At 46.5% G+C, this 125,889-nt stretch overlaps 1 protein-coding gene across 1 annotated transcript; it reads right to left on the reverse strand.

Moving 5' to 3' along the window:
• Nucleotides 1-11,603: 11,603 nt before the first annotated feature.
• Nucleotides 11,604-94,691, reverse strand: LOC126536489 (uncharacterized). The gene is made up of 4 exons (XM_055074042.2): nucleotides 94,419-94,691; nucleotides 19,088-19,208; nucleotides 17,704-17,790; nucleotides 11,604-14,536 (listed from the first exon to the last, which is right to left on the reverse strand). The coding sequence occupies exons 2-4, from the start codon at nucleotides 19,186-19,188 to the stop codon at nucleotides 14,401-14,403; spliced, it is 324 nt and encodes a 107-aa protein (XP_054930017.1). The 5' UTR covers nucleotides 19,189-19,208; nucleotides 94,419-94,691; the 3' UTR covers nucleotides 11,604-14,400.
• Between the last annotated feature and the right edge of the window lie 31,198 nt (nucleotides 94,692-125,889).

A 125,889-nucleotide genomic window follows, 5' to 3' on the forward strand; every position in this document is an offset into this window, starting at 1 on the left:
TACAGTCTTATTCACAGCAGTTTACCGTAAAAAAGTTACTTGCTTCTTTAATTTCACTGCACTCCTTAAAAATGATACGCCGTCATATTTGTAACAATTTTAGCAATTTTTTCCCAACAAAATAGAACTGCGCTTTTCGATAAAAATGAACCTGCTACGTTTAATAATCATTACTATTACTCGGTTTACTAGAAAACTGTCATTCATTACCGTTGCTGCTATTCTTCCTGCTGTGGAAAATACCAATTACTTTACAGTTTACTATTTATTTTATCTGAAGCAAGAAACATTGAAAACCTGAAAAAAGGTGGCTGGCCATAAAACCAAAGCAATTGTTGATACCAACATGATAGTATATTAACCCTCATTTCAAGTAGATTAGCAGTCATTGTTGCTCCAGAAAGAAGACAGGGAGAAGTTTAAGCACATAAAGGAAGGAAATCGATATAAAACAGAATTGACATCTGCAATTTCTTAGTATAAGGCAACAGTGCACCAATAAATACCAATATCTCTGATTGGCAAACTATGTTCGAGTAGCATTTAAAACGATGTGTAATGTGTCTAGCAATGCAGTGACACTACCTGGCACAAAAATGTCTGAGCCTATTGCTCTTTCTTACAATATACTAAAGAAAAACGGACAACAAGCTTGGTATGTACGCCCTACATACTAACTGCAATGAAAGCATGAACAATCTGGAATGCTGACGAGGGGCGCTTGCATCAACAGAAGTGATGCTGACATAAACTATTTTGAATAAGTGAGAAGGTATAAACTGGTCTATTGCACATAAGAGTCTGCTGGTAGTGAAAAGGCATTTGAGGATATAGTTTCAATATAAATGAAGCCCACGCTGTAAAATGACAGGATGCTTGAGCTGTGCGGCACAAAATGTACACAGGGTACAGGTTCTGGAGCATGAAGATGTTTACGCCGTACCCCCTCTCTCACTACGCCACAATTCTATCTAACTTTGACACTCGAAGAAAGATGCTTTAGGCGAGAAAATTTGGAAGAGACACTCAAGTCTGCTTACGTGCGGGAATGCGAAAGCATTATACCGTTTGTAGACCTCGGAACGTCACGAAACCGCTCAATTTATACGCCCTTACGAGGTTTTATATGGCCTGACGCTCATTTTATACGCCCTTATACGCCCATACGCACGCACTAGGCCACACCTTTAGTCAACCATAACCACGGAACCACCGGGACGTCGGGAAAGCATGCTTATATGGCACCCCGGAGACGCGGGTTTGATTCTCAGCCAGACCGAAATCTACAAAATTTTCCTTTCAAAGCCATCAAGGCTACTTTATTTACAGGAACCTTCCTCAGAAATTTGATGTCAACGCGAGCATATCTTTTATATGTTTTTGCTATTTTAATATATATTTCACCACCTTTTGGTCACGCCGACGACGGATTTTCTCTCGGTGGAGGATATAATGCTTTCCCATTAAAAAACATTATCGTACCGAAATGTCCGAGTCGGCTTCTGTAATCCGACGCTCAAATTTTAGCCCCTTTTCGGGAACCGGTGGTACTGGCGTTGGTTTTTAGCCACGGCGTGTGTTGATCCCAAGAAGTACGTGCTCTAGGAAAGAGTTCAAACAAATACGAAAGAAATTTGAAGCCGAAGTTCTCATATTTGTGAAATAGACTGCAATATATTAAAATTTGAGCTGTTGCATAGCAAGCCCGACGAAAGGGAACAGTTTGCATGAAGGCCACCCCGATTTATCAATAAAGCACAGACAGCTGATGCTGTGAATAAGGCACTGGCCCTCTTTGCTGAAAAACATTGTTACGCTGAACTCTTGGTCAGGCTACAATGAGGGACGTAGTTCGCTTCCCATTGATACAGTTAAGTTGTGATTTGTGATAAGAGGAACAAAATTACAAGAGCATCGCACGCGTAATTCGAAGAAATGGGACCGTTCTCCACCTGCGGCAAGTTGTTTTTTCATCCACATTCATTTCCATTAATTTATCATTTCTTTATTTCAATTCATATGTACATGTAATTTCCTCTATGCTGTACTTGGTGTCTTTGTTTGTTGGCTTCTTACCATATGATTCATAAAAAATTGAAGCCCTTGGTTATTCTCCTTTCTTCTAATTCATTACATAACGAGGGTCTAGAACCCGGCAAAATCGATGCCTTCAGGTAGCATGTGGGGGTTTATTGACTAGTAGCCTCCCCCCCCCCCCCCTACAGAAGAAAAGATGACGTACTCGTGACGTCTGCAGCAGAAAAGATGTTCCGCATCCGCCGCCATGGTTTGTGAGCGATGGCGCTGGGGCTAACACTCCCAGGGTTAGTTCTTGTAGCATATCATAAATCCCGACAAAGTGGGATAGTGGAAATTCAAAGTATTGCGTTTCAATTCACTAGCTCCCAGGTGTTTCGAGTAAGCGCAACTCTCAAAAACACTATCAAACTCAAAGCCTACTCACCCAATTTGCAGCTTCACAGCAGATGTGGCAGGCAAAAACCAAGAACGCAGTCACATGGTGAAATAAGTATAAATAACTTGCCGCCACCACTTGTAAGCCCAGTCGCTCACTTTTTCCCCCAAGAGCAGGCACTGCAGAAAGCTTCACGCAATATCTGCTACAGTGGAGCCCATCGGGGCAGGTGGCGGAATAACTGCGCATGCGCGTTGCATGAGTCGCACATTTCTTCTTTTTTTCCTTTTCAAGCATCGTTCTCACTCTTTTGCTCAATACTTTCTTTCTCCCTCTTTAACAGTGCGCATGCATGCGGCTTGATAAACGGAATCTCGCCGTTTTCTTTCAGTACTGGCACACTGCCTCAATTTTAACAGGGAAAAAAATTCTTGAAAGGACGGGCCCTTTTCACAGTGCAGAAGCGACGTTCTTGGGTAATAAACCCAGCTGAACGGAACCCCTCTGTCAGTATTTGTATACAATTTATGTTTTTTGATCCCCTTTTACGGTGCATGTTTTATCATTTACCATATGGTTTTAATATACTGACAGTTTATCTCATGCTGCAACTGTGCATTTTGGACAATGAGCGAATATTTCATGACATTCACATCGATTTTATTGCCGCCATGCAGAGAAAAACGCTGGACACAAGGTCGAAACGCAATTACATTTTTTTTTTAAGCTCACATGAGGAGGAATGCTGAGCCACCAGTACACTAACGTCTAAGCATGGGTCGATTTAAAATGCCTGTATTCCATGAAGGCCAGCAAAATTGCTATCCCTCGAGTGCTGTTGCGAGGCCTTTAGTCACTTGGCACCCGTGCTCGCGTTTCATTTTTTTTTATGCAATTCACCTGCGCGCGTGTGCCCCATCGTAAAATGATCCCGCATCATAGATGCTTTCTCGTCGAAGAAATCGCACGTGCAGAGACGTGTAACACGCACACGAGTGGTATGCTGCTTTTGCATCTCAGAAACTGGTTTTAAATGCACACTATCTATATTACATACACGCCTTACGACTAATTACTGGGAGGCCTCAAGCGCGAGCCTGCAACTGACAGTTGTAGTTGTGGCTTGACCCATTCGGGTTCTTTGACCGTCGTGAGTGTCATGGCGCCACTCTTTCGGACACAGCCTTCTTGAAGGCCACCGGATGTCCTGATATCAAAGGGCGTGTACTGGCGGCCACAGATAGATAGATAGATAGATAGATAGATAGATAGATAGATAGATAGATAGATAGATAGATAGATAGATAGATAGATAGATAGATAGATAGATAGATAGATAGATAGATAGATAGATAGATAGATAGATAGATAGATAGATAGATAGATAGATAGATAGATAGATAGATAGATAGATAGATAGATAGATAGATAGATAGATAGATAGATAGATAGATAGATAGATAGATAGATAGATAGATAGATAGATAGATAGATAGATAGATAGATAGATAGATAGATAGATATTCTTAACACAAGTGTACAAGGTGACTTTATGACCCGTTGCTCGTGGTTAACCTTGCTGAATGCGCCAGAAATCTGCTCGTCCGTAAAGGCACGGGAGTGCAAGCGGTCTAATGTAACTCTGAGTGTTCCTCGTCCCATCGCACAATGAGAGTGAGTTGTATGTGAAATATTGTTTCTGGAGGGGTGACAGACGCAGCAGTAAGGGTTCCGCCCAATTTTCCAGCAAGTGCGCTTCCCTTTCTGCGAGCAGCCTGCAGTTGCGCCCCTCCGTGGCTAGCTGTAAAGTGCGCCAATTCTGCATATTTCTACGGGACCACGTCTGAATATGATGCGATAGCCCTCACGTTAGTTCTGTGATTATTTCCTGATGAGAACTACTAGATAGGATAAACTCGTCAAGACATAGCCTTAACACTTCACTGAGACGCTTCCTGGAATATAGCAGCGCGGTTGTCAAAGACCTTACAGAGAACAGGAGCTATCCCAACTATATTCGCCTTCGCAAAGACACGGCGCAAACTTTAGATTGCCAATACGCTCAATATGCCGTGAAAATAGTCGTTAGTTAGTTAGTTAGTTAGTTAGTTAGCTAGTTAGTTAGTTAGTTAGTTAGTTAGTTAGTTAGTTAGTTAGTTAGTTAGTTAGTTAGTTAGTTAATTAGTTAGTTAGTTAGTTAGTTAGTTAGTTAGTTAGTTAGTTAGTTAGTTAGTTAGTTAGTTAGTTAGTTAGTTAGTTAGTTTTGCAGCACGTAGCTCTAGCCTTGTATGTTACCGTCGATTGCCCGGCATGGACCAGCGAGATGATTACAGCCTGCAAAGTTCGATGGCTGGAAATAAGGCCTGCTGCAGAAGGTTGCATAAAACAATCTTCTTTCTCAGCTGCGTCGATGTTCAAATTTGTGCGATGCAGCTCTTTGCCCAAGCGTGCCGATCGATAAGCTTACTTGAAACGCTCCAAAGATCTATGTAAAGTCTTTTTATTCGATCTCTTTGGATAGTTCAAGCGAAGTGAAACATAGAGGCAACCGATAGCGGATACATCTTCATTGTTTGTCTTGAGCAAGCACTTCTGCGTTGCACTGTTCTTTTTTTTTAATATTTAAGAATGTAACACAAAAAGCTTGAACTTTATGGGTTTAATGGTGTACGTCCTCGAGACGCAGGTGCGTTGGAAGTACAGGGTTATAATCAATAATTCCAGCTTCCGTACAAAGGTCCACCTTTCAACTCATTTAATGGCTGAGTGGACTCTCTTAATTGATTCTCAAATTAGCATCAAATTAGCATCAAACTAGCACAGGTACGTCTTGATATGTCCCTGAAGTGACGTCTGAGCAAAAAGAAAGAAAACACACACACAATAAGCGCGTACAATGAGTACGGTCGTAAAGGCAAGCAGCACAAAAAAAAAAAAAACATCTCAATATATCCGGAACTGAAATCCTACCTCGCGGCGACATTTACACAAGCAAATGTATGACGAAGAAATCAAAGCGCAAGTTTCCCTGCGACGACTGCTGAGATTTAAGAAAAATAACCGCCCAACGCATGGCTATAGGCATTACAACGAGACATTGCAAATGTATGACAATGGCAAGGAATCCTCTTTTCCCTGCAACCTTGAATTAGGCCTCTTTTTGTGGAGGAGCCCATCTTAAGTAAACAACGGAATTGAGTAAGCACTAATAAAGGTATGGACACCTTTGACGCAGGTGGTGAATGCACCTGATCTGCTTATTGTTACTTATTGTTGAGGTATAATTTTGCATTATACAGAATGAAAGAGAGAAAAAAGAGGTAATAGAGTGGATATCGAACATACGCACGTTCAGCTGGATGCATCGTTCTTCGGATGAAGTTGCATTACTAGGATGCACACGACATCACCAAGCCATACTTACGTGCGACATATGTGATCAACCACGCAGCCGCGCTGCCATCCAACATTTCTTTACTTCATAAGAATCTATAAACGAGCCTATGAGAATTTGATGATGAAAACTTTCATGCTGAAGGCATGTTTTACGTCGGCAGCAATAAATGGCTCTTCGTTTTAAACGAATGGAATGCTGGACGAATGGGCGATTAGTATGCGCTGAGCGTCGTTGAAAAGTTTCACGAAAGCCAAATCCTCAAGAGAAAGAAACGAGAGAGCACGCTCGCGGAATAAGAACTACCGATTTTCGGGAAAAAGAACAATGACACGTGTCCATCCATGTTGTTTATACCACCGGTGGCTTATGTTTTTCTCGCTGCTCTCGCGATATGAGTGAGCCTGTTGCTGTCACTTTCAAATTAAAGCATAGCGTTTTAATGTTCACTTCACCTATCTGATGATATTGACGATTTTGGCAGCTTCTGTCGCTGGCTTTTCCACAACGTTTGATTGACTAATGTATATACATAAAGGACATTTTCTTACACCTATATGTGTTATTTCTTTCCTTTTTGTGTAAAGTAGACTAATGATCATTAGTCGTAAAAGTTAGTTTCGTTGTTATAGAGAGAGACATATAGAAACTTTATTGATATACTGAAGATATTAGCCTGAGTGATCACCCGGCATGCCGCTCTAGGCGTTGGGTGATGGTTATCATTCTTGTGCATTGAAACATGTCAATGCTTTTTAACTTAAGAGTTTGTATCTTCCTTTCGGGTAATAACTGAAGTGGGCACGTTGTTTCATAACTGTGACTGCATATCGTTTCATCTGCAGTGTAACGACAGTGTGAAGTATGCGCCCATGCCGCCTCTTCAAAAAGAGAGAGAGAGAGAGCAAATAATAAATGAAAGGTAGGGAGGTTAACCAGGACTGAGCCCGGTTGCCCACTTGCCCTGACTCTACGGCTCTCGCGGGTCACATCATATATAGCCATCACGGACGGTTCTCCAACTATCCTATTGTATAATCTATATTGCGTCAGTGTGCTTTCTCTCAAAGGCGTGCACTTTTCTTAGAGTACATATTTAGCAATTTTATTGGCGCTGTTCTGCATGCCATATGTTAGGTATTGTCCACTTCTGCGCAGCCAGACTACCTAAATAGGTTATAGTCTGCCTTCCTAATGCTGTGACGATTTCGGCATAAAATCGTTCCTGCCTCCTACGGCTGCATTTACCTTCTCTAAGCATCTGCTATTATACTCTACATAACATTTCCTATTTCGTGTTTGCGTCTACTACGTCTTCCTACGACTGTATTTCTGAAGTTCATTTATCCCTCGTCTAGTAATCAAATATGAGTAGGCTTCTTATGGAACGGTTTCAGTGAATTTCATCTTAATTCATTATTTTACTGCCTTCTGGGCAGCTGTTTTGTATTGCTACTTGATGTAGCCGGTACTCAAATATCGCAGCAGTACTAATGAGAGCACCCGAATCAGATCAAGCACTTTAGCCGACCGCCGAGAAACATTCACATAAAGCACCTGCGAATATCCCCTCCAACTATCCTTTAAAAAAGAAGACGACACTTTAAGTGTCATTAACCATAGCTCTTGAGCACCAGCCTCGGAGATGGGGAAATTTGCCTCAGTTTATTTTGTAATGCAGTGCTATCTAAGGCTCTGAGTGTCGAGGATGTTCCTGTGAATATGATCCTGTGTACACAGCGGGTGCGAAATTTTTAAGAATGGTGTGGATTTGTCCTAAACAGCATGTACAGCGCAAATGCGTACAATGCAATATTCATAAATCTTGGTGCGGCTGCACCATTATAGAATGTGTGTTGTTACGTTTCGCCTACGACGCGCGGTATAGCCGGCGCGGATGCAACGGACGCCGGGGCTTCCTTCAAAGCGGCGGACATTTTGGCCCGTTCGGAGCTGCCGCAAGCCTCCCCGCCAAGCGCGTCCAGGCGTGTTTCAGTGCCACGTGTCTTCGTGTGTGCGTGTGTGTGTGTGTGCCCACGCTTGTCAAAGCGCGGCAGCCGGGGAGAGGAGCTCCCCAAGTGTGAAGCGAGGAGGTCTGCCTGGCGCCTGCTCGGCGGATGCGTCACTACATTCGTCTCAACATGTCTCTCAGCGTGTCCGTGCCCTGTCACGTGCGCATCTGACGAGACGTTCCTCCTTGCCCTCAGCTGCGAGACTATAAAAGCAGCTGCCCCCAGACGCCGAGAGAGAGGCTCCGATTTCTTCTGCTGAGTTACGTGCTCTCCCGTCTCTCCACTTCGGTCGACCTGACAGCCCGCTCTTTTGCGATGTTAGAATAAACAAGTTGTTCTGTTACCAGTCTACTCATGCTTTGCCGGGACCTTCGGATGCTTCCAGTGCCCCAGGCCGCCAGGCCAACGCTACCCTTGGGGCTTGCGACCCATTTGCAATAACGGGCGTCAGCACTGAGGTTCCAACAACTCGTGCCAGCGGTGCGATTACAACAGTGTGTTCACTTACAAAGAAGTCTGCGTCCAACTACTCAGTGTTTACGTGTGCTATCAATCTGGCTCTACATCAGATCAACTACTCAGGTGAAATTAGTATGTAATTAAATCCACGTTATTAAAAATCAACTTCTTCTACAACCTGTGGCGGTTGCGCCATATATTAGACGTGCGTTAATGCAGCTTCCACACTTCCTTCCCTGTCTACTGGGTTTTCTGCCTTCTTCAGCCTGGTCTTAAATGTTCATTGGTTCCTCCCTCCCCCCACACACATTTTCCCCCTCGCTGTGTAATACACCACAAAGCAATAAATATAACACATATATGGAGGCAAGTCCCTTCGAACTTTTCTCACGCAGACAATTCCCAAGGGATCCCAGCTCTCTTTAAAAGGTCTAAACGCTTTTCGTTGTCTATTTCACTTATTTTTTATACTTTCTTTCCGATACAAATTGTGGGCCCTTCATGTGAGGACAAAATTTATGGGGAAACGGGGCCAGCTGTTGTAACCACTTTTAGCGCCACCAATTCTGAAAGGCGCGCAGTATCGATGCGAGTATAAAAAAATACAGAATATGCTTAATGCTATGAAAGAATATTACCACGAGTGCCAATAGAGAAGACATGAGTGCATTTTGTTATGCCAGGCTATTTTTTCCAGGCCCCTGCAGCAGGCTATCAATTCTAATACAAAAACAATCCGCTGACAAAACTTACGGAAGGGGCAGCGCTTCAATATTGACTGACATGCTCGTACACTTCAGAGCGCGGGCTTACAGAAAGCAATCAGGCCTCGGGCAGTTTCTCACTGGAGCTATAGAACTCTACAGCATTTATCAGTGTTAGGTACCGAAAGTGAATTTCCTGATGCGGATAAGGCTGATTTTGTCCCGTCGCCCCGGGCTTGGCTAAATAACCTGGGCTCTGCTTCACCCCAGGCGATTTGGCTTCAACGCCAGGTGACGACAAGTCAGATATTTCAGGCACATACATAAAACCTGCTCACGGCGAAATATTTACTTGTAATTTCTGGCACTCAGTATCTGAGGCAGAGACGAAGGGAACGGCCACTTCGAAGTATAGAGGCAAAAAATATCTTTCATGCTAATGCTAATACAGGTGCAATGTTTAGCCTGTAAACCTTCTTCGGGAAACTATTTAATGACGTCGTCGTCCAGATAAGTGGAAGAGGAATAGGCTTCAAAGTGCGTAATCGTACCCGGCAAAGGCTTCTCCTACAGCTTTTCACTTTCTTTCTGCATTTTCTAGCGACAACGTCGGCTATAATTCCTACAACGATGCGTGTTCGAAAGCATTCCTGTATTGCGTTGATAGCTGTGAACTTTAGAGCCACATGCATAAGGGAAAACTATGACCATTCGAAGCTGCGACCGTAGGCTTTCCTTGAATTATTTAAATAAAGCTAACATTTTTTATTGATTGACTCATTGATTGATTGAAAAAGCGCTACAAGGTACAACACGCATGATCGGGGAATCCTGGTTAATATGCAGTTTTGGCTGCGGCCAATTATGACTCGGTAGACTGTTGCACGAGCAATTGGCGTAAACTCAAAACGTTCTAGTAACAAATATGGTAGAACTGTTTTAGCTAGCAACTAAAAGATGCGTGTAAACTTTATTCCTTAACGACTCTGTTCGAGTGCCGTTGTCGGTGAGTCCATCTGAGTCCCCGGTCAGGCTGGGGACTGCATTTGTCGGGATTTGTTGATGTATTTGACGTGGGCTACCAGCAGTGGGCATAGTGTAGGGCGAATCTCTTGCTGTGGAGTGGTCTCATTCTCCCAGTTGTTGGGAAGGCAGGAAGGAATTCTTGATCGACTTAAGAAGTGTGCAGAAGAGAACACCTTGGGGCATTCCCAGTAAGTATGGAGTGCGATGGGGTAGTTGCCGCGTATACCTGACACGCTGATTTGCCACGTCTCTTCTCAATGTGGTTTTGGATAGCATCATTCTGTAGTCTAAGTGTTTGTTCCTGGCGGATTAGCGCAGCATCTTCTAGATCTAGTGCGTGTTTGTGACGGTGATGTTAAGAGGAGTACGTTGTTCTTGTATTCCTTGAGCCGATTACGGTGTTTATGATGTTCGGCTGTGATACTTCTGGGGCAATATGCCTCGGGCACTCCATGATATTGCTCGGTGTTATGGCATCGCGAGCTAAGGCTTGACCCTTTTCAAAGACTTCTATCTCCTGACACTACCGAGCAACGGGGCGGTCGGCAATGTTAGAGCAGTTTGGTGACTTGTAATGTATAAGCGCAGCAAATGCAAAAAGCCCTGAGCTACTGTGAGCACTGTTCGCTTGAGCATTTATTCCGCGTTTAAAACGTTATTTCGACATCCAAAAGGGCGTGCGCGAGCGCCAAGATGACTTGCTTACTTGTTAACTGTTCACTCGACGAGACGCATTCTAAAGTAAGTGTTCACACTTATTTGTTCTAAGATGACATCGACTGTCATACATGTATATCTATGCATCTAAATTCATTAGCAAAGTTGAAATATTCTAGTTACTTGTTAAATGCAGAGATATGCGTATTATTCTTGTGTTTCTTCGCAATTCTCAACTTTCGCCTGTTTCGGGGCACAACTTCACGTCCCCACGAGGAACGCCCCTTTCGGAGAGATTCCCCAGCGCTGACTGCCGCGTTTATTCAGCCTGTTCATCCTAGCATTTAGGTGCGACATTACGTCATATACCACTTGCTCATTTTTTTTTCATTTTTCTTCATTAATCGGCGTTTTCTTTATTATTATTATTTCTAATCACTCACAGCGCGTAAACTCGAAATGAACTCAAAAGGAGTAGCAGTAAGACCTTGTTTCCAACAGTGTTGGGCTGCTAAGCACGAGGACGCGGGATCGAATCCCGGTCACGGCGGCCGCATTTCGATGGGGGCGAAATGCGGAAACACCCGTGTACTTAGATTTAGGTGCACGTTAAAGAACCCCAGGTGGTCGAAATTTCCGGGGTCCTCCACTACGGCGTGCCTCATAATCAGAAAGTGGTTCTGGCACGTAAAACCCGATAATTTTTTTTTGGTTCCAACACCTCCACGTGATGCCTGAGCAAAATCTGTATGTAAGTTTATATAGCGGCCGTTATTATCTATATAAAAGCCGCGTGTTTACTTACCCAGCACAGACCACGCTCATGGTAGTCTGGCACCGAAGCGAACAGCATTCGCAGCCAATGCATTGCTGCCGCAATGCATTCAGTTCGTCCCGGCGGCGAACTGAGAGTAATGGCACTCGCAGTCGTGTCGTTTCTTTTTCGCAACGAACAGAAATGAAACGCATCTTTTATTGAAACTGTATAGACAACTTCACTACAGTGGCGACACTCCCGCATATTACGCATCCGGGACGCGCGGCAGGGCTTCTACGTACACAAACGACTGTACAGAGACAGAAAAAGAAAAAAGACAGATAGAATCCAGAAATAAGCATGCAGCGAATACACGCCTACGTACACAGACTTCTGGAAAACACGAGGCCCGTCGCAGTCGGCGCCTAACGCTCGTCGAACGGTCACGCAGACCATTCGAAACAGACGCCATTCAAGCACAGGCCCGTCACAAACAAACGTGCAGTGAGCGGCGATCTCGATTCAGCTCATTGTCCCATGAATAAACATCGGCACGAGAATTTGGTCGACAGTCTGCATATGTGTGTGGATTCTCTCTTTCTTTGCATATAACTCAAAAGAGCTTAATGGCATGGTGAGATGAATGGGAGGAAGTCGAAGGGGAAAATGGGAAATGCGCGTGTCGAACTTTTTTTGAGCACTTCTGCAGCACCGGTTTACCGTATTCCTCCAAACTAAATTAGGGAAAACGCATCTGCGAACAGCAGTTCTGGCTGCACACCAGTAAGAAAGATGCTCGAGCAAATGTTGTGCTGACCTGTATGGGCTTCGAGAATGCTGGAAACAAAGAAATGTTTTGTGCACCGAATGTTGGTGAGTGGTGGTTGAGTAGAGTAAATGAGCTCTTTCCAAACTTGTCATGCAAACACAGGCAAGCTGTATCAGCCAGTGGGCGTGTGTTATTAAATATGCGCAAGATAAAGTAGTTGGAATGGCTAAACTAATAAAAACGGCGATTTGAAAACGAATGTATTGTTGAAATTTAATGCATGTGTCAATGGTTTCAATGTACGTGAGAATATGAGGACGACAGAAGCATTAGCCGTACATTCTGAATGAAAAAAAAAGGAAAGGAGATTATGAGAGAGGTTTTGGTAGTCAATAAATTATTTCGAGTGTTCGTTTATTGCTAATTACTACAGGAGCTTTGCGCAAAAGAAAAACAAAAAAATAATAATCGATCTGTTTTGCCACACAGTCGAAGGCAAAAGTCCAAAATTATCTCATAAGGACGAAATTCCCCTAATTTTCTCAAATCAAAAGTTTACATTGGCGGCTCATAAAGGGATCACACACAAGTTACATGTCAACAGGCAACACGTCGATAAACAATAAACGCTGGACACCTTTTGTTTATCCCCCGAAACTTCTTATACCCAAGCATTGTATATATAATTATAAAACAGAAAAAAAAGTACAATCGCGGTTACTCGATTTCATCCTTTTGGTACTTCAAAAGAAAGCACATAGCAACGTATCCGCGTGGTTATTTGCTCCGTGCACATGTAGTCAACGTGACATTGTCAAGGTACACCCCTTGCATTAACAATACATAAATGTACGCCCATTCCACCAACTGCACTTGCCAACAACGTACATTTAACGCGAGTAAAATATTTGCATTGCGTTTCTTTAACAGTAACATGTTACGCACAACAACACATATTTAATTAGCTGCTTTAGCGCCGCGTGGCTGGATACATTACTGCGCTTCCAACAACACATTTCTTTTGACTCACATCATCATAACCACCGGTATAAAAATTTTACAGCTCAAAAATGTACGCCGGTGATCCGGGAACGGTCACTAGACTTGCCAGACGACACACGTAATAACCCGACACCTTATCTGCGCTTCGAAAGAGCCCCTAATTTTGCTTGTCTTCTACGGATGACAACGATGCACAATTGTATTTGCTTTAGTGTCACCGAGTGCTGAGAACCGAGACACTTCTTTTTTGACAGTCATTGGAAATAAGGTTTATTACGGTGGCTTTCATGGTATATAGACGTACGTGAAGTTTACGTTGAGCGAGAGGACAACGTGTGGGCGCTTTCTTTTCTTTTTTGACGCATTCAAAGAAATTTGTCATCAAAAGCAATTCTGGTGACTTGGCCATAGGATGGCCAGAACTGCATTATTACAGGCAAGCTGAGAACTCATGTTTCTAGACGCTGGTTTAAAAAATCTCACTGGCTCAAAGAATGCAACCTAATTACACCCAGTTAAGAGCGTTCGTCCACACATTTCAAGAAACGTGCACTGGCTCGTCATAGGTAGTCAACACAAAATATGAGAACGAATTCACGTGCTGTTTCGAGTTCAGTAATCCGGATAACCGCAGTCATCCGTTCAAATCTAGCAACTGCTACACGGAGCACAATGTACGGGATGACCTCGTGCAGCAATCACATGCTCTGCGTTGATTAGGTTAGGCCCTCCCAACGTTTAACCTTCCGCCCAACGCAAACTCTGATGCGACAACGAGAGAGCGGTGTGATCACTATGCGACACAATGACGCGTAGAACTGCCCCGGGTGCACACTACAGTCAAACCTAATGATACAAGCGGGGCCAACCGGAAACACGCGGAGGCGAGATGTGCAGCATTCCTTCGTAGTACCAGAAACAGTGTTTCGCTGCTCCATTTTCTTTTTCTGAATCTTTTTTTTTTTTTGAAGCACACCGAAGGTCCTGCCGGCTGCAGCTACTATGCGAAGAAAGAAGCTCAAAAAGCTCAAACCTGGAGAAGAACAAAGAAAGATGAAACAGAGCTGGAAAACATCTTTCTACAGCGCTCAGTTAAGAGGCGATTGGTCAACTGTTCCGTTAGAGGCGCGGAAAGGAATACAGGGATGTGGTTGCGGGAGCTGCTCGTGCGAAGCGGTTCCCGCAGCGGGGTGGCACGGGCGTCTCAGCGTCCGGGCCCAAAGGGATCGTTGGCCAGCTTGAGTCCTAATCGAGCCTTGGCGGCCTTGGCGCCAGACGCTCCTCGCGTCATCCCGAAGTCGAGCATGCCGCGAGACCTCTTCGGCATGACGTCGAAGTTGCTGCGGCGAGTCAGAGACACGACGTTGCACAAGTCACAAGTACCGCCAATGTTGCGCGGATGTCATCAAGAACAGTTTCTAAAGTGACACTGAAGATAAACTCTTAATTCTTTCAGAGTGATTGAGTTTTTTTTTTTTTTTTTTTGCGAAAACTCCATTTTGTTTAACTGCGCCGTACTAGGTTCATTATTAGAAGAGAAAATTGTCCTAAAAAAGTTTATATCTCGAATTTCCCGCCAAAGCCCCCGTGCTGGCACGTGACGTCATAGGCTTCGAAGTGTGTATATGTATATATAAGTCGTTGTAGTTCAGTAGAACTTCTCGATTGCTCCTAGGTTTGGTCTTTGGCTCAGTTAGAATACAATTTAGTTCATCTTTACAGATCAAGACTTGACTAGGCCTGGTTAGATTTGACCACGCATTAAAATTAACAACGTCACAGGGTGCAGGCGTGGAAACCTAATGGTATTGTTGCCACCTGCATTTCGTTCTTGCGCTTTTTCCGGCTTACAAATAATTTTGTCACGATCGCCGTGGCTTTATTTTCTGTTGTAGTAGGGTCATTTACTTATCAGGCTAAAATAATTTTCCTTCTTCAGTGTCCCTTTAAAGGAATGTAAATAATCTGCACGTGACTTAAAATGCTAATGAGAGCAACTTCAGCAGAACGCAAATTAAACAATGAGACTTGGAGTGATATTCTGACTCCGTCAGCTGGTTCCATCTGGTAGTCTCTTTGGATGGATGGATGGAAAAACTTCATTGCGGTCCATTAGGTCGCGCTTGTTTTCTAGCCCGAAGCGGGCCGCTCCCACGTTGGGATCGAAACGCCAAGGCTTTCGGCCGCTTCGCGGCGCCGTTGAACTGCCCATGGCTGTTCTTCAAATGTGAGACTACGTAGAGCTGCGTCCCACCGCTCGTCAGTGTTGTCCTTGTCGCTGCGTAACACGGAGCAACGCCAGAGCGTATGACTAAGACCTATGGTGTCGTTACATTTATCGCATGTTGTAGGTGTAGAGAACTCGGATAGATCTTGTTGATTAGAAACGGGAGTCCAAGAGCTTAAAGAAGCTATGCCTCCTGATGCAGCTCAAGTCAGGCCACTGATATACACTCGAAGCCATACTTTCAAGAAGTAAGAAGATGCAGTCAGCTGGAAACGTTTTATCGATGACCTTCTTGCTGTGCTGGAAGGTTCGAAGCCTGAGCGCAGGGGCTTTGCTGTTAAAAACGTTCTGGGGGTTTTCGAAAAGTGTGCGTAAGGACTTAAGTTCACACATGAATTGCCAGTAGATGTTCGCCTACAATTGTTAGATATTCTTATCATTCTAAATGTTAGCTCCTTTTGTAGGATGTACTCTCCTAGAAGCAAGAAGTCCTTGCTTGACTAACGTTCGGTGCACTCGATGTTAGTTAAAAGAGGCATTGCTGCTAACTGCCTGACACCTTTCTTGGTTAAATCTCGTGTGCACCAGCTTTCCTGCACCGTTCAGGAACATGCGAGCTGTTCACATAGGGCCGGGAATCCCGATGATAAATCGGTGTGTGTCACTGAGAGCCTCATTAAAGAGGCAGAAGGTGACCCGGCAGCCACTCGGTACATTAACACTCGTCCCAGTGGGCGACCTGTGGCTGCGACACACGTACACGGGGTGTCCCACCCCCTAAAAAAAACAAGACAACCATTCCACTCTGTGATAATGGAATGGTAGTGAAAGCTGACGACTGTCAAAACTCTCAAACGAAACACAAAGTACTTTCGCTACTATTCCATCTTCACAGAGCGGAATGGTTGTCATTTTTGCGTTGCGAGTCTGGTGTCGTTGCTGGTTCGGAGGTGCCCGTGCTCGCGATTGTCGTTTTCATTCAGCATCGCGGGAACGTTCTTCGTCGGTAGTAATTTGGCGCCGGCGCCGTTTACATTCTCGTTGCTGTTCCCTCCGGCGCTCCTCGTACGCATGTTGTTCTTCGGGTATGCGAACTATAGGTGTCTGCCCCATCGATAACGCAGCTGTTTTTAGCGTCGATACCTCTCCTGTTTGTATACTGCGATAACACTGACATCACGCTATTGTTCACGGCGAGCGTTCTAATCTGTTCCGCATTTGGACATCTGCGCCGCCGCAATGCACCCGTATGGATATGTTAGAAATCGCAAAGTCCGTTTTGTTGCCGGACGCCGAAAAAACTACGGAAGGTTAGTCATTTACAGCTTTCGCTGCAAAATATGGCGAACAAGTGCGGTGTAGGTGTTGTGTTTTCAGCGCCACTAAAGGTCGCATGAATGGGCAGATTGGTAAAGAATGTCGAGAGTCATGGTACATGCACTAAAGAGCATGTCACCCGCTTCGTTAACTGCAATGTGGGAGTGGTATACAATATTCCGCTTTCCTGTGGAAAGTGTTATATTGGACAAACAGTCAGGTGCCTGAATGACCAGCTTAGGGAACACAGGAGCGCTGTAACGCTCTAGCAGGTGCTGGATACTTGGCTCACCACTGCTGAAGATGTACTCGTAAATGCTCCCCGTGTTTTCATAACACGCAAGTGCTCAGACGGTTCGACAGGCAGTTAGATAGGGAAATATTCGAGGCGTTTTGCATTTCAAAAGCTGCTGATGAATGCGTAAGCGCTCCATGACTGGCACTCATTGATAAAGAAGTGTTGTACCTTGAGAAAAACCTGGTGTATGCTTTGTAATGGCTTGTCATGGGCGCCTATCGGCTTCGTTGCGCATTTGCTTGTCTCCTACGTGGCACATTTGTTTATGCGTGTGTCTGCGCATTTATTTGAGCATACGATAGACTCTATGCATGTTTTTTGCTGAATAAAGCTTGTGAGTTGAAGTCTAGTGCTCTGTCCTGTCCCCCTTTTTTTCCGTAGTCTTGTTCGTGCTAATATCTATCAGTGAGCTTATTCTCCTCATCTCCCTCTCTCATTTATGTTGGGGGAGAATATGCTGCATAAACAACACCATAAAGCGCAGTTATTTCCACGAAGATTCCCCTTGTCAATACATCGACTCCGCCAAGATATCCCTCCTTCGACTCCCGCATGATCACATTATATAATTATGCGGGCTTGACAAACACACATTGCAAAACACAATTACAGACATTATCTTGCCAAACATTACAAAAGTCGACGCGTCAAACAGGAAATCTCACCTGGATCGACTCCTTAGCAAGCTCAGAAGGTAGTCCTCGTCAGGAGTCAGAGATGAGTCGTACGCAGCGTTTTGACGATCCCGGTCCCTGCAGAGAAAGAAATAACGCGATGTCAAATCTTCTTCGTCCCACCCTAATGTAATTTGCACTGTCGTATCTGCTTGTTTTCGAGAGAGCTAACTGCGTGCCCACGCAGCGGGTCGCATCATAATTTTTCTGCGTGACAGTGACCTCTCCCAGAGACGCACTTTTGACGCTGTGGTTCGTGTGCGCAACAGCGGAGTCATTGGGAGGGAGCTCGCGGTACAGGGAGAAAAATAGAAAAAATATCGACAACTACGTTACGTTAACAACCTGATCCCAACCGGGCTATTAGGTTCGGTGGTTCCTTACTTAGAGCGTACCCTGAGTGACTGGTTGCCTCAGAAATGTTCCCTTAATGTGTCGCAATAGTTGTCGCAAAGGTTTTTGATCATCGCCCACGTTCAAGGATCTATAAAAGCACATTGAAGGTTACCGGCCTCCCAGCAACCTCAAAAGGCGCAGTCAAACTCTCCCTCTCCCCGTGGCGTGTGTGTTGAGGAAAAATAAGAGAGCTGTTTATACATTCGGGATACACCACGTGCGTGAGTTAATATGCAAGCCTTATCGACAGGACTTCAGAGTCGCCCACAGGGAACCATTAAACATAGTTCTGTAGTGCGTCGTTGCGTGTTTACAGCGTAAGTCAGGCTTGTCACTGAATTTGGCTTTGTCCTAACGACATGACCCAAACGGGCACAGGCCTTCAACTCTTACTGTTACCTGTGCTTTTACATTTGCCGGTAACGCTGGTGTTGTCCAGTTTAAGTATTATAGTTGCGATATTAAAAAGGATGTGTGTGTGTGTGTGTATGTGTGTGTGTGTGTGTGTGTGTGTGTGTGTGTGTGTGTGTGTGTGTGTGTGTGTGTGTGTGTGCGTGTGCGTGTGCGCGTGCGTGTGCGTGTGCGTGTGCGTGTGTGTGTGTGTGTGTGCGGCTACACATGAGCCACAACTTATGCACCAACACAATTTGGGCTTGACCCGCGGATTAATCACGGTCTAAACATTAAAATTAAATTCTGGTGCTTTACGTGCCAAAATCACGATATGATTCTGAGGCACGTAACGCCGAAATGGGGTGGCTTCGGATTAATTTCAAATCCTCGCGGTTCTTTAACGTGCACCAAATGAACGGCACATGAACGCGGCCGCCGCGGCGTTGTTTTCATCAGCGCCCTCAGAGTTTCCTTGCGATAACGCAGCTACTTCGACTGCCGATTAATATTCGGTTAATATTAAAAATTACTTAATTAAGTAATTCCATAGTAATTCCATTAAGTAATTGTATAGGATGGCACGTACCAGGACTCGGTCTCGAAATTGGCGGGAGCGGAGGCAGATGCCCTGGCGAGCAGCACCACTCCGACGAGGACCAGGATGCCGACACTCACGGAACGCACCATGGCTGGCACTATGGACAGCGCTGCAATCGGATGAAAAAGAAGTGGCGCGAGGTTAATTTTTCTGCGCTTGCCATTCTCCGAGAAGGGGTCCATATACTTAAGACATCACAGTGAGGCACGTTACTACAGACGTTTTCTCTTTCTTTTTCTTTTTTTTTAATTACGCAGCTGTTATCCACTGTTGTGCAAACGTCTAATTAGGTGGAAGAGCCAGTCAAATTACGTGCGCATGCCTCTAGTGCTTTCCTGATCCTGTCTTGCTTTAAGAAAGGGCTTTCCTCACATTGCGGTGGATGCTCTATTGTTAGTTAAGCGTTAACCTAAGTTTCTGCTTTGTGCGAGTTTGTTTAGGGGGTTTCTTGGTGAGCATCAAGCAAAACAGCGATCAAAGTGCTTGTAAGTTCTGTTCACGTTCACAGCATACGCGTAATAGCGGTCGTAGAAAGGACAAGCGAGATACGCGACATGGAAACTGCATGAACCCGGCATGTTACACCGCCCACAGCGCACACTATAGGTGGCATTAAAAAAAAAGTCACCCTGCGGCGCTGAAGACAACAACACCTGGAGTTCTTTGGATACATACTGAAGTAAATACACTATGCACCAGAGAAAACAAACCAAAGCTTCAACGACTTATAAAGACTGAGAGAGATGGCGCCCTAAAGGCCATAGCTTCTTTTGAGTCATCCCCGCATTACGTAAACAACGTGTTACTCTAACGTCGCCCATAAATACGGAGCTAGTGTCTGCCAAAACTTCGAATAATAATCAAATTAGCAGCCGTACTTTTTTTTTACTAGTTCTATCACGCAACGCGTGTCTCCATTATTCTCTTACATCACACCTTTTCAATCGAATGACTTGGCGCAAGGCAGTAAAGATTCTCACGATTACGAAAGCTTCATGGTTACATACTGGATCAGCTTTTATTTGTTAATGTATGTCAATGATCTGCCTATGTGCCTTTCTTCTTCTTGTAAAGCCTGCTAGAGTGTTGCCTTACTAACCAGCTACAGATAAGCCCGTCGAAAACAAAATTCGTTGCATTCACTTCCCTGCAACGAACACTTTACTCCATTTCTCCTGTTTTTCGTTATGCCAGTCCTATAACTGCAAGATTTCCCTGTAAATATCTTGGTTTAGAACTTGAGAGAAATCTTAAATATATTGAACAAATATCTAAATAAAGATAGATTACCTACAGGATTTGGGCATTTCTAATAACACGAAACATATTTAAGCATGACTATTATCCTTATACTTTTCATTTATTCACTCACCCAATAAATACTACGTTACTTATTGGGGAAACACTTAGGTAACCCATTTAAACTCATTGCAATCCTACAAGATAATTACATTTAGCCCATACAACCACAATGCTACATATCTTTTACAAGCTATCAAATTCTTTCTTGGCACCTTTTCGTTCCGACATATCAATTACACACGATGAGATAGCTTTATACCCTAATCTTCTCAAACAGATACTAATGTTACCAGGTTTGCAATAAATGGGAACTTCATTTTAGTCGAAATACATCCCAATTACGGTAAGGAGAGCGCCCATTTTTCTGGAACACACTGAACCCCCACTGAACACACATATTCTGGAACACACTACTATTAGACATAAAACAATTAAAATTCAGGAATTCAAAAAACTACTAAATAAATATATTCTGTCCGATACTGTTGCTTAGTTCATACTCATAACCATTGTTTCAGAGCACCTTGAGTAAATTTTTACTGTGGTACCATAAGAATGCTGTTTCATGTCCTTGCCATCGATATGTATTAAAGTTCATCAATTATGATACGTACGTCATGTCACATATACTGTTAATTTATTAGCGTTTAGTGAGAATATCCTACACTGCCTTTTATATGCTTCTTTTTTCAATTATGCACATTTACTTCTTTAATTATGCTATTTATGATAAAAACCTGTAATTTCTTGTTCACGATGTGCTGCAACTGCTGTGATCGGTGCTTTACTTGCCTTAGTTCGGAAAGGAGGTCCCATTGCAGTCTTTAACTTCGGGACCTTCCTCTTTATACTAACATCCTGTAATCTTTTTAATCATCAAAACAAACCGGAAAATGAAAAAGATGGCGATTTTCACGGTACGTTTACACGTCGGCGGCGACACCTCGGACGTGTCATCTGTTTTCGCACGAACGGTGCGCTCGGTTCTTTGACGACCGGCGCTCGCTGATCGTTTGGTAAGTGACCTTTCCTCTCACTTTCCTCTCTCCCACTTCACAGTTGATTCCTTGGGAACCCCGTGGCACGAGGCGCAGCGGTAGAGAGGGCGGCTCCCCGCGTGCCCCGAGAGGCTTGCAAATGCCGGAGAGCCAGCCTCGTCCGCTCCTCCGTGCACTGGAAACTTTCCCCTCCCGTCTGCAAACTCCACGGGATTTTCGGCTTCGCGAACCCGTCGATGGCCGCTCAAGAGTTGAGCCGACGCGACGGCGGGCCAATTAGAGCGCAGGTACGCTAACCGACCAACGCCGTCCCGAGGAGAGGCCAATCTTGGCATCACGGATGCACACAGCGGCCGGACGGGAGGAAGCCGTGAAGAAGAAAAAGGGGCGGTTAAGGAGGAAATACATCATAATCCAGTTTTCATAACGTCCCCAGGAAGGCGCCTCCTGGCCACTGGAGCGTGAGGCACACAGTAATTCTTTTTTCTTCTTAGACCGCTTCATCGCACACAGTCGTTTTTATTTGTTTTGTTTTTTCTGTCCAGTATAATAATCCGCACTCGACCGATCGGCTGAGTGAAGATTGGTGAGAGGTGACTTCGTGCGTCACGGTGCACGCACACACGCGCGCGCACGCGCCGATGGTTCCTCGCCGTCCAAGGCACTGACGCCCTTCGCCGCCGGACAAGCCGGCACACGCTCTCGCACCTGTCGGCTCGGCGAATATCGACTGGACGACGGCTGGCCTGACGCGGCCGAGACAAGCCCGGCAAAACGGCCGCCGATACCGAGGCGCCGTTTCCCCTTAATTTTCCGCTCGGCTTCATCGGGACACACCTATTAAGCCGCAACTGTCGTGCGGCGTTTCCCCGCTTCCCCCCCCGAGCGCTTCCAACTTCCTCATCCCACGCTCGGCCCTTTGATGCCTTCCCGGCGAGCGTCTCCGCCGCAGAAGTGAATTCGTCTAATGCTTCTCTTATCCCAGAGGCCCCCCACGATATACTTTGGTCTGCGCTTGCTTCAACCGCTTATTTCTTGCGCTCAAAGTCCCGACTGACGATATCTCACAGGCGAGCGCCTGTAACGGCTGCGCAAGCGAACAAAATATAACCGAAGGAGGAGAATCGTATAAACAACCGTACGACCGAATCAGCCTTTCTTTTCTTTTTCTTTTTTTCTTTATTGACGGGGAAAAAAGCGATCCGCGTCGAGAAGCAGTTATCGGACGCTATTAGCTTTCACGTCGCGGGAGCTTAGGCAACGAAGATCGCGATCAGTGCTGACGTAACAAGAACACCTTAATTTTTTTTTGTTCGTTATCGACACGATCGTTGCTGCTATTTCCCGATCCTTTATCCACAGTTACCTTGCGGTTCTACGTAGTCACCTTGTGCGATGACATTTCAAATTCTTTCTTTCCTTTCGCTCTTTTTTCTTAAATAAGCGTACAAAGAATAAATAGAGGCAATATTTAAACTCACGTCAACTATCATCGCTCCCTTTGATCGTAGGGATATTACTGCGAACTCTCGAAAACTAACGATGCAATGAGAACTGACGGCTAAGAAATTAGTTTCTAATCTCTGCGTTCCGCGCGATCTGACAGGACAGAAGCGCCAAGTGCATAGCTTCGTCACGTATTTTATTCTCATTCCGTGCTTGGGGGAGGGGGGGCGGCTGCTACTTTCCCTTTGCGTTTCAATTTATCCTCAAGTTTCTTTCTCTTCATTATTTTCTTGTGCGTAGGAAACATACGACTACCTCCGCAGAAATCAAGGTGTCTAACCGTTTCCAATCGGGGAGCTCAGAAAGTGGTAAGTGCTTCTTTTTACCCAGGCAATGTACATAACACTTAACAAGCGCCAAGCTTTAGAGTGAAGTTTGTAGCATCTCAAGTTTGATCTGGGAAGTTTCACAGCTCCTGGATGCCGGATATGCAAGTGTGTACCAATAGCCTAAAAGCAAGGTTAGTTTCTCTTTTTTTTAAATGTGATGTGTTTTCATAATCCTGCACTACACAATACAAAAAAAACAATTTATTGACAACTGAGAATACTGAATAATAGGCGAATTGCAGTACGTTCGCATTTGCTGTGAGCAAAACACCGCTAGATGTGTCCATAAATGTCATCTCTGTGAGCTCAGAGCTCATATTTGGGCGAGCAGGAACAGATACGTGGCGAGAACAACGCAATTACACACAGCACGAATCGCCAATGTGTGTCCTTCCTTTCTGCGTCCGTGTGCATATTTGCGCCGTTTCCACCATGCGTTGTATAAGAGCGACATCGGCTCAACAGTGCTACCGTCATTCTGGCTACGCGTCGTTGCGGCGTTGAAGCGGAAACCAATCTTGAGCATTGCTTGCGTGAACAGTCCTTCGCTCGTACGACAGGGGTTGGTTGCACTCTGTGTTGCACTGGAGCTGCCCAGCGTAACCATAGACTCGGTATCTGCTGAGCGTGCGCGATTATTAAAGTATGTGTTACTACGTTTTGCCAAAGTGGCCATGCAATAAGAAAGTTCACTGAAGTGACTAAGCTTGCAGGAGGAGGGAGCACCACAAGCTGTTCTGCTCGACCGTCCACGGAAAACAAATACCCAGACATTTAAAGCAGACCATGGGGCTTTGTATGACGCATGATACATGGTAATTTTTTTTTGTCTCTCACTCTTTTGAGCTTACTTTATAACCTGGGTTCGACCTCGTCTATACTTAGAGCTTTCCTTTTCTTTGTTTCTCTCTTGTTCTCTCTATCTTTTGATTGGTGATCTTTAAAAGTAACGTTAAGCAGTTCTTTGCATAAAAAAAGCTATCAAAGAAATAAACACCTGCTGAGGGTTCTCGCCAGGATAGAGTGCTGAGCGGTTGCAATAATAAAATGGCCAGCTTTCTTCAGCTAAAACAAAGTTGTATGTCGTTTTTTTCTCAAGATGATATTGCTTAATTCCCTTAACTAACGTGCTTTCTTTCTGTGCAAAGCAGACAGCCGGAGTGATGACCTCGGGAATTTCAAAGGCTTCCTTTCTTTTTAGACGCAACCTATATACTGCCGGTCATCATTATTCAACAAGGACGCCTTCGACGCTTGAAAAACATGCAATCGCCGTCCGTTAGACTCCGTCATACATCATTCCCGTCAACAATGTTATTCATTAACTGAGAAGGAGCCGCAAGGTATTCGCCCTGAGAATAAGAAACCATCTCACATAGTAGTCGGAGTCGACGACGTTATACCGTGGTGTGAACAGCAAGTGACCATAGCGACACAGGATCCTGCCTAAATAAAGTTTGTCAGACTATAGAGCTGCTCACTCACTTGAGTATCTGCTCATTCATACGCTGTGACTCCTGACATGTGTGTGAGAAATATGTTGTCTTGCGTCTCCCCGAGCTACCTTTGAAGCACTCTTCCTTGTTCCTAGCAGCCAATCGGAAATTCCTCAAGTTAACATCCCTGCCTTTCCTGTTTGTCCCTCACTGAATAACTGTTAGTGATAAAGAGCACAAAACTGTTACGACGTCGGCAATTTTCCACAGTGGACTTTCTGTTCTTCTCGTAATCTTTCCCTTCACTTTTTTCTTCCATCAGTGTAGGCTAGCCAACTGGGCTCAGTCCTGGTTAACCTCCCTGCCTTTCATTTACCATTCTCTCTTTCTCTCTCTTCCTCTCGCTATGTCTCAGTGGATGGCTACGACCACATCAGCTGAGAATCAGCGATACCTGGCCGCTTACATCGAATTGACAATGAAGCGAACAAATCCCTTGCTAGAGTAAAGTGAAAAAAGCGACATTATATATATATATATATATATATATATATATATATATAATGTCGCTATATATATATACATATATATATATATATATATATGTATATATATATATATATATATATATATATATAATGTATATATATATATATATATATATATATATATATATATATATATATACCACTCGCTCGTTCGCTCTTCATTCTTATTCCTAGATTTGATATCGCTGAGCCACGCGGAACAACATTCGTGGCAACGTTTTATTCTTCTACATTTCGTCCCATGTATTACTGCGTGAATCCATTGCATGTAAGGCACACCACAACGCACCTGAAGCTGTAGCTAGCGTTAAAGAAAGCAAACAGAAGAAATCGACATTACAAAAAATATTCTGCAAATGCACTTTAATATAAGTGGCGCACTCGAAAACTACGACTACAAAATGAGCTCGGCGGATGTCCACAACGTGGAGGGGCTTTCGTGAAAGCGAAATTTATTATCCGCGTGCTTGTAACAGCTGGCCAGCAAATCCCCCGTCACTCTACGGATTTTCGAAGAATTGGTTTCTTTATACCTTAACCCTGCTCCATCGCATCGAGTATTCCGGATTCACTCGCTCATAGGCTTGCCACCTAGTTGACGCGTGCGCTAAAGAGCAGCTTCCCACCTACAATACAGGTTCCAGATTTGATTTGTAGGAGATGCCCTGCCTTTTCCTTCCTTTTCCTTTCTTTCTTTTTTACAGCAATGCTGTATGTGGCTCAGATCCGGAGTTTCGTGGGGTATGCGAGCTGAAATTATCATCATCAGCAATGATTCGAGTGCCGACGTCTTTTTCGTTGGCGCCCCTCGGCGCAACTGCGAGAACGCGCTGGTGCCACTGCTCGTGCATTCGGCGTCGTCGTCTTCTCCCACAGCTGGCTCCACTGAGCAAAACTATCATCATCACCAATGGCTCCTTCCAGTGCGGCTGACGTCATGGCTCTACAGGTTAACTACGCAACTGATCTCAGCTTCGTTCCGCCGGTGCAATGAGTGGGCCGCGCGTCACCTGGACTGCAGAAAAACAGCGCGCTTATTAAAAGCGACGGAGGCAGCAGTTGACACGAGTGTGATAGTCGATGGCGTGCGAACGCTAATGCGGCGGCCGACAAGCGTGCCCGCGAGACAGCACGTAAGCGACTAGCGAGAATCGACGAAGCAAACCGTGAGCCAGGTAATGGGGCGAAGCGCCTTCGGTGTCAACGTGGATGAGCTAAAAGAGTGCGAACGCGAGGTTCCAAAAAGCCGCAGTTCCGCGCGAAAGGCGAAGCACAGATTGCGATAGCAAATCAGTCGATAGCTGTACAAAATAAGGATAGTAGGTGTATCGGCCGTATAAATTAGTAAACGATCGCCGACTAACTAAATTAACAATGACAGAATGTGTAAGCGCGACTCAACGAGGACGTAGAGAGAAACAGACACACAGAGAGAGCGCTGTCTTTGCGCGTCTGCTTCTTTCTACGTCCTTGTACGGTCGCGCTTACACATTCTATCATGGATTCAAACCAACAAGCCCGTCAACGTGTTTTAACTAAATTAACCAGCACGGTGTCACGCGCGCACAGGTAAACATGAACACGAACTCGCTCGATGAGCGTGGAAACTCGCTGTCAAAATTCTGCAGTGAGGAATCGCGGCAGCAGCAAGCGAATTGACCTTTATCCGTGTCTCACTACAACGCGAACAAAACGTCGAAAACACAGCGCATACGAAGCTACCGTCACTACGCGCAGTCTGCAAACATTGCAAATCGCTTTGAAGATGAGGCCCGCGAGGGCGTGCACCTTGGCCACGTCGCAGATTGCTTTCAAGACACACGAGTGCCGGCTACGCGCCCCTACGGCGTCCGCGAAAGGCGTCTACTACGGCGTCCGCGATTCGCGGAGCCAACGCCGTAGCAGATGGCGCGGTTGTCTCCACTCTGTGCGGAGTGACGGGCGAGGAGGACACTGAGACACCCTAGCAGCCGCCGGCAAAGAACACTCCTCCTTCCTTGCCTGACTCCTCTTTCCTCACGCGCCACAGGAGAAGGGACGCATCCGGGCTGCGTTCTTCGCTCGCGCACGCGAGATTGAACCACGTTCGCCGGCTCACGCTCACACGCTTTCACTCATACGGAACATCACGGCGACGGCGGCAGCGACGGCAGAAATGCACCTGGAGTGTCCATATAATTGTTATCGCAATGAAAGACTTCCTTGATCGTCATTTAGGCTCTACCTGCGACGCCTGTGACAGACTACGGTTCGATAACGACCGTCGCCGTGATGGGGAGGCCGCGTTCACGGGGGTATGCGCATTGCTTAAGGGGGTATGAGTCATTCATTGTCTTACATGACGTACAGATTTAGCAACAGAGGTGATGCGCGAATGTGTGCGCGTACCTATATCGTAGGTGCAGCGGTGGCGTAGAGGTAGAACACCCGCCTCGCGTGCAAGAGGTCCGTGGTTCGAATCCCGGTGCCGGCAATTTTCCACCGGATTAAAAAAAAAAAATCCGCGTGTTGATAAAATTGCACAAACAGGCCTGGAGTGTGGCCTGATCCCGGTGACCAGAACCGGTAACGCACTCCCTCACCAGAGCAGGATTGGCCACCCTGGTGCAGTACTTGGCCACAACCTCCTATATGAACACAACAATCAAACCCCGGCCCTCAGTCCCCAGCAGCTGCGAAGCTACTGACCACGGCGGCGGTCAGACCTGCGACGCTGCAGAGGGTGCTAAGAATCACTGGCTCCGGACAGGCCGCCATTGGAATATGAACCTGGCAACGTTTAACGCTAGAACGTTATCTAGTGAGGCGAGTCTAGCAGTGCTATTGGAGGAATTAGAGGGCAGTAAATGGGATATAATAGGGCTCAGTGAAGTTAGGAGGCCAAAAGAAGCATATACAGTGCTAAAAAGCGGGCACGTCCTGTGCTACCGCGGCCTAGAGGAAAGAAGAGAACTAGGAGTCGGATTCCTGATTAATAAGAATATAGCTGGTAACATACAGGAATTCTATAGCATTAACGAGAGGGTGGCAGGTCTTGTTGTTAAACTTAATAAGAGGTGCAAAATGAAGATTGTACAGGTCTACGCCCCTACATCCAGTCATGATGACCAGGAAGTCGAATGCTTCTATGAAGACGTGGAATCGGCGATGGGTAGAGTGAAAACCAAATACAGTATACTAATGGGCGACTTTAATGCCAAGGTAGGCAAGAAGCAGGCTGGAGACAAGGCAGTGGGGGAATATGGCATAGGCACTAGGAATAGCAGGGGGGAGTTATTAGTCGAGTTTGCGGAACAGAATAATATGAGGATAATGAATACTTTCTTCCGCAAGCGGGATAGCCGAAAGTGGACGTGGAGGAGCCCGAACGGCGAGACTAGAAATGAAATAGACTTCATACTCTGCGCTAACCCTGGCATCATACAAGATGTGGACGTGCTCGGCAAGGTGCGCTGCAGTGACCACAGGATGGTAAGAACTCGAATTAGCCTAGACCTGAGGAGGGAACGGAAGAAACTGGTACATAAGAAGCCGATCAATGAGTTAGCGGTAAGAGGGAAAATAGAGGAATTCCAGATCAAGCTACAGAACAGGTATTCGGCTTTAACTCAGGAAGAGGACCTTAGTGTTGAAGCAATGAACGACAATCTTGTGGGCATCATTAAGAAGTGTGCAATGGAAGTCGGTGGTAACTCGATTAGGCAGGATACCAGTAAACTATCGCAGGCGACGAAAGATCTGATCAAGAAACGCCAATGTATGAAAGCCTCTAACCCTACAGCTAGAATAGAACTGGCAGAACTTTCGAAGTTAATCAACAAGCGTAAGACAGCTGACATAAGGAAGTATAATATGGATAGAATTGAACATGCTCTCAGGAATGGCGGAAGCTTAAAAACAGTGAAGAAGAAACTAGGAATTGGCAAGAATCAGATGTATGCGTTAAGAGACAAAGCCGGCAATATCATTACTAATATGGATGAGATAGTTCAAGTGGCTGAGGAGTTCTATAGAGATTTATACAGTACCAATGGCACCCACGACGATAATGGAAGAGAAAATAGTGTAGAGGAATTCGAAGTCCCAAAGGTAACGCCGGAAGAAGTAAAGAAAGCCTTGGGAGAAATGCAAAGGGGGAAGGCAGCTGGGGAGGATCAGGTAACAGCAGATTTGTTGAAGGATGGTGGGCAGATTGTTCTAGAGAAACTGGCCACCCTGTATACGCAATGCCTCATGACGTCGAGCGTACCGGAATCTTGGAAGAACGCTAACATAATCCTAATCCATAAGAAAGGGGACGCCAAAGACTTGAAAAATTATAGACCGATCAGCTTACTGTCCGTTGCCTACAAAATATTTACTAAGGTAATCGCAAATAGAATCAGGAACACCTTAGACTTCTGTCAAGCAAAGGACCAGGCAGGATTCCGTAAAGGCTACTCAACAATAGATCATATTCACACTATCAATCAGGTGATAGAGAAATGTGCGGAATATAACCAACCCTTATATATAGCTTTCATTGATTATGAGAAAGCGTTTGATTCTGTCGAAACCTCAGCAGTCATGGAGGCATTAAGGAATCAGGGTGTAGACGAGCCGTATGTAAAAATACTGAAAAATATCTATAGCGGCTCCACAGCCACCGTAGTCCTCCATAAAGAAAGCAACAAAATCCCAATAAAGAAAGGCGTCAGGCAGGGAGATACGATCTCTCCAATGCTATTCACAGCGTGTTTACAGGAGGTATTCAGAGACCTAGATTGGGAAGAATTGGGGATAAAAATTAATGGAGAATACCTTAGTAACTTGCGATTCGCTGATGATATTGCCTTGCTTAGTAACTCAGGGGACCAATTGCAATGCATGCTCACTGACCTGGAGAGGCAAAGCAGAAGAGTGGGTCTAAAAATTAATCTGCAGAAAACTAAAGTAATGTTTAACAGTCTCGGAAGGGAACAGCAGTTTACGATAGGTAGCGAGGCACTGGAAGTGGTAAGAGAATACATCTACTTAGGACAGGTAGTGACTGCTGATCCAGATCATGAGAGTGAAATAATCAGAAGAATAAGAATGGGCTGGGGTGCGTTTGGCAGGCATTCGCAGATCATGAACAGCAGGTTGCCATTATCCCTCAAGAGAAAAGTGTATAATAGCTGTGTCTTACCAGTACTCACGTACGGGGCAGAAACCTGGAGGCTTACGAAAAGGGTTCTACTCAAATTGAGGACGACGCAACGAGCTATGGAAAGAAGAATGATAGGTGTAACGTTAAGGGATAAGAAAAGAGCAGATTGGGTGAGGGAACAAACGCGAGTTAATGACATCTTAGTTGAAATCAAGAAAAAGAAATGGGCATGGGCAGGACATGTAATGAGGAGGGAAGATAACCGATGGTCATTAAGGGTTACGGACTGGATCCCAAGGGAAGGGAAGCGTAGCAGCGGGCGGCAGAAAGTTAGGTGGGCGGATGAGATTAAGAAGTTTGCAGGGACGGCATGGCCGCAATTAGTACATGACCGGGGTTGTTGGAGAAGTATGGGAGAGGCCTTTGCCCTGCAGTGGGCGTAACCAGGCTGATGATGATGATGATGATGACCTATATCGTCACGATGACCACAGATCAGGACAATAAATATGTTCTGTGTCATCTCTGCGTCATGCGCTAAACAGCTTCGCTGGCCTTCCACCTTCAAAGAGTGGAACAGCTGATGAATTCTTTTCTTCATTTCGTTCTTTTCGTAGGCTACAAAAGTTTGATTCTTAAGAAGTCCACATCCATGTCCTTTTCCGGCATCCTCCTACAAGTAGGTTAATATTTAAGCAATGCATAGCAATATGCAGATATTTCTCTTCGCAACTGAAGATATTGTCGCATTTCGAGCAGTCTCAAGACTGTGTCAGGCTCTAGATGGTGGGTAGATGTTTGCGCGCCTTACGGGGCGACATCGTGGCAGTGTTTGGAAGCCGCATGAATTATTGGACGATGCGGTGACTCTTCAGTTCTTCAAAGGTCCTGCAATCCTTGACAACGTCTTCAACGGTTGAGTATGTCCTAAATGACCAGCAGGTTGAAAGAGACATCAGGGATGCCTTTCAAGACGCGGCTTCCTATGTCCGTTTCGGATATGTTGGCGTCAACTCGGCGGCAAAGAACCATAACGCCAAGGATATACGACACGTACGACTCCGTAGATGTTTGAGCACGACAGACGTCTGTCGTGCTTGCCAAATTGGTTTGCCAAAGAGGTCACGAAGCCTACTGCTTGCAGAGGTCCCAGCTGGTCAGTTCTTTTTCGCCAGTGTCAAATCAGATGTGCACTGTCCCACTGAGGTTGAAAGCGAGATGGGCGAGCGTCATTGCCAGGTCCCACCGATCACTCGTTGCGACGCGCTCGTAATTTCCAAGCCAGTAATCGACGTCGACGCTGTCGGTGCCGAAGAATGAGCCAGGGTCACGGGATTGGATCAAGAGAAGCGGCTGTGCCGGTGTTGCGGTTGACGCAGCATCCCCGTTTGTTGACATGGGGGAGCTGACCAGGACACGTCCGCTGCGGAGTTCCGTTTTGCGTAGTATATCTAGCACCTCCACCAAAATGCCACGGGTAGGAATATAAATGAAAACACATTTACCAGCTCTCTACAGCGATATGAAATACAGCCAAGATGGCGGACATACATTCTTTTCTTTTTTACGATAGTCGTTCTCTTCCGCACAATGGTTAACGTCATTTTTCTCACGCTTCTCGCAGTCTATAACAATATAAAGTGCCAAGCGGAATCGCTAGTCTCTGCTGAGCCTGCAACCATGAGAACGAATCGCTCCGAAGATCGAGGACAGTGGTAAAATGTAGACTGTGAGCGAGTGCGCGCTACTGCTTTCTATGAAACCAAAGGAAATCGTGGAATGTGGTTTATTTAGAAGTGGTAATCATCGCTTCGATAGCTTCGCGCTGACTCCTCATGCTTTTCTGTTTCGTCTCTCCCTCGCTCTCTCCACCCTTTTGGTCAGCGAAGTAAAACGAAAACTACTCACGCTTTTGTTATTTCGTCATAAAGCCCTACATGTTTGCATAGCTGGTGTTAAGGAAAAGAAAAACGACTTGTGGACACTAGGTATGGGCGTTTTGAGCGTTGAAAGAGATTCAAGCGGCACAATCACAATCATAATGGTCCTGTATCTACAAAAGCACTCACCAATAAACGCGCGTTTTTCAGCGTGAAAAATACCCCGACCTGACGAAAAGCTCCTATATATATATATATATATATATATATATATATGACAACATTCCACAACTTTTTTTATGGCGTAGGAAGAGCCAGGCGACTCCGAAATTGAAGAGTGAACAACGAAGTGGCAGGCACAAACTACGTTCTTGTGAGAGTTCTCCAAAGGCAAGAAAAGCAAGTAACTGTGAAACATGCTCAGCCTTTAGAGAAAAAAGCCAGCGCCTTGCTTGGGTAAAAATTGCGGGCTTAAAGTGGGTCTCACGTCTACTATGAAAGAGAGTAATCTCCGCCAGAGACAGCAGGGACTGTGGGCGACGCTCACGAAGAAATTGGGTCTGGCTGTCGCGTGATGAAAGCGGGCCTTCAGGGAGCGCAGCACATCCGCACTGCCTTGGGAAGGGGAACGCCTGCGTAGCGGAAATTGCCATTTGATCCGCCGTCCCTTTAGTCTTTGCCTGCCTTCGGATGAAAAGATTTCGTTTGACTGCCGGCACTCGACTGGCTACCTGACTTCAACAGCTTCGAGACCAAAAATTTATGCCGTACAAATGCGCAACTTGCGGCCGGCGCAGCCAAGCAAAACGTTGCTACTTCGCTACAGATGCTCTACCGCGAAGTTGCATCAACCTTTCGCAAAATGTTAGGCTTGTGACCTAAAGATCGTAAGGAAACGAGTTAAATAGAACGTGGTGATCAAGTTGAGTAGACAGTTGCGATAGAATAACTTATGACGATGAAGCTACAATCTTTTAGTTGGGGCGACGCGAAGTGCTCCCAATCTACATGTCTTTCTTTCTAACAAAATTTTCCCTGCGCCTGACTATAGCAGAATTCTGCAATCCACGGCAAATAGTATCCTGTACAAGAAACTTCGTAGTCCAAACATTGTAGTTTGATAGACTTCTTGTTTTTGTATGCTACAATTTTATTTTTGAGCAGACCTTTTGGCTCCCTCTGTAACCAATTAATGCACTGCCGGGCTTGTGGGTACGTTTCTGTGTGTGGGTGTGCGTTTTGTGGAATTTCTAAGGACTCGCTCATTCAGCGTGATTGTGCCCTCACGCTAATATCGCTATGACCGTAACTAAGAAGTGATGCAAATACAAGCTTACTACTCTGCGTGGTGATTCACTTTCGTGTTCGAATCACTTTGGTTGAGGAATTACTGGTGAAGCTTGCCAGAGTAAACCCCCATAGCGCAACGCATCACTACAGCCATCATCATAATCTCCACTGCACCGTCGGTGGCAGCTATCACACCTAGGAAGTTCCTTATCCGTGTCTTGCCAAGACCACGAGCCGGTGACAGAAATCGTGAACACATTTGAAGGCAATTTACCGAGACAGCTGTTCGTGTACGTTTGTGACATACGAGTGTCTGCATACCGATCACAACCGAAAGAGGCTGCGAAAGTACTGACGATCCTGCTTGGAGAATGCCAGCAAACTTAATAAAGGGAAACAAACGAGAGGCAGACATAGGCAAAGCGGCGGGAAGGTTGCTGGACTAGCAGTTGTTAGTCTAGGCCCCTTGCTGTCGTTTTGTGTATGTCTGCCTCTCGGTTTTTTGCCTTTCTCAAGTTCGCTGGTATTCTCCTTGTATACCCATGTACCAACCAGCCCAACAGGTCATTCTTATGTACTGAAGACTCTTGCGAGCTCGACCAGCCTCTCTGAGTTTGAAATACGACATCCCCACAGAAGGCGTGCAAACAAAGCAGACTTTAGCATGCTCTTTCTTCAGTGCTAGTTTTTTACATTACACCGGCACGGATTGAATGACAAGACAGCGCACAAGGTGAGAAAGAGAACGGTCGTGCACTCACTAATGACTTAATTTTTTTAATGAGAATATTTTCCAATAAACTCAGTTGTAAGTACGCGCAGCTCCATCACCGCTTTTTACTTTGCGTACCGTCTTATCGCCCCGTTTGTATCAATACATTCCTACAAACTATAGCCCAGCCATCAGCCCTGTTAGGATTACATGTTAATATTCCTCATGTATCATCTCTCCTGATTTCACTAGTCCGTTATGTGTGTCGGCTATTCGCACTGAAACCTTAACTTCGACTCTTCCTATTTCGGACTGTGCAGCCTACCACTCAGACTCGGCTTGTCGAGTATAGACTGCGAATGTGAAAACTGCAGAAGTCATTGCACTTAAGTCCCCATGATCGAACCATAGAAAAAACTTTCTGCGACGCGACCAAGTGCCATCATGTCATATACGTACTGTGGTCCTAGTATCTTAGGGGCGCATACGGGCGACGTATCGTTGTGACGGATATGGTTGTGCATTGCAGGGAAAGCATTACAATAATGGGTGCAGCAATACATTACCCCGTAAACGAGCGTTATAAGGCTGCTCAGCCACACTTAATCGAACATTCATTATCGTTTTCCATGGACCTTTAATTTTCGTTTCCTCGCTGCCATCGTGCTGAGCAGCCCAGAGGCGGGATACATGAAACTGACGCAACGTGCGTGATGTGACTCGCAATCTATATTTACTATTTCCCAGTAACGAGTGAGTCAGTGGCTGACATTTCCGCCTCACTTGAGCACGACTTTCGATCGAGATCGATCGGCCCACGCGAGCACACTGATTTTCTCGGAAGCTATAATATAAAGAATTCACTTGCTTCGTGGTCTTGAGTAGAGTGGCCCTGCTGCGTTTGTATTTCAAGCGATATTTGCTTTACGCAACGCGTTCATAGTTATCTGCGCGCTCGCGCTATATCGCGCTGTCAGGCGAGTGCGTTCCCTGATCGCCTCCGAGCCGCTCACCCTTTCCTTGTTCGTTCCTATCGCAATGCGCCATCAGTGGGTCAAACACAAAATAGAATGCGCAAGAGTATATCAAAGAAGTTTTGACTGACATGAATGGTGCGCTTGATAGCAAATGTTTTGCTTATCCTCCTCTAAAGTGGAAGGGAAAGGCGGGTTAGCGGCAAGAAATTAGCTTGATTTCAGATCTTTCGTCGAGTTGATGAAACGAAAATTATAAACGGTGCAACAGCTACACACAAGACTTAACAGAGGGCTCTACTTGAGCGTCTACGCATTTCTCATTTATTTTTTATTTGTATTTTTACTGGTGTATGCGTCAGCGTCAGCCACTTCCGCCGAGTGGGTAAAGCCTGTTCGAACACATCGAAGACACTTGGGGATATAAACGAGGTCTTTAGCCGTCCCGACAGGAAAAGCGATAAATATATTTAGGCCGACAACGTTGCACCTTTGATGTCCAAAGTCAAAATTGGAAGTAATCGAGTTTAAGCTTTTGCTTTGCAGTTTAGTTAAGTTTTATTTAGTTTAAAGGCTGTAAGGCACCTTCTATGACCGATAGGATAAATATACATAACATAATCAAAACGAAACTTAACGAGAATGTAGAAACTGAAACTTCCTTGCTTGTCTTTCCCATTTTTAATATGACATTGGAAATTGCTCGTTTACTTCAAATTTTGCCACTGTTGGAAGAACGGAGGTCCTACGAATCTTGCAATTTATTTCAAGTAAGAGCAAGAAACATGCAGCCAATGTCAGCTCACGGAAGGCGTTTCATTAGGACCTCCTGGAAGGGGGTGTCAAGTTCAGTTTGCATTGACTAAAGTTAGAAGAACGAGCACTTGACGGCTTTGAACATTTTTATTTTAGTGAACTCCTCGAGCATTCTGTGTTATGTTTTGACAATGTATGACATCCACGGCGAAGGTTCCCGCACCTTACACTATAGCATTCACGGTACCTTCGTACTCAAGTTACGATAACGCTCTGCAGCTCTTCTTTGCTGAAGGGGCGCCACCAACTTTGATCTCCCCATAACAATATGCCGTACTAATAGTCAAAATGACCTTATTGATGAGATTATACGACACCATGTCATAGAAGCACAAGCAAGACAAAATTTTCCAGGTGGATAAAGATTTGAAGTGATCAACTATTGTCTCCAGAGACCCCTTTTGTTTGGACAATGTTTATAACGTGATAGATGATGCTACTACACGTGGAAGTTCAGAGCATATAGTTTTTCAAAGTTTCGTAAATTGCGCCGTATCAGTATTTTGGTTTTACGATCTTCCATGTGCAACAACTATCGGTTTACCTTTTGTTTGCTGCACCCATAACGATGTCAAATGTCTCTCATATGAAAGCGCTCCTTCTTTTTTCCGTTTGTCGTTAGTGCATGTTCACTGCGTGTTTCGTGAAGTCCTTAACTCATATTTCATTTAACCAGGAACGCGAGGCCTGATGCCACGCTAATCGCTCCAGCCTTCATTGTTGTTACCATCTTGTTCTTTTTCGAAATGTTGCAAAGTTGTTTTGAAACATCATTGCCATTGCAACGGCTGGCATAGCCTGCCTTGTAATGCAAGTGCGTCAATGACTTGAACCAAATAACTCGCACTATGTTACGCAAGCTTATGAGGTGGTGTGTGGAAGTGCATGTGTGTGTGTTAGCGTGATGTTGTTTATTCTTGGTGGGGGGGGGGGGGGGCACGGGGCCTATAAGTTTTTTACCAGTGGTTTTCTAAGCGCATGGAAGCAGCTTTAACGGCAGATCACGCCAACTCCTCTTGCACACTTACTGCGAGGATTGGCGGCGTCATCGATCACATATTTGCAATGGGTTTAGACGAAATACGCCTTGGTAGGTACGTTTAGTCGACACTATCTGTCGCTGGGCATTATAGGTGAGGATGGCGCATCAACGTCGTTAATGGCGGCACCCAGGAGACCACAATAGACGCAAAATGGTGCGAGGGAACGTAACCGACCAAAATTATAACAGCCTCAACACACTGGACATGAGGAAGCGATGGATTGAAAAACAACGACAAATAAAACAGTATACAGTGCGGAATGTGACTACCTCGCTGACAATATATAGCAAAACGAAATTGGGCAGAAACCATCAGGGGATGATTGTCCAGGGCCGACCGATGGCGTTCCGACAGATCTACTGCTACGGGTGTCCTAGTGTGCCCACAAAAAAAGAAAATGACAGCTTAGCAGACATAATAGAAGGTCATCGCTTGTTTTTGACAATCGTTCCCTGTTGGTGTTTGTGCAATTTGTTCTTCGGCAATTTCTTGTTTTTATTTCGAACTGCGAACAGCTAGAATTCACGGTCATTTCTTGTAATGCTCCCGCTTCTCTGATTGCTCTCTATTATCGCACAATGATGAAGGTCACAGAGGAACGACTACCATCGACGTCCACAGCAAGAATCCCAAGGAAACGCGTGAGCAAGAGTGAGAGAAGACCAGACAGCGGTTGACCGAAAGAAAAAGTTTGGCCGTTCCCTGTCGCTAAGGGCACGTGCGCCTGGTGGAATGCGCGTGGGTATAACGTGACTCGGATCCCTCATGCCACATGACGCATACGCTCTGTTAATTACGACGAACCGGGTCGCCACGTATGCGAACGCAGAAGTCTCCCAAGTTCTGGAGGCGGCACGTCGAGGCGGATTCGTCGAGCACCTTTCTCGCGCAAACAAGCGAGCACGACGTCGACAGCCGCTTTCGCGTGACGACCAACCCGTTCTCGCGTCCCTGTCCCATCATCGCATTTCCAGAAGCGCTCGCTAGGCCTCCCTTCCTCGGAACAGTGCGGGGACGTGGACAAAGCGCCGAGTAACCAGATTCCTCGTCGTACACGAAGAAGACTGCCGCCTGGAACGCTGGCGCGGCGCGTGGTATACCTGTAGGCGCCAGCTTTATGGAGGCAACTTCGAGGAGGTGGCGGCACACGGCATATACAGAGCGGGCGGGCCTCGCGCTAATTGCGGGCCTCCCGCAGCGGCACGAGTTGTGATGACGCCCGCCGTCGGCGTTTCTTCGTGCTCTAGGCACGTGCGCGTGCTTTCACTTTGCCAGGCCGGGAGTGTTTAGTTTCAGGGTCGGCACCCGTGGGCCGACAAGCGTGCCTTCGTCGTTCTTCGCCCTGCGCCCCAAAGTTGAAATCGATGCGACGCCCGGTGCAATAAGAAAGAAAGTGTGCCCGCTTTACCTGCTGACCCTGTTAATGTCAGAAACCTAAAGGTTCGGCGAGTGGTAAAAGGTTTCGTGGCGCTTTGCATGTGGCCGTTCACGCTACGGGGAAAGGAAGGTCTCGTTTCTTCCTGCGCTATCTGAAGGAATGCGAAGGTCCCGAAGCTGATGCGACGGCGCCAAGGTAAACTAATCTGGTCTGCCGATCTGTGCTCATTTGCGTGGCAGACCTACACGTAATCTATAGAGACGCTGTACTACAGGACGACGAAGAGTTAAACTCGATCTCCTGTACTACGCGCTTCCCGCCAAATGCAGCGATAGCAACATATAAAGTTTTCCGTCCCAATACTGCGCCTGAGAGCTGACAGGCTGCAGCACGGCACTGTGGGTTAATTGTTACCTCATGGCGTAACAAGCTCACGCCGAAACATCGAAACACAGGCGCTCTTTTTTTTTTTCGGTTTCAATAAAATGCCAGCCGAAGCTTCAAGGAATCTAACATGCCACCTCGTGTTGAAGCGGCCCAGTGTCATCGCGGTCTGCTACATTGCACTGGCGATTTCATGAAACCCTCCACACGCAGGTGCTTTTGTAATACCAATACGAAGAGACCTGGCCATCTCGATCACAAATTGAACCAGAAACTGAGCGCTCAGCATCATGTCGCAGCAACGATGCCAATATATTGTCAAGATGGAACTGTACGACCTGTACCTGTACCCCAACACAGAAACAACCGCAGGCCAAGCGCTGCTTGGTGTATCGTCCGCATTTAGGTTAGTATTTTTTTTTCTTCTCATTGTAAGTATGCTACGTTAAGCCGCAGTAATAAAATCTACATAAATAGGTTCAACACCGCGTCACGCAGGAAGTTGTTTTAGCCTATTTTGAATGTCTAGCTAGGACTCGCCAAGATTGTGTAGCTACACTGCCATTGTGGAATACTTGGCTGGTAGAGACAATCTTAGAATGCTCGGGATTTCTTCAATGAAGAAATGATGACTGGGCTTTCGGTCACGAAACTACGCTGTACATAAAGGCCAGTATGAAGAGCGTCCAAATGTAAGCCACGGAATAAATTTTGACCACCTGACTTCTTTTTATCGCACATTTAAATCTAAATACTTCCTAACTTTTTTTTTAATTTAGCCCCTACCACAACCCAAGAAGCATAGCATCTATAGTCACGCTTTGTTGCCTTGTTTTAATATTTATTTAAAGAGAACTCGAAAACGCTGCGAAAGAGTCATTCTGCTGAAGCAACTAATTAAAAAAATTGAGATGCTTACTAAGAAGCTTTTTTTCTTTTTCCTGGAAACGCGCTATCTTTCAGCCAACTGTCAAGCTTTCGTAATTAACGGGCTCTTTAACAAAGCTTATACTGCTCGAAATATCTGTTTAATTAATGCAAGGCTAACATTTCGACTGCGTAAATAGCTACTCAGAGCGCTAGCCTGGAAAACTGCGATCGTGTTCCGGCATATTTGTGAGCTAATTATGCTACTCGAAAAATAACAACAACAACGCCGCTCACGTCCAATGGTATTGATGTACGCGTTTGTACGCTTACGCGTACGCGTTTAGGGGTCGAATGTTTCCAGAATGTTTGCGAGTCTTCTGGCTGTTATTCATGGTTCAAGTCCGAAAGGTTGAAATATAACAGCGTGGTCAAGACGCCTGTTTTCACCTCAGCAACCATAGCAGACGCAACGTCCAACACATTTGCCTTGCAAACATCGTTGCCACGCGCGCACTCCGATGGAGTGTAAGCAAACGGGGTCATTTCTCGGACTGATAGCTTAAACAACAGAGAAGAAATATACTCAAATCTAACACTGGAAATATAAAGCAGTCTGTACAGCTTCGATCCAGATTCCGTAGTAGCGAAGGCGCTCGCTCCTTTCTTCTTTAATAGCTTCATTTTTAATGCTTGTTGTTCAAGCAAGGAAAAATAAACACAAAAATAGTAATGGAGAAAAATCAGTATGAACAATGTTCTATCATCATGGCATCGTCGAAACATGAAATAAGTCGCCTAACAAAGTCGTGCGGTAGGGCGCAGGCAAAAAGAAAAAGAAAACGAAAAAGAGCGTTAGAGATAGGTAAAGAAAGAAAGGGGGACATTTCCTGCACGCGCTCGAGTTAAAAGACTGTCAAGGGAACCGAGTTTGAGAAAGGAGCACATCCGCAAACAGGATTTCCAGAGATTGCACTGCCTGTTTGCTTATTTATTTTTGCGTTATTTAATTATTTCGTGGTTGTGGTGTTCGTATTTCATGCTTCTTCATGATTCTTTTCTTTTTTCATGAAGCGAAGAGGGAAGCGACATTGCGTGTTGTCTGGTTGACCCTTCCCATTTTATTTTTGCGACGCGCCAGAGACCGAAGCGCTTACGTATGCAGAGGAACGGCTTCTACTCGGGGACCTTGAGAGAAGTGTACACTTTGGATATGTCGCGCAAACGACGGTTCCCTACCACCCGTTCGGGATTGTTCCCAGCACGCTCTTGCGGGTTTCGAGCCCAACTGCCAACACCGGATACGCGGCGCGAAATGAAAAGAGAGAGCGGAAAGTAACGTTTCCATCGCCGAGGGAGGCGTTATTTCCGCGCCTTAGCGAACGTCACACGGGGTATAACGAGGCGGCGTAACAGCCATTTACGATTGTTCTCTGCGGGTTGGTTGGTAACTGGTTTATTCCACTTGTTTGTGCTTTCATGCTGTACGGTGGAGAAGGGATGGCGGTTAAGGGAGGCCGAGTCAGCTATCGGCGGGAGAAGTGTTGTAGTCACGTCGAATGCATTGGTCTAACGTCCGCTTCGCAAACAAGCGAGAGAAGAGAAGGGAGAGAGAGAGAGAGAGAGAGAGAGAGACTAAAGAAATCTGGCTGTAGACACAGCTCTGTGAGAGCATGTCTATAGAGGAGCACTCGAAGTAATCAGCGGCCTACGAGTGCATTCTTGCGCAATTAGCTAACTACAAAATGCCGAGCAGCGAACGTGCGGTTGTGTGACGCTGGTTTATTGCGATAGCGATTGCACGGACGCTCGAGGCGCATTTCAGCCGACGCCGTTGACGTTGATGTTGTCGTGCTGTCACGCTTTCAACGGCGCATGCGACGCTCGCCTGCGAGGGTCTCCAGAAACACGGAGTGTGTTTGGCTGCAAAAAACGATAAAGCGAAGTGGACGGAGGGTCGACGCTCCACTGAATCAACTCGGTAGCGGAGCCAGGACAGCGCTCTGCTTTCCGCTGCAGACGTAAGCATTAGGCTCTGGTCTGAGCAGTAAACTTGACGCTAACGCCATCTAATATTTCAGTGGAACGCCGATGGTTACCCGTCGAATTCGCCGTGGTTACTGAGTGGCTGTGGCGTTGGGCTGCTAAGCACGAGGTCGCGGGATCGAATTCCGGCCATGGCGGCCGGACTTCTATAAGGGCGAAATGCAAAAACACCCGCGTACTTAGATTTAGGTGCACGTTAAACAACCTCAGGTGGGCCAAATTTCCGGAGTCCGCCACTACGGCGTGCCTCGTAATCAGAAAGTGGTTTTGCCACGTAAAACTCCATGATTTCTCTTTTTTACCGTCGATCTCATCTTGTGCGCCATCGGGATGTGACGCCTGCAAAGTCACTGGCGGCGATCCCAACTATGCTAGCGTTGTGAGACACCTGCTAGTTAACAGGGGACGTATTCTGCGACGATGCACTTTGGCGATGCTTGTCGCCTTGGCCACTCCTCGGCCGCCAGGCGCGAGCTGATTTGCTGGTTGAGCAAAATCGCATGAGCTGATTGGTTGGTTGAGCACTAGATCAACCTATTTTGGTCAACCGGCCAATCAGCGCGTCGCTGACGGCGATTCTGTCGCCGAAAGCGATCGTCGCAGAATACCTTCTGCGAAAGAGTTGCTGAGTGAGTGCTGCGTCACGTCAACAAGTCACAGACGCGTGTCCTATATCTAAGCAGCAGCCTTTTAGTTGCTGCAGTCGCTACTGCTGCCTGTGTTACGCTGGCTAAAGGAACACACTAGAGGAGCCTTGACCTTCGCTGAAAGTAGCGGCAACGCGAGTGAAGTATGTGTTGAACTGGATAATCAGGCACTGCGTCGGGCAATCCGAGTAGCATCTCTAACTAGTGCGAAATAGCTGTTAACTCGAGCCTAAATTGCTGACTTTTACACATACAAATTTCCATGATTTTTGTTAAAAGATGACCTAATCTAACCAACATAAACTTTCTACTCGGGCTACATCATGTATTATATGTCGACTGTGTGGCAGCTAGAAGCCCAAATCTGTCCCATTATCACTGCAAGGGGCGTCTAATTAAGCTACTGTTGACCTTGCGTCCCACTGAATTCTCCCCTTCGCCCAGACCCTGTGTTTATTTAGAATTTTTAATTTGCTTTAAACAATTACGTTTGCACAAACCGTTCCCCCTCTCTCTGGCGTAAGAATTTCTGAAAACTGGCGCTTAATATACCATCAAACACCTCTATGGCCATTTTTTTTCTCTAGGGCATGACGCCAAGTACTTTAGCATAATATACGAACTGCACGCATCAGGGCAAAGTTATCACGATGGGCTGCTATATACAATCGGGTGCCACGCGTGCTGTGGTGGGTGTTCTCCCTCTCTGCCGAATAATCATCAGCTGTAGGGTTGGAGTGGCATCCTACAACACAACCACGAAGCCTGCTAAAGTCACGCAAGGCGGTAGCTGCACCTTTTTAAATGAGGACGTACAGTCTATGCAACAAATTTGAAGGCACCTCGATAGCGCCAGCCATTCTTTAAGTATGTCGCCTTTTATTTTAGTTTTTGTTTCTCGTCATGTTACAAATGGTAACGCAGGAGCCACGTGCGTTCTTCATCGGCGAGAGGCCATTCCTTCCAGACAGCTAGCGACGCTTAGTCGTTTCTCCCGAAGCTATGTACCTCATTATCATCGTTTTCTTATAGAATAAATTCCACTAGCATCTCTTTGAGCTTTATATTCAGTAAGACAGAACTAGAATTCTTAGTTCCTTTTGCGTGTGTGTGTGTCTGTGTGGTTGTGTCTATATAACTTGCCGTTATGTGGTGGTAAAGTTCTTTAGAGCCTCAATGAGAGCCCGAGATAGATGAAGTTGATGCGCTTGCATTGAAAGGAGGCCGTTTGGGGCGTCCTCCCGTCTTCAGTTTCTTTCGGGTCATCAAAGAATCATTACTGCGGACTGCACGGATCGAAACACGCCGCATTCGGCAATTGTCGCTTTTTCAGCTGACGCAGTTACGATCTTTCATATTGCTTTCAACACGCGAATGCTATGTAAACAGAGGACGATTTTTTCTAGTCGCGAAGTTTGAATGAATGAGAAGTGACGCGACTGCACGTTGCTCATATTGCAATCAAGCACAACTAAACTGGAGTTTAGTTGGCTGACTGAAAAAAGCCATGGCCAACGGTTAACTTATTGGAATTCAACGCTGCACAAAAAAAAAAAAAAAAAAAAAAAACGTGAGAGCGATAGTGTTTTTCTTGCAGACTGTCTGCAGGCTCAAAGGCTCGGAGAGCCTCGGTCTAAAATGATGGTGAAATTCGCGTATTCAAAAAAAAAAAAAAAAGCTTAGGCCGAAATGACAATAACGTTTGGCAGTCGACCGCTCCTTTTGTTTTTTCGGAGGGCCCTCGACAACGAGTGGCGAAACATCAGTGTGCCCAAGGACGCACCGACGCATGGCGATGTCACAGAAGACATGCGTTACAAATATGTCCCGTGTAGCTGTGGTAGAGTGTATTAGCGCGACTGAACGAAGACGTAGAAAGAAACAGATACACAGACACAGCGCTTCGAAGACGAAGCGCTGTGTCCGTGTGTCTGTTTCTTTCTACGTCCTCGTTCAGTCGCGCTAATACACTCTACCATGAATTCTAACCAACTAGCCCGCCAACGTGTTTTAACCATGTAGCTGTGCTTTAGAGGCGCAATGGCATCATCGTGCCGAATAGGAAGTGTGATGCAACAAAATTAATTGAACAACACACCACGCTAGCTATAAAAGCTGCGGTTATGGTAACCAGAAGAGGAAGAGAAAGTCGTACATGATATGAAAGTAATGCGATGGAGGTAGGTAATTACGCCTTCCCAGCGACGAAGTGCAGCAATGAGCATCATCAACATGTAACATGAGGCAGCCTGTGCTTACACCTTACTTGCGGAAATGGGATAGGCAGGGATATCTATACTCTGCCTGCCCAGAGTCAGGGCATTACTCATAGTCTGTCACGACTCTGCGTAGACAACTAAGTGGCACTAAAGGTACTAGGTCAGGCTGGGCGGTATACGATTCTTCTGTGTTTCTCCTGGCACGTGCTGTTCTGCGTAGAGGAATCTCTCAGCATCGGAGGAAATCGCTGTCAAACACCTGAATAACTTGAAATTTTCTCGCCTGCAAATGCAATGGTGGGCGCGTTGCCCTCTAGACGGGTGTGCCTCCAGTATTATAACGGGGAACCGTACGGTTACCCAGCTCGACATGTGAACAACGCCCAGAAGCAAGCCCAATAGAAAGGCGACGAATGAAAGCAAGATGATAAGAGATTAGCTTTGCGCCACTCTCTTTGTGAAATAGTGCTCGTCGCAGCACACCTGGCTGCCAATACACAAGATGAAACATTATCACGGCGCACAGGTTCACGCTTCCGTAAGTTGTCGCTGGAATAGCAAAATGTATGCTGAGAGCTCGCAACGAGTGTTGTGCTAAGCACGCGAGAGTGCGTGAAATTTCCAGGCGAACAGTGGCCGTCTGGTAATGCCATATCTCATGCAGTTGCAGAGCACATACGCACGCAAACTAGGCTCACCATCGCTGCTGGAGTTTATGCACACACACACGCGAGGACGTATCTCGGCTCCGATTAAAGCAATGGGTGGTCGGAACTGCGTTGCCTGATACTGTGAGAGAATGGTTCATTTGTTTCCAAGATAGCAAGTATGGCATATCCTTAATGTTGCCCCTGAAAGAACCTTACCGCACTCATGTACTCTGCCAAACTACGCATGGTTACGTTTAAACTACGCCCGCAGATCAGCTGTAACAACCAGCTATGAATGAGAAAGAATGAACAGAGTATTACGAACCAAATGTTCTTCAATAAGGAGACAAACGTGGGCTTCATTAAACTACAGTTAAACAGATCATCAGAATACGAAGTAAAAAAAAAACGAAGTCAAAAGAAAGATCTCTGGTATAAGTACGTGAGCTAAATGCAGTGCTTGCTTACATTATGACAACTCCTGAAGAAGCAAGAAGAAAAACGTTCCCAAGTTCCCCTTCGCCAGACTCTGCTGTCTGAATTCTCTTCGGTTGGCGCCAACGTTGGTTTCGACTTCGCACTCGGTATTCAGACTCCACGCGTCTAGCTGTCCTTAATAACAGCCGTGGAACGACCAAGGAGGTGTTCAAGTGCCGTTGCGTCTTGGATTTGCATCAAAGAAGACTTTCCTTTTGTCGTGTAAATCAGGGGTTCGCTGAGAGAGCCTTAAATGGCGAGTCAGAACTATAATAAACGTGTTCCTCCCCGAGCACTCTCTAATGGCCGAAGGATGAGCAAACAAATCGAATGGGTGGCGTAGAGAACAGCGCCCGCCGAGCGATTAAGAGACGAGCGCTGGCATAACGGATGAGGCGGGCGCGAGTTTTGCGGCTGCACCGTGGTGTCGGGCAGCGCTTCCGCTCTCGTTCGTTCATTCCTTTGTGACGAGATGAATTCGGAAAATGGGAGACGATCGCGTGTAACCACCGCTTTCATTCCCGTGACTTTTTTTTTGTTTTTTGTCCCGCAAGTTATTTGGATTTGACTAACACTTATAACAAACTAAAAGCGAACGTCTCAAACTGAACAAACTTTCTTAATCAGGAAGCTCACTTCTTGCCCGATGCAATGACAAGAATTGACACTGCCACTGCTGAAGGCTTTGTTTGAGTGTTTGAGTTGATGTTATAAGTGTAAATGCTTTATGGCATCTTTACGTAAAGTAAATGTCTTGTGTAGATCTTGTCTAGGCACGCTTGGGCAGACTAACTGCTTTGTCTGCTAAGCTTCTGAGAACAATCCAAGTGCTAGCCGCTACTACATTTAAGACGAAAGCTTTAAGTGACAGGTTGCAATGGCTCAAACCCGAAAAAAGGCGAGTCTAGTCGAGTGCTTAAAAAATTCGCATCATAAAGTCAAGTGGTTTCAAAAAATTTTGACGAGTGGTACAAAAAGATATCATCAGCAACGACTCATACACGAAAAAAAAAGAATAGCAATGTGGAATGGTACACACCCCCGTCAACAAGCAAAGATGCAATGGCTAAATATCAATGAAGACACAAAAGAAAGAAAGAAAGAAAGAAAGAAAGAATTTAAAACGGGGCGAATCAATTCTCCGAACTGTACGGCATGCAACGAGACAGGAGACATTGAGCACTTTTTGTGGTCCTGCCAGCAATTCCAAGATGAAAGAGACACTCTCCTGAAGAATCTGCAAAACAAGGACCTTCCGCATGCGCGCCTGCAACACCTTATATTTCCCGAGGGATCAGTTATAGCGCGCAAAGAAACTTTACGTCTCCTCATCGATTTCTTAAGAGAGACTGGTTTGATGGACATATGGTGAAACCCTTCAGCGGTATTGTGCGAGACGCTCAGGCGGAGCAATTGCCGGCCTTGTTCGCCAGGCTAAACCCGCCTGTTGCTACAATTCACCACCACCACCACCACCACCAAAGAAAGAAAGAAAGAAAGAAAGAAAGAAAGAAAGGAAAAATCAAAGAAAGAGCAAAATAACCTTTATATAGTGAATTAGGTTCTCGCATGGGTCGTTGGGGAAAGCGACCTACAACGCAATACGTTTACTTCATACTGCAGCTCATTATGTCTTGCAAGAAGTCCAGCACCACCACCCCCCCCCCTCCCGCATCAGATAACTTAATGCATTACCACGTGTGCAGCAGGCCTTCGCCTTGAGGGGTTACAGGAGTGTAACATTCTGCCGATTTCTTTTTTCAGAAGTAACCGCTTACGCCATGTTAAACTCTAACTTTGTGAATGCTCGTACTCCAAAGACTGAGAACGTTCACTCACCTTCTGCCTTAGTAAAGTACACGTAAACATAGTCCATATGACAGGAAGAGAACTCCCAAAATAGGAACTTAACATAGGACAGACATTTACTTTTGAATAAGCAGGGGCCACGGGCGGAATCCACGAAGATTTTATTCGTAAGTAATCCTACTCATTGGTCGGCCGCCTTCGCTAATGATATATCCAGCATCAGAATTGGCTGAATTCTTCTCTTACGAACAATTCTAGCGTACGAGCTTCCTGTGAATACGAGCCTAGTGCTCCTAATGTCCAAGTGCTGTATTTAGAGCAATACGTCTGACGCCTGTCAGGCTGAAAGTCTTTAGCCATGGTTGACACAGCGTGTCCTGACATCATTCCCGACAATACAGTTCGTCACAAAGTTTTCATCGGACTTACAGAGTTTCCACTTGGGCTGTGGCAAAGATGCAGTACTGCAACCGTAAGAAAGTAGTTAAGGATTGGTTACACGTAGCGCCACACTTCCTTTTCCTGTTAGCAACGAATTGACGTTAAAGACAACTTGAATTGAAGTCAATCCTTTTACAAGATCTTACAATGTAGCTAAGTTAAATCGCCGGCAAAGCACATGTTCCTTCAAAAGAAGCACGGTAAATTAATTTATAACAAGCTGAGGAAGTTTTGTTCAAGTAATAATGACGATTTTATTTAAGAGGGGATAAATCTTGGATAAACTCTTGGATAAATCTCTGACCAATGGACGGAATTTTCCTCAATACGCTTTCTATAATTAGTATGTCATATCAATTCTGCACTCACTGATTTTCTGTTGTCGTTTCTTTTTTTTGTTGCTAGCCTGTGCCCTGGAAACAGGGAAGGATTCACCTTGAAAGGAAAGAGATAGTCATCTACCCCACTGTAAAATAGAGCTAATCCATCATCCAAAAGTGCGGCGTCAACAGCATGTGCTCCGAACACAAAAGCAAAAGCAAACAAGAACAAAAGCAAGCCTAGGCTTGCTTTTGTATCAGATCAGCTCTATCGTCTGACACCTTCGCTATCTTATCTCCATTAAAACAGATTCATTTCAGTTTTGTGTCCGCAGCACACGCTGTAGACGGGAACCGCCAACTGCAAAATTTCTGTAATCTCATCAAGACTGCGATCACTGTGAGTTAAACGATTTCTACAAGGTTCACGGGGTAAAAAAACCAGAAGCAATTTCTGAGCTTGTTTGTTGAGAACCTTGGAAGTGTTCTTTTTCCTTATCTGACACAGTAAAATTTTACGTTTCCCGTTCCCACGTGTTCGTTCCTACCCTGCAGGGAAAAAAAAAGCAACTATTGCAATAAATCTCGATGCCACGAACAATAACGAGAACTTTTAAACAACATGTATTTCCGCTTACGAACTACATTTCCCGAGTCACGTCTGCGGCGGCTCCCTTACCTTTAATAAGGCCGCCCGCCATCAGGGCTCCCATCGGACCGCTGTAAACCCCGGACGGCATTTGCCGCGATGACCGCGCAGCTGCGGACAATATCATTACCTTAGTGCTCCTGAACCACTTCGGCGTCCAACCCGGAGGACAATGAGACCAAAAAACAGAATGTGCGCCGCGAGAAATGAAAGACGCCGCCATCCGCAAATCTATTTCTCGGGCAAGGAACAAGAGGCAATACGCATCGCGCCAAATGGAACACCTTTCCCTGCGCCCTGGCTGCGTTGTTTACACTGCCGGTATATATCAGCCTGGGGGACGTCCACGCGCAGTCCTAATAGGTAGGACTCCTATAGGTAGAACGTCCTTCGGACGGCGTGCTCGTTGGTCCGTGAAAACTGTTGAGCCCCCGCCGCCATCCTGCTATCTCTTCACTCCAAGAAGCGCCCACGCGCGTCTGCAGGCGTCGGGTTCTCTATTCTGTGGCCTTGAGTCGCAAGGGTAGTCGACTGCACTGCGCACTTGGCGCCTTGCGAGTTCGTGCTGTTTCCTTTCGTCGCGTGAAAAAAAAAAAAAAAACTCGATGGTACTGGACAGTTTCGTCGAGCGTGGCTTTCATGCGAAAACGTTATTACCGCGCGTACATCGCGTGCCTCTTGTTCTAGGGAAACTTCGCAAGTGGCGGCTGTCATAGAAAATCCTTTCTTTCTTTTTTTCGAAAAGCTGGCAGCTCAAAGGTATTAGGGTTATACTGATTCGCCGGACGCAATTGCGATGGGACTTGTACGAGGGCTGGAAAAAGAACTGAGCGGTCTTCTTCTTCCGCAGAAAGGAGATTCATTGTCATGCTTGTGATGTCTAAAAGTAAACAAAGAAAAAACACTTCGTGCTCGTACCGAGTGAATAACGATATGCTTCGCGAGCTTGTCAGAATGTCCGTAATTATCTCACGGGACTCCTCGCGAACACCGTCCTAAAAAAACCTTCCTTTGTCCAGATCTACTGCTTCCATGGGAGCGTAAGCGCGTGCTCCTGTTTTAGAAGGAAGTAACACTTGTCCTTTCTCAAACGTGTACGCAATTTCTCGCAGTAGTTGCGCTCTTTTACGCATGTTTCAACTCCTAATTCCGGAAAAAAAGAAAAGAAACCAGTTGCCCGAAGTTTGGAAAACTAGTACGGCCCCGATGTTAGCGTCAGTGCAGCAATGTTCGCTGTGTGTGCGTTCAGCATCCGCCGCAGCACCTTCAACAAGTGAGCCTAAAGTCAGGAGTGGGGACCTGCGATTTGCACAGTCCTTCGCTCTTCATTCTACACGAAGGAAGGCACCTAAATACACGCAATTAACTGACTACGCGTACTGCCAGATATTCTTCTCCTTGATTGGATTGGTAACGCGTTTTTTGCATAAGGAGTGTCGTGTGCCTTAACATTAGAGGCACGAGAAAAACATGTTAAGTGTACCTTGGCTAGTCGTTTAATTGTAAACATTTATTTAAGCATGAATTCAATCTTGACACTGTAGCGCCATATACTGAGAAGTACCGCGGCGCGCTGGTCAATCAGGTAAGCGCGCCATGTTTTCAGCTGTGGGCGGCTGAAGCCGCCTACGGCAGCAAAACCAGAGCAGTTTTGTTGGTGACACATATTAGTAAGTGAACGGAACAAAAGGTGTGAAAGAAATCATAGGGACGAAGGTGAGGGCTCAGCCCTCATCCTGCTTCCCTTATGTCCTTGTTTTTTTTTTGTGTGTGTGTGTGTGTGTGTGCCGTTCAATTACCGGAGACTATAACAAAAGCGCTCTACTCGTGAATTTAGATGTCCCAAAAGGACATCTAAGGACATCAAGAGGTGCCGCTACGCGTTGTGAATTGCTATTTTGGAGTCTCTCGAGCCGCCAAGCGCAAACGGGTGCGTAACGAAAAGCGCAAGACCTGCCTCGCTGCCTACCCCGCAACCCTCGCCCGCGAAGTCGTTACCTGCCGCCAAAATTATCGCCCGGCTTCTGCCAGTGACACAATCCCGAGGCGTAACCTGCGCACGGCTTGTGTCGTGTACAAATGGCTGAAGCGATTTATCGCTTCAGCGTCAGACATGAGCGTCTGCGCGTCTCGGCTGGCGCGACAGTCAAGCTGTGGGTGATTGCGGTCAGGTGGCAATGCTTTCTTTTCAATTTATCAATGAGGGCGTTATATGCTGGGCTAAATTTTCTTTCTTTAGTGTGACCTCGCTTGGTGTAACACGCTTTGGCCATAGGTGCAGCGCCAGACCTCGCGTGCAGTAATATTAATGCGCATATTGATGACAGTTCCGAGGCATTATTATACATACAGAGCTGAGGCGTTATTGCATCATCATCATCGCCATTCTTCTTCTACTTCTTCTTCTTCTTCTTATTATTATTATTATTATTATTATTATTATTATTATTATTATTACCTTCTCTGACTTCGGCCTATTTTTATGTGCACTGCAGGGCGAAGGCCGCTTCCAGCGATCTCTAATTACCCCCGTCTTGCCCTGATTCCAACTTGCAACTGAAAATTTCCTAATTTCATCACCTCACCTAATTTTCTGCCGTCCTTGACTGCACTTCCCGTCCCTTGGCATCCATTCTGTGACTACAATGGTCCACCAGGTTATCTGCCCTACGCATAATATGGCCTGATCAGATCCATTTTTTTTTCCCGCTTAATGTCAGCTATAATATTGGCTATCCCCACTTGCTCTCTTATCCACACCGCTCTCTTCCTTTCTCTTAACTTTAAGCTGAACATTTCTCAATCCATCGCTATTTGCGTGGTCCTGAACTTGTTCTAGGGCTTCTATTTTAACTTCCAAGCTTCTGCCCCATATGTTAGCACCGCTAGAATGCAATGACTGTATACTTTTTAAAGCGAGAGCCTTAAATGGCACATACCCCCGACGCCCTTGAAAAAAACGCGTCCTCCGGTCCAATTGTACAAACACTAACATCATCAGCAATGGCTCATACCCCCCTAAGCAAGCAAGAACTGCAATGGCTTATCCCTCTCGTCATGGAGAAGCTACATCCACTCATCGAAGTAAAGCGTACAGTGCACACGTTAATTAGAATAACGCATGCAACGTGCAGAAACGTGGCGTCTAATAGAGTGGTGAAAAAAAATAGCACGACCTCCTCACTGTCTCATACACCCGCAAGCAATAGCTCATACCCAAGTAACCAAGCAAAATATGCAGTGGCTCATACCCTCATAATGCTGAGCCTACAGGCGCTCCGCAAAGTGAAGCTAACAGTGCATATATTCATTGAAATCACCAATACAACACACAGAACAGCGTGCGTTTCCATCCCCTGCCGACAGGCTGCAACGTGAACTCGAAGAGAAACGTCGTTGACGCGAGTCTGACCCCAGTATACAAGCGTACGAAGCCGCAGTTAAGAGTCTAAAGCGGGTCGAAGAAGCCGAACTGCGAAAGCAGCAACGCGATGATGCCAGACGGCGCATTACAAACTCTCCAACAGGCTTTCGACTGCTGCAGTTCTTAACAACCTAACAGAAGAAGAATACAATAATGTCGGACTGCTGCCTCGAAATGTTTCCAATGGGCATGATTCTCTGCCAAAGTGCTGTCCAGACTTCGATACGGGCAACATCGATGTGCACACATTGGAAGGCGGGGTAACTGGGCCAACACTGGAAGACGCAAACCGTGGTAAAATCGGGACACTCCCTTGCGAATTCGATTTACGAACGGCAAGATGTCTAGCCCCATCACACTAGAGCCAGGTCGACAAAAGTCAGCGGCTTAGTGGTGGACGGCGCTAATTGGCGTCGTTGTGATAGCGGTTCGGCGGAAGTGGATGACCCAAATCGGCCCATTAGTGAGCGGTTGACAAACGCTTTCCGGGGCGTCCTGTTTATCCTTCGGGCAAGCAGGTTACTTGTTTGCGACGGGTGAGATCTCACCTGATTCGAGCACAGCGTTTACCATTCGGTCCTTACTATGAATCGCCCAAAAGACAGCTGCCCAATTATAAGCGCGATTTTGGCCCAACGCGCTTGACACTGTCGGGTCTGTCCGAATATCAGCGGGAATTTCCGGCCAACTACGTGCGAGCAGATAAGTGCATTTTGCTTCAGCACACAAACCGCGTAATCTGCCAGCAGAAAGTTATTGCCAAGTTCCGTCCGCTTGGCTAAGTTTTAATGTCGTCGAAGTTTCGCAAGCGAGGACGCCTATACTGTGCGACAAAAAGTCATGACGCTAAGGGCTAGCGTCTAGAAAGAACTTGGTTCTATATTATTACAGGACAGTGCCGCAGATGCCTCTTTGTTTAGAACCGCTCGCGCGCGATACTACATACGCAAAAGTCACGCGCACATTGGGCGCCCTCAAATGCAGGGCGTCCTCGAAAGGCGAGCATGGCCAAAGAAATGAATTTCATGCACAAAAAACTTCGATCACTGGTTACGTCTCCAACAGCCGTCCATTCATTTTTGAAGCGGTAAAGCGCGAGTCAGTGACGCACACTGCATACTACATAGTGCTAGTCACTTGGGCGCAAGCCCGTCTTCATGGCAGTAGTATAGCGACTTCATGCGCTGTCTGAACGTCGTGTTGCAAGCGTGGCTCCTCGACCAAGTTTGAAGCCGCGGGTTTGGTGCATATATACTATATGTCGTGGACGGCAAGGAACGTGCGCAACGTCTCGTTTTTCCTTTCGCAACAAGGCGAGAATTTGTCTCCCCGTTCGTAGCATCGCGACGCAAGTTCTGCACGTCCTCCATATAGCAGCGGTTACAAAACAGTTACCCGCGCCAACTCAAAGCACGCATCGAGCACCCGCTCCCGTAGCTGTTTCGGATCTGGCAGGCCTATACGATCATTCGTGGTCGCACCAGGCTTCGCGGCTGAACAAAATGGAAAGAGAGAGAGAGAGTGAAACAAAGAAAGAAAGGGCATGAGAGCAAGTTTTGTGATGTATAGCAGCGTGCGTTGAATGTCAGGGGCTCAGAAGCTCGCGTGAGGCACGCGCGCACACAACAAGGTTGTATTTCGCACTATGTCAATCAGTATTCACAAGTTCACTGCCTCGCACGTATACCTACACCCGAACATTCCTAGGGTTATGCCTTCGAAGAACAGCGGCTAACCGTACAACCACGCATTGCTTCCCAAACGGAATTTTCGCATTGAAAGAAACCTCGGGCAGGTTGTTACTGTTGTGAAGTACGCAGCTTCTTTCTTGCAGCAGTTTCGCGGGGCTCTTGCTCTTACGCAAGCACACAACCCAATGTGAACGTTACTGACTCGTGCTACATCTACCGAATGCAGGAGTACATCGTACTGGCAATTTTTTTCCTTGTCCTTTTTTTTTCCTTTTGACGGGCACTATACAGAAGCATATTCAGTTTTTATGTTTACATAGGTGGCTCCCTGCAGTGCACGGTTCGTGGTGATGCTTGAAACTGAATACATATATTTAGGCACCCTAAATGCCACATAGAGCGCATTACACAGAAGGGGGTGGGGGCATAACAGAAATATTCTACCATATATAGAAGCACATGATGGAAAAAAGAAATATTGAAAGAATAACGGGGATTTTATTCGCGTAATTGGTGAACACAGTATTATGATAAAGAAGGGCAACAAGACGTTAAAAATATTAAGCACAATTATGTAAATCAGGAACAACGAGACAAAAGAAAGGTTATACAGTTATAAAGAAGCATTAAAAAAAACAGAGCGGTTATCCGTGCAGAAGGTGGGCTAAAAGGCCCCTTTGAAAAATAGCCGCTTCAGTGTAAGGGTCAACGTTTCCGCGTCAAACGTTTCATTCATCTATGGATAGTCCAAAAAATGTGCAATAATTTTTTTAACGTGCCAGCAAGAACTTTGTGTTCATGATCACGTCGGGACGAAATGTGATGTGCTGGCAACCCGCAATTTGTTTCAAATGTGTTCTCACCGCGGTATACAAGAAATTAAAGAATGTTATGCTTCAATACAGACTTCGAGGGTTGAGGCCGGGAACGTTGATGGTGTGTTTTACAAATGACACGCTTATATGAAATCAATATGAAGGAAGAATAAACTTTGCCGCCATATTCTCTAGTGACTCGACGTGTTTCTAAAAATTAATGTTACTTGGACGCCATATTATCGACGTGTATTAATTAAACCATAGGCCTAGAAAAAGACGAGTACGCGTGAAATTTTGTTTCTTGGTTAACAGGATAAAGATAACCTTTAACAATAGTCCTAGCCTCATAAATGCGTTATTTGTTATGTATTCTATGTGTGTATCCGTTCGATCTGTTGTTGAACAAACGTCTAGGTATTTAAAAAATCGCACTCACTATATGACGTTTCTTCATTTTTCTGTTTCTTTCTTTCTCGTGTGTGTGTGTGTGTGTGTGTGTGTAAACGCGTAGATGAGTATAATGCAAAGTAGAAAATGCAATAAGTTTTGTTTCAGCTATCTTCTTCCCGTATGCCAGAGCTGACACCAGTTATACAAAGTTGCGCCATGTCAGCTTGTTAGTTTCGTTCTCGGGATTTGCAATATCTCCCTGTATATGATGCAGTCGTCGGCAAAATATCCCTTTGGAACGTATGTTATTTATTTTGTTTTAATTACATATATAAGAAAGAACAAGGACCCAGAACTGATGCCTGTGGCACTTATGAAATAACACCTAGCTGGAAGCGATAAGATGTGAATTATGCAGTTGGTTATTCCGTCTGCGTTGTCATGTTGGTAGTCATGAAGATGCCCTATAATGTAAACCTATTCCAACGTCCTGACGTCAACAACGCTGTGGTGACCTGCAGCGTTGTTTGAACTGTCTGATCTAACACTCTCCTTGTTTAGGGTCAGGAACTTTTGTTTGATTTTTAATCAAATAGCATTGCCTTCTTTGACATGTTTTTATTATCTCATTGGCAAACAAGAGGTGAGCAGTACGCATAAATGGAGAGGGTTTCCATGGGGCCGAAAGTACATAACAGTACCAAAGTACAGTGAAAGTACATAACCGGATGAGGAAGGTTGTGCTGGCATTGGCAGGATTCGCTCGCTTTTCGTTGCTTAGCTTGCGGTGGCTGGTCGAAAATCGCGGCGGCTGTTTGAAGAAAACGCCGCTAAAACACATTCTCAGCGAATAATAGTTGGCAGAGCGATGTCGTATACGTGTCGAAAGGACTCGGCGGCGTTATGCTGCCTCGCAAAGAAAAATCATTATACGCAAACCGATTCGTTCTCTTCCGCAGCTTTAAGAGCGATGGATAGGCGGAGGTCTTCTATTCCTTTCGGAACGAGGCAGTCTCTGGCTACTCCGAAGAAAAGTTCAGTTTCTTTTTGCATATTAATTGATCTTTAATACGTACACGTCACTTTGACGTGGTTAGTTTTCGCGGTTTTGGGAGGTTGCGTGAAAGAAAGCCGAAGTAGGCGCAGCCCGAAAATCTTTTGCTCAAAGGCGAAGGGCTAATGGAGAAAAATGGGTGGAATCAGAATTGATTATTTTTCTTTTCTTCGGTCATATAATACATAATCAGTGTGCACACGTCATATCAGATGGGGAGTTTTCACAGTTTTCGTGATGTCGCATGACAGACAGGCCAAGCGGGGTTAGCCCGAAAAATTTCTGACCACACATGTAGGGCTGATCGCAGAAGTGGAATAGAAACATTCTGGAATAGCTTTACGCTATAGCGCTGAAGGTTTCTAACCAGTTCGAACAAATGTGCCTCGTTTTTCTCATCTCTCACGTCTGAATCTGTCTGAAGATTTCTCACGTCTGAAGCAATGCTGGTTCTCTAAAAGTGAATTGTTCGCATTTAGATGAGACACAAAGTATGGAACAAATACAGGTCAATGATATCGGACGGGGACTGTAAGGACCCGTGTTACCACCGGATCTAAATATGGGAGTGACACGAGTCATTTTCCATTTATCGGGAATGCGCCCACTTTCGTTTGAGTACTGAAAGATGAGTGTCAGGGAAATTACCGAAACATGAGCTGAAAAGTTTACAAGTGTAGCGTTAACACCAACAGAACCAGAGCTAGAGTCAAGCGATCGCCGCTCAATAGCACGGGCTACACTTGGTACGCTTATAGTCATCAATTAGAGGGGCCCTGAACCACTTTTTATCGAAGTGAAGAAAGGCAATGGAAGTGAAAATAGGCTGTTTCAGAAATACTTTGCCGCGAAAAGTACTTCAATGGGTTCAGCAGCAGTGGTGTTATTGACAGTCAAACACGGCCTCCACTGTGCTCCCGTTCTTTCTTCAATGCCTTGCACTGCGAAGGATACGGCACGGTGGAGCGTGCCCATAATGCTTCGCCTTCTAAATTTCACCCTTGCGCGCAGTTGAAATTTGATTTGGAATCTTAACGTAGACGCCACGACTTCCGCCTTTAGTGCCTACGACGCGCTAAACATAAGCCAAGCGCGCTTATCCTCAGTGACCTGCAGTGCGCTTAGCCAGCGGACTCGTGGTGGCACCCCGTGGAGGCCGCGGTAACTACGCCGTGTAGCAGATCGCAGCTTTATGTCAGCTATCGGCCAATAGCATCCGTCTAAGGGATTGACAAAATCAAGCGTCCGATGACGAAATAGTGCGTCCCGAAGAGAGTGAGGACAGGAACCTTCTGTTGAAAAGAGAGCGCTTGAGAGAAAGGTGACTTCGCGATCTCCTTGCGAGCTCCGCGTACCGCGTACGACAGCAAAGCTTGGCTGAGATGTTCACAACAGCGTGTGAACAGCCGCGGACTGTGTTATTTCACCAAGCCCGAGGGGTGGGTCAGGGCCCATTTACCAAGGGTGGGCGGTAGCTGAATAAGTGCCCTTGTGCATATCCCGAAGAGGGGATTCATTAGTGAAGTGAACTTTTCAGAAAAGTATTTATTAAACCCGTAAGCACTTGCTTCCCCACTGCCCCTTTCGTCGTTTAATATAGAAACTGCGTGTTCCTATGCCATCGTGCAAATATATGATTAACAAAATATGACTAATAAGAAAATTACGCAGATACGCGTACAGCCAAGCTGAAGCAGCAACATTTATCGACGTCATAGCTTGTTCAAGACCAGATATTTTTCTGGGCGCAGGGCATCGGTCACCACTGTCCGTCTTCGCTTCCGAAGTGCAAACACCGTGACGCCCGTCTAAATTCAGTAGCGAAAGGCTTCTATTTTCTTATTTTCTTGACAGCCCACGCGCTATACTAATAACGGCGTAAGATGAAGGACACCCCGCGCTGCCTGAAGAAAACACAGTTTGCTGACCAAAGCGTTGGGAGGAGAGGAAGACGTTCAAGTTTCAAAAGAACCAAACTCATCTCTTGCGTAGCCTCAAAATGAAAACTTGCGTGATGGCATTATCAAGACGCGACACCAGCCGCAACACGTCATGATGAATTTTGTTTATCAATAAGGGGGAAAAAAGGAGAACACCGGGTAACGGTGAGGTCACGACGGCTCAAGCATTGCTTTGGAGTGCACTGACCCCTCTCCACATGGGTCTCAAAGTGTCGCTCGTGGCATACGCCATATCAGCGCCGGGAATTAATGCCCGCCAGAGTGGCAGATAAGGACAAGACCCGAAAAACTAGCCCAAGCACGCTGAGAAAAATATTTTTTTTTAATAAAGGCTGAACGGCAGCGTCATCGCTTGTGAGCACCAGCCATTCTTCTTATTCTTGTTATTATATCTGAGGCAACAAAGTAATACGGAAGCGAAGCCCCTCATCCCACCACTCACTGATCACAACGAAATAGTGACGCGCCACGGCAATAGCTCTGCCTAATAAACGTTTAACACGAGCTGAAGTGGCCTTTGAGCAATGGAAAGACGCTGTAATTTAACGCGCCCGAAAATTAATAACGCCGAGACATTGAGGCGAGGTCCTGCACCGAGGTTATTAACACCACCGTATGTGCAAAGGAGGCATCGCGGTGTCACTCGAAACGTGTAAAGCGTCAGAGCGCAGAGAAAAATATTAATTCAACACGGGGCTTCATAAGGCAAGCCCCGGCAACAAAAAAGAAAGAGCGCCTTGAATTGAATTGATAAATGAAGACTTAATGTCACGCTCAAGGGAACAGTGGCGCGCCGAGGCGAAGCGTTTATTTGGAGCCTTCCACATTTGACAAGGAGGAAGCCAATAATGTCCGCTGTCGCGCAAGAAAATAAAGGAACAAAATAAAAAGAAAGAAGAAACAGCACAGCTGTTTTCAAGTAACGTCAACATCACGTGGCGCCTTCGAGGGCAAGAAACAAACTGAACGTTTGGAATGACGCAATCGCCGCTTATAGATACTATACTTCGTAAAAAGGCTTAATTTCGATATATGCGCTTTTGTGTGCAGGTGCCGTTGCCATTTCGTTATGTTTCCCGTCTATCGTACTATCCTCACTGAGTCCACCAAAGGAAGAGATAGCAGTGACCAACAAGAGAGGAAAGGTTGAAACGTCGCAGTCCCCAATTAACTGCTGCGTTAAGCTTCCTTATCACCTAAGTAATGAATGCAGCCACACAAAATACTTGGAAACAAGATTTCGTATGCGGTTTCGGGCTGCGTTAGGTATAGCGCCTGCATATTGCGTACACGGCAGAGAGTCTGTCGAGCGCTTGCCATTTTCCTGAGCTTAGCCACGGATCCTCTCCCCGTTAACTGACAGTTGCAAGGACACAAAATAACCAAGCAGAATACAAGTGCTCGGACAGATCACAGCACCGCCAACGGCAATCGAACTCCTCTCTTCCAAATGCCCATGTGCTTCGTTATACGTAGCGTAGCTAAACCGTCAAAGCGGTGTGAATTCTAGAACAGGGCTGAGCTCATCTGTGATCGCACTTGACCGATCTGTACTGGTTGACCGAACTACGCCTCAAGCAATAGTACCCTCTGTCGTCGCGTTTTCCCTTCTGGGGATGTTTCCAGAAACTTCATCTACAGTTTATGAGCTGTAAATTGGCGGTGTGAAAAAATAAACAAAGAAAGAAGACAGCACGCAGCGTTCTCAACGAATAGAATTTCCGGCGTGTTGCTACCAGCTATATGGCCATGTATTGAGTACATTTACGGACGTAATAATAACGTAATACGTGCTCACGTCATAGGAAGACGTAAATGAGGAAGTCGTTCTTCGTGTTGGCACACAAACAGAGTGATTTCAGACCGTCTTGCATCGCGAATATAATTTTTATTACTATCTGTATTAAAGCGAACCTTTCATTACCTGTTCGTACCTTCCACCTCCCCATATACACACGCACTTGGCGAGTGTTGCCTGCTGGTGTCTGCTCTTTTACCCAGTATACAAATGCAGCATGAGCAAGTGGGCATGTGTCCGAATAGACGACTTGGGTCCCTGGTTCTGGGCCACTGAGTGTGTTAGCATTCTTGGCCAATCCCCCAGAATTCGGGCACGCTCCACCGGGTGGCACGCCCAAATAGACAAGCAGAACATGAGGCGAGAAGTTCGAAAGGAGACACTGATGGGCTACTTCCTATGGTGCCATACGCAGTGTTGCGCAAACGGAACCCACAACGCGACGGGAAGACGCGGACACGGCACTGGGTGCCAGTCTTTCTGTCGCCTTATGCGCTCCGTTTGCGCTACTCTGCACACGATGAGGCACAAAGGGGAATTGGCAGCAGATAAGCGAAGCAGTCGACTACAGATCAGTGAAGAAGTACGCAAGAGAAGATGCCGAATGTGGAAAAAGTCTGAGAACAAAATGGGACCAGAGCATGCGGTGAGCGAAGAGCGCCTCTCTCTCTCCCTCTCTCTCTCTCTCTCTCTTCTTGGAAGGTATCCCATGAGTGGGACAAAATTGCTGCCTTAAGAACGACCTCACGCGCTGAATGCCGCTGCTGAGCTGACTTCTGCTTATTTCACGGCTTAGTAGAAGAAATCATGCACACTTTTGTATGAGGAAGCAATGTGCGACCGCATTTACTATGCAAACAGAGCTTGACGACGAGAGAGGCTCTTACTGGAGTCATAACGCACACACAGCCAAAGACATCGAACATCGTCAATCGTTGTAGAGGCAATCTCTCAACATATAAACGCATACACATCCGTTCAGTACTTGTGCACCATGACACATGGGAGAGAAAGGGCTGACGCACAATCGCAGAAGTAGCCTCCTCTCTCTTCGTGCTTTCCGACCGTCAGCAATACCCGCCAAACAAGCTCTTGACTGCTTGTAGCAGGGCGAGTTCGTTCATGCTTATTGTAAAAATGAGCCTACCAGCATAGGTGAAACCCACTGCCTTCATTGTCAATATCTTTTGGAATGCTGCAGAAGGATGCACAAGAGGATTATCAACAGTCACCCACGTTATTCTATTTCTAGTTCCCCTTTCCTTTAACCCTGTGTAGGGTAGCAAGCCGGATGCCCGTCAGGTTGACCTTCCTGCCTTTTGTCTTCGGGATTTCTCACTCTGTATATATATCTCATAAGCTGTATTCTACCGCCATCCATCGTTTCATTCGCCAAAGACAAGGCGAATCGGCTGAAAAATGTCGAGTTCTCAATAAATCACACTGTTGTTGTTGTTGTCGTCGTCGTCGTCGTCGTCGTCGTCGTCGTCGTCGTCGTTGTTGTTGTTGTTGTTGTTGTTTTCGTTGTCGTCGTCGTCGACGTCGTCGTTGTTGTTGTTGTAGAGGGTGGTGGTGGGGGTGGTGTCATTAATTACAAAGCTACCACTTCGACACAATTCTCCGTGATGAAAAATCAGTCTCATGTTTACTGTGGCTTACAGCGGCGATGCTTCTGGCACGACAGGCTCGCTTTTGTTATGAAAATATAACACCGAAGCGAAGGAAAGTTTGCTCGCGTTTAATATTCATCTTCGCGTGCTCCTGGCAGTGCAAGTGAAAAAGGTTTATTTTGCCCGAATAACTGAGAAAAATGGAGGGACCTATTACCGACGATACAAGGAACAGCGGGAAACGAGAACTCAAAAACAAAACTATGCTCAACTCACGACGGGACTCTTTCTAAACTCATGAACTGAAAACATGCTTGTGTTATAAAGCAGCAACTCTGGCTCCGTGTAGCTCTGCACGCGATATTAAAGTAAGAATGCCGAGGCTAAAGCAAATCCTGCGAAACCTAAATGTCGCCTAAAGCGAGACAAAAGCTGACTGCCGTTTATCGCAGACGACGGCATGAACAATCCGTCACCATGCCGGTACGGCGTTTTAAGGCGAAAGCGAAAGGTCGCCACAAGAAGTTGCGAACTAAGCCTTAGCGCATGCTATATCTCCCTTAAGAAGGGCCTCGGTGTCAAGCTCCCTTTATTGTTGCGCCGGGTATATTAAGTCTGGGCTTTGATAACCATGACCTCGCTTCCTGTCACAAGGTCTAAAGTATCGGCCACGAAGTTGCCTTTTGACGAAGCTTCTTCTTTGCCGGCGAATGGACAATTTTCGCGTCTTTCACACTCATTATTCCGTGGCGGCTAATCAAATTTTATCGCAGAGCCTACGAGTGTGCAGGAAGCAGTCCCGCTTTTGGCTTCATTTAGTAGAATGAACATTAACCGATATCGAAAGACCGCTTAGTCTCGTGCGGTTTCTGAAAAAAAAAGAAAGAAAGTAAAGAACGGGTTGCGAGAGGCTATATAGAAAGTTAATCCGTTTAATGCTAACGGCGTCAGACAAAGGACTTTGTTCCCGTCTTTATTTTCCGAGCATAGAGCTACTGTACGATCAATAGAGGCGGCTCTCGAATAGGGAAGTGATGGACCACAACTACACACACAAAAACAAGAAAGAAACAAAGAAAAACAAGAAAAAGAAAGAAAGCGGGAGCTTTCGGCTATGTGCTCAGGCTTTAATAATGCAGGTTTTATCAGCAGATGAGGCAAACGACGAGAGTCTCACGCGGATTATTTTTTGGAGGAACATGATTTAGCAACGTATACTTTTAGAAGCAAGGAAAGCTAGCTAGCCTCATGAGCTCATGTTGTGAAATTTGTCTCTTGCCCCCCACCAAAAAAAAAAAAAATAATGAAAAAGAAATGTGTCAATCATCGGTTAAAGCATAAAATCTCTGGTCTTAAATGAGGGCTGGACGTCACACGAAGCACAGCAGGGCTGCGCAAATTCTGCCACCACGCGGCGCTTCCGAAGCTTCACGAGCGAGCAAAGAAGCGGCCCGATTCGATGCCTTCCGATTGCACCGAGGCGGAGGCTTTCCACGATCTTTCTCGTCTTTCGTGAGTCCTAAAGCGTAGGATTTATTCTAAAGTCATGCCGTCTCTTCCTTCTACCGGTAATCGTCATTAGTGCGTCGCAGAACGTGCGCGGACGGCTTCATCCACGCCTCTGGAGTTTGAGGGCGTGAATGATCCTTCTGCCAGAGTCGCCCTCTCTGAAAACCGCGAAATCTCATGCGTGCCTTACGTCATGCGGTCTGAGGTCGAACTCAAATAAATTAGCTTTACTAAACTTTATTATTCTTTTTTTTGTATTATCAATAATATAATGGGGTTGAGTAAGAAGGGCAAAAGGCGTTGTGCTTCGTATACCCCTATAGAATTTTAATATTGTAATGGGTTATTTTCCACTCGAATCACCGTTTATTCTTTCTTTCGTCATCCAAGAATATAATTTTGCGGGAAGGACGACAGAAAATTGTTACCAATGTTTCATATTTCACCAACACCGAGTGACTAACTCGATCGAAACAGGTTTGAACATCTCGACGATGCCCACTTCAACCCGCCGAAACAGAATGAGCACTTAGTACGCGTAGTAGTACTAAATACAATATAAACGACAGCAAACAACTAAATAAAGGCGATAATAGGATGTATACATCGGTGCTTCTGTAATGCAACAGTAGAATTCCTTTAATTACGGTAGGACATGCGGAACTAGTTTCGGTTATCGCATAGTGTGATAAGTAAAAGAACAGCTTGTCCTGCATGGTTGCTTCTCGAGTCTATTCAACGGGTACAAACAAAAAGGCGAGTTGTGAGCAACGTTCAGTGAACGTCTGCCTATGCTTTACATGTTCGCGAATCATTGGAGTGTATAGTTTTTGTCAAAGTGGTACAAATAAATCAAACGCATAAACGTTGTTACAGTCGTCCACTCTATAGCAGGAATAAGCAATCCAATCGATAAAATCACAGTTGTAGATCAAGTTCGAGACGGTATAACGAGAGGACATGGTAACATAGTTTACGAATACCATTCACAAGGATGACAAGTGTAATGATCGATAACGTACATAAACATATGTTAAATACTCTGACTATATGTCCGACTGTCACCTAATTACCTCATTTGCCGCAAGCTGGGCACTAGCAGATAACCTAACCTGATGCGACGAAGCGACGCCGATTCTTTGTTATTTTGAGACGTAGTGCAGCCACCAGACAGTGTTAAAGGTCACGTTATAAACAGCGACATAGCCTTGAAGACACGTTTCCTTCTTCTTCTTTTTTTTTGTGCGCTATAAATAGTCGGTAAACTTCGCCTAGCCGTTCGTGGAAGTCATAAAGTACCAAAGTAACGCTTGACCGTGAAACTTCCGCATCGTTTCACCGCTTCGTATGGCCGCCTAATAAATTTATGAGTTTGCGCATGCAATCGTGCACCTCGGCTAGATAAACACCTTCTTCTCAACCTGTACTGCGCTACGAGCAATGAGATGTAGGGGGAAAAAACGCCTCAACGCAACTTTCAAGTGTAGGAGGCATCCTGATTCTAGTGCAAGCGTGCGGATGCGATGACTGCGTTGGCGACCTTAAAGCCCCGTGCCTTCGAAAGACGCTTCAAGCGAGGAAACTTAGCCTTAGGACTTAGGACACCCGACACTCAATACTTGAGCGAGGATAAAGCCTCCATACTGGCGTGCGAAACAGCTTCACACCTTCTTCTCCCATTTCTTGGAGCTACTGAGCTGCTCGACAGATGGTGAATACTCCAGTGACAATAAAAGAGACGCTCCGGTGGAGCGATTGCCGGCCTCGATGGGCAGGTTAAACCCGCCTGCAGCTACAACACACCACGACCGTCACCGAATACATGTTGACCCACCGCGGGCGCCCTACTACTGTGATTAGCATGCGGGGCGGTCAAAGTAGTTGCCCGAGTCCGTAGTTTAAACTCTTCAACCATTTCACTCACCTTATACCACCTGAACCGACAAAGTGTGCACTACTGCTCTTCAAACGACGTGTGTCTCAAAGCCTTTCTCTTTTCCACTCTTTCTTTCGTGGGCAGAAAAAACAAAGGGGAGAGGGGAATAGGCGTACTACACGGGCTCCTTTTCGTGGTCAAAATACTTTAACCCTGGTCGCGCCATGCTAAGCATGAGGGCTCTGACTTTACACACATACACAATATATTCCTTTTACCACTTCTCTCAAGGTAATTTTGAACGCACATTTATGTTACCTTGAGTTTACTTTACCTCATTTGCTATGGATTCCTCCGGGCGCCCTTTTCTGAGTTATGTGTCTGCTGGCATTTTCTATCATCGAAGAGTGTTCTGCAGGTGCATAAGTTATGCGTCTTGCTGAATTATTGACGTATACTTTTACTTTGGCGCTTCTGTTCTCTTCGCTTGTCAGCTCTCTCACCTGGTCAAATGCTTTTTTTATCTTCTTACATTTGAAAAAGAAAAAAAATATTAACCTAACCGCTGTTTACAGCTTACATTTGTTCATAATGCATTCCATAGTGTCTATGAGATGTCTAAGTAATCTAAAAGGCGCCGTAAAAACACACAGCGTGTCATCAAATCAAATATCGTCACTGTGCAAATCAACTACATTTGATGAAAAGGAACAAAATGCGACCGACTCAGTGTGTAAAATTCAATGTCCGTTTTAAGCAATAAACCCCGCATAGACGCAGACCAGGATGCTTTAAACAAAACAAAAGAAACGGAGAGGCTCCAGGACGAATTCTCTTTAACGCCGCATAGAAAAATGTATCGCTGAGCTGAAGCCACTGCTTGCGGCGTCTGCGCAGCTCCTTCCGTAACCTTGACGAAACCACGAACGAATTTAATGAGGTCGATTCACTACGAGGAACTTTATACACACACACGCACGCACAAACACACACACACGCACGCACACACACACACACACACACACACACACACACACACACGCACGCACAAACACACACACACGCACGCACACACACACACACACACACACACACACGCACACACACACACACGCACACACACACACAAAAGACTATAGGCGAAAGAACAGGCGCACGCAAACGCGCACACCACGCTACGTATGTCTAACTTGTTGGGTTATTGTCTTTCTGAACCCTGTTTCCGCAAAGACCTTGCGTTCTATGTAACTCGTCGAAGCCACCCGCTTCTGAAGCAGCTTGAGAGTTTTGTGAGGAGGCGCAACAGCTGTCATTCGCCGCCCGTGCACTACCGCTGTGTACCTCTTCTCACCCTGCGCTAATTACTGAAGCAGTGAGGATATTTTCACCAAGTTTGGCGCGTCGAATCCGAACAAATGCTGTCTAGAGACGTGCTTTCTCTTTTGCTTTTTTTTTTCTGTTCCCCTAGACCTCGTACGTTGGAGGCCATTTCTTCGCGGCAACGAACAGGCGCCTGTCGGAAACATGAGCGCCGCACGGCGTGAAACTAAAGCGCCGACGGTAACGGGTGGTGATCGTAGAAGCATAATTTCTACGTAAAGTCAAATTCTTTTGCCATTCTTTCTTTCCCTTTTTTTTTATTTACAAAGCGGCAACTTTGGTCGGAGGTAACTAAGGCGCAGTGAAAGCTCATGCGAAGTGCCCGGCGAGCCCGCAGAACATAGAGGCGCCCCGCCTTAACTGTCTTAAAGCTTCCTGCAGTTTCAAGCCCTGCGGAGAAGCAGCCACCACGTATACGGCTCCCGCATGGCGTTTTAATAAGGCCTGCTCGCTGCATCCCATTAACAGAGAGCGCCTTCCTCGCAACGCAAGGAGCAATATGCTCCACTAACGGACGTGAAACACCCACGGCAACCATGTTGCGCCCCATCGTTCCGCGGTTTAACCCTTCGAGCACCGGTACTTTTTATGTCCATTTTCTTTCGTTCATTTATCCTATTGCCTACTTCCAGTACTACCACGAGTCAATCTGTTGCCCCCGTGATTGCCTTGCGAGGTGCAGGGAACAAGTTACTGCGACCGCGCTTGCAGAGGTACAAAAAAAAAAAAACTGGGAAAACGGTACCAAGGGATGTTGAGAATGAGGTCTCGGGTCGGATATCGGTGCAGGTACGCGGGAAAGCCCCGGGAAAAACGGTGCGGGAGTTGCAGGTGGCTTAGACCCCAACAGGCGTGGTGCACTGCCTACTGCGAAACAAATTACTCTCGGCAATGAGTGGGAGGGGGCGGGGTGGGGTGTTCAGTAAGCCCAGTGTGAGGCTAGATCCAGCGGAACCATTAGTACCCACTCACAAACGAACGCGCTGAGCCGAACGCAATACGCATTTGGTATTAGCGAAACAGAACGGTAAAGTAAGCGTGCAAAAATGAAAGAATCCCCCCGCCCGCTTCCTCCTTTTCTTTTTCACCCTTCTTCTTTCATCTTCTTCTACTGCACTGAGATGCCGATCACGCGCGTTTGTCTTCGCGGTCAGACTTATCCTTGGTGGTGAGACTCTCTCGGTACTACCCTAGCTTTCTGCATTTTCCTGACTGTTCGTTGCTCACGTTGGAGCGCCAACACTGTTTTCGAGTGGGAGTTCGCGTCCTCGCCTCGCTCCTCCACGACCTCCGTTTTCTTTGGCGTCGCGTTTCCCCGGCTTGTACGGGATTGATTGCACGCGCCGGACCGTGGCGCGGCCTACGAATGCGTTTGTTGTGCTGTTCGGGATGCTTCGGGCCAGTGGATGGTGCGAAGAAAACGCGAGAGGAGCAACCACACGCGTGCTCCCGAGACCTCGGTATCTTGTTTTCGAGTTCGAGAGGGACCCACTTCACGTGGCCACCGGCCGCTAGGCAATACCGGCTAAGCCGACAGGGGCGACAGCTATTATTGCCTGTCGGAGCCTTCCCTTGCCGAAGCCGGAAGAAACTGGCTTTTTCGGTTGTTGTTTTTTTTTTGTGTGTGTGTGCGTGTATTAGTAGTAGTTGTTGTTGTTGTCCTTGCTTGGTTGTCACCTCTTTCAAGCGCGATCTTCTGTGTGGTCGAAACACGTCCAAGGCTCCCGGAAAAGAAAATCGGATCGTGCCACCTGTCAAGTTGTTTGTGTGCAGGGATCAAGGTTTTCTAATCCCGAGCGGACAAATCTGGCCGTAACGGTGGACCTTTGCGTAACGGTTGTTTACGAAGGCGAAAAAAGAAATAGCGAATAGAAAAGGCGTTTCCGTTCTAAAAGACGAGGGCACTTTTACTGGTCTCGTTAGGAAGACATCACATTCGACACCGCAGCGTGAAGGACGACTACCGAATCCTCGCTCATCAGTTTCAATGCGAAGGATCCCCCCCCAGCTCGGTAAAATATATATAAAGCCGTCCCGTTATTGACATTTAGCGGGGAAGATTGTTGCATCAGACTATTGCGTACATTTCTAATAAGTTAGTGAGATTGGTTGCCTGAGGAGGGGGGAGGGGGAGGGTTGATTTTATAAGAACGCAACCCTTCTTCCCATCATGCCTAGCATTAACGATTGTTGCCTGAGGCAGTTTGATGCAGACGTGTGTAAAGAGACTGGCATTTTCTCTTATTTGTTACAATTGCAGCATCTATCGTAGAAAATTTGACCTTTCTTCGTAAGTGAAACCCAAGTGAAGACATAAACCAAGGTGAACCGCTGAGCAAATATGAACGAAGCTTGTTTAATTGTATTAGAAGATCCAAGTGCTGTGACTGATGTTTGTAGACCTCGAATGTCGTCATGTAATTTTGTAAAAGTACATAACAAAAATCACAAATTTAACCTCGGCAATTCGGACGGCAAGTTCGCAGCTGCGTAATTGCCACGTATTATAACGAACCAACTTGTCCTCTTTGCAGGGCCCCGATCAAGAGCCCCCTCACAAGTAAACTACTTCTTATTTTTGTTGTTAATTTTTTTTTTCGTCGTATGTGTGTGTGCAGGAACAATTACGCACTGACGAACTTGGCTGCCGCCGCAACACACCGCGACAAGCAAAGCGACAGCTATCGGCCGGCGGACGCAGAAGATTTATTGCTGCCCTGCGACGCGGCGTCGGAAGGGTGGAAGGACGGAAGCAAGATTTAATGGGGGGTTAGCACTGAACCACCTGCCGTGTCACACCCGAACGCCTAAACGACCAGCGAGTTGCCAGGCAAGTTAATAAAGCGTCCCAACCAGGGGTCTCAGTGTTCGCGCAGCCGTGTCCGCGATGTTAATCGGCGCCCATAGACCACAGCGCAAGCTTCCGGAAGTGCAACGAGCCGTTGGTCGAGAAGTTACTGCTCGAAGTGTCCCCGAGGCGGTGCTTAAAAGCTTCGGCGCCACTCGAAGCATGTGAAAACTGCCCATGCGAGGACGTTTCGATCAGCCTACTTTTTGTCCCCCCCCCCCTTTTTTTTTTTCAGGCAGTGCACACGTTAACCCACGCAGAGGTCCCCAAAAACTACAGAAAGAAATACACGTGCCTTCTCGAGACTGCCTTATGCTTATATGCCGTGTGTCCCAGCTAACGTTAACCAAGGTGTTCAAAGAAAAAAAAAAAGATTAATAGATCACTGTGCAAGATACAAATATAGGACCTACGGTTTTTCGTCATCAGAGTCGAACGACCGAGCACCGTAGGTGTTATAATTGTACATTGCACCGTAATTCTTTAATCTTCTATTTTTCTTTGAACCCCTTGCCTAACGTTAGCGGGGACACCCTATACAGGATGTTTCTGCTAACTCGGGCCAAGCTTTAAAAGAAAATTCTCGTGCGAGTTACATGAATGCAAGCAACTTAATATTATTCACTTTCTTCTTGAGCAACTCAAATTATCTTTTTTTGTGAACTTAGGTAATTAATTATACAGCGAATAATTAACCAGACATTAAAGCATTTATTTAAACGTAAAATCTTCTATGTAGGCGTAGTAGAGCCTACTGAAAAATATCCAAACAATTTCTTTCCGCAATGATGGCTGCTGTGGTTTAAATTTCCCGGCTGCAAATAAAGCGCGAGATCTTCGAAAAAAAAGTACCACGTGACCCCGCTCTTAGGTGCAGCGGCATTACGTGTATGACCGAAGGCACGAATAGGCCGCAAGAAGACAATGGCCACACTCGTCATCTGCAACATTTCACCTCCCGTCGTCAAATCATCCTCGTCCTTAATGAAGCTTCAACAAATGCCACGCGTTATTTATCGCATATCTCATCGTTTCAACAGATAAGATATCTAGGCAAAAGTGGAAGCGAAGTGACCAATATATTCGATCCATTTTCTTTGTCATGGCATGTTCGTGCCTCCGATCTGCGTGCGGCATCGCTCATTCATTCGTGGCATGGTTTGGGGCACCAATGTCGCTGCGCGCGTAGTCACGTGGTACTTTCTTTTAAATCTCGGGCGTGGCGCGAGAATTGGAACCGCAGCAGCTATCATCATGGAACGAAATTATTCGGATATTTCTCCCTAAGCGCTTCTATTTCTATGTTGAAGATATTGCATTTAAATCTTTGCTTTACGGATTGGTTAATTAATTGTTGTTAATTAATTGCTTATGCTCATAGTAAAATAAAATACCTTGAATTGCTCAAGAGGACAGCGAACAATACTAAGTTCGTTGCACTGTTGTAACTTGCGCGAGGATCTTTTAAAGTTTGGCACGAGTTAGCTGAAACACCCTGCATATTGGTAGCTACGGAAACATTATCACGCGGTCGTTCTGTGTCGCGACCAAGCTAAAGCTATAGATACTGTTATGGCACTATTGTAATTCCAATGATCGTAGAAGTCTACGTCATGGACTGATGTCACAGTTGTGTCCCATCAGTCAAAATTTGTTCCCTTGTTCCCACGTGAAATGACACAGCCCACTACGGGAGATAGGCCAAGAATCGGGCAGGTATAGCTGACAAAAAATGGCAAAGGATTTTCTTTTTAAAAATGTTCGAGCGGGAAGGCGGTGGTTGAGAAGATAAAAATAGCAAGCGAATAAATGCGCATTACGAAGGAACAGGGACGCATAGAGCTATCGTGTCATGAACTTCAATATATAAGTTGAAGGAGAGTCGTAATAAGAATGCTATTTAATATTGACAGGATAACAAAGATTAGCTTTGCAGTCTCTTCGCCTCCCAAGTAAAATTACACGGTATCACATATGTGTTTCTGTTCCAGAATGTGCCCCGAGGGCGTTGACGCCTCTCTTTGCAACGAAAATCTACTCCACGCTAAACATAAATGTTGTACAATTTCACATACAAAATATAAATGGCATTGAGGAGACGGAGCCAAATCAGACCTAGGTGTGCAAATAAATGTGTTCAAGACGAGGAAAAAAATAACAAGGCAGCGTGTTTTATGCACGCGCTGCAACCATCATCTTGTAGCTTATATAAGAAAAAGAAATATTAACGTGGCTTTTTATCAGGCACGGGAAGGCACGCTGGTAAAATAAAATGCAAAGAAATAGTGCGACTGGTTTAGCACCAGTCGCGCATGGCCGTAGACCATCACGGTGGGTTTGGTTGTTTCCTTCTTTTCTTTTTTTGCTGGCCGCTCGCAAGGCCTGTCACTTAAAACGACTCCGACTCGTCGATAGTCGCTGTGTCGGTCCAGTGTGGCTGGCTATATTGCCAACAGCATCGCCTGCCAACGAGCTGCACGGTCTTTTCGGTCGTCGCGTCGCGTCGGTGGTCCCCCGAGCATGAAACTGCTTTTAGCGTGACACTAAAGGAAACAATTGTTTGAGCCGTGTTAGAACGTCCCGCTTCTAAAGTACCACAAACGCCACTCTTACAGCGATAAGACGCATCGTACACTGTAAAGCGATTTACACTTTTAAGGGTTCTTAATAGTGTCCATAAGTCACAGCTTTACCTCCGTAATGGCGTACGTTGGAGACAGAGAGCACCCTTAAGGCTGTCGATCGGTTTACAGTGATAAGTCAGACAAAACGCAAAAGCGAATGTTGGGTGGCGACGCCGCCTTGAAGCTCTCGCACCAGTTCGTCGTGACGTCAGCAATTTTTCTGACGTCTACGTTAGGCCTATCAATTTTTTTTTTCTTCTTTAGAAAGTCCTCGAGCTCGGTTGCACGAAGTTGTGACCTTATGTTTGTTACAACTTTCTTTTAAAAAGAAATTAAATTATGGCGTTTTACGTGCCAAACCCACTTTCTGATTAGGATAAGAATCCAACGAACACTGACACCAAGGACAACATAGGGGACATTACTTGTGCTTAATAAATGAAATAAAGAAACGGTAAATTATTGGAAATGAAAGTGGAGGAAAAAGCAACTTGCCGCAGGTGGGGAACGATCTCACTATGGTCAGCCTGACTCCAGGTATACTCCAATGAGAGTGTATGCTTGTTGGCCTATTAATGTTATGTTGCCCTATTTATTATTAGCCAAAATAAGGTGCATACAGGTAATTACAAATACGCGTACTATTCTACGTACCTTACACTATTTTTCCACATAGTCCCCGCACCGGTTCGGACATTTGTCCCCGCGCAGTACGGAACTTGAGATGCCCCTGTGGTAGAATCAGTCCGGATGACTGTGGAATCACCATCGGACTGCTGTCTTGGCTTAATCGGCGCACGTGAATCGCTATCCCGCCAGAAACTTCTTCAGTGATCCGAAAACGTGGACATCACTAGGTGCCAGGTCCGGAGTCTCTGGTGGGCGGTCCAGGCTCTCCCAGTGAAATGACCGGAGCTTTTCGGCGGTTCTGATTGCCACATGTGGCCTCGCATTGTCGTGGAGGGTAACCGCATTGTCGACATCGACAACCCCTCAGCCTTTTCCCCAGAGGCAGCCAGCAGACGTGACAGTGTGGTACAATAACTGTCGGCATTGATGGTCGCGCCTTGTGGCATGAAATCCAGCAGGAGGGATCCTCGGCAGTCCCAGAGGACCGTTAACATCACTTTCCCAACATATGGCACAGAACGCCTTTTTTTTTTTTTTTTTTGCCGATACACATACGCGGCCAAGTACCCGAATCGAAACGCGTACGCTCTAAGCGTCGTAGACTCCCGAGGCTGCGAGCTAGCATCGCAACCATCAAGGCAAGCAACCCGGAAACGGCTGAAGATGCGGCAATCGCTCTCGCCACCCCCACATGCACAGGTGCAGCGGTTATATTCACCGACTCTCAGGCCGCCTGTAGAAACTTTTTGAGGGGCTGCATCTCGGCCGATGCACTCAAGATACTAAAAATATGAAACACTCCGCTCCCGCACACCTGCGTAACGTGGGTACCCGGTCACGAGGGACTAGAGGGGAACGAAGCGGTCCACACCGCTGCCCGCGAGCATGTCATCCGGGCTCCCCTCTCCCCACGCGCTCTCCGACGCGCGACAGAAGAGGCGGAGACCGTACCCGCCAACTATTCGGCCATATTGCAACATTAGAGGCTCGAGCGTCGAGTGTACCCTCCACCGCACCCTAAACTCGGCAGAGAAGAAAGCCTTAGACGCCTGCAAAGTAATGCGTACACTCACGGAACGATAGTGCATCGCCTCTTCCCGACGCTCCACGACTACCTCTACCCACTCTGCAACGTACCCGACACTCTGGCACACTTGCTGCTGGAATGCTCGTGGCAGGAAGATAACGAAATGCAACCGGAAATGGACGCAAAACGAGCACAAGAAGCAAACCACCTATTCGAAACGCGGGAGGCCAAGCTAACCCTCGGGGACCTGGAAGACTAACGACAGCTCGTCGCCAGGGCCAAGAGGGCAGTCGAAGCCAGAGGGTTCCTGGACTAAGGAGCCTTCCCACCTTAGAGTGATACCGGGCCTCGCAAGGAACACTGTTTCGTAGAATAAACGTTTATTTCTCTCTCTCGCTCTCTCTCTCTCTTTCTCTCTCTCTCTCTCTCTCTCTTTTTTTTTTTTTTTGTCACAGGCAAACCCGCATTTCTTCACACCATGCTCTGCTGCTTCGATTCCGTCGTGAAATGCAGTAAGCATGTTTCATCACAAGTAGTAATGCGGTTCGTTCCTTGCTCCATTGAAAACGAATCACACTTCATTGCTCGTACGCCGTGACGGGCCAAGCACAACGGCCATCTTCAACAACTGACAGCAGCGCCATGTCGCGGTGGTACCGGCAGATATGGCCGAGCCGGTCCAAAAAAGTCCACCGGTTGGAATTGATATGCTGACTTCACATTTACAGCCGTCCCTTGGCTAAAACAACAGGGGCAAAGACTTTCTCATTCACCCTCGTATCTCAACTGGACACTGCGCCTCCACTCAAGAAATTGGATAGTATCGTTACCCCTCGACTAAAGCGGGCTTGTTCTTTAAGGATGCTCTGCGGCGATTGCTGAGTAAAAATTTCGTAACCAGATTCCCTTGGCTTCTGTTCTTTTGCGCACTTCGCAAGCAATTCCTTGAAGTGAGAATCTCCTAAGAGCGTTAGTGAGTGCGGCGTGTCCTTTCAAGTCGAGGGGCGACGCTTTACTTCGGTCGAGGCAAACCTTCCATTTGAACACAAGTCTTTGTTTACGGGCCAAATGTAAGACATTAAGTGATACTTTATATGCTTCCGTGAGTAAAATGACTTTACTTGTCGTATGAACTACTGGCGACCGTGCTTATTCAACAACGTATTACATTCCTCGGTGGAATACTCTCGCAGAATAGTGCAATGGTCTCGCACCAACAAGAGTGAGATTTTATTCCTTTGCAGGCGGTCGTCGCAAAAGCAAACCAAGTAACTCCACTAAGTGACTAACGTTAATATAAGACATTGCTATCTCCTTCTGCGGTGCCTTCAAAAAACTTTGGCGTTCTGGGCTAAATTGGCTTATATGCCGATAAACCGCAAGCTTGACGATAAGCAGGATGCTACTCGCGCAGATAGGCGAGCCGACGCGTCTCGAGTGCAGTCAAATGCCCAAAAGTAGAGTGACTGATTCCGCGGCAAAGTGAGCTCGAAGCTATCGCAAAATCGATGCGTACCGCACACTTCTTAAATCTTTTATCAGTTTGTTTAAAGTAACTAAGTTACTTCTCATACACACTACAAGAGCAGCTGCCGCAACAGAAATCCCAGCAAGCGGAAGCAGAGCATTCGCGGCAATAGCTAATTGACGGTAATCATACTAAGCACATTTCTTTTTTCCTTCAATCGCTGACTTACTTTATGTCATTAAATTAGGTTTCCCTCCGCAAGCTGATAATTCACTCGGACTAATTACATTCAACCAAGACAGGAAAGGTGCGCGCAAGCTTGCCGTGTAGACTAAAGCCAACGCCTCTTCAAATGTCAAAGCCTTGGCACTATTCAAATAGGCGCAGCCAGCACAACGCCTGCGTGTCATTTGAGTTGTAAGCCCTTTCCGATTTTTCGTCTTTCTTTTTCTAGGCGTGCTCACAAATCCGCTACGGGAGAATACCGTTAAAGAACGACTCACTTCATTTGAAGACTTAGCACATTCTACTTCGTGATTCACAGTTGCCTCTCCTTTCATCCGCTAGTGACGTAATAATATGAATCACATTACGCAGCTTGTATGGCACCCCATTCGAAGAAATCTCTCCTCCAGCGTAGAGTTAAACGCAGACAATCAACGACTAATATGTTATAAACCTCGGCAATAAACCTCGGCAAAGACTAGAAAGATTCGTCGAATTTGCACCTCTTTATTTGCATGCTCCGCCGGTAAAGAGAAGGAGGGTTCAGCTCGGTGGAAAGGGCGGCAAACGCTCAATAAGTTTTGCACCGTGGCGTTCGTCGAGCTTGCTGGATCCTTCGGAAACAAGTGCAAAGTGCAACGTGCGCGTCCACGTTAGCAGCGTAACAAAAAAAAAAGCCCGCGGGTCTCGCGGACGATGGCGCGCAACAAGAGTGCCTGCGGGATGTGCTCCGAGGCCGAGCCGAAGGAAAGGGAGAGAGAGAGAAGACTGAACACCCACGGGCAGGTGCGAACGTTTCTGCTCCGACAGGGAAGAAAAATAGACGCCCGGCCAACCCTGCGCGACAGTGCACCGGCCGCAGCGGAATTACCCATGCAGGCACGTAACACAATCATAATCCCCTTCAGAAAGGCATGATTAGTGGAAGGGAATTTTCCTGCCCTGTTATTTAAGTTCTTTGTTTCCTTTCTTTATGTTATTGCTTTCATGCTCGACGCCTTCTTTCTCTTAGTATTTTTTTTTTATGTTCTAGCCGTAACGTGCGCCGACGTAAGGATTTGAAAGACGATGCACAAATGAGATTGTGTTCCGACGTTCGTTACAAAGCAGCTCGGGGCCTGAGGTTGGTGTTCGACGTGTGTGTGTTCAGTTGGAAGATGGGGACCGGAGGTTAAGGAAGGGGAAGAAGCATTTGACAAGCAGCCGATGGCGTTTATGACGAAACGCTTGTGCCCCGCGTAGAGAATAGCTAATGACAAAGGGACAGCCTGCATGCGTCGAGTTCCTTTCATAAGGGGTCTCTTTTCTTTTCTTCTCCTTTTATTGCGATAGCAATTATACGGACTCTCCAGGCACATTTCTGCGTCGCCGTCGCCGTGAGGTTCCGTATGAGTGAAAATGTCTGAGGGTGAGCTGGCGAACGCGGTTCATTCTCGCGTGCGCGAGCGAGGAACGCGGCCCGCATGCGAGCCTTCTTCTGTGGCGCGCGAGGCAAGGGCGGTGAGGCGAGGGAGGAGGGGCGTTCTTCTCCGGCGGCTGCTACGGTGTCTCGATGTCCTCCTCGCCCGCCGCTCTGTAAAAAGCGGACACAACTGAAAAATTATGGGGTTTTACGTGCCAAAACCACTTTCTGATTATGAGGCACGCCGTAGTGGAGGACTCCGGAAATTTCGACCACCTGAGCTCCTTTAACGTGCACCTAAATCTAAGTACACGGGTGTTTTCGCATTTCGCCCCCATCGAAATGCGGCCGCCGTGGCCGGGATTCGATCCCGCGACCTCGTGCTCAGCAGCCCAACACCATAGCCACTGAGCAACCACGGCGGGTCGGACACAACTGCGGCGTCTACTACGGCGTTGGCCACACGAATCGCGGACGCCGTAGTAGATACCTTTGGCGGACGCCGTAGGGAGGCGTTGCCGGCGCTCGTGTGTCTTGAAAGTGGTCTGCGACGTGGGTAAAGTGTGCGCCCGCGCAGGCCTCATCTTCAAAGCGATCTGCGATGTTCACAGAGTGCGCGTAGTGCCGGTAGCTTCGTATGCGCTGTGCTTTCGACGTTTCGTATGCGTTGAAGCGACAGACGCACGGAGGTCAGTTGGCTCGAGGCTGTGGCCGCGATTTTTAACTCCATCGTTTTCATAGACAGTTTCCGCTGTCATCGAGCGTTGTGTGCTCACGTTTACCTGTGCGCGCGTGACACCGTGCTGCTTAATTCAGTTACAACACGTTGACAGGCTAGTTGGTTTGAATCCATGATAGAATGTGTAAGCGCGCAAAGCCAACACAAAGACACACAAAGACAACGCTGTCTCCGTGTGTCTCTTTCTTTCTACGTCCTCGTTGAGTCACGCTTACACATTACATAATTGTTAATTTAGTTAGTAAGCGAATGTTTACAAGTTTATACGGCCGATAAAACTACTATCCTTACTTCGTACAGCTATCTACTAATTTGGCATCGCCATCGGTGCTTCGCCTTTAGGGCGGAACTGCGAATTTTTTTTCTTTTTACAGTACTGCAAGTGGTGAACAGGACGATGTAGATGAAGAGCTGAATGCACCGACTAGACGAATAATGCTATCCCTGCTTCAATCCACGTGGTGACAAGCGTGAGCCAGAGCAGCGCTCTCGTGTGACCTCGTTCTGCTGCACGCGGTCACGAGGACGCGAAGGGATCAGTGGAACGCGTGACCCTTTCGATGGCCGGCGCGCGAAGATACAAGATGAAGTAAAATAAGAAAAATGATTGACCAAGCGATGCTTCTTTTCATGGTAAAAGAGGTCCAACAAGGAAGTGACCATTGTTCACCTCCAAAGAAGCGCAGCGGGGGTCGGATGTCCGCCTTCTCAGGACGCCCCCAGTGACGCGTCACTTTTCTCTGACAGGACACTGAAACCCACGTGTACACGAAGCAGCAGGCTGGACACTGCTATCATCACGGCGTCCCTTTGTGCGGTGCGAGAAGCAACGACATATAGGTCCACTTGGCTTACGAAAGCGCTGCGGGACAACGAAGCATGTTCTTGACAGCACTGGAACAGCGGAAGCTAAGTGGCCCTGATGTTTACGATGCGTGACGTGCGCCAGTTATCGGAGAAGCGAAAGAGGTTTAGTACGTATGTTCCCGTACGTATATGCCACTATACAACTTACGGACTACTGGAGCATTCGAGGATGTAATAAGCAGCAGCAGCACTAGTACCGCCGTTTTGTGACTGTTTGTTCCTTTAACATGCGTGATGTGTTGCACGAGTTTTGTGTTCAATAAACGCTCGCGCAGAAGAAAAAAATAACCGTGCAAGACTAGTGAATACATTGCTGCGCATGCCATTACGCCAACAACTATATAAGCAACATAGTCCGTCATTGCAATTACAATCGCATATTCTCTAGAGGGTTGAAATGAGCTTCACAAGATGGCGCTATCGGTGTGGCTGTTTAGACGGCTGCTCAGGCGTCTTTGCTATTCCGATCCGTAGTAAACGGTAGTACGCATGCGGACAGGGCAAACTCTCTGCTTCAACTCATATTTTTTCCGCCTCTTCTTTGCCTGCACAGTTATCCGAAGGGCATGGTGCGCGGATCGCTTGCGTATGTATCCCTCCCGACGCTGAAAACGGGAGAGTCGTCCCTGTGTCTCGTGTCCTAGAAATAAAAAAAAAATCATTTACTATGGAAGAGCTGGACGTCTCTTTGGCTGCTTTTCGACGTTCATCTTCAGCAGGGTCCGATGGCATCACCAATGCAACTCTTGCCCATCTTGGAGAAGAGGCCAGGAAAGAACTGTCGAATTACTACAACCGCTCATGGCATGATGGCATTGTTCCCCAGCAATGCACGATTAGTAGGCTCGTACTGCTACTCAAGCAAGGAAAGCCGCCTTTCGACCTGACGACATTTCGCCCTATTGCCCTGGCGAGCTTCATAGGGAATATAACAGAAGATACGGTCATTACATGCCTAGAATGTTATAACGCCACAATGTGTACCTTGACTCCATGACAGGCTTTCGGTGAGGCAGGTCATCGAGAGACAATGTTATCGGCCTCACAGCGTTCATGCAACAACAAAAATTCCTCAAGCTCATACCAGTGGCGCTCTTTCTCGATGGGAAAGGGGCGTACGGTAATGTCACACATGAAGCGATCCACGAGTCACTGGAGGCTGTTGGAATCAGTGACCGAATGTTTCTGTGGCTCCGCGACTTTTTGACCAGAAGATTCTTCTTTTTAGCAGGCCGAAGGTGGCCTGTTTGCCATCTGTTATGCAAACGGTGGCGTCCCATAGAGCGCGGTATTGAGCCCTAGTCCCTTTAACCTAACTATGGTTGTCCTTGCTGAAATTACCCAAGACAATTCACCTATCAATGTACGCTGGTGACATTTGTCTTTGGTCTTCTGCGTTGGCTCGTCTTCAAGTGCGCGCAAGAATTCAGCGGGCAGCCATCCTAACTTGTTCGTATCGCCAGAAACGAGGCGTTGGTGTGTCCATCGAAAAATGCGCGTTAATTGCGTTTACACGCAAACTCGTGGAACCATGCCCTGTTTATCTCAATGTGCAGGTTATAAAATACTGGTCAGAAGTCTCACTGCTTCGTAGGTGTGATTATTGACAGGAACCTTTCATGCAGTCCCCGCTGCAACTACCTGAAGCGGACACTAATTTTGATTGTACCTACAATGAAGTTCCTGTGCGCAACAATATGGGGCACATCGGTACGGTCCATGCTGCAGCTTTACAGAGGACTGTATGTGGGCTTTTTACGGTACAGCTTGCTGTTTTACACAGGTAAAATAGATATTCGCACCCCCGAAAGATTGCAAGGCCATGCTCTACTAAGATGTCTTAGAATACCAAGATGCACCTACACTCATGCAACAATCATGATTGCTAGAGACTACTTGGTTCCAACATAAATAACGATTGACAACCTTAGAGCACAGATTCGGCATCTTTATTGCGTACACAGGCACTATATTGCTGATTTTCCAGCACAAAGACCTCAAGCCTCATTTTCAAACTTTTTTACGACACATCAAGGCTACCTTCCGTCGGGCTTTGCACTTGCAGCAAGACCATTGTTACCCATGTGGTTCCTCCGACAGCCACAAGTATGCGTCACGATTCCTGCATTCACGAAGACTCATCATTCAACAGTGGCTCTATGTCAGTTGACACGGTCATTACTGAACGAGGCTTATGAACCAAGAACGCACATTTGCACCGATGTATCTGTCTCAGCCATCAGCTCCACAGGCGCTGTTATCATCCCGCCCTTACAAGTCACAATTAAGTTCAAAGTGTCCCACATAACGACTTCTACGGCAACAGAACTTGCCGCACTACGTACCGCTGTTGATTACATCGCACAAGCAAAACCTCGAAAGTGGGTCATTCTTTGTGACTCCAAGGCAGCCCTTTAGAGTCTGCAGTCAGATTTTTGATGCAAGACACATGAGCAAACTGGTGTTTGAGACCAGAGAAGTTATCCATCAAGCCCTTATAAACGGACATGCCATCATCTTCCAAGGACTTCTGGGGCATTGTGGTATCGTCGGAAATGACCTTGCTGAGGATGTCGCCCGGTCAGACCATGAACAAACCCTGACAGTTCCTATACACTTATCAAGGAAAGACGCTGGAAGGGTCTTCGTTTACTTGCTCAAAACAAGACTGAAACTTTGTGTAACACCCTGATTTTTTCCGCCTGCTGTCTCCGCCGGCTGGATCCTACATTGAAGCTACAGATTCCATCGAACTTCTCCCGCCGTGATGGAACTTTAATATGCCGCCTCTGGTTAGGGGTGGCTTTTACGAATGACTAATCGTTCCTTATTGGAACGTCCGACTCTGACTCATGCAACCGTAAAGAGACGATTGAGCACAGGTTATGTTTTTGTAATGTGTATGACGTAGAACGCGACGTTCTTGGGAGGGTGTTGAATGGATTAGACAGACCATTTTCAGAGACTAAGATTCTCAGACCATGGCCCCACGCGTCGCAGGCTTACAAAGCGACGCGGGCACTGCTACAAGTCATGAAATCGAGTGGCTTAAGTGTTCAATTGCAGGCGTGAAGTGATGGACAACCGCTCGTGTTCACACTGAGAGTACCTTCTTCCCTCCCTCTCCTTTCTCTTTTCATCGCTTAGACCTCTTTCCCCGTGTAGGGTAGCAAACCGGACGCGCGTCTGATTGACGCCCCTACCGTTCCTTCCTTCTTTTCCTTCTGTTTTTAAGAAAGTTCTGAGAATCAGCTTGTTCACCTTATTCGCTCGACAATAATTCAGTACTAAACCGGAAGTAACAGCTGCTGTGAGTCGATCAAAAGCGCGACTATGGGAACGCGTGTGCTCCTACACTGCGCTTCGTTACGCTTCAGAGTGGTACCTGCTTAGGCTTGAGCAAAGACTCGAACCAAGGTACATGTGAATTGACTTTGCCCGAACCCCATAGCACGCCCCAAAGCGTTCAGTGCCGTGTAAGTTGCGCACAGCACGCTCAAACCAAGCCACGCGGCTGGTGTCTTGCCTCTCCCCACCGCCATCCTTCTTCCCTGGGATAATGTCGATTAGCAAATATTCGCCACTTCTCACAAGGATTCCGGAACAGAGCGCATAACGCTTTTACTAGTATGCCAGCTGTTCTTAACATTTTCTTTTTTCTTGCGACATACTTCGGTTCATTTAGCTCATATTACCCGAGAAAGATGTGCCAGGCGGGCATCTGTCGTTACTTCTGGGAAGATTCGGCGCCATGACACCGAATGGGATTGTAGTGCGGAATCGAAAAACGTATGAACAGCTACGCTCGGTTTTCTCATATTTCATTTTTACAGTGCAGCTGTTAAAACCTCGTTGGATTACTCTTGACGTCCGCAGCTTCGCCGAGCTGAGAGAGAGAGAGCTGAGAGAGAGTGAAAGCAGAGTATAAAAACAGCATCGTGGCGAGGGTGGGTGGGGCCTAGCGGGGGAGGAGGAGCGGCGCGGCAAGGACACAGGTGATGTGACGTCATTGCTCTCCGATAAAAACCCGCGCGCTCACTTCAGCGGTCCTCTTTCTCGCAGTGGAAAAAAATTTCTGGCTCTGCCATCGCAAACACCAGAGACCACGGAGCAGGGGGAAGTCCAGCAAAGTTAGACTAAGGTGCGGTTTGGCACTACATTACTGGCCTTCCCCCAGCTCGGCTGGTCTCTGGTGTTTGCGATAGCAGAGCCACGCACATTTTTTTTCTATCCACGTTCGATATTGTGTCAGCAGTAACCACGGGAGGTTTGAGGTTTCGCAGTATTCTTACTGCTCACTAATATATAAGTTCCCGTAGAATACAACACAATGCTGTCCTATAACATTCTGACTGCCTTCTACAGCAATGCGGCGAAGATTAGCTCTTTGGGCTTTCTGTCGAACCAGCCTGAAATTTTCACCACGGATACCCAGCCTTTAATTAAGAACTTGTTATTAATTTGTTTCTGCTCAGGCATTAGTCGAGTTCATTCATCCCGTACATTCGCACGGCTGTGCTAGACGAAACAACATTTTTTTTAATCTTTGCTGATGCCGTGGTATCGAATTGTGGCCCACCTTGGTTGCTTAGTGGCTATGGTGTTGGACTGCCAAGTACGAGGTCGTGGGATCGAATCCCAGCCACGGCGGTCGCATTTCGATGGCTACGAAATGAGAAAACAGCCGTGTACTTAGACTTAGGTACACGTTAAAGAACCCCTGCTGGTCCAAATTATTCCGGAGTCTCCCATTGCGGCATGCTTTATAATGAAATCGTGGCTTTGTCACGTGAAATCTCAATTTAATTTCTTTCCTCAAACTTTGGCTCCCGACTGCGTGCGTATATTAGAATCAAGAGAGATTGTTTCAAAAAATACGCTTTTTGACGCTCATTCTTTATCACGTTCCGGAAAGGAGTACGCTTCCCGTGATATATAGACAAGTACTGTTCTACATTCCTACTCATTCTCGCCTACATCACGCGCCTACTAAACAATGCCTCAGCTAACTACTCATTCACCCTTCTGCAAGTGCTCAGGCAAGAACCACTAGAGCCATCTGCAGCCCCCATCGTTCATAAATCGAAATTTAGAACGGTGCTTTGTGTAAACGAAGAAGCTGTACAGTCATGGGACATTCCACGCGAACGTTCTCCGAGTTTCTGTCTAAACGGGCACATGCCAACGGCGAAGCGCCAGAAAAGTGCCTTAAAACAAACTTTATTTCTTTTTTTTTATTTTGGAGGAGGTTAAGGCCGGAGGAGGGGGGGGGGATAAGTGAGGTTCAAGTTCGCACTTGTTCACCACGAAAATTAAGTGTTCGCCCTAACTGCTTGCTCTTCGCACTAAAGTGAACTATCGCCAAGCAAGCACATTCTAACGAACAGCCCAACAAACGCGTATATAGAAGCACCAAACGGAAAGGAAAGAGAATATAGCACGAAAGATGGAAACACGGGCTTAAGCAGAGCTGGCCGGATGGAAGAATTACAGATGTAATGGAGTGAGCACTTGCCTGAAAGACCTCAGACGTAAGTATATTGGTTCGATGTCCCTGCTGTTTCCGAGTATATATAAAAATGAGTTTAATTAGGGGACCCCAAGTGTTTAGCCGGCCTAATATAAAAGTAGTTCGTGGCTACTACCCAAAACAGAATGCAAACAGCCATGTTTCGCGTTCTTATTTTACTTATTTTATTTGTGCATTTATTTATTTTTTCATTAGTAACAAACCAACAAACGCCATGTACTTGCGTGCGTGCTAACAGCTATTACTGAAAGAAATATGACGGCCGCTCCTTCCGGCTAATAGCGAAATAGCCGACGCTCCGAAATTGCCTTAGCGTTTGCAAGAAATTAATGAGACAGCAGGTTTTCGCTTTATTGCATCCCGCCCCCGCCAAAAAGCGTACGTCATAAGATGTTTACTTATTTTTTATGCTACCACTGCAAATATGAGCGTGTTTAAGCCTAATGAAGGGGCGTCGCTAGGAAGCGAAATGCCAGAAAATGCGGTAGGTTTCGTAATATTTGCGCATTCTCTGTTTTTCTCCGAATGGACCAAAGCGTAAGTGTGTTACGAAACACATTTTAACTCGTAGGGTATTACATTCCTCTATTAGTTACACTACCTATCGTGAAAATGTGGCAAATTACTTTCGACATGAGAGAGAGATAGAGGTAAACGGGATGGGAAAGGCAGGGAGGTTAACCGCATAAGATTATGGTTTGCTACCCTGCACTCTGGGAAGGTAAGGGGAAATGAAAGACGGAAAGAACACGCGGAGACAAAAACCAAACAAACGAAAAAAAAAGAGACCGGGAGCGTTGTGAACGTCCCGCAGAATTACAGTCTCTCCGATAGGCCACTCGAACGCAAAAATTTAAAGAGTGACTTGACTCTCTTGTGGTGTGACAACTGCATAGGTTGGCGTTCCGGGACTGTCTGCCCCGAAAGTGGCCGGTCCTCAAGACGCGCCAGCACCGTCGCGAGTGACTACTTGTGTGCGCTGTATCGGGAACCACGACAAAGAACGCGGTCGATAGTTTCCTCGTCGCCTCAGTGGTCACACGCCGCACCATCCTTCCCTCAGATGCGGAAAGCAAACGACTTCGTAACTGCAACGGCAAGCCACATTCGGCAAAGTACAGTTACTTTCGGCCCGAGTTTCCCCATGTAGCAGCTGTGGTGCCGCGGTTTACCGAAGCAAAGCAGGTCACGTTGACTGCTTGACATCAAGATGTGTTTGTGCTTGCATGCTCAAAAACCACGTAATTCCGCAAAAATGTTTACTTGTACACGATGAACGAAAACAGTAAAATAGGAGGAAGCCGTAGACAAAATGTAGTAACTAAACTTGGCAGTTTCGTCTGAAGCTAGGACGAAGCAGTGACAGCAATACCAAGGTGTAATGGTGTAATACCTCGGATGGTGTTCCACCTATACGCGGTTGCGACACGTTGCCGTGACGCAGCATGCAAGGCAACTACAGGGTTTCGCGTGCAATAAACCAAAGTGGCCTGTACTGTACTGAACTGAACTGCACCAGGCGTATCACAACGCTGGCGTGATTAGGAGCGCCAACAGTGGCGTTGGAGGTGTCGCATCTCGATTTGTGCACGAAATGACAACGAAAGGAAAATCCGTCGGTGTTATAGTCAGCACTTGGGGAAATAGTAGATGACTTTAGCTTGGCGTTTACTACCCGTTCTGATAAGACCAGTGCATAAACACACAGCGGTTCAGCAGAAACACTAGTGCGCTTGTAGTATGCCTGCACACAACGCTCATGCCAGCAGCGGAAGGCTTCACCACCGCGCTGTTCGAGCAGAGCGGCGCATGCACCGTTGATAGCGGGGCAGCACGACGACGACGCCTACGGTGCGAACGCGCCTCGAGCCTCCGAGTGGTTGCTATCGCTATAAATAAATAAAAAAGAACGGCTAAAACCAGGCACATTATGACAGCAGAGCAAAAGGTATCTGGAGTGAGAGAGAACAATTTATTTTTTTTTATAATTTGACAATTAGCTTTCCGTGTTGCGAATGAGTATTGTAACTGACACTGTCCATACCCCTACAGCTTAGCTCAGATTTCGGAGCCCAATGACTGGAGTTCCTACGAGGGCCTGATTGGCCTTCGTTCTCATAGACTATCACATGACCAAGCCTGCACAGTAATCAAGCATTGCCTTGGGATTTTTCAAGTTCCTGCTACGAAGAACGACAGGACGGAAAGTACAACTAAAATAAAAAATGCGTTCGTATTTCCTAAAAGATCGCGAAAATTCTCTGTCGAAAGCATTCCTACAGTACAGCGAATGACCTCCCGCCACCAACGACCAACATAAGCACCTCACGTAAAAGAGCGACGGAGTCAAGCAATATTTATTTCTAATAAATCATCGTTTGCGTCAAATGAAAATCTTTCTGCAGATGCAGCCTTTAGTAGCCTACGCCTCTGAAAGTCAGTTGTCGGTCGACAATCTGCGCACATCGCAATCGTGCTAGGAAGAAACTCAGGATTTCTTTTTATATAGTCCTTTTACCACAGCCTATGTCAAGGGACAACTTAGCAAATGTATTCTTTGCCTTACAACGCGAATAAGAAAGTGCAAAGAAAGACAAGACGTACATAAAGGTGCCCGCGTGCCCCACAGAATATTGGGAGAAATTTCCGGACGATTGCTTACCTTACCCCAAAAGATAATACGAATTGCTGCCAGCAAACGTCCTTTCAGACAAGAATCAAATAGAGGGACCCTCAATAAGCGTATTACATTTAAAGATAAAGTGAGCCCCGCTATAGGGCGGAGGGGGGGGGGGGGGAGGAGGGGGAAACTGCTTCCGGGCAGCGGAGACGACTCGCCGGAAAAAACAACTGTAGAGGGCCGCTCTAAGGCAAACATTAAGCGCCTTACAAAAACAACAACGACAATAACGAGAATATTAACAGCGGCGCTGACAGGATGACTATGACGATGTGACGGCGAAGACTTCTACGTCGAGGACCCGCAATGGAATTCTGGCTGGCAGCAAGCACAGTTTTATCTTCTGGCGACTTCTTCTGCCAAAAACTTTTTTTATATCTCCGGAAAAAAGCCTAGTGAGGACAGCTGCTATAAATGCAGTGAAAGCTTGATTAAATATGCTAAACAGGCCTGCACTGTGAAACGACGTCTTTCAAGAATCGGGTGATATACCGGATATGCTGGTGGACCTCCGCTGAGGGGAGTCAGTGATCATGGCATTCTGTGGCTGAGCAAGGCGCTGTGAATTCTTTTTGAGGCCACGGCGACAGCATTCTGGCGGATTAGAACTCAAGATCCTCGTGCACCGAAGATCCCGTGCGCGTTGAAGAAACTGAGGTGATCAAAAGGATTATTAACCCCTCGCTGCATCGTCTGGTAGCCCTGGTGTTGCTTTGAGAAGTTATATCTATAGTATTTTCTCCCGCCTTTGCCGTGTCACCCGCCGTGGTTGCTCAGTGGCTATGGTGTTGGGCTGCTGAGCACGAGGTCGCGGAATCGAATCCCGGCCACGGCGGCCTCATTTCGATGGGGGCGAAATGCGAAAACACCCGTGTACTTAGATTTAGGTGCACGTTAAAGAACCCCAGGTGGTCGAAATTTCCGGAGTCCTCCACTACGGCGTGCCTCATAATCAGAAAGTGGTTTTGGCACGTAAAACCCCATAATTTTTTTTTTTTTGCCGTGTCCGCCGACTGTTTCCACCCTTCTTGCCTCTTTCACCTAGTGCAGGGTAGCAAACCAGAAGTTCTTCCGGTTAACGTCCTTGTCTTTCCCAACTCATCTCTCTCTCTCTCTCGATATATATATATATATATGTGTGTGTGCGTGTGCGTGTGCGTGTGCGTGTGCGTGTGTGTGTGTGTGTGTGTTTGTGTGTGTGTGTGTGTGTGTTTGTGTGTGTGTGTGTGTGTGTGTGTGTGTGAAGTGATCATTTGTGAGACTCTGATGCGTGTCCCATTGTCCGTATGTCCCAGTATTCACACTTTCACTCTCTACTTGTTGTCCCTTTCCTGTTCCCTTTTCCCTTGCTTTCAGCGTATCGATGCACGCGGGATGCTCGACTGATTAGCTTTCCTGACATTCACTTCCTTTCTTTTTCTATCTCTTTTTTAGTCACACCTATCGCTATCAATAATCACAAGGTGGTTGACAAGAACTGCGCAAATTTCAGCTTATGTTCGAGACGGAAAGAAGCTTACCCAAGTGGCTGACCGGATTCGTATCCTCAAGCCATGGATGAATTGGCAAAAACCCAAGAGGAAGAACTGACCACAAAGCACGAACCGAAAGTTATCATCCAGGAGTATTCTCGGTGCATGATTGTCTGTCTACCTTTCTTGAGAGCTCATATATAAAAAGTGACGTCATGCCCTCTGTATTTGCATTTGGCGTGCCTTCGCCTCACTTTTGATCTTCTGGATGCGCAGCGACTTCGTTATTTTTTTCCATAAATAAAATATGGGCGCAATGCCACAAATGGGAAACCATGTTAACATCCGCCGTCTTCAGTGGCTAATGTCAGTAGCTTGGCCTGCGGTACAATCGAACCTACTACTACTCTTACGTTGGAGGCTAACTGACAACGCTGCCTCACTTGCCGACGCTATTATGCTTTAGTTTGGACATGTACGTGTACGGAGAGAAAATATATACGATAGTTGTAACACGAGATGGTCGCAAGCTTAACTAAAACGTATGCGGCATTTTGCCAGCAGATCCATTGACAAAAATCATTCGTTCCATATAGCAGCAAAAACCGCGTATAGAATTCCGTTTAAGAGCACTTCTCGAGAAAGAAATCTGCCACTTAAAACTTCGCACTCCGCGAATCAAATACTGACACTCCCAGTCAAGACCGAAATCAATACAAAACTGTCAAGAACAACTAAAACGTGGAATTTGCAACATGTGACACGGTGGCTATACCCCACTACCTCAAAGTTTTTGTCGGTCAGTAAAAAAGCGTCTGGCAAGCGTCTCGCAATCACATTACCGGCCCTTCATTTTCATGCAGCCTACCGTGCAGAGCAGTCCCTGCTGACCACGGAGTACTGCTGACCCAAGTCCAACAAAGGAGTCCGTGGCCATAATAAAATGTTTTGCGCTGCCCATACCATATTCCTCGCTGAAAACCCTGACAATGAGGAGATTCGCCCTTTCCAATAAATCACAACGTGCGGCCACACTAGACACACACAAAAGAAAAAAAAAGGAAAGCGAGAGATCGGGAAACAGCAATAAGACAAAAAGCAGGCAGCCTTTCTTTGAATCATCCTCAATTCTAAGGTTACAGCCGTAGTTGTACTATCTAAATAGAAGCGGTGTTCTGCTACCCTGTCTGTCGCCCTTTGTAAAGACATTCTCTACAAGAAATCGTCGATGTCATCTTAAAGCGTGGGCGCCGAATGTGAAAACGCTGGTATGAATTACCCTTCCGGCACACAGCGAAAAACTCTTAGTCGTTCACTTGTGATCCGACACATGACCACTGCTGCACGGTTATTGCAAGAAAACTCCAATTCGATCTGGCCCTGTCTATCTCCTCCTCATCGAAGACCAGGGCGCGCAAACCAGGGCTCGCGATTACCCGGACTTCCATTGCAACGGAGGTGTTAGTCATCGCTACTACGCTAACCTCAGACAGTGATAGCTTCTCTTGTTTATCTTGCGCCTGCTCACTAACGTTACGCTGTTACACTCTCCAGGCTGCCCAGACGGAGCAAGCGCATTTCAATGATGGCGTCTTATATAGTATGACCTAACCGTCTGGACAGGATTGTGATGTGGCAATCGAATTAGTGCAACCGCCCTCACTCATTCAAAGTTACACAACGGGTTTGGTATATAAATAATTGCATTGTCTCTTGGTTTGTAACCATGTCTTACGTGCTTATGCAAACAATGAAGTGGCTTTTGCATATTAGAAAATGAAGTTTTCTTTAAGTTGATTTTAGACGTAGAAAAAAACATATTGGGACAATGAGGCAATTTCACTGTGTCCTCCAGAACCACATAGAAAGAAAGTAGGTGAGGTGCTCGATACAGAACAAAGACAGTAAAAAGAAAGGGTGGGATCAATCGTTGTCTATTTGATTCCTATGCAGCAGTAAGAGACAAAAGAAAGAAAGAGAAGAAAAGCTGAACAGTCCGTACAGTGGCTTAGCGCGCTGCTACTTCTCAACACAACCAATTGAACGTATGCCACGTGTCAAACCACCGCAGCTCCTATCCAGACGTCCACGCGGCATGGACAACGACTAAAAGCGCTCACCCCACCATCACCTGGAAATCTGAACAAAGGATAAAAGGGAGGGAACGACGACAACAAATTGATAGTTGCAGTTAAGTAGACGAAACAAATCACCACCCATCCCTCGGCCCTTATCCAGCCGTCAAGACAGCCTGTAAACCGGCTGTTGCGGGGTTCCACGAAAGTCCCTCAGCCCGCCCTTCACCTGGTAGCCGGAGGGAAGAAGAAAGGGGGGGGGGGGGGGGGGGGGGGGTCAACGACGAACGAACTAGGTGTCACCGGCTGATTTCTTTCCACAGATCCCTAACCAGTTCCTTCGGAGGCGGAGTTACTGCTGGTTATGGCGAGCATGGGCGGGATATCGCCACGGAGTCGACGATGGTGATTTGCTGGTGCACAGTCTTCAGATTCCCTAGTCGACTCGCCTAGGGAAGACGACGGTATTAAAGCCGAGACTTTTCGAGAGTGAGGAGAGAGGGTCCTGATGGGAACTTAGACGTTTAACTTGCTCCTGCATGGAGTGGGCTTCCCTACTGGACCGTGTACCTAAGCTAAATAAACCCTTTTTCCTTCATTTCCTACAACTTGACGTAGAAGTCGAAGGGCTTGATGGGGGGGTGGGTGGGTGGGTGAGATGGATGGATGGATGGATGGATGGGTGGATGGATGGATGGATGGATGGATGGATGGATGGATGGATGGATGGATGGATGGATGGATGGATGGATGGATGTTCTTAGCGTCCCTTTTGGAACGGGTCGGGGGGTAGCACGACCAAGCTCTTGCTATTATACTGCCTAATGTTCTACCTAGATTAAAAAAGGAAAAAAAGAAAACAAAAAAAAAGCCCATGATAAATGCCCATAACCAAATTTTTTACCCTTTATTGTGAAATTTGTTTTTGTAGGTGTCCGTTTCTTGTCGTTTCCCTTACTGTTCTGCCACCAATATTCCCATCGCCTCTTACTATTGGATTCAATGCCCCGAACGCCGCTCTAGCCACAACAGCACTTATAGTGGAAAGGTCGGTGTTCTACTTTGTCAAACGCACACAGCATACACACGCACACAAGAGAAAAAAAAAGACAGAACCTATTGCACTAGTTTTGCTTGTAGCAGCGTTTTAAAGGGATCAGTCCTTTATTTTTCTCAAAACTAAGGACGCGAAATCTGTGAGCAATCAGAGTATGAAAGTTGAGTCCGCAGCGCTGGCGTTAAGCCCGCATCCAGTGAGGTCAAGCGCGATGCCATACGGAAAGCTGCAACTCGTTATTCCCGCGGGGTCCCAGTAAAAGGCTTCTGCACCGAGCCACTCGGGAGTAAACCGGCCGGCGCTCATGTTTATTCGCCCCACTTGCTCCACATTTTGCGTAGCTGATCGGGTCGACTGCTATGCCCTCTGTCCTGGATATTTAATAAGAGCCTGATTTTGATAAGTGGCGCAGTCCTGAACATTATCGTTTGGTTCCATGTTCATACATTTACCAAACTCGCACTAACGAGCACTCTTACGCTTCGACTACTTCCGAAAATTCCTATGGGACTGTTATTTATACCTTGTAGTTTTATAAGTTCCGTTGTCGACTTATATTTGGTGGTGGTGGTGGTGGTGGTGGTGGAGGGAAGAAAAATAAAGCAGGCTTATGCGCAAGTTCCTGCGAGTGGTGCAATAACTGTTGCCAAAATGAACCTAATCGCCCATTAACAGCAGCCCATTATCCAAACGTAGAGTGAGGCTGTTTGCTTTTTTATATGCATGGGTAAGGATAATGCGCTTTAAAGAGGAAAGGTGCGGGAAATAACAGTGATAAGGAAGGAACCTGTACATTGACAAATTAGCCCTTGGCGCGATAAGTTGTGTGACACATTGCTCTTGAGCATAAATATCGGTACCCTAGCGGTTCTGCTTGCACATTAGCAATATAAGCGCGTTAATGTATCGAACGACAACGTTGTTGGCACAGTTGACGAAAACTAAGATCGCATGAATTAGGTTCGTAAGAATTAAAATGGTCTGACATATTGACTCTTTATTTGACAGGAGACACCACGCATGTTAATAAGGCAAAAGCAAGTATCTTATTTGTGTGGTGCCCTCGCCTAAATTCGCGAATAGTCATAAATTCAGAAATTTGAATCACTTCGACAGTTACGAAAGACGAGTCCAACAGAACAGAAAGCACGGCCAAAGACACCGGTTGAATGTCGAACGTAGACAAGAAAACCTGAAGATAATCCACAACTGCGAAGCAGCTATGCACAGCTAAGCACAAGGTCGCGTGTTCGATCACCAGCAGCGGCGGACGCATTCAAGTATGAGGTGAAACGCAAAGACGCCTCTGCGCAGAAATATTGCCCCACGTTACGAAGTCTCGAACGATTAAATGTCATTCCAACTACGTCATCCATTCTATTCATCTGGACCTGAATTCACGCAACCTTTTCTTTCCTTTTTCTTTTCTCAGAGCTGCCCGCAATTCGCTGGTCACATTGGTAATGTATTAGAAGTAATAATATCATCTCCACCATCACCATTGGCTGAGTTTTGGCTTTAAGAACACGTTTAGCATAAGAACTTTGCTGTGAATACGAGCCTAGGCGTAGTTTCTGGCCGCAAAACCAGTAAATAGCACTGACGCACCTAAAGGTCGGAAGATCTCTCAGTGATTCACGGAGGAACCTAGAAGCAAGGGTCGCTTGTACCCTTCAATCACGGGTTAATAAGAAAAGGCTGTAGATTAATTATGAGCGCGAGTAGCTTGTGGTGCTCGCGCACTAGTTGTCTCACAGGCCCTTGAGTTTCCGCTCTGAGACCCTATTGAGGTAGCTTTGCAAATCTTGTTTCACGTCGATATTTAGTTCTTGAAATAAGTGTTGCCAGAACATCTCCTAAAGTTACTGAAGCACACGGTAGGTTTTCTTCAGCTTTTTTGAACAGCGCACGTTAAACCTTTAGCTATTGGCTGCGAAATTATTTCGTACCAGCACCCTCGAGACACACAAACATCGAAACTATGAATATTGCGAAACTGCGTTCCGCTATGCAAACGTGTCACGAACCTCATTTCGGACGTTAACAAAACAGGACTTCTGCGTCAATACTGTGGGTTTTCGGAATATAGTATATTTAGACTTTCAATTTACTTTGGGGCCCTCTGTACCCTATTCAATGCAAAGCGCGCATTGCTCCCATCTTTTTTTTCATCGCCGAGCAGCAGCATTTCCCCTCAAAACGCCGCTGTTTTGCGCCCAGCCCACTTTGTTTTGCTCACTTCAGACACGTACATCCCTCTGGCGTCTTTCTCGATGCAAACCACGCCGTCGGAAATGCATCACTTGCCTTATGGGCCGCTTCAGTTCTTGTTTTCTCGTTCAACTGCGCACTCGGAAGAGAGCGTCTTTCTCATTCGCTCGACACTACTGGAAATTTTGAGTCTGGCTGCTATCTGCATAGCTGTGCAATGCTTAATACAAGAGGCACTTTATAATTGCATTAGCGTATACCACGTTTCGCTCATGTCTTGCAATAGCCTAAGACCGACAACGACGCATACTGTACAATATTTTAAGTATTTTGCCTCTATGACTTCAGCGTGATGTATTACAAAATTGCGTCCTCCTTTAGGTGTGTCAGTTAAACAAATACGAGGACAAAACTATGCTACTTCTCGATTTCAATTTAATATCAAAACATTCGCCAACGGCTAACAGCTGAAATGAAGCAAGACGCTATACAGGGTGAGAACTCCAAATTACTGACGTTTTAATGCGCCTGAAAATTATGACACGCGTGCAATAATCCTGCGTCAAGTTACAACATGGGAAACGAGTTAATATATACATGTTTTTTTTTTCATGAGTGAGAAATGACTTCTCTTGATAAGTATTTCCCTTGGCCATATTGCGCATTATTTTTCTTTAATTTTCTATAATCGATATATTTACAGTCGACAAATGTTCTCAACGCTTAGCCTTAAGACCCACTTTCGGAGCTTACGACATACGATTTTTCTGCGGCACGTATTTAGAGGGAAAATTATGTACGCTGACTTTCCAACAAAAGTAGCTTTCCATTCGCGAGCGGATATCACTTCAGTTCAAAGGGCGTACTGTACAGCTGTCCTCGCAAAGTTTCCCTTCTGCATCTCTTTACTACACAGGATACGGGCTTCAGGAAACAAACGCTGACACTCCACCGAATGCAGGCAGCACGTGCATGGCTATGCCAGCGGCAAATTGAAGGATCGGTTCATTAGGGGCAACAGTTATTATCTGCGGATAAGGTGCCAGTGCCGTAGCAAGCTTTTTTTTTTCTCTCTTGTCAAGAGAAACTGTGCCTGTCACTCACCTTGACGAAGTGTTCTTTGCTAGAGACTCTCGAAGTGGTGGAGCGACGGCAAGCCCTGCCGTTTACCGGAGGGAAATCGACGTTTACGACTATGACGACGACGAAGACGGCACGGCCCGGGGCGGGTTCTCTCTTTCTTTTTCTCGAAGGGCGACGATGCCGGCCAGCGGAGACCGGGAAAGTGGAAGCGCTTTTTCCTGCGATCGGAGTCGCTTTCGGGATGTGGCCGCTAGTGCGCTCCCAACTTTTTTCCCGAAGAGCGGCAGCCGGGCCAGCGCTTTTGAACCCACCTTCCCCGCCGACTCGCGCCGCGACCAATGGGAACGCGAGAAGCCGATGCGACGTCACAGCGCCGTCACGACGGGCCACGTGAGCCGCAAAGCGCCTCGACGCCGACCGAAAGGCGCGTCGGGTGGGGATAAAAAGGAGGAGAAATGAGAGAGAGAGCGATGGGAGAGAGGGAATAGAGTAACCACACGAGCAGCTCGTGGGGTGTCGGCTGGGAAGGAGATGATTTCGCGGTCGCGGAGGCGGCTGTGGCGCTGACTGTGACGGACGCGCAAAACGCGACTCGCAAATTGCGCGTGGTCGCGCAAACGCAATTTCTGCGGCCCGCCGTGAGCTAAAACGAAATAAAACGAGTTGATGGAGACAACGCGCGGAATATGAAAATGACGCCGCGGGCGTAACTGTGCTGTCGGAGGGCACTCCACGGATAGCAGGATTTTAAAAAAAGACAGAAGATTATATTTATCACGAAGGCAAGCTTTTTCGCGTCATTTGTGATCTTTCTTGGGCTGATGCATGTCCTTTTCTAATTTACTACATGTGTTCATGTGTTGCCTGAGGGCAACTGTCAGGTTTCTGCACTTTGTACACGCTTCCTTGTGAAAGAGGTATTGAAAAAGAGAGAAGAGGCCGGCCAGAATAGCCTGCCTCTGGTTAGCCAGTCTCGTTGAACATTCTAGATAGTGAATGGTGAAATCATTAAAAAAATAGAAGGGAGAGGAGGTTGTAATATTTTCGTGCGCGTGAAATAATACAGAACACAACCTCAAAAGAGGCGTTCGGGCGCGGAAATGGCATCGTATAAAGCTGTAGGATATCTTCACCGAAGGAGTTTTTGGGATGACGATGGCGTCTACTCTCCCCATCATCGTCTGTCTGGCCACGTACCGGACAGACGTCATCGTTCTTGAATTCAGCAAAGCATTGGACATGGTTACTCATTCGTGCTTCCTTACTAAACTGAACTATATCGTTGCAGGAATAAAAACTAAAGGGATTTGTTCATGTGTTGTAACGTGCAAACAATTTGTCGATGTTGATGGTCGTTGTTATAATAAGAAATCTGTTAATTCTGGTGTCCCGCAGAGAAGCGTTTCCAGCCCTCGATTATTTTTTGTATTATTGTTTATGTTAACGATTTAGCCATCTGTGTTCCATCTGTGTTTTACAGAGCGTGAGCATTTGTCTTTTCGCGGACGACGGCCTATCTTCTACGACTTTAAACTTGACTATGCCGATCAAAGTGTTCTAAATCAAAGCATGGACGGTATGAAAATATTGGTGTGCATAGAAAATGAAGCTAAACTTAAAAAAAACCGTTTACATGTTTATTGCAAACAAGAAGTGACACCATAAATATTATTACACTGTTGTCAATGTTACTAATTCATGTGTTCACCTTCTTAAATATAATGGCGACACAATCACGTGCCACTCAACTTGATATTCTCATATCGACCCTATATGCTCTCCAGAACGTGTAAAATTGGCTTTATTGTGGGACAGACTTAATCACCCAGTTCTGTGAAACTTTTAGCATATAATACAACTACACGGTCTCAATTGTACTAGGCTTCAGGGGCTTGGGAGCCATTTACTATGACGGATATTGACGTACTTGAGAAAATCAAGAGAATAGCAATAAGATTTATTATAGCAACATAAGAATATAGCAGCTACCTGCGATACGATTCTCTGAAAGAAGTAATTAAAACAAATAACATACTTGCTCTGCAACTCCGCAGGAAACGTGCTAAATTTAATTTCTGTATAACCTGTGCAATGGCATACCCATAAAACAAACCTGCCGCTTTAACTCCAGGCTTCATGCACGGTACTAAAAAAAAAAAAAAAAAACACTACGATCCTTATAGACTAACGCCCCCTCTTCTGTACGCGAATACTAATGCCTTCAAAGACTCCTTCTTTCCCCGAACACTCTCCGAATTTTTTGCCTGACAAAATATTTACCACTGGGTACTTTCTTCACTCAATTGAACAGTCTTACGTTCTCATTGATGATTGGCTCTGATTTTGTTGTAATATTGTCGTGCTGCCAGCATTATAAGTTCTCCTGTGCCTAAAGCTCTTTGCAAAGCTTTGTTTAGTGTTCGCACTTTGTATAGCCTTTCAATTATTATTACGTTGCTGATTCTTAACCTTTGTTCCCTACTTCTTTCTGGCCTGAAAATATTGGACTGCAGTATATTTTGTAAATAAATGAATAAATAGGTTTTCTGAACTCTGCAAATTTTTCAGTGAACCTCACACTAGAACGCACTCAACAAAAGCCTTGCAATCTTTTCTCACGGGTTGAATTTTGGTCATTATAAAATGTGGGACAAAGGAGTCCTTGCGGTAGACGGGCGGAAAAATTGGGTCCATTTCCCAGAGAACAGTCGAGAATCGTCCATACTGACTGTTAGAATCAGTCACGAATCTGAGACACATGCGCACCGCTCAAACCCACATGCAAGTGCACGTCGTTCGTCATCTTTATCTAATATGTAACCCACACCCTCACTTTTTGACGACTACCTCTCAATTCCTGCTGCGTGGTTACTTGCTTACACAGTCTCCTCGCTACACGAACTGTAGGAACCTAAGGTTTCAGTGAAGTCCAAGAACGAGGCTAGATTTCGTAGCATTGCCTCTTTGGGTGGAATTTTTTTATGGAATAGATCAGTCGTCATCGCAGTTATTCTGCCCCATGTCTTTGTATCCGACTGGGCTCTTTACAGAGAGCAAGTTGCCGTGCTTATGATGTTGTTGGAAATCGCGTGCGGTGCGTAGAAGACGGCGAAAAACTGGATAGTGGGGTGTGGGCTGTTTAGGAGAGGCATTGCAGCTTTGAAGTACTTAGGGATAACTTATAATGGTAAGCTAAACTGGCAGCAGATAATCGAATCAGATGCTAGAAAAGGAGAACGTGCAATGGCATTGTTGCGCCGGTTAGATAATAAAAACGCAGGAATGGGTAGAGCTACGTTGCTGGTGATTTATAAACTTTACGTCCACCCCGTTCTCGAATTTGGCGGTGTTCCTTTTTCATGATGTGCAGCATAGAAGCTAATACCTTTAACACTACTGGAAAGGCAAGCGCTGCGCTTCTGCCTTGGGCTGCCAAGTTGTGCGGCTAACAATGCGCTTTAACTGAAGTCTGTAATTACTCCGCTTGAATCCAGATTCAAGCAACTTACTGCCCTGACCTTCCTGAAGCTTTACGATGCATTCCGCTGCCCTTTGCAACCCGTTTTCATCCTTTCTCTCGAAACATTTTTCAGAACAGGTTGGCGGCGTTACCGACAGCCACAAGTTGTTTTTGTTCAGCTGCTCTTATCAAAACTTCAAGTTCGTCTACCGAGCCTGATTTCTTCAAAACCTAATTCGTTCAATGCAAACTGATTTTTGATGAGATTTTTCCAAAACACGCAAATGTATTTCCTGTTCGCATACTTGAAGGTTTCCTTCCAGATCAGAGTAGTCAATTTTCACCTCACTTGGTGATTTCTACGGACTCAAAACAATATTTAGTGACGGCCGGTTTCGGGATCTTTTCAAATCAACTTAACTGGTCTTTTGCTCACCGTCTCGCTGACTTCACTCTAACATTCCTTGCTGAATTTATGGCAATTATAATGGCCATCCGAAAATTGGGTCCACAGAAATCTAAAGTAATAGCTGTTACAGATGCGCTTTCGGTCTGTACACATTTAATTTCTAATAATTGGTCAAAACTTTTGAGCTTATTTACGATTCCTGTCCTAAACAATTTGTCTGAAGCCCACTTTGTCTGGGTCCCCGGACATAGTGGAATTTTTTCAAATTAATCAACTGACTGACTCGCGCAATCATCACTAAATGGTCTGGTTTTAAATGTTCTTCCTGATTTCTCTTTTATAACAGGAGCTAGATTTAAACGCCTTTTATTGTTGAATTTTAATGGATCATACACACTTTCCGCAGATGATATTCTACACCTAAAATTTCGGTGGAACACAAGCAAATGCCTTCCACGCCAATGAGAGGTGACGTTATCAAGCTTCCTCTCTAGAGTTCCCCACCTAAATTTTTGCCTTCACAAATATGGTTTATTCACAACTAACCTCGGCTCTTTTTGCAATGAACTAGAAGCTATGGACCATTCCGTTCTTTCTTGCCACCGCTTCTCCTCCCTCCGCAGATTATCCCTCATATTTCCAACAAGTAAACTAGGTTTAGCACTATCAACACTAAACATTTTGTCTTTTGGTGCCTGTCAATTAGGCACAAGCCATGGTTCACTGACTGCTGCTCTGCATAAGTTCAGTGAAGCATCCGGAAGGCTACGCTGCCTAGGATACCCACCGTGGGACCTTTTTTTTTTTGTTTATTTTGTTTTGTTCTTTATTTAGTTGATGTATAGGTCCTCTCCAAATCTGTGTTCTCAAATTGTGTACGTTTCAATCCATCCAGTGTGCCCAATCCCCCTCGTGGGTACGAGCCATGTTTTGAGGCAACAACAACAACAATTGTTTTGGACGTATACCATATTGGGATGGTATCGCGCTAAGCGCCGATAAAAGCTGCAGGAGAACTTTTCCTACATTATGTTTTTTAGTGCGGAAGACTCACGAAGCCAGGAATCATTCTCACCAGCTGTTGCTTCTGATGGGGGACGTATTTCCGCACCCAAACCGTCATGTATTTCTGCACCCAAACCATCTCGACGGTCCTAAATCACAATGATTGCGAATGAGGTGAACGAACCCATCTAATTTGAACAGTTTGCGCTCTCGACGCTTCATGTTCTCAACAACCGTCTGTAGTCGGTTGTGGAGGACATGAAGGACACAATACGAGGACACCATACGAAGGACACCATACGAAGCCGAAAGGGTTTTTCGAAGGATCGCGACCCAAGAACTAGATTGCATTGCATCGTTGCCTGACCCACTTAACGAAGAGTGGTGCCAGTGGATGTCAGATATTGCATATTTGAAGGATTTCTTTTTTATCAAGTGATGCTCGCTAACAGATCTCAAAGACAATGATGCACGATACCAACTACATGTATTCACTTACGCCAGCCCTCATACCTATGGTGTTCTTGCGTATCTGAGAGCTGAGGATGCGTCTGATAGAATTTGTGTCCAACAACTTCTAGCAAAGGCAAGAGTTGCTCCGTTACAACGTTTGACGCTGCCAAAACTTGAATTGATTGCAGCTTGCCTCGGAGCCAGGTTGACAGCTTTTATAAGACAGACTTTACCACAGAACATTACATATTACTGTTGGACCGATTATAGCATCTGTCTCTTCACGATTCGATCTATAGTGATTAGATGGAACCATCTCTTTGCAACCGAGTCATTGAAGCTCAAACCCACATGGAGCCAACTTCCTGGGGTCACTGCACCGGAAATATATTCCCGTGGACCTTGTGACGAGAGGTGTATCAACCCGCAGCCTAGGAGTAAATAAATTGGGACGGTATGGTCCCGATTGGCTAGCTACTACGCCACAAGCATGGCCAAAGAAAGAAGAGGAAACCGCCAATCCGAAAATTTCATTGCTCAAAGAAAGAAGCCCGATGGAGATTGTTCTGGTGTCGAAGTGTACAATATTAATGCCCACACTAGACGCAACCAAATACAATCGCTGGCATAATATTCCTAGGATAGCTGCACGGGTGAATATATTTATCCACAATTGTCAAAGGCGCGCCCATCCTCCATGGCAAGGTCCCATTTGTGCTCGGGAAATACGAGCAAGCGAAGAAGTATGGCTGAAGAACATGCAGTTGCAGGCATTTAATAACGACATCTTCGCACTGTCTGATGACAACACACCCGAGAAAACTTCGCGCATTCGGGTCCTCCGTCCGTTCTTGGACAAAGAATGCGTCCTTCGCATGAGGACTCGACTCGACAACGCAACGATTTAGAACGACGTGAAATGCCCCGAACTGCTATCCCCAGATCAGCACTGCACACACCTCATTGGGAATGGCATTCATCGGCGCATTCTTCGTTGCGGTGTTGGTGCTAATACCGCTGAGCTACGAAAGAGATTGTGGTTCTGGGTGCCAGTGCTACAGACTTTGATGTTCTTACACCTGCTAATTTTTTAGCAGTTAGACGACTTACAGCCATTCCTCCCCATGAAGTTAGCGAAGCGTTAGGGAAGGTACAGACTACGTGTTGGCTCCTAAAGTGCACACTTTAGGAAAGACCCATCAAAGAAAAATGTCGGGGGCGGAGTATGTTAGAAATCACGCGCATGACGGAGAATATAGTGAGGAACTGGATAGTGGGATGCGGGCTGCTTAGGTGAGGACTGTTTTGGATTTACGCCATGTTTTTCAATTCAGCTTTATTCAACATCTGCCAGTTGTTTGGAGCACGGACAAAAAGTCTAAAAAGGGGCAGTATCGGGCTAAGCGCCGATAAAGGCTGCAGGGTGACAGGATAGGATAGGATAGGATGTCTTTTTATTATGGCGCGTACCCACTGCGGGGGATTGGCCAATACTGCAGGAGGACTTTTTTCCACATCGTCCTCACCTAAACATGGATGGACGGACGGACGGACGGACGGACGGACGGACGGACGGACGGATGGACGGATGGATGGATGGATGGATGGATGGATGGATGGATGGATGGATGGATGGATGGATGGATGGATGGATGGACGGATGGACGGACGGACGGACGGACGGACGGATGGATGGATGCACAGATTTAAAACGCCTGAAATCGGCAAACAATGCTAATTGCATTAGTAACAAAGTCTAACTTCAGTTATGTTTTTTCTTGAGGAATAGGGTATGTGTGGGTTTTTGTTCTTGTTATTACTGTGCGTACATTTAACTTTCCAACACATTTTTTACAAGATAACTTATTTCTCGACAAGGTATAGCAACTCTCTGACTCTTAACTCAATTCTTTTTTTTTTATTAGAACAACTTCTCGCCATGGGCTGTCTTTCTGCTTAGAAACGAATAAACTGTATTTAAGACGGTTGATCCTAATACACTCTCCTCGTGGCCTACGACGACAAGATATACGCAGCACTGATGTCGCCGAATAACTTACTCTATTTTTCATGCTGCGGAATTTAATTACTCAGCACTTTCATATGCAGTGATTCAAATTGTGGGCCGTAATGCTAGTAGTCCACCGAGATGGACACATGATTTAGTTTAATCATTTAACTCGATGACTACTATACTGTAACAACGCATTGCATGCTTAGGTGACAGTTTTGTGACGATGACTAGTACTATGTTGTTAGAGCATTCCCACAGCCACGTAAGACAGTGTTACACTGCAGCTGTCTACTATCAAAAGACTGATAATTGCGTGCGCTAAACAATTTCTACTTTACAGTACTCAGGTAGTCTATACAGGGTGTCCCAGCTCACGTTAGCTGGGACACCCTGTATAAACTGTCTATACAGGGTGGATGCCACCAATGGCACTGTATCAGCTGTGACATACAGCAGCAGGAGGATTTCTTCATTATTGAACTATCGATAATTAAACAAGATTATATACATCTTTAATTAGTGAATTGGCGGCGCGAATTTTGATATAAAGGTGATAATTCTGCATTAAAACGCACGATTCAGTTTTCAATGTGATGCGGCTCACGTAATTATTTTTTGCGCGTCACCGTTGGCTGCGTTCTCGTATATTCCATATCTTATGTCGAAGAGCTTGGCTAACGTTAGTTGTGACACCCTGTAGATAGCGATGGGGCTCAATTCACAAGAGTGGACAGTCCACACGGGCCTGAGAGGCGGCGACGATGCAAGGCCTCGGAGTCCCCTCAAGGGAGACCTGAGCTTGGGTCGTTCATTTTTGCCGGATTTTCAATAAAGTTGTTTCCGCCCATTCATCTCGCTGTTATAGATTACTTTCATTATTAGGGCGTTAGGCGATGCAGCCGTGAAAATTCGCATGCTTCACACTTTGATGCATTACTCATCTATTGCCTTGTGCTACTTTTTTACTATACGGTGTCAATTATTTGTCATGATAATGTCCAATGGATTCGCGCATACGGGAAGAAATTGCGCAAGGCAAGTCTGACGCAGAAAGGCAGGCCCACACTGCACAAGCAATGTACTATTACGCATCTCGTTAAAAACAAAATTATGCGGTTGTCATTTTCGCTCTTCTTCTGTACGCCGAGCAGTTAAGACAAGAAAGCTAGGCAGTAATCGTCCTAAGCATATTTAACGGGCTTTTGAGAGCAGCATTCGAAACATTACTCATGTATGTTACTATGAACACCTCTTGTACGACATTGTTTTTCTTCTTCTCTGCATTTCGCCGTCCTCAAAACACTCTCAGTGTCCGCCATCTACGCATTAGATCTGCAGTCAACTCCCATCGTATCCGGCACTTGATATGAAAGCGTTGTCCCCGCAGTGTGATAGAGCTCCTCTCTACTTTACTTCATACACAACGTTTTCGGCCATTTTCCATTAAGGAATATTCTAAGGTTTCATCTTTCGTAAATAACATTAATTCTGGCAGAAACGAATATTTCTTGTGTACCAAAAAGATATATACCGTACTTCGTCTTTATTTCCCAGCAGCGACGTTTAGCGCTTTACGAGAGGCTATACGTTTTTCCTATTCCGCGCTATAGCCATTATCTTCCGAGAGTGGACATCTGCGTATGTCGCTTTTGTGCGGAGTAATTATTCACAAGGAACTCGGGGGCGCCGCTGCATTGTTTTGAAAAATCGTTACCCCGTTCACTGCAACAATAAGAAGTAAAGAAAGAAAGAAATACAAAAAAGAGCAAATAAAAGGACGCCATTAGCGAAGGCTTTGGGTAACTGCATATGGCGCCGATCAAATGTTTTTCCCGCGAAGATTACGCCTACGCGCATACTGCTACTACTGGTTCTCGCTGTGGTTCGAATCCGGAAATTCATGCGTTCCATAGCACAGCGCTGAGCTCTATGCAGAAAATGAGAACTCTATCGCAGCTTCGCTCTTTCATTTGGTGGGCGATTGTCGCGGCCTGTGCAGTTACGCGACTACACTTTTCAAGGTTACCGCGAGCGGCGCGGTTGGGGTACTGCACGAACTGATCAGAGTCCCTACACCGACGCTAAAAGCGAAGCAAACAAGTATCCGATGTCTGGACCTTGGGCAGCCGCCACCACGACATCGCTTTGCGGGATGAGCGCTGTGTTCTTCTTCTGTTCGCGCCACTGTTTGGGCCGAACGGCGAGAAATGAACGTCTTGTGCGAGAATGCCAGCAAGTGGAGTTATTATAAGGTGATGGGGAGAAGAGGCTCTTGCCTAACCCACAGAGTACATTAGCGTGACGTGCACGTAACCTCAGCGCTCCGTGTACGAGTAAGGAAGCGAATAAGCGCAACGTGTCTGTCGCCAAACGCAAGCGCGATCGTCACATAAATGCTAAACTATGTAGTTCCTATCTGCGAACAATCGAAACAGCGTTGCGTCGTTCACGCAATGCAAGTCTTCTCTGACAAATAACTAAAAAAATAAGAAATGGAAGTGAACTCTTGGAGATGGCTGTCAGCTATCTTTTCTTTCTTTCTTTTTTTCTGTTTTCAAAGCACCTTTTTTCCTCTCTCTCTTATAGTAAAGGCGCTTTACATTTCTTCATGTATGCCAAGTTTTCAGATAAGAAGAAAGGCGTGCTTCGTTCATTATTTCTCGTTCTTCCAGGTCTACAGTAATGTCGAAGATTAGTATAAGATGGTGTTTCTTCCTGTGGTAAAATTACACGTTCATCAACACATACTGAACTCACAGAATCGAACAGTTTGTGCATCTAGAGGACATAGCGTTTCCTTGTCATGCACTAAAAAAACTTTGCTATGGAAAACAGCAAATATTCCTACGAGTCACTTCGCACTGTAGCGCGTAAGTATGAGACCTTAAAGTATGAAACTTCTAGCTGTAGCTCGACAGCGCTTTCAACATCAAAGCAAACCTAAAAGGCTCAGGGAGAGATGTGCGAAATAGCGAAGATGCGTAGGTATGTGTCAGATGAGATGGTAACGCTGGGTACTAATCAGCACATAATCACGCGTGAAACTTTATTACCTAAAGGTTTGTGGCAGGTCTGTGGTGTGCCTTACGGCGATAGGTGCCTACCGTAGCTCAGTGAAGTTTATTGTATCACGCACGTACACGAGAAAGCACGATACTTCCTTGCTCACTGCACTCGGTCCTTCTGGGTACATCATCTGTACGAACACGTGGTAACACGCTTCTTAACATCGGAAGAGACGCGAAGGAGGTGCGATTGCTGACCCAGGCTGCCAGGCTACTCCGAACTGTGGAAAACGTCCTAAAGAAACAAGCAGCTTTACGGAACTTTCGTAGTCCTCCCTCGGATGTAGTCGTCATTTCTAATAAAAACAATTATACCTGTCTTATGCAGACATAGGCAGACAGGTCGCTGAAGTTTACGAACATGAGCTGCTCATTGTCCCTATCGGGAATCCAATAGAAAGTCAACACTACCTACACGATAGTGAATTAAGTTCAAATAGAATGTTTTCATCATACGAAGACAATGTAAAAATAAAGCTTGTTTCGCCGACTCCTCCGCTGGGAACCGAACTCCAATGCATCCGGTGCACGAGGCATCTCATGTTTGGTAACTTCTTGCTTAAGAAATGTGTAATGATTGCGCACACTCCCGCATACTTGATGGACCGAGTTTTCATGCCCTTTCAGTCACCTCTCTCTCTCTTTCTTTTTCTTTATTTGCAGAAGCCAGCAATCGGCCGGGATTCCCTTGGTGCATACCGTGGTCGGCCGCTTTTCTCTGCGCCGTGAGCTTGAACTGGTCCTGCATTTGAGACATTCAGGCGGCATCGTGCGTCGGCATAAAAAATAATGGTACACGCTAAATTTAAGCCTTCAATGAAATTGAAAGACTGGCTCAATAATTGTAGTCATTCTTTGGTGTTCGAAGCAGCTCAAGATAAGTGCCACTGGGGAAACGTTGCGAAGATTGCTTTGGTTTATAATCCCCGAGGAAAGGCTCTGACAATATTCTAACGGAATAGCGGCTTCACCATGACGGCTTTACACAGAGCGACCGCATTAGAATTGGGAAGGAAATGTTTGTTTTGTCCTATTTTAGCGTCGTAGCACTAGCGAAAGATAGGAAGGGGATAACGAGCGTGTTATAATCAGAACGACTGACTACGTTTTGCGGTGAAAGCGCAGGCGACAGCTGTGAAAAAAATATTTTCTAGAAGCCTAAAGGACATGTAAATCAACTCATGTGGCATTCTCCGCACGATGCAAATTTCTCCCACATAGAATCCGTCAACTTTGAAGCTGCGATCGCTTAAGCTTCTCGGCTCTCCCATTCTTCACGAATTAAAGGCACTCGGCGTTAGATCAGAGCATCGCTGGCCCTTGGCTTTTAAAGTGGCGAGCAGTTTGCCTGCAATGCTCACAACATAGAAGAAGAAAAAGAAAAGCTGAAACCCCACCGTCTGGTCTTTTCGGTATTTCACGTTTTTCTTGCTGTCGATGTTATCAAGTTTGCCGTCTCTAATACAAAGTTTCAGCTTATCATGAAGCACTCATAAAATGAGCGGCCTACTTTACAAAGCTATTATTTGTTAGCGAGAGTTATTTGTCTTTGATGGCACGTTCGCTATCATCACCGGCCAGTGTTTACTCTTGCGAATCACACGTTAATGCGATTCATAAGGGGAGTCGTGCTATGTAGAGTAGCGTTATGCGAATGCTAGCTATAGCATCGTTGTTAGGTCACGAGTACTGTAGATTTCAGCGCGATCACCTCGTCGCTATCAGATAGTCGCAGGGCCGGTGGGATGACTTCAATTATTGCTACTCTACCGGGAATTCGCATAAAGTGACCGATAACACCCTACAATAAAGCATACAACTATCCTCTACAGAATGCAACAAAAATTTTCATTGACTAATTACTGCATCAGTCGACTCAACGGCCACCAATCTGGTCCCTTCCGTCGATGCCCACTCATATGTAACATCCAGTTTTCTGTTGGCATATTTTTCCACAATTTGGGCATGCGTCAGTCTTGCCTTTCTTCTTCTTTTTTTTTTTTTGATGACCGGTGTGCTTAACTTGCACGCGAGCAACAAGCACGAAAACGAGAAATACGAGAGTAAATACACCATATAGGGCATAAGGAGCCCCTCACCTGGGCGTATTCGAAATTTATGTTATATTCTGTAAGCCGCAAGGTGGCGTGTATAGAGCGTTTTGCCTTCCAAATGTCTTTTTTTTACAAATTAGGTCATTATTAGAAGAGATTGGACGTATTGAAATGTCGCGTTGCCGTACCATTTACAGTTAAGCTCACCTGCGAATAGCATGACAACGCGACATTACTGCCAACACAGACACCATTTCCTTTGGTCTCGACTAGTATCAGCAAGCAACGTTCCTTCACTGCTTTCTCCCCTACTGTAGCCGAAAGATCACATCACGTTTACGTCAGAAGCCTCGCTTCTTTTACCTAAACGTCTTTCAGTTCACTCAGAATATGGGGTCGCTTGCCAAAAACGCATGTAAGGAAAACGTGTATTACTATTGCTTATATCTTTGCGACCACGCTACCCACATGCCTTAATTCAGTATCGTTGGGTAGAAGGAACAAGCCATTACATGATCATGCGTGGTTCGCGCGCACGTATGGCACTGTTACTGCGCCAAGCATAACGCAATCGAAGCTAAGTTTAGCCTCTCGCTCGGCATTCATAGAGGAATAGCTCGGTAGTGCGTTTGTCCATCCGAGCGGGAGTGGTCGCGTATAATTCATTAAACTCATACCTGTGCTGATCAGGAATGATAAGGATTCCAAGTGTGCAATTTGCTGCTGAAATTGGCCTGTTGCTCTGCTATCGCATCCCCGCGTTCGACAAGTAGGGTCCATAAATTGCACGAACAGACTCGCGCGGCGAGAGAGAGGGATGTCAGTTTGCGCCCGCCACTTTTGACCACGGCGGGCCCACTACGAATAGGGAACGAGCATGATTGCAAGGTTAGGCCACAGGACCCCCACTAATGCTGTATCATAGGTTGAACGTGTAACCATGAATAAATGTCGCTGGTGTATTTGGTTGTCGTTTCTGCACCCTAGTGCACATACACCCTATAGGCACCACGCACAGGAAGTTTCCCGTACACCACTGCGGCTGCGTCTCCCAAACAGCCTACCCAATTTTGTTTCTTCTCCTCCTCCTCTTTTCTTCCCTTCTTTTTTCTGCGCTCACAAGTCTAGTGGTGGCTTTGCGCGTTCTGCTTTCTATTATTTACCAAGGTCACGTGCCGTAATCAGGGACGCCACCGGCAGAGCGTCTTACATATAGAAGCACGCGTGCGTGTGACCTTGAATCGCTGGCTGGTGGCGGGTCTAGCGAGGCTCCCCCGAGAGCAAAGGCACGAGGGCTTCTTTTAAAAATTTTAGATGTTTTAGCGCCGTACAGCCGTTTCATACTTTGCAGACTTAATTGCGAACACGTAATCTACAAGCCACACTTGTGTGTTTGCAATGCCTAAACCTTTTGACCGGGGACTTTTAAGTTTCTGACGTGCCTTAGCGGATTCGCGCTCAACAAATAACTTTTCAGTGCCGTAAAGCTACACCAACTGAACGTCTCGAATGTGAAACAAATGTTAATAGCGGCAGTAAACATGTGACGCAGAGGAAGGCGACCCGCTATTGTAGTACTTGATCCCACCGATGAACTGCTCGCTCTGATATGCTATGGAGAAAATCACAAATAGGTCGGTAAACCGCAGCTGCGAACGTTTCAAATCACATCCAAGTAAATGAATTCATCTAGCTTCGCTTCTTCGTTATCCTTGACCATCTTTTTTGTCTGTCATTGTAGCATTCAAATAAATCCAGACTCACATGTTCATTTGACAACTATGACAGTCAATAAAACATGGCTTCCTAACGAGCAAGCCGCATCACGTCCGACTTTATCAAAACCCAAGCCCTACGGTACCAAGCCAACGTTACATTGGTATCAGAAATGGTGATTCGTACGAACGAGAAGACTGAAGACAAGAAGCAACAGGAACCTACAGCGTCACCAGCAGAGCCAGCAGGAAACTGACAAGCAAACGCCACATGACCCATGCATTCCCGCCATTTCCGTATTTTGACCTTCAAGCCACCGACGCCTGCAACATGGGGCATGAATGAACAAAATGGCTAGAACGGTTCCAGAACTTCCTCGTCACGTGCAACATTATATGGGACACTCCCCTGAAAGCTCTTTTGCTTCACTGCGTCGGTGAAGAGGTGCATGGCTTCTTCCAATGTCTGCCCGCCAGCACGTCTAATACAACGTCCCAGTACAAAGCGGCCAAAGCGAAACTAGACGCTAACTCCAAGAGTCAACTCAACTTTTGCTGTCTAACGTTTTAGAGAAGCGAAGCAAAACGGCGGAGAAATGTTGCACGCGTTTTACGCCCGACTCCGACAGCTGTCCCAGCACGGCAGCATCGCGAACGCCAATCTTGAAATGAAGAGCCATATCATCCTCGCTAAACCGTCGACGCGTTTTTCGAAAATGTGCCATGCTGCATTCCTTGGAGCAGCCCGAAATCCTCAAGCAAGGACGGCTATTCGAAGACGTTGAACGCGGCGTCTCCGAGATTCAGAAAAGCACCGGCAGCTGTCAGCCCGTATTTTTGCTGCAACACCACGGTACGACATATCGTCGCGAAGCGTCGGGGCCACATCGCAGCTACAAGAGGCGACGAAACGTGAAGCCACCTTTACGGCAAATTTATGACAAACAACGACGCGACACACCAAACCTTCGTCGCAACCGTGGAAGTCAGTGGCCAGATACAGGTGGTAAGTCCTGCTGTCCAGCACGGGGCAATACTCGTAAGGCTCGCCACAAAATCGGTCATTTTACGAAGCTGTGTCGTTCGACGCAGTAGTCAGCTCACGCAGTGGGTCATGACACCGGTTCAAGCACTGATGAGTATGTTTTTATAGCTTCTACATCTCAATGGTGGAGCAGCCATTTCACAGTTCGGTGCAAGTCCTGGCATAGGCAAAGCGCCGATTTAGCGCAGCAGCAAGTACTTTTGGTGCAGGGTCAAACGCACGTATGCTTACCGCACACAATGCAACTTTTAACTGATATAGTCGTTATGTTGTGCAAACGGGTATGCGCGAGGCTTACCTTGCGAGCGCGGTCACGAAGGGACGCGACGCTCCATCACACCGCAGCGCACAAAGGGTGCTGCGGCCACGTTCATCGACTCTCCGACACGGAGGAGAGAAGGCACCGCCGACAGGCTGTGAACAAACGGGGGTTTATTAACTGAGGATGCAACACAGTGCGACAGTCACTGCTTGTGGGCAAAAGTTCGCCGCAAGACTGATCGTGTACGCGCTGTTAGGTATGGCCGGACGCCAAGGGCGATACGTCATCCCCCTACCTTCTACTTGGTCGGACGCCAAGGGCGATACGTCATCCCCCCCACCTTCTACTTGGTCGGACGCCAAGGGCGATACGTCATCCCCCTACCTTCTACTTGGCCGGACCCCACGGCGCCGAAGAGGTCATTCACCCGACCTTCTCCCAGGATTCGTCGAAAAGAGGATTGACTTCTCCTTCCCGTGCTCGGTAATGCAGGAGGAGGGGCCCTCTCTCTGTGCCCTTCACGTGTCATCGACGGAAGCAAGATCCCGCCCACACTTGTAGAGAGCCTATTTAAGGGGCTCCGAAATGTACTTTTGATATACTTCATGCTTTTATTATTTTCTTTCAACTACCTTTGAATAAACCATGCAAGTTTCGCACTAGCAAATCGTCTCGCCCTTGCTTGGTCGCCATGATCTACCGGATGCCTGCAGCCCGCCGACAACGCCACGCTACCCAATAAGTAATGTCGGTCGAGCTTCGTTAGGCAGGCGCCGCTACTTCTCGGCAGCAGTACGGTACGCTACCCTGGAGCACGCAACAGCGCGCGTGCACTGGGGACGTATTTTGCGACGATCCACTTCAGCGATACTATCGCATTGGCCACGCCTTGACCATCAGGCGCGCGCTGATTGGCTTGTTGACCAAAATCAGATGAAGTGATTGTCTCGTTGAGCGCTACGTCATCCGATTTTGCTCAACCCGCCAATCAGCGCGCGCCTGCCAGCGATACTGTCGCCGAGGCGACACTGTTGCAAAGTGATCATCGCAGAATACGTCCCCTGAACATGAAATCATGCAATAAAAAGAATTATGGGGTTTTACGTGCCAAAACCACTTTCTGATTATGAGGCACGCCGTAGTGGAGGACTCCGGAAATTTCGACCACCTGGGGTTCTTTCTTTAACGTGCACCTAAATCTAAGTACACAGGTGTTTTCGCATTTCGCCCCCCTCGAAATGCGGCCGCCGTGGCCGGGATTCGATCCCGCTACCTTGTGCTCAGCAGCCTAACACCATAGCCACTGAGCAACCACGGCGGGTATCATGCAATACACTCGTATCATGCCATACACATTAGGAAGATTTCGCACAAAGAAATAGCGTCAGGGCCACTGCGCATGCACGAAAGGCAAAGAAAGTTTTCCGTTTGCGTCGGCGGCGCTATTTGGCCGACGAAGCGCAGTTACTCAAACTCGACACAAAATATGTTTCCGTCAAAAAAGGCGGCGGCACCCATGGAAGTGGTGGTGGCACCCATCGGAGTGGTGGCTCTTGCCGTGTACCACATTCGACTTGCGTTCTCGTAAATATGCGGCTATCAAAAGCAAGAAAGAGTGTCGCAGGTTCTCACTTTCTCTCAGTTAATTCAATAAAGCACGGCACAACATAAAAAATCTGTGCAAACAAATTTTATTTTTGTACCTTTGCAAATTTTGCAATAAAAGCGTTCTTGCGTCTCTCCCTCACCAATATGCGGCCGTCGCAACCGCATACAGACCACCATCTCGAGCTCAGCAGTGCAACACTGTAGCCATGGTATAGGCTACACCGACTGGTCACGAAATTCGGGGCGAACTGATAGCTAAGTCGCAAGTGCGAAATGACGTTGCGAAAATCAGTCGCAATAACTGGTCATCGGAAACAAGTTCAATACATATAAAACGGCACTGTAGAACGCACTTAGGCCAGCTACGAATACCCGCACGGTTCTGTTTTCTTTTTTTCTCAGAGGCCCCCATGTGTTCAGGCTGAGTGCTTATATATAACGCCAAAATTAACAACCTGGTCCATATCTATGTGAGGAGTAAAACTTGTGGTACTATTATAAATCATAATCTGTTCACCAACTCGGACATACGGAAGCCGACATGTGATCGCTTACCTTAAGCTATGCACCACGTGCAATTCTGGTCCCAGCGGCTCTTTTGCAAATCCTGCTATCACGACGACGACGAAGTGTTTTTGACACAGAGCTGTTCTTCCTTGCTCCAGTTTATTTCTCTGAAAATCTAAGTTCATCCGCTGGTCCTCGCTCCCTGCTCGGTCGTAATGGAAGTGGACGACCCCGCACGTCTGCCGGCGACGGCGGCGTCAGCGGCGGCTGCCTCCAGGAAGCGGAACGGTCAGCAGAGCGACAGCGACAGCGAGGACACCCATGTCTACTCTCTCAGCAGCGAGGACACTTCCGATGACGACTTCCAGCTGGTGCAGAGCCGCAGAGCGAAGAGAAGAAACACCAGGACGTCCTCATCATCAAGCACGCAAACAGTAAGACACACGCAGAGGCCGGACGCCAATACCATCATATTCGTGCCCTTGCTTCCCACCGTCAACATGAAGCTACTCAACAGGCAATCTGTGTCGATGTCACTGGAAGCCCTGGTGCCAAATGAAATATCGGACATTCGAGTCAACACTCGGAAAAATCTACTGGCGGTTGATGTCCAACATGCGGCTGCTCTGAACACTCTACGCAGCGTAACGGACATCGATGGCATTCAGGTGCGCTCTTACATCCCTCTGGGATCTGACGTAGTCTGTGGCGTTATCTACGACGTAGACGTCGCCATCCTTACTAACGACTTGCCGATTCTTATCAAGCCAGCCAAAGATGAGGTCATTGTTGATGTCAAGCGGCTAGGCAGTTCACGCTGCGTGAAGATTGCATTCAAGGGTAAATATATACCCTCGCATGTTAAGGTGGGACACTTCAGACATGCAGTGCGGCCTTTCATTGCGAAACCTCTTCAGTGCCGCAAATGCATGAGACTGGGACACGTGAGCAGCGTCTGTGAAAATCAGGCCGCATGCCCCCGTTGCGCCGAGCCCCACGCTGCAGATAAATGTGGCGCGACACTAATGAAATGTTCAAACTGCGGAGGGTCACACGAAGCTTCCTCGAGGAAATGCCCGCATATTAAGAAGGAAATGGCTATCTTGAAAGAGATGGCGAGAGATCATTCATCTCATCGCGAAGCAGCCGAAAAAGTCAGGAAGCGACGTTCCCGTCGCCGGCGCCCCTCAAGGAAGGCTGTTGTCTCTGCGACGCGCATGCCACTTCCTACGACACCTCCTCCTCCTCTGCCGCCCGGGCCAGACACTGTCGAAAGGACCGCGAAGAACAACGCAACTGAGAAGACCACACCTGCAGAATCTTGGCCGGCTCTACCGAAACGACAGCATCCACCGACAGAATCACAGCAAAATTTTGCTGGACAACCCCCGAAGTCTACTGTCAGTGATTTGTGCGACCAAGACAAGCAGGTGGCTAATATGCTGCAATCGCTAATTAATACAATGCGCATCATACTGAACAAGCTGCAAACCCCAGCAGCTCGAAGTGCTCTGCAAATACTAGATGCACTAAATCCAGTGCTTGCTAGCATCGTTTGAGCATCATGGCTCGACCAATAGTCCCCTTCCGCACTGAAGTTAAAAGTGCGTCGATCTTTCAGTGGAATGCTAGGGGTCTAAGGACCCGCATAGCAGACTTTCGCCAATTCATTTTTACAAATCGCTTTCCCGTACTGGTCATTTGCGAACCAAATACATCAACTCCACTCAGACTGTCCGGTTACGAATCTTTCGTCTCGTCCACATGCGGTGCGAGCACGAAAGTAATCATCTACATCCGCACGGACTTTACATATGTCGCTAACGCGGTAGAGCCCCACGACGACAACCAATATGTCTGCCTGAATATCCAAAAGAAAGATGTGTCATTCACACTAATTGGAGCCTACATATCCCCAGCGGGTCACTTTGACGGCGAACGACTCAAGAAAATATTACTGATGAACAATGGCCCCTGGGTTATTACAGGTGACTTCAATGCGCATCACCAGCTATGGGGAAGCACTAAAATTGATTCCAAAGGCAGGAGTCTCGCCTCCTTTGCTGCCGACCATGATTTGTCCTGTGTGAATGACGGCAGCCCTACGTTCTTGCGGGGCACCACCTATAGTAGCTGCTTGGACTTAACTTTGGTGTCACGGTGCTTTGCCTCGAGCGTCCACTGGTTTACGGACATTGAAACACATGGAAGTGACCATATTCCAACATATATAAAGATCAGAGGAGTTGAGCAACGCTCTTCTACTGTCTTGCGTATAGTTGATTGGACAAAGTTTAAGAAGGATATGGATGACGCATGTCGAGAAGGCCTTTCACACACTATCCAAGATGCAATCGCAGAGACATTGAAAACATCCATCTGCTCGCTCACAAGGTCAGCAAGGCGAACAGACTTGGATATGGAACTGGAGAGGCTTCGTGCGGAACGCCGACGGGCGGAGAGGAGGTATCGGCGCACGAAGTCCGTCTTGGATCTGAGGGCTTCACGACGCATACAGAAGAAAGTACAGCGTCGTATAGATAAACTGGATGACAAGCGATGGAAAACTTTCTGTCAGTCGCTTGATCCCCGAAAATCGCTCTCGCACATATGGAGAACTGTTAGGGGACTTCGCTCATCTCCGCATCAAAGGAAGCCCTTTGCTGCTCTGGCCCTATACAAACTCCGCTCGGAACTTCAAGTGGCTGAAGAGTTCTGTGCACGGATTGCTGGGTCCGCGGCCACCATTACTGACGCAGCATTGAATGACATCCCTGAGGCACGTGTACCAGAAATGAACGTGCTCTTTTCACTCGAAGAGCTCGATGCTGCGTTGGCGACCTGCAGGCGTTCGTCGTCACCAGGACCTGATGGCATCACGTATGCTGCCCTATGCCACCTTGGACATTACGCACGTGATGAGCTGCTCAGCTACTACAATGAGTCTTGGCAGAACGGCGCCGTTCCTAGACAATGGAAATCGAGCCGCTTGATCCCCATTCTGAAACCTGGAAAGTCTCCGCTTGAGCTCTCATCATACCGTCCGATTGCGCTTTCGAGCTGCGTCGGTAAAGTGATGGAAAGAATGATTCTTGCTCGCTTGGAATGGTACCTAGAGCGATTCAACATCTATCCGGACGCCATGACGGGCTTTCGTCGAGGTCGCTCGTCCATCGACAACGTCATTGACATCGTAACCTGGGTCCAAAATCAAAAACGCCTCAAGCGCCTATCAGTGGCACTTTTTCTAGATATTAAAGGAGCATACGACAACGTCGCTCATGAGGCCATACTGAACTCGCTTGAGGCTGTTGGAGTTGGTGGCCGGATGTATCAATGGATTCGGGACTATTTAACTGAGAGGTGCTTTTTCTTACAGACTGAAGACGGCCCAACTTCGGAACATTACATCAGGCGTGGTGTGCCGCAAGGTGGAGTGTTGAGCCCCATTCTGTTCAACCTCGTCTTGGTAGGACTAGCGGAGTACTAGCGGAGTTCGCGTTTCAATATACGCCGACGACATTTGCATCTGGGCTTCTGCGGTGACTCGACCTCAGGTACGAGCCAGGCTTCAGCGGGCGGCAACCATGACGGCGTCTTATCTACGAGAACAAGGCCTCAGCGTGTCTACTGAAAAGTGCGCATTGGTTGGCTTTACGCGCAAACAAATGTCATCGTATCCTGTTTCAATCAATGGTCAAGCGGTATCCTATTCAAAGACACATCGCTTTCTGGGTGTAATCATTGACCGCAACCTCTCGTGGAGCCCTCACTGCGTCTATCTAAAGAAGAAATTGGTTGCCATTGCTCAGGTCTTTAAATTTCTCTGCGGCAAAAACTGGGGTACACCAGTCCGTTCTATGATGCAGCTCTACAGGGTACTGTTTCTCGGACTCCTACGTTACAGTCTACCAGTGTTGTCAAATGCATGCAAGACGAACTTTCGCGCCTTCGAGAGCATACAAGGTCAAGCCCTACGCACGTGTTTAGGGCTGCCTCGGTGCACGTCAACAGCAGCAACAATTGCCATCGCTGGGGACCATATGATCCAGACACACGTAGTGTTCGACTCTCTCAGAGCGCACATTCGCCATCTGTCAAGGATCCCCGACCATCATTTGACCTCCCTACCAGCCGAAAGACCTCAAGCGACCTTTTCACGAGTGATTAGCGCTCATCAAGAGTGCATACCGTCATCTTTTACACCGGCGACAAAGCCTTCATCTCCCCTGTGGTGCCTACGACAGCCTCAAGTGAATTTTGATATTCCTGGAATTACAAAAAAGTCCAATCATCCATCGCCGGCTCTGAAGCAACTTACGCTCCTATTACTACACCAGACGTATCATGACCACATACATATATATACCGATGGTTCGACCTCACGTGCCAGCTCAACTGCCGCATTCGTCGTTCCAACCAAGAACGTTACAGTTAAATTCAAATTGTCGCACACTACTACATCGACATCGGCAGAACTTGCAGCTCTCCATGCCGCTATGATGTACGTCACCGAAGAGCCAACAGAGAAATGGGTCGTATTTTGTGACTCTAAGGCAGCCCTTCACAGCATCAAGTCTGCATTACGTCACAGAATAAACGAGCAGATGATATCTAACATCAGGGAAGTGCACCACCATGCTCTGGAAAGAGGGCACACCATTACATTTCAATGGATTCCTGCTCACTGTGGCATTGTCGGCAACAACCTAGCAGACAAGGCTGCCCGGTCTGCCCACGAAGATACCCAGACGCGTTCAATACCTTTGGCGAGGTCGGACGCTGCCAGGGAACTTCGCCTACATGCACGCAAAAAGTCGCAAGATCTCTGGAGTTCAGGTGCCTTCAACTGCCGATTATATAAACTGGACCCCACGCTACGGCTACAAGTGCCATCTAGCCTTTCCCGCGGTGAAGCAACCTTGCTGTACCGCTTGTGGCTGGGAGTAGCGTTCACAAACTCATATTCCTTTCGTTTGGGAATGGCCGAGAGCCCGATGTGCGATTCCTGTGGGTGCGAGGAGACCATCGAGCACCTATTGTGTACCTGCCCCCGCTACGATGTACAGCGCCTCCCTCTGCGGGAAACTTTGCACCGACTAGACTTACGACCTTTCACCGAGTCAAAGATACTCGGACCGTGGCCCCACCCGTCGCTGGCACGAAAAGCGAATCGTGCATTACTGCAATACTTGAGGAACACCGGTTTAAGAGACCGTTTATAGTGTCCCTGTGCATAGTGTCCCGCTCACACGTACTCAGTGCTCGCTCCCTCCCTTTCTCCTTTTTTATTCCCCTTTCCCCCACCCCCAGTGTAGGGTAGCAAACCGGATACTCTTCTGGTTGACCTCCCTGCCTTTCCAGTCCTTGCTTTCTCTCTCTCTCTCTCTCTGCTATCACCTGTAAACACCGTAAAAGCTAACGCTTACTACTAGAATGTGGCATCCTCCTTCGGCAAACTTCGTGGTACCACGCGGGTTCGATGAACACCGAAATAAAGCATCAGCAAGACGGTAAAGCGGCACTACATTGCACGTTCCTCAGAGAAAGATGCGGGAATGACGAACCGGATGTCTAAGACGGTCCTCTGCTTCTTCTTACGATGATGATGATAGCGTGCTGTTGGTTTTGATTTCAGTTTTGCTAGCTGCGAAGCATCGACGGAAGGAGGGTTTCGCTCCTATGCATGATTTGGCGCAGGCTCGGCGCAATTTTCCGCTAAAATGCTATTTTCGCGCCGGATGGAGCAATGGCCCGCTCTCGGAGCAGTTTGACGCAATTAGCACAATTGTTCCACAGCTGAGTAGCAGAGTCACCTCGAACAGACTCATCTCCCAAGGCAACTCTACAAGTCGACAAGAACCCTATCGTATTTCTAACTGACACTGGCGCGTCAGTGTCAGTCATCTGTGAAAAGGTCGGTGAAAAGGTCCTCCGAAAATGCAACCTGAGCAGGCACCTTGTTGAAACTTCAGTAGAAGTTTTTCCATACAGAGCAACGTCCCTCCTGCAGCTGCTCGAAAAAAATCTCGGTTCACTTGACCACGTTAGCCTCTGGCCACGTTGGTATTACATTTTTAAGAACTATACAAGCGCAAGAAAATCACGGACGTAAAAAGGTGCACGCGCGCACACACACACGCGCACGCACACATACGCGCACACACAGGCGCTACTTCCAGCAATTTATTTTTGATTCCGACGCTACTTTTTATATATCACATAATCTGAGCACATCAATGCACAGAACTCCAGGGCACTACGAATCAACAGGTCTACACGAGCGAGGCTGGCACAGCCATAAAATCACTTTTTTTTTGTCAGCGCGATCGACGGCTTGCTTACGCACATTTTACCTACCTTTTCTATTTATTCTGCTTCAATAATATATCTTTACTTATTTCCACCTTGCTGGTTTCCGCAGAACTATTACGTCAATAATCGCTCTTGTAAGCTTACTTCTATTTCGGCCTACAATTCTGCGAGTGTGAAACAACGGAACACAGCCACAACTCTTACAACACATCGCAAGAAAGCCACCGGCCACGTTATTGACATTATAGCTGTACTCATGCTACCAATCGACAAGGCAGCGGCCCGTTTGGCCAGCATAGCTGTGACCACATGACAATGGTAAGAAATAAATTACACATTCAGCACAGTCTACAAATTAGCCTTTGTGGTTCTTTTCAGAACCACAATTTTGTGTGCCTTTGGAGTCCCTGGTGGTATTATATGCATCGACTCCCATAGTCTGAAAAAAAAATTTTTTTCGACGAACTAATGTGCACGTGGTCTTCTCCACATCAGAAAAGCCGGAAAAGCTGTGCAAGATCCCGGCTCCAAACACAGACAAAGACCTCTAGGCCAACTGACACTCAAGAACGAGACTTGGCAGTGGACCGCCCGCCACTAGAGGCCTTTAACAGTTTGAAACACGTCATGTCTGATGCTTATATACTGGCCTACTTCGACCCGTCTATACCCACAGAACTTCTCGTCGATGCAAGCCCACATGGCTTTGGTGCAATTCCAACACAAAGAGAAGACGCAAATATTATAGTGATAGCATATGGAAGCAGAGTGCATCATGCAACAAGCATTATGCTGATGCAAAAAAGGCATGCCCAAGCACATTTCCTTTGTTTGGTCAACAGATTTCTTTGTTGGTCAACAAGTGCTATGTAAATATCCACAAAACAACAAGTCCCCACCTACTATGATCCCATGCCTTATGTAATTACTAAAATTTCTTGATCGTAAACACCCTTTCTCTTTGCTCAAAACAACCATGTCTCGTTAAGGAGGACGAAGAGAAAAGGAAGGAATGAAATGTAGGGAGGTCAACCAGACGCACGTCCGGTTTGCTACCCTGCACAGGGAAAGGGGTTTAAGGGAAGAAAAGAAAGGAGAGGGAGGGATGAAGGTACTATCGGTGTGAGTACATGCGGATGCCCGTAACTTCACGCCTATAATCGGTCACTGAGGTCAGTCTATTTCATGAAATGTAGCAGTGTCCGCGTAGCTTTGTAAGCCTGTAACGCATGGGGCCATGGTCCGAGAATCTTAGTCTGAAAATGGTCTGTTACCTAATCGGTCATGTCTCGTTAACGTGTCTCGGCAGTCATATCAGCAGGCCGCGTTTGGTTCGTTATGCCGAACAGCAGGCTGAGTTGAAGAAATGGTAGCGGGAGCGGGTCCGTGAACGTGCTTGTGCTCGCCAGGCGAATCCGCCCTTTCTCGTCCGCCAATAACCATGTCTCTTTGTTGTGCCTAAAACGCTAAAAAAAACTAACCAACCCCTCCCTAAGGGTTGGACAAGCTTCGCGTGCATCCCTGCTCCCGCTAGGGCAAGGATTACAGTTCTTTTAGTGACTGTAGAAACCTTGTATGTGCGTTTCTGCTTATTCATTTATTCAGTCAACCTTGTTCCATTGTAAATCTTGATGTTTAACTTTTCGTCAAGTGGGATAATGTAGTACCCAAATATATCCAGGTCTACATGTTCAGTTAGCGACTATAACAGTCAATAAAACATGACTTCCTATTGAGCAAGCCACATCACGTCTGCCTGTATCAAAACGCAAGCCATCCGGCACCATGCCAAGGTTAATTACCTTGGACCGCGTCGAGCACTATGCCAGCTGCCTCGCAAGACGTTGCTCCTGCACTGGAATGTTCACATTATTTAGGTCGCTTACATTACAATAATACATTATTTAGGTTAGTTACATATTTATGGCACCAGAAAACGGTAAGTCTATCAAAGTTTTAGTCAAACAACACCCTTCGCCCTAGTAGCAGGGACATTTCTGCAGTGCTGGTCGAATGTAAAATCGCATCAACAACCTCGAGCAGGTCAGGCGAGCCTTCCCTGACATTCCTTCCTTCTCAAGCTGTTAAGTTAGCTTTACCTCATAAGCGAGTGCAAAAAATGTGGCGGATCACTCATCACTAAAACGACTATTGAATGTTAAACGCATGTCGCCTACCGCATGCTAAACAGTCTTGTGTGCTCCCCAGAGAAACTACACGGAGAAAATTGCGCTGGCAGAAAACACATCCGTCTGTTTAAGAGTATGTTCACTGTCAAGTATCGGCCATTGGAGGAAACCCCGTTTCCTTATTTTTTGTTTTATTTATTTTTGTATTTTGTAGTAGGAACGTGCGTTGGTCAATACTAACAAGTGTTAGAGCTCTTGATGCACGTCTGCAAGTTGTCTTATGATATCTAATGTCAAGATATTTATTTCCGAGTTACGTCTAACAAAAGCTCTTTAGCACCGTATGCCACTCAACCATGCTGCTGCGTGCTTACACTCACGTTGTTGGTGCCTCTCATAATGTACAAAAATATTGTATCTCCACAGGAGGCAAATTCTCTCTGTTTAGAGAAAACTGATCAAAGTTGAGGCGTCTGAAACACCTGCTGAGAGCCAAATCTTTCTATCCCACTATCCTCTCTCTCTCTCTCTCTCTCTCTCTCTGTGTGTGTGTGTGCGTGTGTGTGAGTGTGTGTGTGTGTGCACGCGTGTTCAGAATTATATTGCCACAATACATCCCAATAAATGTGCAAGTGATAGAGAAGTGTAAACACTAAATTTAGAGGATAATTAATTGATAATAGCATAATCTTTGCATTCTTACGAGGAACGCTTTCACGAAGCGCGACTGACGGCAGACAGCTTAGAGGTAATCTATTTCAGTTGTAAAGTCTATAAGTGAAACGCGGCTTCCTTCTCCGCACTCGTTGCGATAGCCATTGTGAAAACATCCTTGTCTAGAGTAAAATAGTGTAACGTTAAAGACACAGGTAGAGACACAATTTGCACTTTGGTGGTTCACGTGAACGCGCGATTTACGACACTCGAAGGTTACAAAGTTGTATAGCAACATGAAAAACTCCCGCTACAGCTTTCTGTTGCTTAGTATGTGCTACATAAAAGTGTTTTCCCGATCGTGAAAGAAGCTCGCGAATGCACGCAAAATTGCCGCGCGACTGATCGCTCGAGGCACTTTTTTTTGTCGATCCATAATTTTCTCATTGACACTTTTCCTCTAATTATAATGCTTTAGAAGCTGATAATTAATTAAGAACAATTACCTAATTAGGCGGAATGAAAAAATAGCCTCAGTATCCGCAACCAAAATTACTTTTGTTCTGTTCAGCTATGCGGCATTTGCATATTTTTAAAGTTTGGCTAAAGTTACATGGGACACCCTATATAACGAAGGAAGCAGGATTAGACGGAAAGACAGAGAGGTTAGCCAGTTCTCAGACCGGCTGGCTACCCTGTGCTGGGTAAAGAGAGTAAGAGGAAACAAAAGATAATAGGAAGGAGATGTTACAAAAAGAAAGGAAAGGAAGAAACAAAGGGGAAAAGTAATGTTTACCGACCCCTTTAAACCGATATCCCTTTGAAGTCCACTATTTGTTTAAAGCTGCGGGCTTGTGTTTTCACCAAGTTTTTACGAACGAGCAAAACTGTAGGTCTGGCGACCATGTGCGCCACACTTGTATGACAGCACTAGAAACTCTGCAAAGTGTCCCTGATACCCATAAGTGTCAGTAAATGAAAGCGTTTCTTTTCCTCGGCGTCGTCATTCCGGGACAGTTTCAATGTCTCAGGCAAACCGTATTTATGCTGCCCCTTGAATCACTCCCGGTGGCTCTGCGTATAAACGTACACAGTCAACAGTCGTACCTCACGTTTCTTGCGAACGAAAACACGGCGACATGATTTCATTTTGTTTCTTGCAAGAAACCTGAACTACGGCTGCTGAGTATACGTTAGACGGCAGCACCTAGAGAAGTGGGAGCCTAGAGCCGTGTTTCGGTTTCGTCCTAAGACTCCCTCAGAAAACAAGTATTGCTGTTGCTGCAGTTTTACCTGGTGCAATATACCCATTAGAGATACTAATGTGAAAGGTGACCACATAAAGCGAGGCACGCCTTTCTAGATTCAGTTCCCAAAAAGCTGCAATTGCATCGTACACGCCGTTTGCCAAGAGAGAGAGAGAGAGGGAGAGAGAGAGAGAAAGACAGAGAGAGCTCTTTATTAGAAAAACAGAGAATTTTGCCGGCGCCGTATCACGCTGCATTCGTTCACTCAATGCAGTCCCTCTTGGAGATTGGGTAAAGCCATGCGGGTGCGCCTTCGTCGGCCTGAGTGCCAATTTCCTCACCAGCAAAATACTGAGCATCGTAAAAATAAATGTGGTGCATAATGTAGCCCTGCCCGAAGAAGAACATCTCGGTGAGTCATAAAACGCCGACGAAACCCAGAGTATTCATAAGAATGTAGACTCTACAAGATGCCAAAGTAACAGATCCGGCCCATCTACCCTTCTGCGATAATTCAAGCCTTTGCAAGAAGTGAGCCGTTCAAGTTTATTTTTGCTATTATTTTAGAAGAAACGCGGAGGCTACACCAGTGCAATTGGTATACCTGTTTTAAGCTGAACATGACAGTTGAACAGCAGTTCGCGCTTGTGGCTAACATTTCGTAACGATCGCTTTACCTCCAGGCTTTTTGTTTTCTTCAGTTACGAAGCAGCAGTTGTTACGACCCTCCATGTATTGAAACCTCGCCATCAATTGTTTATATTTTGCCACCTACCGTCGTTTTCCACCTTCTAAGACATATATATGTATATATATATATATATATATATATATATATATATATACATTCACATGCTAACAACGTATTAGGCGAAAAATACAAAAATAAATAAAGCACGATCTCTGAAGAAAGGTTCCAGGGCCGGTATCGTGAAACATATTTTTGCGCTACAGAGCGGATAGAGCGAGCACGCAACAGGGCTAATCGCAAAAGCGAACATAAAATCTCACCGTCCAGTGACAAACAGTTCTTACATGCAAAATAGAAAAGCTTTGTGACTTCAGGCGCATGTTCGCTGCTGTTTCTAACAAGCCATGCATTTCTGCCGTAATGTGAGCGTCGATCTGGTGCGGCATGAGACAGACGCGCCGATGTCTGCTATGAAAAAACACGTCGGAAATATCGTCTACGTGACTGCCACTTGCGTCGGCTAGCGCATCGCATCAGCGGTGAACCCGCTGCCCAAAGTCTGGCGTCCGAGTCCTATACTGGCTCTCCGACATTATGGCTTTTGTGACAAGCCATTAAAAGCGACGTAACACTTCAAGTGGCCTGTAGCAGCCTTCATTCGACGATATGCCACACTCCTCCCGCAAGAGAACCAACCAACTGTTGCTGTGGCGAGGCCCGTATTGCTCGCCAAACGCATCCGTTAACTACAATTTCGAATGGAAACCATGAGGCAGTCCTTTATAGCGCCAATCGGAGTGTCTACAGTTATAGGTTACTAGAATACGGTTGAGTGGGACGAGCGGCAGGGGCGGCGCATTCTTCGCAGTGAGGCGCGACGATGACGAAAAATACTGTGGGGCGCTGCGATCGAAGTGGATTCGGCCGCATCAAGGTCGCGCCGTTGCAAACTGTTGGCGATACTCCTCGGATGCCGCTGTCTGGCGGCAACTGCAGACCAATTCATTTCCTTGCCTCCACATGCTACATATCTTTCATCCCACCCTGTACCCTTCCTATTGTCCCCACTGTGGGGCCAAACCCACGGTGTATCACTCCATATGGGAATGCCCTAACCCTTCAGGTGTTGCTCCTATACCCAACCCTACCCTTTCCTCTTGGGAGTCAGCGCTGCTCAGCACAAGCCAGCAGGAACAGCAACGGCTGATCCAGCGGGCTCGCGAAGTCGCGCATGGCAATGGAGCCCTGGACTGAGGGCCTCACTCATCGAGGAAATTTTCTACTCGCTTTATGAAATAAATGTTTATTCTCTCTCTCTCTCGGAAGGGTCATTCGTACTACTTCGAGCACTCGTATAGGCGTTCGGGCCGTTCAAACAGTGTTTATAATTGGATATGACATCTGCGTATGCCTCACGAATAGTTGCCTTTCTTTCTCTTTATTTCGTTTTATTAATTTTTTTAATGCCGCTCGGTGATTGCGCGCGCATCGCGGCCGCTGTGCCGGCTTTCATTCTACTGTGTTATTGTACGGCTCCCGTTCGAGAACAGATATCTTTCTTGATTTTCAAGCAGCATTTCTTGTGTATTTTTGCGCATATAGTTTTCCATCAGTAGGTCTCGCGAAACGCAGACGGAAAGACATATGTAAACTTCCTGCTTGCCGATTCAAGCAAATAACACATATATGTTCCCCATCCGGCGCCCTGTACACAGATTTACGGAAAGTATTCGTTTAGAAACAGAAAGAAAGCTGCACTCTTATAATTTCACTATAATATTGTTTTATTTGATCATTGTTCCTTATCAATATTCCACCAACAAGAAGAGTGCGTAAAATGACACGATATCAATAAAATTTTCTTTCGTAGCTTCATGTTGCAGATAGGCGTCTTCTGTGGCAAAAATTACGCGTAACTTTTAGAAAACGGTGTTAAAAATAGCAGTTCACCTGGCTAAAACTTGGTAACGGCCGACGCGAGTCGCGGGTGCAGCAAAGCAAGTAACACCATAAGAGAGAGAGAGAGAGACAACTTCATGTAGTCGCCTGCAGAACGACACCATGACTAAATGGCGCCGTGACGCGGGCCCTGACGTCTTCTCAGCGGGTGGTCTCAACTCAACTCCAGCGCGTGTTACTCCCGCGGTCGGTCGCCCTGAGGGGCAGCGTTCCGTCGGTTTCGCTCGGCCTTTGTCTTTCAACAGCCGCCGAGACCTGCTGTACGGCCCAGGTTTGGCTTTCGTGGTCGTAGCATTCCGCCGCAGCCGCGAGTCGCGGCGGAATCGTTGTACTTGTCGTAGCCTCATTGGGGAACTTGGTGCAATCCCATAGAATGTGCGTCAGGGTGGCCCTCTCCCGCTGGCACACGCGGCACACATCGCTCACATATAATTTATGGTATAGATGAGTCATTAACACTGGGGTGGGTAAAGAACCAGTTTGCAATTGTCTGAACAGCACCGCCTCCGCTCGGCTCAGCCCCGGGTGCGCGGGTGGGAAAGTCCTTCGAGCCAGGCGGTGGAACTGTGTGAGTTCGTTGAACGTCGTCATGCGATCCTTGGCACTACACCACGTTGGACGGTCGGTTGCAGCGGCGCGGTTGGTTAGCGCTCGCGCCACTGCGTGTGCCATCTCGTTGTGGTTATCGTGCTTCTCGAACGCATCGTTGCCCGCGTGCGCCGGGAACCACTTGATTCTAACATACCGATTCTGTCGTTGCAGGTCAGCCGAGCACAGAACGCGCACAGCCTCACCACACACTTTGCCCTTTGCATAACCATAAAGAATTTTACTGTACAGACTTTTTTTTTTTGAGAAAAACTGGGTGTCCTCCAGCGTCCCCCAACGAACGCGCCCTCG

This window comes from Dermacentor andersoni, chromosome 4, assembly GCF_023375885.2.
Source record: "Dermacentor andersoni chromosome 4, qqDerAnde1_hic_scaffold, whole genome shotgun sequence".
NCBI classification, from domain to species: Eukaryota; Metazoa; Arthropoda; class Arachnida; order Ixodida; family Ixodidae; genus Dermacentor; species Dermacentor andersoni.

What these genes read in the sequence shown, in the direction of transcription:
- LOC126536489 (XM_055074042.2), bottom strand. Translation starts at nt 19,188, where the DNA reads ATGGTGCGTTCCGTGAGTGTCGGCATCCTGGTCCTCGTCGGAGTGGTG. An exon ending in AATTTCGAGACCGAGTCCTG is followed by an intron (nt 17,791 to 19,087) that starts GTACGTGCCATC and finishes CTTTCTCTGCAG; the next exon opens with GGACCGGGATCGTCAAAACG. An exon ending in TTGCTAAGGAGTCGATCCAG is followed by an intron (nt 14,537 to 17,703) that starts GTGAGATTTCCT and finishes GACTCGCCGCAG; the next exon opens with CAACTTCGACGTCATGCCGA.